The sequence below is a fragment of the Neoarius graeffei genome, chromosome 8 (assembly GCF_027579695.1).
Source record: "Neoarius graeffei isolate fNeoGra1 chromosome 8, fNeoGra1.pri, whole genome shotgun sequence".
NCBI lineage: Eukaryota > Metazoa > Chordata > Actinopteri > Siluriformes > Ariidae > Neoarius > Neoarius graeffei.
Window position 1 is genome coordinate 33047257 of NC_083576.1, and position 121896 is coordinate 33169152.

The window sequence follows — 121896 nt, forward strand, 5'->3', positions numbered from 1 at the left end:
GACGGGGGCTGGCGCCACCACAGCCGGCCCGCCGCACCCGCGGTGCCCTTCCGTGTCTCCCTTCTGTGTCTGTCTCTCCCCCCCCTCAGGTGAGTGAGCCCCAGAGCACTAGTGCAGAGAGGAAGCCCGGGCCGGTTTGCTGGCGCTGCGGGGAACCGGGCCACCTCCAACAGCAGTGCTCGATAATGGAGGTGGGCGCGGTGGTTCGGATCCCCAACGCGCCAGGAGCCGCCCTCGATTGGGCCGGAGCGTATCGCATACCGGTGAGTATCCAAGGGGATACATATCAGGCGTTGGTGGATTCGGGCTGTAATCAGACCTCAATCCACCAAAACCTGGTGCAAGACGAGGCATTGGGGGGAGCACAATTGGTGAAGGTGTTATGTGTGCACGGGGATGTTCACAACTACCCTTTAGTGTCGGTCCACATTATTTTCAGAGGGGAAAAATTTATAGTGAAGGCGGCGGTTAATCCTCGCCTTACCCACTCTTTAATTTTGGGGACTGATTGGCCGGGATTTCGGGGTTTAATGACCCACTTAGTCAAGAGTGGGTCCTGCCATTTGACAGGGGGAGGTCCCAGTGTCGCTTTGGCGGGAGCAGCTGTCACAGAGCCGTCTACGTCATCTCCGCGCCAGAGTGAGGAGCCGCCGGCTTCTCCTCTCTCTATTGGGGAATCCCTCGCGGATTTCCCATTAGAGCAATCGTGAGACGAGACTCTGCGGCATGCTTTTGACCAAGTGAGAGTAATCGATGGTCAAACGCTCCAGCCGAATGCCACCCCGTCCTTCCCCTACTTCGCGATTATGAAGGATAGATTATACCGAGTGACGCAGGACACTCAAACGAAAGAGCGAGTCACGCAGCTTTTAATTCCGAAGAGCCGCCGGGAATTGGTATTCCAGGCGGCTCACTTTAATCCCATGTCTGGACACTTGGGGCAGGATAAAACACTAGCCCGAATAATGGCCCGATTCTATTGGCCGGGGATTCGCGGCGATGTCCGTAGGTGGTGTATGGCATGCCGCGAATGCCAGTTAGTAAATCCAGCGGCCATTCCAAAAGCGCCTTTGCGCCCTCTACCGTTAATCGAGACCCCGTTCGAAAGAATTGGCATGGATCTCGTCGGGCCATTAGATCGGTCAACACGAGGGTACCGCTTTATATTAGTTCTGGTGGACTATGCAATGCGATACCCGGAAGCAGTGCCTCTTCGCAATATCTCAGCACGCAGTATTGCGGAGGCACTCTTCCGCGTCATCTCCCGAGTTGGAATCCCGAAAGAGATTCTGACTGACCAAGGCACCTCGTTTATGTCACGAACACTGAAGGAACTGTATGGGTTATTAGGTATTAAGCCGATCCGCACCAGCGTTTATCACCCACAAACGGACGGCTTAGTGGAACGGTTTAATCGCACCCTTAAAAACATAATTAAGAAATTTGTAAGTGAGGACGCGCGTAACTGGGATAAATGGCTCGAACCGTTGCTCTTTGCAGTGCGAGAAGTCCCCCAAGCCTCCACGGGGTTCTCCCTGTTTGAATTATTATATGGGCGTAAGCCGCGCGGCATTTTAGATGTGCTGCGAGAAAATTGGGAGGAGGGACTTTCACCAAGCAAAAATGAAATTCAATATGTTATTGACCTGCGCACAAAACTCCACACACTCACACAACTAACCCAGGAGAATTTGCGGCAGGCCCAAGAACGGCAAACCCGCCTGTACGACAAGGGTACGCGCCTTAGAGAGTTTGCACCGGGAGAGAAAGTACTCGTATTCTTGCCCACATCGAGCTCTAAATTAGTCGCCAAGTGGCAAGGACCCTTTGAGGTCACACGGCAAGTCGGGGACATCGACTATGAGGTGAAACGAACGGACAGGGGTGGGGTGCTACAGATTTACCACCTCAACCTACTCAAACTCTGGAACGAGGAGGTCCCCGTGGCGTTGGTGTCGGTGGTTCCAGAGAAGGCGGAGCTGGGGCCGGAGGTTCAAAAAGGAACATTAGCATCACGTCCCTCTCCGGTCCCCTGTGGAGACCACCTCTCCCCGACCCAACTCGCGGAGGTTGCCCAGTTGCAGACCGAGTTTTCGGACGTGTTCTCACCCCTGCCCGGCCGCACTAAGCTCATAGAGCACCACATTGAGACGCCCCCGGGGGTGGTAGTGCGTAGCCGCCCTTACAGGTTATCCGAACACAAGAAAAAGGTGGTTCGGGAAGAACTCGAGGCCATGCTCGAAATGGGCATCGTCGAGGAGTCCCACAGTGACTGGAGCAGCCCGGTGGTCTTGGTACCCAAGGCCGACGGGTCGGTCCGGTTCTGTGTGGACTATAGAAAAGTCAACACGGTGTCTAAATTCGATGTGTACCCAATGCCTCGTATTGATGAGTTGCTCGATCGGCTAGGCACGGCTCGTTTTTACTCGACACTGGATTTAACAAAGGGTTATTGGCAGATCCCCTTGACTCCATTATCCCATGAAAAAACGGCCTTTTCCACACCGTTCGGCTTACACCAATTTGTCACACTTCCTTTTGGGCTGTTTGGGGCGCCTGCTACGTTTCAGCGGCTGATGGACAGGGTCCTCCGCCCCTATGCCACCTATGCGGCCGCGTACTTGGATGATATCATTATTTATAGTAATGACTGGCCGCGGCACCTACAACACCTGAGGGCTGTCCTTAGGTCGCTGAGGTGGGCGGGTCTCACGGCCAACCCGAAGAAGTGTGCGATTGGGCGGGTGGAAGTACGGTATCTGGGCTTCCACTTGGGCAACGGGCAGGTGCGTCCCCAAATTAACAAGACTGCAGCGATTGCGGCCTGCCCGAGGCCCAAGATCAAAAAGGAGGTGAGACAGTTCCTGGGGCTGGCTGGCTATTATCGTAGGTTTATACCTAATTATTCGGACGTCACCAGCCCGCTGACTGATCTGACTAAAAAGGGGGCACCAGATCCGGTCCAGTGGACGGAGCAATGCCAGCGGGCTTTTTCTAAGGTTAAGGCTGCACTGTGTGGGGGGCCACTTTTACACTCCCCTGACTTTTCTCTCCCTTTTATGTTGCAGACGGATGCGTCGGACAGCGGGCTGGGGGCCGTTTTGTCCCAGCAGGTGGAGGGGGAGGATCGCCCTGTCTTGTACATTAGCCGCAAGCTGTCGGTGCGTGAGGGGCGCTACAGTACCATCGAAAAGGAGTGCTTGGCAATCAAGTGGGCGGTCCTCGCCCTCCGGTACTACCTGCTGGGACACCCTTTCACCCTCTGTTCGGACCACGCCAGTGGCTCCACCGCATGAAGGATGCCAATGCGCGGATCACCCGTTGGTATCTGGCACTCCAACCCTTTAACTTCAAGGAGATCCACAGGCCGGGGGCGCAGATGGTCGTGGCGGACTTCCTCTCCCATCGGGGGGGGGGGGAGTCGGCTGCGGGCCGGACGGCTGCCCGGCCTGAGTCGGGTGGTGGGGGTATGTGGCAGCGGGGGTGTGGTCTAGCATCGGTCTGTGACAGGAGGGCGGAGTCGGGGAAGTTAAGTGGCAGAATCATTACACCTGTTGTTAATTGATGTGTTTGTTTGTCTTCCCAGTGACCGCGCCCTTCTTAAGGAGAGAGAGTGAGAGCAGAGGGAGTCTCTCCACAGCAGACAGCTGATGTGTGTGCATGTGTCTGTGTGAGTATTTACAGCTGAAAAGCTGAATAAAGAGAGTTTTTGTATTCTCAGTTCTGTCCTGCCGTCCTTCTGTGCTCCACCCATTTACACGAACTGCCACAGTATACTAGAATGTATATGAAAATGAATAAAAGTAAATGTTAATGTTGTAATGATGCCAAAAACAATGAGATAAAATCTCTTGCAATGGTGATCTCGTCAAGATGGCAGCAGTTAGACTTCGGTTAAACAGCAAAAAGAAACATACAATACTAGTAACAAAACAATGCTAACTGCATGGATTAAAAAAGTGGCTATGAACAGACAACAGCACATATCACGTATCATATTACGGCAGGAACAAGCAGTAGTAACATCCATGACCTTATGCTTAAAGCTCGACAAAGGAAAAACTTGACAGCAAGCTAATTAGCATTTGTTACTGGCTACAGTTGGTACTCGGCATGTTAAAAGTGGGTCAACGTTGTAACGACATAATGTTACTGTACAAGCAATGTTTATTTAATGGTAACAAACTTAAGCCCTATATGTTGAAATTCCTATCTTATTCGTTTGTTAATTTATCACACAGTCTTACCTCAGTCAATTTCTCCCCTCCTTCTGTGAAAATTCAACGTCTCAGATGCGGACACAAGTGGGCGGGGTATGCGTTTGATTAAGTCTCCTGGTTGGCTGGTGATAGATTGGTGTCATTATAGCACGTTGGAGCGGTTCATGCCAGGCTCGAGTCCAATCCACCACTGATGAGTTGCCCAATAAGAATCCAGAATGTCATCAAAAGACGTATTTTTTTCTCAATAGATGCAGGTGATGTTAAAGCCTATTGGCAGTCACGAGGCAGACTACAAAACCGCAAAACTGCAGGGCATCAAGGCCACTGTGGCCTTTCGGCAGATATTTTTTTCCAAGGGCACAAGGCCAAATTGAGAGGGCATGAGGACCATGGCCCTTGTGGCCCTCGTGAAATTCCTGCCCTGGTCCACATACTTTTGACTATATAGTGTACTTTGCTAATTTAGCACTTTGCATATTTCTTTGTGGTAGGCCAGGGTAGTTTTGGACAGCCTCCATTTTCTTTTCCTGTGGTATGAGAAGGTCTCAGCCAATGCAATATCCCAGGTGCTGTGCCTCCATCTGTCCTAGATGGCACTTTCTTGGGTTTGCCATCAGGCCCACATTGCAGAGTCCATCCCAGGATCTCCCCGAAATGGTAAGATGGTCTTGCTAGCTGTTGGAGTGGATGATCATGTCATCCAGGTAAGCCATGGCATAGGGGTGATGGGGCCACTGGATGACATCCATCAGTCTCTGGAATGTCACAGGCACACCATGCAGTCCAAAGGAGAGGACATGGTACTGCCAGTGTCCAGGGCTGGTCCTGAAGGCTGTCTTGGGTCAAGGCTCCATTTAGAGAGCTACCTGCCAGTATCCCTTTTTCAGATCAAGGGTGGATATAAACCAGGCCCTCCTGAGGCACATTTTGAGGTCATCCACTGATGGTTGGGGGAAGCTGTTGAACTCTGACACCTCTTTCAGCCTCCAGATGTCATTGCAAAATCAGAGGCTCCCATCAGGCTTGGGCATGATGATGATGGGGCTAGAATAAAGGCTGGTGGATTCCTCAGTGATGCCCTCCTGTAGCCCACTTCTGCCTCTATAGCTTGACAGCAGGGCTTGGGGACCTGATCGGGCCATTGTCAGATGACCACTCCAGGTGGAGTCTTGATTTCATGTTGCAGTAGGTGGGTTCACCCAGGCCCTGCAGAGAACATGTCCTTGAGCTGATGATCCAACCCTTGCAGCTCTTGCAGTTGGGTGGTTCTTCCCCCTTGTGGGCCTGCTCTGTCTTGGGTGGACCTGTTGATGGAAGAGAAAATGCTGAGAGCGCCAGGCACCAGTTCTATCCAATGTTTTAGGAGATTTATGTGGTGGAGTTGGGTATGGGGTCTCTTATCTGGCTGCTGTAGGTGGTAGTTCTTGGGACCTACTTGCTCCTGGATGACATAGTAGCCCTAACAGCAGGTGAGGAATTAGCACTTAGTGCTAGGGAGTAGTAGGAGCATATGGTCACCTGGCTTGAACTCCCATGGGCTTGCTGTTGCTCTCTCTGGGCTGTTTGCATGTGCTCCTGAATGATGGGGCCACCCGCTCAATCCACTCTTGCGTCTTTTGACTGTAGTTGATGAGGGAGCAGAATGGAGATGGTCCTTAGGTTGATGGTCCAGTAGGTCCCTAAGTTGCTGGCTGAACAGGAGCTCAAAGGGTGTGGAACCCATAGAAGCCTGGGGAGTCTTCTGAATAACAAAGAAGACATAGGTGAGGAATAGGTCCATATTTCAGCCTTCTTCAGCTATCATATGCTGTAACATCCTCTTGAAGGTCTGGTTAAAGTGTTCCACCAAGCTGTTTGTCTGGGGTGGTGGACAGAGATCTTGAGGTGTTTAACATGCAGCAATCAACACAGGTCCTCCATCAGCTTAGAGATTAAGAGGTACCTTGATCAGTGAGCAGCCCCTTGGGGATTCCCACCCAGCTAAAAAAGAACATCAGTTCCCTGGCAATGTTTCTTGAGGTGGCTTTTCAGAGATGGACAGCCTCTACATATCAGGTGGTACAGCTGACAAATACTAAGATGTATTCATGGCCCCAGGCAGACCTTGGCAGTGGCCCTATAGACCCATGCCCACCTGCTTGAAAGGGACACCATAGATGTGAAGAGGAATCAACAGGGCTGGGGCTGGTTTGTAAGGGTATGTCTGCTGACATTGAGGGCAGTGTTGGCATATGTTGCAGACCTTGGCCACCATACCTGGCTAATGGAACCAGTCCCAGATCTGTTCAAGGGTGTTATTGGGTCCAATATGGCTTTCTAGCAGGTGGGAGTGGGTCAGGTGCATGACAACATTGACCTTGGATCTTGATATGACAAGGAGATCACATCTTTCACCATGGCAGTCACAGTGATAATACAGCAGTACCATGAAATAGGCCTCAGGAAGTTCCTCATTGGGATGCTGGTTCTCCCTGTCAACCTGCAGCACCTGGCTCCAGCCGATCATCTGCCTTCTGTTAATTCCTGAAGTTTCCCTATCTTGTTACCTGCTGAGACAGAAAGTGCAGAGGTTTAGTGTGTTGGGAGGACTCACCTTTGGCTTTGACCACTGCTCCTTCTACCTGGAGGGTTGTTGGGCTTGTTGCTGCCTTCTGGAGGGCTTTGTCTTCTCCAGTGCACCCAAGGAGGCAGGAAATCCCAGCCAGTCTCTGCTTACAAAGGGAAATTGGGGATTATACCAACCATCACAAGTCACTCATCTCTTTAGTTCCCTACCTGGACCTCTGGGACAGGGACCTCACTCACACTCCCTTGCACACACATGATGAATAGGCTTCCGCAGGGTTGGGGGGGGGGGGGGGTCCAAGGTTAGGGCTGAGCAATGAATTAGGGTGATAGCACTCGGTAAGTCCAGCAATGTGGGTACTGGAATGCCATCCACTCTTTAGGTGTCAGTGGGGGCTTATGGCTGGGAAGCGGTGCACACCATGCCAACCAGGGTTTGAAGGGCCTAGAAGCAGGATGGTGTTCTGGCTCTGTGGGCATGGACTCATCCCAAGGTGAGAGGTGGCAGGTGGTCCTCCTGTGCCCCCAAGAAGTCCCAGGAATTAGGCTATAGTGTAGGCAAGGTTCACAGTGGAACTAGCTCCTCTTCTCCCCCCACCCATATTGAGGATGGCCAGGACACACTCCAAAGCAGAGACCATGAATCTGGGTGTAGAACTAGCCTTCTTCCTCACAGTTCTTCTCTCTTCACCTGGGAGGGCTCACAGAAATTATTCAAGGGTGATGCACTCAACAATCTCCTTGAGGGTTAGCTGGTTGGGCTGAAACCACCTCCAGGCAATGCATTGTCAGCTGTCCATCTGCGCTCTGGGTTCTTGGCTTGGCTGGTAGCTCCAGTAATGGAACTTGGAGGCAAACCAGGTTGAGGAGAGCTCACTGTGGGACAGAATTTCTTCTTTGAGAACATCATAGTTCTCAGCATCAGCTAGGGGAAGTGCATGGTAGGCCTGTTGTGCTTCCCCAGTGAGAAGTTGGGCAATGATACGAGCCCAATCTTGATGGGGCCAACCCTCTCTTTCTGTGTGTAACAGTTCTCAGAGTTTGGGAAACAGAGGAACCAAAAGCAGGCTTTAGAACAGGTGAGTTCTTTTATTGTAGCACACTTTTCAGTGACCATTCACAAAGCACACACACACACACACGCACACACACGCACACGATGGGGTGTCACAGCTCTCTCTCTCATTTCTGACTGTCTAAAAGACACACACATGCAGACACAGGTTAATAGACAGCCAGTAATTTGACACAGGTGGTGCACCTCATCACATGTTATATGCTGGTTCAACCTGCCTCCTTGCCATTCACAGCCCACGTTTGACCATGCCTACACTGCCACATACCCCCACCACCTGACTCAGGCCGGGAGCCATCTGGCCTGCTGCTGCTATCCCCCTGCCAGCAAGAGAGGTAATCTGCCACCACCATCTGTGCCCCTGGCCTGTGGACCACTTCAAATTTAAAGGGCTGAAGGGCCAGGTACCAACAAGTGATCCATGCATTGGCATCTTTCATGCAGTGGAGTCACTGGAGCGGGGTATGATCAGAACAAAGGGTGAATGGGCATCCTAGCAGGTAGTAGCGGAGAGTGAGGACTGCCCACTTGATGGCCAGACACTCCTTCTCTATTTTGCTGTACTTCAGCTCTCACATAGAGAGCTTGCAGCTGATTTACAGCACTGGATGCTCCTCCCCCTCCACCACCTGGGACAAAACAGCCCGCAGCCCTCTGTCTGATGTGTCAGTCTGTAAAACAAAAGGGAGAGAAAAGTCAGGAGAATGCAACAGCAGGCCCCCACACAAAGCCGTCTTTACCTGAGCAAAAGCCTGTTTGCATGGCTCCATCCACTGGACCGGATCTGACACCCCCTTTTTAGTGAGGTCAGTCAGCGAGCTGGTGATGTCCAAAAAGTTAGGCATGAACCACCTATAATAGCCAGCCAGCCTCAGGAACTGCCTCACCCCCTTTTTGGTCTTAGGTCATGGGCAGGCCACAATCGCTGCAGTCTTATCAATTTGGGGACACACCTGGCCATGACCCACGTGGAAGCCCAGATACCATCCATTTGCACAATTCTTCAGGTTTGCTGTAAGCCCAGTGTGCCTCAGCGACCTCAGAACTGCCCTCAGATGTTGTAGGTGCAGCTCCTAATCATTACTATAAATAATTATATCATCTAAGTAGGCCACCACATACGCATTGTGGGAATGGAGAATTCGGTCCATGAGATGCTGAAACATTGCTGGAGCCCCAAACAACAAAGGAAGGCTGACAAATTGGTGTAAGCCAAATGGAGTGGAAAAGTATGTTTTCTCATGGGATAATGGAGTCAAGGGGATCTGCCAATATCCCTTTGTCAAATCCAGTGTCGAGTAAAAGTGAGCCGTGCCTAACCGATCGAGCAGTTCATCAATACAGGGCATCGGATATGCGTCAAATTTAGACACTGCGTTGACTTTTCTATAGTCCACACAGAACCGGACCGACCTGTCGGTCTTGGGAACCAAGACCACTGGGCTGCTCCAGTCACTGTGCAACTCCTCAATTACTCCCATTTTAAAGGTCATAGGCAAGGGTCGAAGGTGGAATGTAGAATATCAACTTTGTTTTCTAGAAGAACGACCCAAAAAGTGAATTCAATCTTCCTGGTGTCTAATGTGCACCCTAAAATTGAATAAAATGGTTAAAATATACTAGTTTGCGCAAGTTCCAAAGGTTTGTTTACATCTCACTTATGTGCACTTTTACCACCAGGGGACAGTCGTTGTGATGTCATTCAAGGCAAATAGACTGGGAGCAGTTCTGTGTTTACTTGCAAACCGAGCATACGTGTATGGACTTTGGTCATGAGAGGTTGTGTAAATGTCTGATAGCGATTTTGAAGTAGGAACTCTCCAAATTGAATATCGAGAGGTGAAACCATACATGTATGAACCTATGGCTGTTGCAAAGCAATCAGTGAATGTGGCTTGCTGGTTTGACCGTGCAGCCTCGGAATTGGACAGCCACTCGGCCGACTCTGATCACAGTGACCCCGGACCTCAACAAGACTCGCGCCCAAATGATTTATCCTGGCAGTTATGATAAATTCTTACTTTTGTCGTAATACTGAATTAAGTATGGCCCTTTTGAAGAATAATTAAACCACACGGGCACACACAATCCCTATAATATTATGTGGATTCGTTTATATTGCTAATATAATATATTACTAATAGTAATACAAGCGGGCGGCACGGTGGTGTAGTGGTTAGCGCTGTCGCCTCACAGCAAGAAGGTCCGGGTTCGAGTCCCATGGCCGACGAGGGCCTTTCTGTGTGGAGTTTGCATGTTCTCCCCGTGTCCGCGTGGGTTTCCTCCGGGTGCTCCGGTTTCCCCCACAGTCCAAAGACATGCAGGTTAGGTTAACTGGTGACTCTAAATTGACCGTAGGTGTGAATGTGAGTGTGAATGGTTGTCTGTGTCTATGTGTCAACTCTGTGATGACCTGGCGACTTGTCCAGGGTGTACCCCGCCTTTCGCCCGTAGTCAGCTGGGATAGGCTCCAGCTTGCCTGCGACCCTGTAGAACAGGATAAAGCGGTTAGAGATAATGAGATGAGATGAGATGAGATGAGATGAGTAATACAAGCATTATACTATTTATAGCAGGGGTGTCAAACTCAATTGCACCAGGGGCCAAAATTCAAAGCACACTTTAGGTCGCGGGCCAAACAGGATAAATATTTATTGAACGCACTAAAAATAAGTATGTTCGGCGCAGACAGGAATATTATTTCACAATAAACTTAAACTTTATTCAACTTGAATACTTTGCTCTCGAAATATATCTCTTGTCAAAATTATAAAAAAGTTACAACTATGAAAATGCTGCAAAAACATGGAAAAATTAAATCAAAATCATGCATTTCCACTATTAAAAAATTAAATCAGAATTTCCATTTCCCTCAAAATCACCATTTTAGAAAAATAAACTTCAAATATCTTTAAATATTTCTGCTCTCCATAAAAATGTTAAACAATACAAAATCAAAACATGAGCATGGTCCAAAAGCCCTGAAAAATAAATAAAACGTGTGCTTTACATTCACTTTTCAGTTTTAACATTCAGTTGTCTTTGCTCTTATGCTGTTTTGTTAGCTCCTCTACTTTCTGTAGCTTCTGGTCAGCATTTAGGTTTTTCAGCTTGTCCTGATGTCTCGTCTCAAAGTGCCTTCTTAGATTAAATTCCTTCAGTACAGCCACATTGGCTCCACAAATAAGACACACGGGTTTGCCAGCAATGTCAGTAAACATATACTCAGCCTCCCATCTGTTTTGAAAGGCTCTATTTTCTGAATCAACTTTTCTTTTCGCCATTGTCAAAGGCTAGCTTTACAGACAGTAACCATAGAGACAGTAACAGACGCTTGACTTGAATAACGCGGGAATGTTGGTGCGCTGCATTATGGGACATGCAGTTTGTGTGTTATCCAGTCCCGTCGCGAGATCTCAGTCTTAAGGGGGGCTTATGAAATCCACCAGGGGGGCACCACTATTATTAGCTTATTTTTGCACACTATTCGGGCAGCCCTAATCCCGCACAGTAATCATCACATTAAACATAACCAACAGCAAACATGACCGGACCGGCAACAGCCTGCAACATCAGTCCCCTCTCTCTCTCTCTCTCTCTCTCTCTCTCTCTCTCTCTCTCACACACACATGCGTGCACGTGCACGCACACAACAAGTACACATAATGTATTAGATCACAAGCAGCATCTCAAACTAAACAAAAAAAAAAAAACGCCATGGCGGGTGCATTTCAAAGTAACCAAGAGGGGTAGCTACCAATTGCCATTACACGCACACGCACACAATTTGATTTGGACCTACTTTGAGTAGAGTGCCAGCGCTGTCCTCTCTTTCGTCTTCTTTGCCAACAACATCATGTGTTGGTTTATCCGAAGTTGCCGGTGTTGGGGTTTTTAACCAATTACTTATATCCATATTTAAGAAAGCGCGGAAACTAGCTGCTGTCTGCTGGCATAAACTCACACTTCATTTTCCACCCAAAAATGCGGGTAACTGATTGTTGCTTGTCAACACTGACTGACGTAATTACGTAGCCAAACTTTCCAACAAACTCACACGGTTTTAATATGTTTAATGTCTTAGTGATTATGCAACACTGGAAGTTTTAACCCAAAGCGAGCACAATAAAATGAAATTAGGATTTTATTTATCTATTTATTTATTTGAGATCTGTGATTTGTGATCTGGCTTGGGTGGGCGGACCCATGCATATTGGTGGGCGGGCACTGCCCCCAATGGCCCGCCCACAGCGACGGCCTATCAGCGCATCATATCACCGGGCCATTAATAACGATAATGTAAAATAGTCTCGCGGGCCGGATATAATTGTTTGGTGGGCCTTAAATGGCCCATGGGCCTTGAGTTTGACACATGTGATTTATAGCCTACTCTAAGCGAGGAAATATCCCTTTTGTCTCATTTCCACAATGATTGTACAGAATCCCTCAGGATTCTTGACTTGTCAATTGCAAGCAAAAGTAAAAATGTTTACCTCCAATCTTCTCCTTTTTGCTTGAGCATTGCTGGTCCGTTTCTTCTTTAACTGCTTGATTTTGTGATTCTTCAAAAAGTGATCAGAGCACAGAGTGGCATATTTACCCAGCTACCAACCCTCTCGCTTCACGCTCACAATCCACTCTCTCTGCCTCTTCTCCTCTCTTGGAAAAAGGTAAAAAACTTCTTCCTGATCCGGTCCCATTGTTACAATTCACTGCACAACAATAAGGCATGGTTTTTCTTTGGAAATTCCCGAACGTACGTCTGCACTGAAGCCGAACGGCAATGCAAATAAATGGAAGTGGACTCAACTCAAGCTATTTGTTTCCCTTGAATGACTTCACACGCCGAGTGGTCACGAAAATTGCAGAGCAGAAATTCGCCGCGATCCGCGCTAACTTATTTTAGTTATTACTTATTAACAATACTTCTTGGGACCAGAAGAAAATTACAGAGGGTTTTTTAACATATAAAGTTTCAAATGTGCATAAATTTAAAACCTTTGCCTATGACCTTTAAGAATACCCTGAAGTTCATCCCGAACTACATTTTTCTTGTGCTCAGGGAGCCAATATGGGCAGCTGCACACCACCACCCCTGGAGGAGTTTCAATGTGGTGTTCTATGAGGTTAGTGCGACCAGAGAGGGGACAGAACACATTGGAGAATTCCTCCTGCAACCTAATTGGGACGGTGAGAGATGGTCTCCACAGAGAAGTAGGGTGAATTGGGCTACACTTTTGGACTTACCTCCAGTCCCAGCTCCACCCTCTCTGGAACTACCATCGCCAGAGCCACAGGAACATCCTCTCTCCACGGTTTCAGGAGATTGAGGTGGTAAATTTGACGTGTCACCCCATCTGGCCATTTGACCTCATAGTCAACCTCCCCAACTCACCATGTGACCTCAAAGGGCCCTTGCCACTTGGCAAGCAATTTGGAACTTGAGATGGGCAATAAAATGAGGACTTTATCTCCTGGTGCAAATTCCCTTTGCTGTGCCCCTCTGTTGTACAGGTGAGCTTGATGTTTTTTGGGCCTGTAGCAAATTCTCCTGGGTTATGTGACTCAGTGCATGGAGTTTTGCTCTCAGGTCAAGAACATACTGAATTTAATTTTTATTTTGAGATGGCCCCTCCTCCCAATTTTCTTTAATGATATCTAGGACACCATGGGGCTTGTGCCCATACAGCAATTCAAAGGGGAAAAACCCAGTGGAGGCTTGTGGAACCTTGCGCACTGCAAACAGAGGGTCAAGCCACCTGTCTCAATTTTTAGCATCCCCATGAAAGAATTTACGAATCATGTTCTTAAGTGTTTGGTTAAATCGTTCGACCAGCCTGTCTGTTTGCAGATGATAAATACGAGTACAAATCAATTTGATCCCCAGTAATTCATACAGTTCACGCAGTGTGTGTGACATGAAAGTAGTGCCTTGATCAGTCAGTATTTCTTTCAGAATCCTGACTCAGGAGATAATGTTGGAGAGGTCAACTTTATAAATAAACTCCTCATTGTTGTTTCCTGAGTTGTTCGCGCCGAGTCCTTTTTCCCGCGAGTGCCGGCGTTAATTACTAATCCTTTTTTAACTTTTTTTTCTATAAATAAATTTCCAGTATCCTCTTCATTTTTATTATACTGTCGCTTTCATTTTTGTACTTTTCACTTTCGCTTTCCTTTTTCCGTTTTTTTTCCCGGTTTTTTTCTCTTTCTTTTTTCGGAAGAACGCCGAGACCGGAAGCTTTCTTTTTCTCTCCTCCTGTGTAAAGTCCACAAGCGGAGGCCATCTGATCTGCTTTAATATCAACAGATCTTCATTTAAGGTACGTGAATCTTTTCATCATGGCACACCTTCAGCCTGTTCAGTGTGCTGAGTGCAGGATGTTTAGTCATTCTTCCTCCGTCACTAGCGATAGCTCTATTAGCTTTACTTGTGATAAGTGCAGATTAGTTAGCTCTCTGACGGAGAAGATTTCAGTGCTAGAAGCGCGTGTCCAGGCTTTAGAGCAGGTTAGTGAGCGTCAGAACAGTGTAGTTTCTGTTAGGGAAAGTCTGGACACCCTAGGTGGAGTTAGCAATCCCCCAACTCCGGCATTAGAGCCCTTACAGCGGGGCGAATGGGTGACGGCTCGGCGGCATAAGCGTAGAGCCAAAGCTACCGCTGAGGCTCGCCCACGGGAGCACCACTCCTCTCCGTGTCACGTGTCGAACAGGTTTGCTCTCCTTAGTGATGCACCCACTGAGAAACCTGAAAGAGCTCTGGTTATAGGGGACTCTATCATACGGCACGTGAAATTAGCTCAGCCTTTAGGGGCACCAGCAGCTTTAGTCAGGTGTATACCGGGAGCCAGGGCGCCGGACATAGCAGGTAATCTTAGGGTCCTAGGCAAGCACAGGTTCTCAAAGATAGTTATCCATGCAGGAGCTAATGATATACGCCTTCGTCAGTCTGAGGTTACTAAGAGTAACTTTGTAGAGGTGTTTAAATTAGCGAAGGCGATGTCCGATGCTGTAGTATGCTCTGGCCCCATCCCAATGCGGCGTGGCGATGTAGCTTACAGCAGGTTATGGTCGCTGAACTGCTGGCTGTCCAGGTGGTGCTCTGAAAACAGTGTGGGCTTTATAGATAATTGGGCTAATTTTGAGGGCACTGCTGGCCTGTTAGGGTGGGACGGTATCCATCCCACTCGGGAAGGTGCTGCTCTCATTTCCTGCAGCATAGGTCATAGTCTCAGAACAGGCCTAGTTAATTTCTGACAATCCAGAGCCAAGGCCAGGGAGCAGACGAACAGGCTAAACCGACTGTCTGCTAGCTGCACAGAGTCGTCACTCAGGGCCCACTACATCGAGACTGTGTCTGTTCCCCGAGCTCAACAAAAAGGTAGAAATTTTCAGAGAGTTTGTTCCAGTAACCTAATCAATATAAAATTAGATCAGACTGACTGTACAGCTGCTGCCAGCACCTTTGATCTAAAGGTGGGGCTATTAAATATTAGATCTCTTACATCTAAAGCGCTAATGGTTAATGAACTCATTACTGATCAGGAGTTTAATGTACTGTGTTTAACAGAAACATGGATTAAGCCAAATGAATATATAGCATTAAATGAAGCGAGTCCTCCTGGATACAGTTATATACACCAGCCTCGTCTAACTGGCAGAGGAGGAGGCGTCGCGGTTATTTATAACGATTATCTAGGTGTAACACACAAACCTGGTTATAAATTTAATACATTTGAAGTTCTTCATACTCATATAATGTATGTAGCCTCGAAAAATAAGTCTACCCAGTTAATTCCATTGCTTATTATTTACAGGCCCCCGGGGCCATATTCTGAGTTTCTTTCTGAATTTGCAGATTTTATCTCAGATCTGGTTATTTCCTTAGACAAAGCTTTAGTTGTTGGAGATTTTAATATTCACTTCGATAACCCAGAAGACCCTTTAAAAACAGCGTTTGTGTCCATCTTAGATTCAGTCGGGATTAAGCAGAATGTCATAGGACCGACCCATAATGGTGGTCACACCCTTGATCTAATACTAACATTCAGATTAAACGTAGACAATATAGTCATACTTCCACAGTCTGAAGTTATCTCAGATCATTGTCTCATCTCATTCAAAACATGTCTGAGTAATAATATATGCACCTCACCACGCTACTGTATTAAACGTACTTTCACGTCAACTACTGCACAGAGCTTTATAAATGATCTCCCAGAGCTGTCAACTTTGATTGGGTCACTGTCAGCCCCTGCAGAACTTGATCAGGCAACTGAATGCTTAGAGTCAACATTCCGCCATACTTTAGATAATGTAGCTCCTCTAAAAAGGAAAATGGTCAGAGACAAAAAAATTAGCACCCTGGTATAATGATGACACTCGCACATTAAAACAGACCACTCGAAAATTGGAACGTAAATGGCGTCAAACAAAATTGGTAGTGTTCAAATTAGCTTGGAAGGAGAGCTTCCTAAAGTATAGAAAAGCTCTTAGTGCTGCGAGATCAACATATTTCTCCTCCCTAATAGAAGATAACAAAAATAATCCTAGATTCCTATTTAATACTGTAGCAAAATTAACCAGGAATAAGTCCACTATCAACACATGCACACCTGCAGTATGTAGTAGCAACGACTTCATGAATTTTTTTAATGACAAAATTGAGAATATCCGACAAAAAATTCAAACTACTAATTTAAGGTTAGACAATGAAAGTGACCTTGTAGTTAACAATATAACTGTATCAGATCATGAGTTAGAATGTTTTACTCCCCTAAAAGAAACTGAATTACTTTCATTAATCTCTACATCAAAAGCCTCAACTTGCGTACTAGATCCCTTACCGACACATCTATTCAAACAGATAATGCCTGGAGTAATTGAACCGCTTCTAAAAATAATAAATTCTTCTCTTATGATTGGCTATGTACCCAAATCCTTTAAACTAGCAGTTATCAACCCCCTGATTAAAAAACCTGACCTTGATCCCTGTCAGCTGTCCAATTATCGGCCAATATCAAACCTCCCCTTTATCTCCAAGATCCTTGAAAAAGCTGTGGCACAGCAGTTATGCTCATATTTACATAGGAATAACATCCATGAAATGTATCAGTCAGGATTTAGACCTCATCATAGCACAGAGACAGCACTGGTTAAAGTAGTAAACGACCTACTGTTGGCGTCTGATCAGGGCTGTGTCTCGCTACTTGTGTTGCTTGACCTTAGTGCAGCATTTGATACCATTGATCATTCCATTCTTCTGGATAGACTAGAAAATGTTGTGGGAGTTAAGGGAATGGCCCTCTCCTGGCTCAGGTCTTATCTAACTGATCGTTATCAGTATGTTGATATAAATGGTGATATTTCTAGACGTACCGAGGTAAAGTTTGGTGTTCCACAAGGTTCTGTCTTGGGTCCACTGCTTTTTTCTCTATATATGTTACCTCTGGGCGATATTATTCGTAAACATTGTATTAGTTTCCACTGTTATGCTGATGACACACAGTTGTATGTCTCTGCAAAACCTGATGAGAGACACCAGCTTAATAAAATTGAGGAATGTGTTAAGGACATTAGACACTGGATGCTTATAAATTTCCTTCTGCTTAACTCTGACAAGACTGAAGTACTTGTGCTAGGACCACATACAGCTAGAAGTAAGTTTTCTGATTACACAGTAACTCTGGATGGCCTTTCTGTTTCTTCACGTGCAGCAGTAAAAGACCTCGGAGTGATTATTGACCCCAGTCTTTCATTCGAAACTCACATTGATAACATCACCCGGATAGCTTTCTTTCATCTCAGAAATATTGCAAAGATAAGAAATTTAATGTCATTGCATGATGCAGAAAAACTAGTCCATGCTTTCGTTACCTCCAGGTTGGATTATTGTAATGCCTTACTGTCTGGATGTTCCAATAAGTGCATAAACAAGCTCCAGTTAGTTCAAAATGCCGCAGCAAGAGTCCTTACTAGAACTAGAAAATATGACCACATCACGCCTGTCTTATCCACACTGCATTGGCTCCCAATCAAATTTCGTATTGATTATAAAATACTACTATTGACCTTTAAAGCACTAAATGGTCTCGCACCACAGTACCTGAGTGAACTTCTGCTCCTCTATGACCCGCCACGCCTACTTAGATCAAAAGGTGCAGGCTATCTGCTGGTACCTCGTATAGTGAAGGCTACATCAGGGGGCAGAGCCTTTTCTTACAAAGCCCCACTGTTATGGAACAGCCTTCCAAGTAATGTTCGGGAATCAGACACAGTCTCAGCATTTAAGTCTAGGCTGAAAACATATCTGTTTAGTCAAGCCTTTTGTTAATGGTGTTTATGAGGTAAAGGAGTAGATCTGGAGGGTCCTCAGACATAGAGTGTTTTGGTAAACTGGGATGTATGTATGCTGTCAGTCCCCACTCGCTTGCTCACTCGAGTTTGTTGACGGTGTAGTGGCTGGCTGCTTTATGTCCCGGGGCTCCCTCATGCCTGTGTTACCTTCTGGCTCTCTCCTTTTAGTTATGCTGTCCTAGTTAGTTGCCGGAGTCCCTGCTTGTACTCGGTGCAATATGTATACTGTTCCTACTTATTCAGGTGACATTGGGCATACCTAACCACCTGTGTTTTCTTTCTCTCCCCCCCACCCCAAATCTGTCCCTCTGAGTTACATGGAGTCAACAGGAAATCTTTTGGTGGAGACGGTGGGGACCTCGACTGGCTATCGTAGCCTGCAGGGAATCGGCCGTCAGACATTCTGTCGCATGTCCCAGACCCGGTGAAATGTAACTGAATTGTCTTGGCCAGCCCTAAGGGTCCCATCTGCATCTCATCATTGCTGAGGAGTGTGCTCCCATCACCCAATCAAGCATCCAGCCAGAGCAGGTCATGATATATTTTTTTTACCATATTAACATGCCATTGTGTGTTATGCCTGATGTAAAGACTCTCGTCTCTGCGAGCCTACCACACAGATTTAATACTTGTCATTTTTAGGGCATACCTAACAACGTGTTTTCTTTCTCTCTTTCTCTCTCTCCCCCCCCATCTGTCCCTCTGAGTTACATGTTGATCCTGGGATTGAGATGCTGGCCTCTTCTGCCCCTCGGACCCGCTTGATCCATCCTGGTGCCCTGTGTCTGGTCGGAGTTTTATCGCCCCACTCCTGTGAAGGACGGCCCCATGAGGACAGTTGAGGGTTATATCTGTTAAAACTGTTAATATTATAGTCAGGCTGTCTGTTGTTGCCCAAATGAGGATGGGTTCCCTTTTGAGTCTGGTTCCTCTCGAGGTTTCTTCCTCATGTCGTCTGAGGGAGTTTTTCCTTGCCACCGTCGCCACAGGCTTGCTCATTGGGGATAGATTAGGGATAAAATTAGCTCATGTTTTAAGTCGTTCAAATTCTGTAAAGCTGCTTTGCGACAATGTTTATTGTTAAAAGCGCTGTACAAATAAACTTGATTTGATAATGCGGAAGAATGTCTCTGCAGCACTGCATGCTGAGATATTGTGGAGAGGCACTGCTTCTGGGTATCGCATTGTGTAATCCACAATGACTAATACAAAGTGATACCACATGCATATCGATCTAATGGCCCAATGAGATCCATGCCAATTCTTTTGAATGGGATCTCGATCAATGGGAGGGGGCACAATGGTACTTTTGGTGTGGCTGCTGGATTCACCAGCTGGCATTCACGACATGCCACACACCACCTGCAGACATTGGTGCAAATCCCTGGCCAATAGAAATGGGCCATGAGGCGATTCAGTGTTTTATCCTGCCCCAAATGCCCAGGCATAGGATTATGATGAGCCACATGGAATAAAAGTTCCCTATGGCTCTTTGGGACCAACAACTGTGTTATCCTTTCTTTTGTTTGAGTGTCCTGCATCACTCTATACAACCTATCCTTAATAATCAAAAAGCATGGGAAGAAAAGTGCAACATTAGGCTGGAGGATTTGACCATCAATTACTTTCACTTGGTCAAAGGCGTGCCTCAGAGACTCATCACGGGCCTGCTCCAATGGGAAGTCCCCTAAGGGATTCCCCAGAGAGAGAAGAGAGCTCTCCTCACTCTCTGTGTCATGATGACATGGAGCTGACGCAGACGTGCCCGAGACTACCTCCCCAGCCAACATTGCAGTGGGATTCCCCCATGACGTGCTACTGCAGGACCCACCCACTACTATCTGTTTCATTAATATTTTAAATCCTAGGAAATCAGTTCCCAAGATCAGTGGATGGGCGAGGCTCGGACTAACCGCCACCTCTACATTATGCTTTTCTCCCCGGAAATGAATAGTGATGGGCATTAGCGGATATTTTTGTATATCACTATGCACACACTTACCCTTCACCAAACATGCATTTCCCAGTGCCCCGCACTGAGTAAGGCTTTGATGTATGGAGGTCTGATTACAACCTGAATCCACCAAAGCCTGATGTGTACCCCCTTGAATACTCACATCTATCCTGTATGCCCCCCCCCCCCCGATCAGGGGAAGCCTGAGGTGCATCGGGGATGCAAACCAGTAGCCCTGCCTAGTTGTGGAAGCACTGATTCTCTGCCTCCCTCCGCATCTACAGACCTGCCCAGGCTCACTCACAGTTCTGGCGGGCATGGATGAGTCCATCTATGGAGAGAGAGAGAGGGGGTTAATGGCAGCACAGACACAAAAGGAGAAGGGAGAGTGGAAACATGAGGATCGACACAGGTGTAGGCAGGGGGTTTCAGGGGAGTTGGCTCCTGTTTCTGCGGGGCTGGGATAGGCGAGGAGCAAGGAGAGGGAGAAGGAGAAAGCACAAGTGATTGAGAGAGAGAGAGTTATAATAGAGCCTGCTTCCAGATACGCCATCAGATGATCCTCACCCAGTCAGACTACCTCCTCCAGTGACATCGTTCGGTGACACCAGACCCACGCTGATGTCCTGCTTGGCAGCTGAGCAATGAACTGCTCCAGTGTCACTTGCTCAATGATGGCTTCGACGTTGCACTCGCCGGCCAGAAGCCACTGTCGGCAGGCATCCTGGAGCTGCTGGGCGAACACAGATGACCAGCCCACTTCACCATAAGCCAGCATGCAGAAGTGCTGACGTTGCAAGATGGCTCCCTTCAGGTGGGGATACTCCAGCATGTTGATGGCTGGGAACTGTCGAGCCACGAGCTGGGCTTCCCCCAACAGGAGCGGCAGTAGGCGAGCCACCCACTGTGAGGTTGGCCATAAGCTTGCCTCTGCGACATGCTCGAACAGCTTGATGAAGGCGTTGGGGTCGCCGGATGGAGCACCCGCAGACTGGACCCAGCTCCAGATCATCTGCTGATCCTCTACCTGGGCTTCAAGTAGCGCCTGGAAGCACCGGCCCAGGTCAATGGACAGCATGACGAGGGCATGCTGCTGGCACTGGAGGTTGTCAGTGAGTGTTAGGAGGAGTTCTTGGACTGGTTCAGATCCCATGGTGGCCCTCATTCTTCAGTCCTGGGTTTCGTCCCCAGTGTAACAGTTCTCAGAGTTTGGGAGAGGAACAGGAAGCAGGCTTCAGAACAGAGGAGTTACTTTATTTTAGCACACTTTTCAGTGACCATTCACAAAACACACACACACACATGCGCGCGCATGCACGCACACACATGTGCGATGGGGTGTCACAGCTTTCTCTCTCATTCCTGACTGTTTGAAAGACACACAGAGACAGGTTAATAGACAGCCAGTAATTTGACACAGGTGCAGCTCATCACATGTTACCTGCTGGTTCAACCTGCCTCCTTGCCATTCACAGGCAAAGCTTGACCATGCCCCCACTGCCACACTGTGACTCTCTTGAATGTCCCTAGCATTGAGCTTCACAAGGAGGCACTAGGCATGTGTCAAGGAGGGGAACTGTAGTGGTGGTGTAGTGTGGGTCTGAGGACCAATGGCTCCTGGATGCCTGCATGCAGACTTTGAGCTAGTTTCTGAAACAGCTGTCTTTGCTCCTCACTGACATTCAGGAGGTGCCTCACGATGGGGTCCATGGCTTAGGGGGTTGGGTCTGTGTCCTCTGCCTGCATTCTCCACCAGTGTATGACCACGAATGAGGCCAGAGAGTCTGCCACTGTTGCAGTAACATGGCAGTAGAAAAACTGTTGTTGCTTATGTCCTAACTGTGGAACTATTGGTATGATCTCCATAATGGACACCCTGTCAATCACTGGTCGATGTTGTCAGATAGAGCATCTACACAGTACCATTCACAGGTATGTTTTAACTTTTTCTTTTCTAAGTTGAAACCCTTGTTTAGATTCTTAGGGCTTTTAGCTTCTTAAGGATAGTGCTGGCAGATATTAATCATTGGTAGTAATTCTGTTTTGTTTCTATTACAGGAAGTAGTGGTTGACGATGCTGTTGTTTTGCTCCTCCCTTGTTTTGCTCCTGTTTGGCCCTTGTTTTGCTCCTGGTCCGCATTCTCCTCAACTCGGCATTTTGCTTCACAGTGGGCTGAATCATCTGTTTGTTGTTTAACCTCCCCACTGCTTGGTAGTTGGCCACTGGCTGAAGTTATTGGTGTAGACTACTGGGGAGCTTGGCCAGGGTGTTGTGTAACTTATTTTCCCTTGTTATAATCTTTTATTTATTTTTGTAATGCTGTATTTTTGTGTTTTTGTTTTTCCCTGATTGGGTGTTGTGACCAGCAATATATTTAATCACTGTGTTGAAGTGTGTGAAACACATTTGGTGTGGCCTGTTGGGGAAACATGTGCCATTTGGTTTTTTTCTTTCTGATTGTTATGCCTGAGCACCATATTTATTTATTAAGGTTTTTTGTTTGTTTGTTTGTTTGTTTGTTTGTTTGTTTGTTTGTTTGTTTGTTTTGTGTTGGGAAGCTGTTAAACGGTGCTGTTTGTTGCTAGAAAAATTAATTTTCTCTGAAACAACAATCACATGTTTCCTGGCTGCACAGCATTCTGGGAAATAAAGTTGAACATTTCTTAGCACTTTATTCTTTTATACTGCATGATCAAGAAGGAAAGACTGCATTTCCTATAACTCTCAGCTCAGCTGTATGGTCTGTCAAGTGATGATGTTGACCAACACTGCAAAATGAAGTGATCTGATTCCTTGACAAAACTGCCACTATTTTTCAGAGTGTTTTTTTTTCTCATAAATTTGTGACTTTCTAATCTCGGAGTTGCAAATTTCACAAAAAATTAAAGACAAAAAGGTTCTTGTTGTTACATGTATTGTCATAAATAAAAAATAATGAGAAGAAACTCTTGTATTAATAAACAAAAAAACACTAATGTACAGTGGTAACAGGATCTACAGAGGCACATATGAGAGTAGACTACCTTATATATCTACTAATGCAAGGCTTTACTTATTACATTTATTAGATGTTATTTATTTAGGCAAAAACCCAATTTGAAGACAAAAAAGAAAAAAAACTGTGGAAGTACTTCAAAAGAAGATGAATTCTAAGGGAAAATCATGCATCTGGCAACACCTGATTTGAACAATTTGCGCAAATTATCACAATTATCACAAATACTTTTTTAAAAATTTTATTATTTGATGCACAATGTTCTGTATTGTTAATGAAGCGATTTCCTTTTATATGAATGCCCTCACAGCCACAGGGTCAGAGTTATGACTTATAGAATGCTAAAGTAATGACATTGCTTACACTTCAATTTGAGAATCAATTTTGCTGCAGCAGGGTATGTATTTAACATTTGGAACTGAGGCAGGCTCAGCGGGTCTCAGCAGAGTGATGGAGGAGTATGCTTCTCAGGGGGCCTGCACATTGATTGATTCTGCTGAGGTCTGAATGTTTCTGTTTACTTTCCAATCAAAAGCATGGAGTGAATAAATCATTGTAATTCACACCTCAGTTACAGTGCAGCCTATATGTGCTCGCTTGCAGTCAGTCTAGTGTGGGCTGGCCTATTGTGGCCTCAGTCAACTAGTGTTTAGAAGGACTTTTTAGGATGTTTGGCTTCACAAACATAGACCTATACCAATACAAGAGCAAGCTTCATCTGCAGGAAGCATTTAAAAGCACTCAACGGCATGCAAAAGGTCATCTTTTTAATAGAACTAGCTGTTTCAACACCAGCACTTATCCTACAGTGAAAAAATATTATCCGAGACTCAGCAGCTTTAAAGGTTGCAATTAAAATTGGATGTCAATGGTTTCTTTTTCAGACAAACCTCACAAGTGTTTCCAAAATTGTTTGACGATTACTAAGAGGCAAAACGTTCATTGCATACGTTCCTATATAACATCTTGGCCAGCCTTGTTCTTACACCTCATGGATTTGTGAAATTGGCTGGCTAAGACCTTCATGAGCTAACACAGTGATGAACTCTAATTGTTTTAAATACACCAGAAAATTTTCTGCACTCAAAAAAAAAAGGCATTGAAAACATATACAGTACCAGTCGAAAGTTTGGACACATATACTCGTTCATAGGTTTTACTATATTTTTACTATTTTCTACATTGTAGAACAATACTGAAGACACAAAAACTATGAAATAACACATGCATGTAACAAAGTATGTTTCATATTTTAGATTTTTCAAAGTAGCCACTGTTTAACTTGATGACACTTTGCACATTGCTGGCATTATCTTAACCAGTTTCATGAGGTAGTCACCTGGAATGATTTTCAGTTAACAGGTGTGCCTTGTCAAAAGTTAATTAGTTCAATTTCTTGCCTTCTTAATGCATTTGAGCTCAAACAGTAAATAGTAAATAATAAAAATACAGTAAATAGCCCTATTTGAAAACTGTAGTGATCCATATTATATCAAGAACTGCACAACTAAGTAAAGAGAAACAACAGTCCATCATTAAGACATGAAGTGCCTTTTAATCTCGTATTGTGTCATCTCGTCTTCATCCACTTTATCCGGGGCTGGGTCGCGGAGACAGCAGTTTGAGCATGGAAGCCCAAACTTCCCTTTCCCCAGACACCTCGGTCAGCTCCTCCAGAAGAACACCGAGGCGTTCCCAGGCCAGCCGAGAGACATAGTCCCTCCAGTGAGTCCTGGGTCTTCCCTGGGGCCTCCTCCCGGGGGGACATGCCTGGAACACCTCCCCAGGGAGGCGTCCAGGAGGCATCCGAAAGAGATGCCCGAGCCACCTCAGCTGATTCCTCTCGATGTGGAGGAGCAGCGGCTCTACTCCAAGCTCCTCCTGAGTGATTGTGCTTCTCACCCTATCTCTAAGGGAGCGCCCAGCCACCCTGCGAAGGAAACTCATTTCGGCCGCTTGTATCCGCGATCTTGTTCTTTCGGTCATTACCCAAAGCTCATGACCATAGGTGAGAGTTGGAACGTAGATCGACCGGTAAATCAAGAGCTTTGCCTTTTGGCTCAGCTCCTTCTTCACCATGACGGACCGGTAAAGCGACCGCATCACTGTGGAGGCTGCACCGATCTGCCTGTCGATCTCACGCTCTATCCTTCCTTCACTTGTGAACAAGATCCCAAGATACTTAAACTCCTCCACTTGAGGCAGGACTTCTCCACCAACCTGGAGAGGGCAAGCCATCCTTTTCCGGTCGAGAACCATGGCCTTGGACTTGGAGGTGCTGATTCTCATCCCAGCCACTTCACACTCGACTGCAAACCACCCCAGTGCATGCTGAAGGTCCTGGTTTGAAGAAGCCAACAGGACAACATCATCCGCAAAAAGCAGAGATGAAATCCTGTGGTTCCCAAACAGGATTCCTTCCGGCCCCTGGCTGCGCCTAGAAATTCTGTCCATAAAAATTATGAACAGAACCGGTGACAAAGGGCAGCCCTGCCGGAGTCCAACATGCACTGGGATCAGATCTGACTTACTGCTGGTAATGCGAACCAGACTCCTGCTCCATTCGTACAGGGACCGGACAGCCCTTAGCAAAGAGCCCCAAACCCCATACTCCCGAAGCACCCCCCACAGAATACCATGAGGGACACGGTTGAATGCCTTCTCCAGATCCACAAAGCACATGTGGACTGGTTGGGCAAACTCCCATGAACCCTCGAGCACCCTATGAAGGGTATAGAGCTGGTCCAGTGTTCCACGACCAGGACGAAAACCACATTGTTCCTCCTGGATCCGAGGTTTGACTATTGGCCGAATTCTCCTTTCCAGTACCCTGGAGTAAACCTTCCCGGGAAGGCTGAGAAGTGTGATTCCCCTATAATTGGAGCACACTCTCCGGTCCCCTTTCTTAAAAAGAGGGACCACCACCCCAGTCTGCCACTCCAGAGGCACTGTCCCTGACTGCCACGCGATGCTGCAGAGGCGTGTCAGCCAAGACAGCCCCACAACATCCAGAGACTTGAGATACTCGGGGCGGATCTCATCCACCCCCGGTGCCTTGCCACCGAAGAACTTGAAAACCACCTCAGTGACTTCAGCTTGGGTAATGGACAAGTCCACCTCTGAGTCATCAACCTCTGCTTCCTCAATGGAAGATGTGACGGTGGGATTGAGGAGATCCTCGAAGTATTCCTTCCACCGTCCGACAATGTCCCCAGTCAAGGTCAACAGCTCCCCTCCCGCACTGTAAACAGTGTTGGCAGAGTACTATTTCCCCCTCCTGAGGTGCTGGACGGTTTGCCAGAATTTCTTTGAGGCCGACCAATAGTCCTCCTCCATGGCCTCACCAAACTCCTCCCAGTTCCGAGTTTTTGCCTCCGCAACTGCCCGAGCTGCAGCATGCCTGGCCTGCCAATACCCATCAGCTGCCTCCGGAGTCCCGGAAGTCAACATGGCCCAATAGGACTCCTTCAGCATGACGGCATCCCTTACTTCCGGTGTCCACCACCAGTTTCGGGGATTCCCACCAAAACAGGCACCGGAGACCTTGCGGCCACAGCTCCGAACAGCTGCGTCTACAATGGAGGTAGAGAACATGGTCCACTCAGACTCAATGTCCCCTGCCTCCCTCGGAAGCTGGGAGAAGCTCTCCCGGAGGTGGGAGTTAAAGACCTCCCCGACAGAGTGCTCGGCCAGATGTTCCCAGCAGAGCCTCACCGTACATTTGGGCCTGCCAGGTCTGTCCAGCTTCCTCCTCCACCAGCGGATCCAACTCACCACCAGGTAGTGATCAGTTGACAGCTCAGCCCCTCTCTTCACCCGAGTGTCCACCCAGCAAACACAAAACGTTTATAAAACGTTTCATTTGGGTTGCATTAAGGTTAGGTTTTATTAAACATTTATGAAACGTTTATGAAACATTGGTGAAAATTTAGTAAAGTCATATTTGCTGACCGGTGGCACATTTTTTATCATCTCTTGGTATTTTTAGATATTAAGATGTCATAATGATTGTATTACAATTATCAAAATAATCAGTAAATGAGTAACATTTTATTGACGTTTTATAAACGTTCTCTTTAAAACGTTTCATTCACAATGTTTATGAAACGTTTATAAAACGTTATACATATTCGGAGACTTCTGGCTAAAACAGATAATATTAAAATTTCTACAGTTAATTGTGTGATTATAAACACTACATGATGACATGTTTTTAAAAAGTATCAAAAAACATGGGAATAATTTTATGGAAAATAAGTGGTTGTATAAACGTTTAATAAACGTTGAAAAAAAACCTTCGATCTAGCTAAATATTTTTTAGATGTAGATCTAGATAGATAGATAAATAATTAAATGTGTGGCTCTAGTCTCATAATTATCAAGTATGGTTTGAATAATTTGGACAGACGACCATTCGTCGTTTTATATTTGCTAAAATACACGCCCTTTTGGCCCTGGCATTTTGTTCGCTGGTTCCCTGCGCCTGCGCGACCTACGTCTTTGCGCAGGCGCAGGGACTGGAAGTAGCGCCATTTTGAGCGTTTTGCTGTTGGGACAAGATTGAGAAGGCCAGGTCCACTTAGAAGTTATCTTAGAAAATCTCCTTCATCGAAGGCTTCGCTCGAAGGCCAAACAACTTATTTGATTTAATTTGCTTTTTTATTTCAACTTTTAACTGATTTTGCTCATTTGCTATGATTACGTTAACTTTAATGTTTTGGTTCTTAGTAGCAAGGCTTCTTTAATAAATTTAGATAAATTTTTAATACTAGTATCTTTATCATTTTTGCTGTTCATGAGGGCTTTATATGTAAATGTGAATATTGTCTATGTAAAAAAACTCTGCTCTCAAATCGGTTTTGTTGAACTTGCAAAGAGGAATAAAATAAATTTAAGTGCAATAACAAAAATGTGTTGTTATATTATAAGTTTAACAGGTATTAACATGTTTCTAATACCGACTAGTGGCCTAGTGGTAGCGTGTCCGCCTCTCGATCGGGAGATCGTGAGTTCTATTCACGGTCGGGTCATACCAAAGACCATCATAAAAATGGTACCTACTATCATCTGGCAAGGCACGCTGCAATACAGATGTGCATGGGGAGTCAAACTCTCGTGGTTACCAGAGGACTAGCCCCCCACTGTAACCCTAGCTATGTAATAAGCGAGAGGCCGAGGGCTATGGAAACGGAGATCGGCGCCGCCCGATGCGCCACCATACAGGTTGGGCCTGGTTAGTACTTGAGTGGGAGACTGCCTAGGAATACCAGGTACTGTAAGCGGCGTGGGAAGGACTTTGATTTTGATTGATTGAACATGTTTCTAATAACGTTTCTAAAACATTAAAGAAACGTTTTACTATTGTTTTTAAATGGTTTTAAGAAACGTTTATACAATGTTTTAAAAAACGTTTCTGAAACGTTTCCAGAATGTTGTATGATGGTTTCCAGAATGTTTTTCAAACGTTTATATAACGTTTTTTCAAACGTTTATAAAACGAAAAAATTGTCCACAAATTTTCGTTTTATAAACGTTATTTTGTAACGTTTCTGAAACGTTAGCCAAACGTTTATACAACGTTATATAAACGTTTTTGTGTTTGCTGGGCAAGACATAGGGCCGGAGATCAGATGAAACGACAACAAAGTCGATCATCGACCTCCGACCTAAGGTGTCCTGGTGCCACGTGCACTTATGGACACCCTTATGCTCGAACATGGTGTTCGTTATGGACAAACCGTGACTAGCACAGAAGTCCAATAACAAGTGTTGGAGTGTCTTTTAATTAATAATTAAAAATAAATAAATAAAACATTGAATTAGAAGGTTTGTCCAAGCTTTTGACTGGTACTGTAGGAACTGCAAATATCTGCATACAGTTTAAAGGGACTTGACTTTTTTCCCTCTGTTAGGATTCCTCTGATTTTATATTTTTACTTTATGATATTTCTTATATTTACAATGTAAGTGATTTTTAAGAAAGTGTTTACGTGTGAAATACTTATATATATTAATCTCAGTAGTTTTTAAAGAAACAATATCAATAGCTGACATCAGCTCATGCTCAAGGTTTTGGGATTGTTATCAGTAATTAAAAAGGAAAAGTGGTATTATGCCATCTCTAAAAAAAAATACTGTGATCAGAGCTGTATAGATACTGCAAACACTACTAAAATCTACAATGTCATTAACAACTGTCATTGCTGTAAGATTGTTTACCTGAAGCAGAAATACAACCTTATCTGTCTTTTTTCATGTTTCTTCTATTATTTTGTTATTCTGTGTTTTGATAAAAACAATAGCTTCAGTTGTCTGAGGGTAAGTGCACCAGATTTTAACTAGAGGTAAAACAGTATTCACAGTAGTATAGTGTTTTCAATGTGTGATGTGTAATGAATAAAATTAGAAGATCCTGAACTTTTTTATAAGCTAAAAGACAGAAAAAATTATCTGTGAGAAAGCATATTTCTTTTAATTGAGTGTTTATGATAAATGTAGTAGAACTAATAGTTAATTAAGGAGAGGAATACATATGAGTTAAAGCAGATACTTTATTCCTCTGAGTGGCCATTGTGCACGTTAAATGCATTGAAGAGCCAAGGTGAATGTTACCGACTGTTATTTTCACACTTGTTTTAGACATTCATTTGCCAGAGATAAATAAGCATGAATAATCAGCTCATTAGAGCAGGGGTCCCCAACCTTTTCAGCACTAGGGACCGGTTTGGTTCAGCATTGTTTTGCTGCGGCCCGGTGTGTGTGTGTGTGTGTGGGGGGGGGGGGGGGGGGGGCGTGGTCTCACATGCGTGAGCTGGGGGGCGGGGTGTCTACGTTTAGCAGACACTGGGAGAATGCATTTAGCTGACGCTTTTACAAATTAGAATAATTGATTATTTGAATTGGAGGACAATTTTGGTGATCGTTTTGGTTCCATATCTGGTGTTGTGCATGCGTTAAAAGTAGCGAACTTCAGCTATGAACAGTAAGTAAAACTGAATCAGGAACATAAACTTGAACGACAAAATTGAACTAGGAACATGAAAACAACATGCACAACACAATAGGAATAGGTGCTGAAACAAATTAAAGGCCTAATTTTATTATGGCATAAGCCGATTAAATTTTAATGTGAGCCCTGTGCTTGTTTCCCTGCAGCTAGAATGTCCCATCTGGGGGTGATGTTGGACAGTGACACTCTTAATGTATTTGAAATATCCAATCGGTTTCTCAGTTTTGTTTTGGTCACTGTCATTGCGGAAAACCCGGCCTCGCAAAGATAAGTAGTTGGGAAGGGCAGCAACGTTTTGAGCGCTTTTACGGCTATTTCCGGATATTCCCGTTTGGCGTTTACCCAGAACGCAGGCAGAGAGTTTGTTTGGTCAAATTTAGTCTTAAGACCACCGTCATTTGCCAGCTCGATCAGCTGCGCTTCCTCCTGAACGGACAGGTGGTCAGGAATTCTTGCAAATGGATTGTGGATCCATTCATTCTTATCACGCGGATCTCGGGAGGCTGGGAAGTAGCGGTTGAATTCTTTCGACAGCCCAACGAGATGGTCAAGAACCAACTGTGATAGAGCTGGCGCTGGCTCCGTTTCCCCCAATAGCCCCACTAATAAATGAAACATGTCAAATACACCCTTGTCTACGCGACGCCCCCACTGATCCAGCTTTGCTTTAAATGCAGCGACTTTGTCTGCTACTTTAAAGACAGTCGTCATTCTCCCCTGAAGTGTAAGGTTGAGCTCATTAAGCAAAGCAAAAATGTCACAGAGGTAGGCGAGTTTTGACACCCAGTGTTCATCACTGAAATGCGCAGCCAGATCAGACTGTTTTCCTGCCAGAAATGCCTGCAGAGGCTCTCTCAACTCGAACACTCTGGCCAGTGACTTCCCCCTCGACAGCCACCTGACCTCTGCGTGCAAGAGAAGGCGTTTGTGCTCTGCATTCATTTCTTCGCAGAGCTGCTCAAACAACCGGGTGTTGAGTGCGTGTGCTTTGATGAAGTTGACCATTTTAACGACATCGTTCAATACAGCATTCAACTCCGGTGACAATTTACGGCTGGCCAGCATTTCTCTGTGAATGACACAGTGTGTGTGTTCGCAGTCAGGTGCAACCTCGCTCAGCCTCGCAGTGAAACCAGACAGCCGCCCAGTCATCGCCGCAGCCCCATCAGTACATACACCGATGCAGAAGGACCAGTCTAATTTCCCTGACACGTAACCATCCAACGCCCGAAACAACTCTGCACCTGTGGTGTTTGTTGGAAGGGAGAGCACACACAACAGATCCTCCTCAACATCCTCCTCAAAAATGTACCGCACGAAAACGAGAAGTATTGCCCTGTTTTCCACATCAGTGGACTCGTCTACCTAAATTGCAAACCACGGCGACCCTTTTAGCCTCTGCAACAACTGCGCCTCAATATCCTCCGCTATATCATTAATGCGCCTCTGCACAGTACTGGCAGAAAGAGGTACCGAGCCTATCTTTTTGGCTGCTGCCTCCCCAAGCACTTCGTCGCACATGTCTTGGGCAGAAGGCAGAATTAGCTCTTCTCCAAAAGTGAATGGTTTCTTTGACTTAGCTATTTGACACGCCACTCTGTACGAGGCTCTTAGCAAAGCCACGTTCACAGAAGTAGTTGTCTTTAGCATGAGTTTTTGTGAATCTTGCTCTTGCTTTTTGCGCTCAAAGAATTCAAGAGGTTTACTTTTAAGTGTGGGGTGTTTAGTTTCAAGGTGTCGAATGAGCTTTGATGGCTTCATAGACTCATTCGACAGCTTGTCCCCGCACACCACACACAACGGATTAGGAGCATGCGAGTCACCGGTCTGTGTAAAGCCGAATTTTAGGTAGGAATCATCATATCTCCTATTGAAAGATCCCTTCTTTTTCTTTGGGTTGCTTCCGGGATCATTATTGTCATCGATGCTGGACCTCTTTTCACCCTTACCCAAACCAAAGAAACTTTCTAAGGACGTTTGCTGCTTCTTGCTCATTGTAGCTAATATACACTGTCGCTGACCGTGAGAACTGAGCTGATCTGAGGCAGCGCTGTAGGAAAATAGCCTACGTGTTGAGGGCGGGTCAGACAGTCATCATGATTGAAAAAAATAAAATGTGCTATCGGCCTCCGAATGCAATAGGCTATGCAGCGTCCACGCATACTTATCTAACGTGAAATGAACCCATGTTTTATTTACACCTCTCTCTCTCTCTCTCTCTCTCTTTTATATATAAAAAAAATCCCCCCCTTTTTTTGGCATTTCCCCCCAATGTCACGACCCGGTTCGGAATGTCTCGCGGACCGGTACCGGTCCGCGGACCGGTGGTTGCGGACCGCTGCATTAGAGGACAGATTCGGACTCAGTTTAGAGTAGAGATGAATTTTTACAAATCATAGAAAATCCATAACATCCTTTTCTGAAGAAATATTAAATATTAAATAAAGTGCTAACTGCCGTCTCAATTACATACTGTCAGTAATGCTGTTGTGAGTCGAAACTCTAACCGAACTACAAACATGGCTTCCTAGGACTACAACACCCAAAGTTCACAGTGCCCCCTGTCTACCTCTTATTAAGTTCAGCTGACTGTCGTTAACTGTTAATCAGCAGTGCTACTTAAAGGCAATAAGAAGAACCTTTATTTTTAAATAAATTTCTAAGTGGATAGTATCTCCACCCTTGACTCTTTTATGCTGCATAAATGGGAATTTAAAAAAATATATTTTTGAGAGTTAAAATCGACCACAAAGTTGGCATTCGAACTGCCCAGCTGAGCCAGCCAGCCCTGAGTGCGTGACATCACAGCAGGAATTGGTTTTAAGGCCGAGGCCTTTGACAGCTATAGACCAAAATCATATCGATAAAAAATCATGGTGAAAGTAAGAAATACCATTACCGACTTGCCCAATTAAGACTGATTTGACTTCATTGATTGTGGGTTGACGCTCATTAAAACAGAATAAGTGTTATAACTTATGCAGCATGCGTGTACATGCATGCATTTTCACTGATAAAACATAAAAGGCTAATTAAATAATCAGATGAACTGAGACATTCACATTTTGAAGCAAATTAAATAATCTTATACTGGTAACTTAAACACACAATACAAGTTACATGTATTAATCTAAATGCAGGTAAACAACGTGTTTTTGTTGTTTGATATCCAAATGAGAGTCGGCGCTTACCCATCTGTGTTCTCACTTCTTGAAGGCCGATCTTGTGGCCGATTGTTTTGAAACAATCTGACTTTCAGTTGTTCATTCAGTTCTCTGTTCATTCGCTTCTTCCACGTAAGGGCGAGATGGCAGTGATATCCAGTGAAGAAATCAGACTGCTGGTCCACTCATTCTCCATTTTCTCCATACTGTGTACTCCTGTCATGCTCCGTCCCAGACATCCACTCCGGAGATTACGGATCTCTCACGCCAGTGCCGATCCGGGACAGGAATTCCTTCTCCCCTGAACTTACTTCCTGGTTTTCACTGCTGCTTATTTAAAGGCCATTCTCAGACTCTGTTTCTGCCAGAATGTCTCATTTGCTTCTCTAGCCATTTCTGTGCCTCTCTTGCTCCTCATGGTTTTTCTCTCTAGCGATTTTCTCTTGTCCATGGTTTTTGCACTCGCGTTTTTCTGGTTCTTGTTTATTTGCACTAAGGGTTATTTCTGGTTCATGGTTTCTTGCACTAAGGGTCTTTTCTTGTTTATGGTTTTTTGCGCTAGTGTTTTTGTCTTTGCCTGTCTCATGTTTTTGTCAAGTTGTTTGTTCTCATTTTGCCTGGGCTATTTTTGCTATTTGTTTTTTTTGTCCTGTTTATTTATCTTTTGCCACACCCTTTGTTCCCTGTATTAAATCATCTTATTTATTGGATTACTGTCTGTGTCCTGTTTTTGGATGCTAACTTCACCATACCTCCACCAGCCCTAACAGTACGTTCTGGCCAACATGGATCCAGCAGAACTCGCCCATCTGAGAATGGCCATCCAGCAGCAAGGGACTCTCCTCAGGACCCACCAACAAGACCTACAACAAATTACCCAGAACCTCACCACCCTGTCCAATGCACTCAACCTTCTCACCACGCAGATGCAGCGCTGTCAAACCCTGCTTACCCCTGCTCAGCCGTCTCCTACTTCAGCTTCTGCCACTGCCTTTCTCCATGAACCCAGACTTCCATCGCCTCAGCCCTACAATGGAGAACCAGGTACTTGCAGAACGTTTTTGTCTCAATGTTTGTTGATTCTAGAACTGCAACCTCTGGCCTTCCCCACAGAATGCTCCCGGGTAGCTTATACAATAATGTTCCTCGTCAGCAAGGCCAGAGAGTGGGGAACTGTGGTCTGGGATGCCAATGCACCCTTTTGTTCCAGTTTCAAGGATTTCTCTGAGGAGATGAGGCAAACTTTCGACTGCTCTCTGTCTGGCCAGGAGGCAGCCAGAGAGCTCATGGAGCTGTGGCAGGGGTCCCAGTCTACCTCGGATTATGCCATTGAAGCCGCCAACGTCCAGAACTCATGCGGTTGGAACGAGAACACCCAGATCGACGCGTTCCTGCATGGCTTGTCCGACACCATCAAGGATGAGTTGGTATCATGGGAACTGCCATCAGACCTCTCCAGCCTCATGGATCTCACCAACTGCATTGACGATCGGATCCAGCAACAGAGGAGAGAGAAGAACCACCCCAGATTCACCTCCTTTCCACCTCCCGCCACGTCCATCGAACCCATGCAGGTAGACCGGGTTTGGGTGTCAGCAGAGGAACAACATCGCCGGTGGAGCATGGGGGCCTGCTTCTACTGCGGTCAGCTGGGACACATCTGCTGAGCCTGCCCGCTAAAAGGACGAGCCCACCAGTGAATCAAGGGGCCCCGGTGGGAAATGCTCAGAACCAGTCCCATGATAATCATCTGTTACTTCCTGTCATCATTGTCCATGACAACCAGCATCACCACCTCCAGGCCCTCGTCGACTCAGGGGCGGACAGGAACCTGATCTGCTCCACCACTGCCAAGCATCTGGGAATCCCGCTACTTGCTCTTGACGTCCCTCTCACTGTCCTGACACTCAATGGCACCAGCTTGACCAGCATCACCCACCTTACTGCCCCGCTCACCCTAAGGATTTCCGGTAACCACTCAGAAATCATCCAGCTTCATGTCATAAACAACAACCATGTACCCATTGTCCTAGGATTACCATGGTTAATGCAGCACAACCCCCACCTTAACTGGGCTGACAACACCGTCCTAGGCTGGAGCCAGTCCTGCCTAGCTTCTTGTCTGAACTCCGCTCTGCCTCCCGCCAAACCACTGCAGCCTTCAGCCAGTGAGTTCTCTGACCTCTCTCACATGCCTTTGGAATATCTGGATCTCAAACTTGTTTTCAGCAAGGCCCAAGCAGTGTCCCTCCCTCCTCCCAGACCCTATGACTGTGGTATCGACCTCCTACCTGGGACAGCGCCACCCAAAGGATGACTCTACTCTTTCTCTCCCGTCGAAAGGCAAGACATGGAGAAGTACATCTCTGAATCTTTGGCAGCTGGGATCATCCATCCTTCCTCTTCCCTAGCAGGGGTGGAATTCTTCTTTGTGGAAAAGGACGTCACTTTGCCCCTGCATTGACTATTGGGGTCTCAATACCATCACGGTCAAGAATCGCTACCCACTACTGCTCATGACCATGGTCTTTGAACTACTCCAGGGAGCCAAGGTATTCACCAAGCTAGATCTACGCAATGCAAACCATCTCATCAGGATCAGGGAGGGGGGCAAGTGGAAGATGGCCTTTAACACCACCACTGTTCAACACCAGTTTAACAACACCACCTAGGATTCGCCAACTTCTACAGGTGCTTCATTCGCAACTTCAGTATGGTGGCCAGACTTCTTTCAGTCCTGACCTCAACCAAGACCCAATTCAAGTGGGGGGAGGAAGCAGAGAAAGCCTTTTCCATGCTCAAGCACAGGTTTACCACAGCGCCCATTCTCACCATACCCAATCCTACCAAGCAGTTTATTGTCAAGGTCGATGCTTCTGAGTCAGGGGTCAAAGCTATACTATCCCAGAGGGCCAGTGATGACAAGGTCTACCCATGCCCCTTCTTTTCCCACCGGCTATCCCCAGCCGAACGGAATTACGACATCGGCGACCGAGAACTACTGGCTGTTAAACTAGCCTTGGAGGAGTGGAGGCACTGGCTGGAGGGGTCGGAGTTCCTCTTCCTAGTCTGGACCAACCATAAGAATCTGGAGTACTGCAAGTCTGTCAAACGCCTTAATTCCTGTCAAGCCCATTGGTCTCTTCTTCTCCGGGTTCAACTTCATGCTGTCCTACCGCCCAGGCTCCAAGAATGGCAAACCCGATGCCCTGTCCAGGATGTTCTCATCCCACCAAGAGGAATCCAAACCACCCGAGACCATCCTTCCTCAATGCTGCCTGGTGGGAGCCGCCATTCTAGAGGTGGAGACGCTCATGCAAAAGGCTCTGGAGCAGGACCCCGGTGAAGGTAACCCCAACAACATTCCTCCTAACCATTTGTTTGTTCCCTGTCCTGTGCAAACCCAGGTGCTGCAGTGGGGTCATGGCTCCAAGCTGGCCTGTCATCCGGGAGCCGCCAAAACCCTGGCACTCATTCAGCAGTGCTTTTGGTGGCCATCCATCTAGGAGGACATCCAGGAGTTTGTGGCAGCCTGCGACACATGCTTCCAGAACAAGACAGCCAATCGACCCCCTGCCGGCTTGCTAAGACCCCTCCCGACTCCACATTGACCTTGGTCTCACATCACCCTGGACTTCATCACAGGACTCCCCAACTCGGGTGGCAACACATGCATTCTCACTGTCATTGACCGTTTCTCCAAGACTGTTCATTTCATTCCTCTGCCCAAGCACCCCTCAGCCAAAGAAACCGCTGAACTACTCATCCAGCACATTTTCCGTCTACATGGACTTCCCACTGGCATCGTTTCTGACCGGGGTCCTCAGTTCACAGTACAAATCTGGATGGCTTTCTGCAAACTCATTGGGGCCACCTGTAGTCTCTCCTCAGGCTTCCACCCACAGACCAACGGCCAGGCAGAACAGGCGAACCAGGCTTTGGAGGTTGCACTCAGGTGCATGGCGTCTGGGGATGCCAGTTCTTGGAGTAAGTACCTACCCTGGATTGAGTACACTTATAACACTCTTCCTTCATCTGCCACAGGTCTCTCACCCTTCCAGTGCTCCCTAGGTTACCAACCACCACTCTTCCCCAACCAAGAGGAGGAGGTCGCCATACCCTCTGCCCAAATCTTCATACACCACTGCAGGAGGACGTGGGCATTGGCCTGGAGAAAACTCATTCACTCCGCCCTAGCATCCAAGAGGCAGGCCGACAAACGCTGCTCTAAGGCGCCCATTTACCGGGTGGGGCAACGAGTCATGCTCTCCAGACACCATCTGCCACTCAGAACCATCTCCTGCAAGCTGGCTCCCAGGTACCTAGGACCCTTCCTCATCAAAAAGGTAATCAACCCATGTTCCGTCAGACTGGCACTCCCACTCACCATGCAACGCATCCACCCCATGTTCCACATGTCACAGCTTAAACCTCTGGTCTCTAGTTCTTTGCCAGGTTCATCTTGGACCCAACCCCCATCTCTGACTTCCACCGGCAACACCCCGACGCTCTTCCTAAAGCACCTGGAGGTGCTCATTGGGGAGGGGGGTGGGTACTGTCATGCTCCGACCCGGACATCCACTCCGGAGATTACGGATCTCTGATGCCAGCGCCGATCCGGATCCGGGACAGGAATTCCTTCTCCCCTGAACTCACTTCCTGGTTTTCACTGCTGCTTATTTAAAGGCCATTCTCAGACTCTGTTTTTGCCAGAATGTCTTGTTTGCTTCTCTAGCTGTTTCTGTGCCTCTCCTGCTCCTAGCGATTTTCTCTTGTCCTTGGTTTTTGCACTAGCATTTTTCTGGTTCATGGTTTCTTGCACTAAGGGTCTTAGATTAGATTAAATTAGATTAGATAAAACTTTATCTTTTCTTGTTTATGGTTTTTTGCGCTAGTGTTTTTGTCTTTGCCTGTCATGTTTTTGTCAAGTTGTTTGTTCTCATTTTGCTCAGACTATTTTTGCTATTTGTTTTTCGTCCTGTTTTGTTTATCTTTTGCCACACCCTTTCTTTCCTGTATTAAATCATATTTATTGGATTACTGTCTGTGTTCTGTTTTTGGATCCTAACTTCACCATACCTCCACCAGCCCTAACAACTCCACCATTACTGCTCAGCTCAGGCAATTACTAAAACCCAGGATGGAACGGAACGTCACCAGTTTTAGCAACAACCACGGGGAGGTCACTGCCTGAGCGATATGTCCTGTCCGGGGTTTTACGAACAACCCTCAGCTCACACTCTGGGAGAACTGGTGCAAGTGAACTTACTTTCCTTTTAAAAAATAAATAAAATAAATGCTTTCCTTCTCTTGTTTTATTTAATTGTTGGTACTGCACCCACTTTCAATATGGGCTTATACCCAACGCTCCTCAACAGATCAGAGGTCTCGTATGAATCTTCAGTAAAATGTGCAGAGCAGAGGAGAGACCACCTCGTAGGCGCCCAATGTGCCCGTGAACTTCTCACAAAACTCATCCAAATCTTTGCAGTTTGAACATTCTTGGGCCATGAATGCAACGTAAATCCAGCTTCTGTCGTGTTACTTGCACATCTATGTGGCATGGCGATAAATTAGCTCAAAATGGAGGATCGGAGTTGCAGCCAGCTCTGTGTTTTAGTATAACGGAAATGGCGATGAGACCAATAGACTTCCTGCTGTGACGTTACGGACGCTACCTATATGAATCACTTTAATTGTAAAAACTACTGTATTAGATTTATTGTTAATGCTTAAAACTATTCCTATGCCATTCTTGAGGTCTCAAGGCATTTATAAATGGCAGTGAGGCCATGGTTCTGCGTATATGCTTTAAGCCTCTCCCTCACTCACCTTCAGTGCAAAATATCGTTCTGTGTTTACCCAGTCATACTGAGGCCTGCCCTGCCCTTTGCTGTGGTTTCCCATTTAACTCTTTAGTCTGCTCTCTACTATTCTGTTTGCTGATCAACCAACCCCTGCATGCTTTCTGACTACGAGTTTGCTCACTGATTTGACGACGCTTCCTGTTTGCATCACCATTCTCCCCTGCATTTACATCCGTGAGTGCCTGCATTCTGACACATACAACATATGAAAGAGTTTATTAGTCTGATGAATGTTAACAAGTCTTAGTTTCAATTAACCTGATTCATCCTGCATTGATGACAAGCATTTATTCAAGAGTTTATAACACATCATAAATGTTCCCACAAGAATAGGAATTTCAGTTTGACCTTTTGGGGACATTTGGCTGTTTCCCAAAAGAAAAACTGCTTTTTTTTGGTGGGGGGGTCAGCAGGGGTTAAGGTTGGGGTTACGTTTAGGTGCAGTTATAAATTAACTGTAATTATATCTGTGGTCAGTCCTCACAAGGACAGTAAGACAAGTATTTGTGTATGCTGGGGTGACTATAGTGAATGAAAATTAGTCAATGTTTGCTCCTTTTGCTGCCTCTGCTTTTTTTCATATGTTTATGCTTCTATTACTCTGATGTGTGAGCTGCCAGTATTCCAAACACGTTTCTGATTTTCTGCTGCTTCTGCTTGTTTCTGTAGTGGTTATGGAGTGCCAGATGAGAAGCTGTGCACTTGCTGCAGTGTATATATGTTATTCAGGAGAGTCCCTGAAGGTGTAAGGGGCTGGCCAGATGCCGTATAGAACTGAATTATGATGTATGAGGCTGCTGCTTTCCTGTAGCCCCCATCAGCACTGCACAGAGCTGAAGTGTGACTCAGCTTGACACTGCAGAACTTGTACTCTATTCACAATCTGCTTACAGCTGCTAAACCCATGCAGATAACACCAGGATCTTAATGTGCCATTGATTAGGCATTTCACAATGATGGGGAGCAGCTCTACAGTTGGACAATTACTTATTAGCTGTTACCAATCATCCAGTTAGTACACTACATTTTAACTACTCTATTGCCCCTTTTCCACCAAAGCAGTTCCAGGGCTGGTTCGGGGCCAGTGCTTAGTTTGGAACCGGGTTTTCTGTTTCCACTGACAAAGAACTGGCTCTGGGGCCAGAAAAACTGGTTCCAGGCTAGCACCAACTCTCTGCTGGGCCAGAGGAAAGAACCGCTTACGTCAGCGGGGGGGTGGAGTTGTTAAGACCAACAACAATCGCAAGACCGCGAAAGATCGCTATTTTTAAGCGACGAGAAGCAGCAGCTGTACAAACACAAAGTCATCCATTATTATTGTTGTTGCTGCTGCTGCTTCCGTGTTTTTGCCTCGATATTCGCGCCAAGGTTTATGCAAACCTAGCAACGTAACTGACGTATACAGCAATGTAATGACGTGGCTCCCCTTAGCACCGCGAGCTATGGAAAAGCAAACTGGTTCTCAGCTGGCTCGCAAATTGAACGAGTTGTGAACCAGCACCAGCACTGGCCCCGAACCAGCCCTGGAACTGATTTGGTGGAAAAGGGGTAAATGACAGCTTAACAACTCAGGTTGTTTATCCACAAACTGGGCTGCAACTGGATGGAGTTTTTAAGGCTAAAGATGTCACAGATATCCATTTAAACTGTCTTTCTCTAGATAAGTGTCCCTCTAGCTTTTTTTATTCTCTCTTATATTAAGGTTGTATGATCATTTCTGAAGAACCAAAACTGTAATAAAATGTAATGAGCACAAAATGAAGTTTGCCTTCACAACTTGGCCCAAAATATTCACAAATTACTATCCACAGATCCAATACAAGCTCTGTGGAAGGTCTATGAAGGAGGAAATTGGGCAATTTGGAGCAAAGCAAACATGCTGACATAGAGTGGAAGAGTATGATTTTTTTTTTTAAATCTACATTTTGGAAATGTACAACTAAGGATTTGTTTTTTTCTTTTAGGAAGGTAAACACTTCTGACTTCTGTCCAGGTTAATCTCAAACACAACTTATACTGATTGTCATTCACTGTTTTCAGAGGCCATGATTCCAAAGCATAAAAAAGGTACTGGTTTTATTAACAATATTAAATTAGCATGGTAGCTTATATTTTATATCATGTAAGTTTATGATTTCTGTACAGTTTATCTATTTGGACATTTAGATTGATGTACTTTATTCTATCTGATGTGTATGTCGTATAGTGTGTAGTTCAGTATGTTGTCCTGTTTATTGTGCTTCATTTTATTTTAAATATGAAAGGCATTTCTGTGTATAGCTTTTGCCCTTTTTGACATTTATATTATTTCATTTTAGGTAATGTCTTGTGTGCTGCAACAAGTTTCTAGGAATATAAACTCATATACAGTGGGAAAAATTATGTAATGAAATTGGCTAAAATTAAAATTCACATTAACATTAGCCCAGACTGGGACATTGTATTAAATTTCATAAGCTAACAATGTACATGAAGGCTATTTCTCTGTTAAAAGAAACTGCTTGGTGTTCTTTGACATGGCATTCCACTGAAACAAAGCCTGGTCAATGTCAGAATTAAAGTATGGCCATTGTAGGAGTGTATTTGATGGTCTGCCCTTTGAGGGTATATTTTACTACAAGGGATTCACTGGCCATGAAAATGTGTTAGCTTTTGCAGGCCAGTTTGTCAGGGATTTTAAATTTTTTTTTTTTTTTAAATTGTTCTTTGTTTACTATGCTACTAGTTTGGTAGTTACTCCAGTTTCAAAAGTTGACTTGTGCTTCTTTTCTGTCTGTTTTGATTTTGGATTATGGATTTGTCTTTTATCCAGACTCAGATTTTTTTTATTCACTCAGTGCCATGAACTGTGAATTCTAAATAAAAGGACTACTGGCTTTGATGTGATCTACAAATCCATCACCATTTCACAAGAAGCATTAATGAATGATCTAATGTAGCTAGATGCTGGAAGAATAGATAGCATGATGCCAGTATATTAGAAGGGAGGCCAGAGGACATTTAGTTGAAGCTTTCCCGCACCAATGTGACAGTTATCAATACCAGCAAAAAGGGTTTGTTTCTAATTTGATACTAAGACCAAACCAACCAAAATCATGATAAGCCCAAGATAAGACAAGATCTAGATTTAGAGTGTGAGATCAAAATAAAGGCAACTCATTGATGTGGTAGTGTATCTAAACTGAGAATAAGAGACCTACGACAGAAGAATGTCCAAATTTTAACTTCTAGCTGACTCAAAAGGTTAAATACTTTTTAGAGTAGTTGTTACTTAAAAATAATATTAATCTAAAGAATTCCACTTTAATTTTAAATTAGTTCAAGACATATGGTCAATGCCAAGAGTAAAACAAAAATGGGCTAAAGGTGAAGAGGAGACCAAGAGCAGGGCACAGTGGCCTATCTATAGGGTTCTCATGTGTTATACATGTTATACATGCATACCTGTCAACTTTGAGGTTTGAAAAAAAGGGATATTTCCCAGATTTTTAACTCAAAATAAGGGAAATTTTTGGAAAGTCATACCCTTCACCAAAAGTGGGTGTGTAGTTGAATGGGGGGCAATTTTCTATCTAGTATTTGTGATTTCCTGTACTCTGGTGCATGTTGGTGATAGCCAAGACCCAAACTCAATATGCTTATGGTTTATAGAGTGCATTTGTGAATAAACTATACATTTATTTTTATTTGCTTTCAGTGGTACCAGTTATTTCCCAAATTAAGGGCTAAAATACGTATCTTATGTTAAAATAAGAAAGGTCATTATATAACCAGTCAATAAATTAAATTCCATTGCAATTTATTATGGTTTTACCATAATCATGGCCTCGGAACACTAGATAGATAGATAGATAGATAGATAGATAGATAGATAGATAGATAGATAGATAGATAGATAGATAGATAGATAGAGTAATAAAGAGTAATATAAAATATTAAACCAAGAGTGATTTAAAATGGGTAAGTTTCAGATAGAAAATAAAATAGACAATGAGTGGATAAAACAGTTAATACACCAATTAGTTTACACTAGGCTATTTATGAGGTCTTAGCCAGGACATACTTAATGTAAACATGTGTAGCTTACCTTTGATTATTTGGGAGGCTTTCGTTTTCCCCATGGAAAATTTCTTTGCGAGGGAAGAGTCTGGGAACATTCCAGCCACGCACTTGTTGAAATCATCAAAGAAAGAGAGGCTAATGTTTTTCTTAGCTATTAGCATCGCCATCTTCACCTCAGACCTAATCAGTGTTGCCAGATACTGCTGACGTTTTCCAGCCCAAAATATGTTCAAAACCCGCCAAAATGCACTTGAAACCACCCAACTTAGGCGGGAAACCACCCAATCTGGCAACACTGGACCTAATCACTTGTTCAGCCTCGCTTCCGGATGTAGTTCTGTAATTACTGATGCCTGGGAGGGCGGGGACGAGAATTCATGTCCCGACTTCCTGCTGTAAACTCCTGTCAGAGGCGCGTCATGAATTCTGGACCTACCGACTTTTTTATATTGTGAAAATACGGGACTTTTATATAATGTCAAAATACGGGATATTTTCAGGAAAATAAAAAAACAGGAAGACAGCGGGAAATAAGTCAAAATAAGGGATTTCCCGGGAAAAACGGGAGGGTTGACAGGTATGTACATGCTTATTGAATTTACTGGATATTTTCATTATTTTCATTTCATTCACTTCAATATTCTTTAGATATATACAGTGGGGCAAAAAAGTATTTAGTCAGCCACCAATTGTGCAAGTTCTCCCACTTAAAAAGATGAGAGAGGCCTGTAATTTTCATCAGAGGTACACTTCAACTATGAGAGACAGAATGGGGGGAAAGAATCCAGGAAATCACATTGTAGGATTTTTAATGAATTAACTGGTAAATTCCTCGGTAAAATAAGTATTTGGTCACCTACAAACAAGCAAGATTTCTGGCTCTCACAGACCTGTAACTACTTCTTTAAGAGGCTCCTCTGTCCTCCACGCGTTACCTGTATTAATGGCACCTGTTTGAACTTGTTATCAGTATAAAAGACACCTGTCCACAACCTCAAACAGTCACACTCCAAACTCCACTATGGCCAAGACCAAAGAGCTGTCAAAGGACACCAGAAACAAAATTGTAGACCTGCACCAGGCTGGGAAGATTGAATCTGCAATAGGTAAGCAGCTTGGTGTGAAGAAATCAACTGTGGGAGCAATTATTAGAAAATGGAAGACGTACAAGACCACTGATAATCTCCCTCGATCTGGGGCTCCATGCAAGATCTCACCCTGTGGGGTCAAAATGATCACAAGAACAGTGAGCAAAAATCCCAGAACCACATGGGGGGACCTAGTGAATGACCTGCAGAGAGCTGGGACCAAAGTAACAAAGGCTACCATCAGTAACACACTACGCCACCAGGGACTCAAATCCTGCAGTGCCAGACGTGTCCTCCTGCTTAAGCCAGTACATGTCCAGGCCTGTCTGAAATTTGCTAGAGAGCATTTGGATGATCCAGAAGAGGATTGGGAGAATGTCATACAGTGGGGCAAAAAAGTATTTAGTCAGCCACCAATTGTGCAAGTTCTCCCACTTAAAAAGATGAGAGAGGCCTGTAATTTTCATCATAGGTACACTTCAACTATGAGAGACAGAATGGGGGGAAAGAATCCAGGAAATCACATTGTAGGATTTTTAATGAATTAATTGGTAAATTCCTCGGTAAAATAAGTATTTGGTCACCTACAAACAAGCAAGATTTCTGGCTCTCACAGACCTGTAACTTCTTCTTTAAGAGGCTCCTCTGTCCTCCACTCATTACCTGTATTAATGGCACCTGTTTGAACTCGTTATCAGTATAAAAGACACCTGTCCACGAACTCAAACAGTCACACTCCAAACTCCACTATGGCCAAGACCAAAGAGCTGTCAAAGGACACCAGAAACAAAATTGTAGACCTGCACCAGGCTGGGAAGACTGAATCTGCAATAGGTAAGCAGCTTGGTGTGAAGAACTCAACTGTGGGAGCAATTATTAGAAAATGGAAGACATACAAGACCACTGATGATCTCCCTCAATCTGGGGCTCCACGGAAGATCTCACCCCGTGGGGTCAAAATGATCACAAGAACAGTGAGCAAAAATCTCAGAACCACACGGGGGGACCTAGTGAATGACCTGCAGAGAGCTGGGACCAAAGTAACAAAGGCTACCATCAATAACACACTATGCTGCCAGGGACTCAAATCCTGCAGTGCCAGACGTGTCCCCCTGCTTAAGCCAGTACATGTCCAGGCCCGTCTGAAGTTTGCTAGAGAGCATTTGGATGATCCAGAAGAGGACTGGGAGAATGTCATATGGTCAGATGAAACCAAAATAGAACTTTTTGGTAAAAACTCAACTTGTCATGTTTGGAGGAGAAAGAATGCTGAGTTGCATCCAAAGAACACCATACCTACTGTGAAGCATGGGGGTGGAAACATCATGCTTTGGGGCTGTTTTTCTGCAAAGGGACCAGGACGACTGATCCGTGTAAAGGAAAGAACGAATGGGGCCATGTATCATGAGATTTTGAGTGAAAACCTCCTTCCATCAGCAAGGGCATTGAAGATGAAACATGGCTGGGTCTTTCAGCATGACAATGATCCCAAACACACTACCCGGGCAATGAAGGAGTGGCTTCGTAAGAAGCATTTCAAGGTCCTGGAGTGGCCTAGCCAGTCTCCAGATCTCAACCCCATAGAAAATCTTTGGAGGGAGTTGAAAGTCTGTGTTGCCCAGTGACAGCCCCAAAATATCACTGCTCTAGAGGAGATCTGCATGGAGGAATGGGCCAAAATACCAGCAACAGTGTGTGAAAACCTTGTGAAGACTTACAGAAAACGTTTGACCTCTGTCATTGCCAACAAAGGGTATATAACAAAGTATTGAGATGAACTTTTGTTACTGACCAAATACTTATTTTCCACCATAATTTGCAAATAAATTCTTTAAAAATAAAACATTGTGATTTTCTGGATTTTTTTTTCTCATTTTGTCTCTCATAGTTGAAGTGTACCTATGATGAAAATTACAGGCCTCTCTCATCTTTTTAAGTGGGAGAACTTGCACAATTGGTGACTGACTAAATACTTTTTTGCCCCACTGTATGGTCAGATGAAACCAAAGTAGAACTTTTTAGTAAAAACTCAACTTGTCGTGTTTGGAGGAGAAAGAATGCTGAGTTGCATCCAAAGAACACCATACCTACTGTGAAGCATGGGGGTGGAAACATCATGCTTTGGGGCTGTTTTTCTGCAAAGGGACCAGGACGACTGATCCGTGTAAAGGAAAGAATGAATGGGGCCATGTATCGTGAGATTTTGAGTGAAAACCTCCTTCCATCAGCAAGGGCATTGAAGATGAAACGTGGCTGGGTCTTTCAGCATGACAATGATCCCAAACACACTGCCCGGGCAACGAAGGAGTGGCTTTGTAAGAAGCATTTCAAGGTCCTGGAGTGACCTAGCCAGTCTCCAGATCTCAACCCCATAGAAAATCTTTGGAGGGAGTTGAAAGTCCGTGTTGCCCAGCGACAGCCCCAAAACATCACTGCTCTAGAGGAGATCTGCATGGAGGAACAGGCCAAAATACCAGCAACAGTGTGTGAAAACCTTGTGAAGACTTACAGAAAACGTTTGACCTCTGTCATTGCCAACAAAGGGTAGATAACAAAGTATTGAGATGAACTTTTGTTATTGACCAAATACTTATTTTCCACCATAATTTGCAAATAAATTCTTTAAAAATCAGACAATGTGATTTTCTGGATTTTTTTTTTCTCATTTTGTCTCTCATAGTTGAGGTATACCTATGATGAAAATTACAGGCCTCTCTCATCTTTTTAAGTGGGAGAACTTGCACAATTGGTGACTGACTAAATACTTTTTTGCCCCATTGTATGAGAGGATCGTCTGCATATCTTGGGTGAGTTTGGCTGACAGAGAATGCTGCAGGAGCCCATCTATCAAATAGGATACAACATTGTCAAAGAGGTAGTGTTTATATGAAAGAGAGAGAGAGTATTGTATCTGTGTTCTTCATCAGTGTGACATGGTGGCAGCAAATGCAGGTACACACATGGAGAGAGAGAGAGAGACAGAGAGAGAGAGAAAGAATCAGTGTAAGCCTTGTAACATGAATTTTCAAGTAAAACATGAAATATTAAGAAATTTAAGGATTCTTACTTAAAGAATGCTACAAATTTATCTGTGGTATATTCAAGTGTTGTATCATTTCTTCCTATTAAGAATTTTTAAACTACCATCCATTCATCTTCATTAACTGCTTTGTCCTGATCAAGGTCACAGTGGATTCGTAGTCTATTTTGGGAAAACTGGACAAGAAGCAGGGACTCACCCATCAAGGCATCTTTCACACACTCATTCACACCCAGGGGCACTTTAAGGGCAGACCTAATCCACCTCCTGGTATACTTTTAGGAGTGAATTCAGGAACACTTCACAGGAAGATGTAACAGTGCACAGACTATAACTCAAGCTCAGGATTGAACCAGTGTTACATCCTTTCACATTAACATTAGCCTTTGCCCAGAATTTTGTACAATACTGTATCATCTATTGTTAAGAATATTTTTTCTCAAAAGGTGCTATGTGTAAGAATTTAAGTTTAATAATTCAAAATATATAACCAAAAGTATCAACAGAATGTGAAGAAATAACAGCTTTGATATGTCAAACACATCTATATATGGGGGGCGGCATGGTGGTGTAGTGGTTAGCGCTGTCGCCTCACAGCAAGAAGGTCCAGGTTAGAGCCCCATGGCTGGCGAGGGCCTTTCTGTGCAGAGTTTGCATGTTCACCCCGTGTCCGCGTGGGTTTCCTCCGGGTGCTCCGGTTTCCCCCACAGTCCAAAGACATGCAGGTTAGGTTAATTGGTGACTCTAAATTGACCGTAGGTGTGAATGTGAGAGTGAATGGTTGTCTGTGTCTATGTGTCAGCCCTGTGATGACCTAGCGACTTGTCCAGGGTGTACCCCGCCTTTCACCCGTAGTCAGCTGAGATAGGCTCCAGCTTGCCTGCGACCCTGTAGAACAGGATAAAGTGGCTAGAGATAATGAGATGAGATCTATATATGGTGTTACAGAGATATCTCCATGCTAACCTGCTAGGCCTGAGATAAGATGGCCCATCCATCTCATAATACCACTTTGTACTTCAAGAGGTGAAGGTAAGTCACTATAGTGTTCAGTCTGCCCAAATGTCCAAAATGAGAGGCTGAAGAAGTTGTGCATGTGATATCATGGATATGCAGAGTCACTGTGCTGTTAAACCCACTGAATAGCAGAATTAGCTTTCAGCCATGAATACACACGACAAATTGTTAGGGTGGGTGGAAGTATGGTGAAGTTAAGATCCACAAGCAGAATACAGACAGTAATCCAATAAATAATATGATTTAATTCAGGGAAAAAAAGGGCGTGGCAAAAAGGTAAACAAACAGGACAAAAAACAAATGGCAAAAATAATCTGGACAAAAAAAGACAAAACTTGACAGGCAAAGACAAAAATGCTGGTGCAAAAAAACATGAACAAGAAAAAGACCCTTAGTGCAAGAAACCATGAATCTGAAATAACCCTTAGTGCAAAAAAACACTAAGGGGGTTTGGAGGGTGCCAGTGCCTCCACTCCTCCAAGGCTAGCTTAACAGCCAATAGTTCTCAGTCGCTGATGTCATAATTCCGTTCACCTGGGGATAGCTGGCAGGAGAAGGAGCATGGGTGGACCTTGTCATCACTGGCCCTCTGGGAAAGTATAGCTCCGACCATTGACTCGGAAGCATCAAACTCGACAATAAACTGCTTGGTTGGATTGGGTATGGTGAGAATGGGTGCTGTGGTAAACCTGTGCTTGAGCGTGGAAAAGGTTTTCTCTGCTTCCTCCCCCCACTTGAACTGGGTCTTGGTCGAGGTCAGGGCTGAGAGAGGTCCAGCCACCATGCTGAAGTTGCAAATGAAGCGCCTGTAGAAGTTGGCGAATCCTAGGAAGCGCTGGAGCTCTCGTCTCGAAGATGGGGTGGGCCAATCGGCAACTGCCTCGAGCTTGAGGGGATCCATCTGGATCCTTGCTGGGGAAATGATGAATCCCAGAAACGAGACAGAGCTCTGGTGAAATTCACTCTTTTCTGCCTTGATGAACAACTTGTTCTCTAGCAGGCACTGGAGGACCTGCCAGACGTGACCCCAATGTTCCTCCAGGAGCGGGAGAAGATCAGGATGTCATCCAGGTACATGAAAATGAAGATGTTTAGGAAGTCCCTTAAGACATCATTAGCAAGTGCCTGGAAGACTGCAGGCGTGTTGGTCAGGCCGAAAGGGACCACGAGGTACTCGTAGTGACCAGTGGTGGTGTTAAAGGCTGTCTTCCACTCGCCCCCCTCCCTGATCCTGACGAGATGGTATGCATTGCATAGATCTAGCTTGGTGAATACCTTGGCTCCCTGGAGTAGTTCAAAGGCCGTGATCATGAACGGTAGTGGGTAGCGGTTCATGACCATGATGGCGTTGAGACCCCGATAATCAATGCAGGGGCGGAGTGATTTGTCCTTCTTTTCAATGAAGAACCCTGCCCCTGCTGGGGAGGAGGAAGGGCAGATGATCCCAGCTGCCAGCGATTCAGTGATGTACTTTTCCATGGCTTGTCTTTTGGTGGGAGAAAGAGAGTAGAGGCGTCCCTTGGGTGGCACTGTCCCGGGCAGGAGGTCAATACCACAGTCGTAGTGTGTGTGAGGAGGGAGGGACACTGCTTGGGTCTTACTGAAAACCAGGTTAAGGTCCAGATATTCCGGAGGCACATGAGAGAGGTTGGGAAACTCACTGGCTGAGGGCTGTGGTGGTTTGGCAGGAGGCAGAGCAGAGTTCTGTGGGGAAGGCCAGAGGTTGCAGCTCTAGGGTCAACGAACATTTGGACAAAAACGATCTGCAAGTATCTGGTTCTCCATCATAGGGCTGAGGCGATGGAAGTCTTGGTTCATGGAGAAAGGCGGTGGCAGGAGCTGAAGTAGGAGATGGCTGAGCAGGGGTAGGCATGGCTTGACAGTGCTGCAACTGCGTGGTGAGAAGGTTGAGTGCGTTGGACAGGGTGGCGAGGTTCTGGGTAATTTGTTGTAGGTCTTGTTGGTGGGTCCCGAGGAGAGTCCCCTGCTGCTAGATGGCTGTTCTCAGATGGGCAAGTTCTGCTGGATCCATGTTGGCCAGAACGTACTGTTAGGGTGGGTGGAGGTATGGTGAAGTTAGGATCCACAAGCAGAACACAGACAGTAATCCAATAAATATGATTTAATTCAGGGAAAAAAGGGTGTGGCAAAAAGGTACAGGACAAAAAACAAATGGCAAAAATAGTCCAGACAAAAAAAGACAAACAACTTGACAAAAACATGACAGGCAAAGACAAAAATGCTGGTGCAAAAAAACATGAACAAGAAAAGACCCTTAGTGCAAGAAACCATGAATCTGAAATAACCCTTAGTGAAAAAAAACACCATGAACCAGAAGAGTGCTAGTGCAAAAACCATGAACAAGAAAAAGTCACTAGAGAGAATAACCATGAACAGTAAGAGAGGCACAGAAACACATAAAGAAGCAAACAAGACGTTCTGGCAAAGTCTGAGTCTGAAAACAGCTTATTTATACACAGCAGTGAAAAATACGGGCGAGAGTGAATTCCTGTCCCGGATCCGGATCGGCGCTGGCGTGAGAGATCATAATCTCTGGAGTTGATGTCCAGGGCGGAGCATGACAACAAACACCTCTACAATGGGAAAGAGCTGTTTTGCAATTGACTGTACAAATTGATTCAACAAAAAAATCAGAGCTATCTTTTTACTGACGACAGAAAGCTAAAGAAAAGAGAAGAACTGTTGCTGCAATTCACAGAAACACCTGGTATCCAGGCACTGAAGTGTGGATTTATGGTTACTGTTTTGTGTTGGATGTGTTGAATTTTTGGAGAAGGGAAAAGAGAAAGAAAAGGTTACTCTATTGGGAGAAAGTGAATCACAATGCCAAGCAAAGTCATGATTTTTATTCATAAAGTGATTATTTCAGTATGTACAAATACTGTACAAACATGACTAGCATCCTTACAAAGCTCTGATTCTGTTCTTTCTTGTGATATGCATTATCTATCCAATGATGATCTCATCTCATCTCATTATCTCTAGCCGCTTTATCCTTCTACAGGGTCGCAGGCAAGCTGGAGCCTATCCCAGCTGACTACGGGCGAAAGGCGGGGTACACCCTGGACAAGTCGCCAGGTCATCACAGGGCTGACACATAGACACAGACAACCATTCACACTCACATTCACACCTACGGTCAATTTAGAGTCACCAGTTAACCTAACCTGTATGTCTTTGGACTATGGGGGAAACCGGAGCACCCGGAGGAAACCCACGCGGACACGGGGAGAACATGCAAACTCCCAATGATGATTTCATAAATAATTCAAACAACAGTAATGGATGTGGAGATGGATACAGAGCTGTATGCAAATTGAAACTATGATTAAATTTGATGTAAATCCAAAATTATTTTTCTAACTAACATTTCATCATCCAGACAAGCAACTAGCATCATTGGGAAGGTCAAGTCATGATGTTTCATGTGTGATAAGAATAAGGTATGTGAATTTGGACGTGATCTGCATCAATTGGGTTCAGTTACATACCTGCCAAGCTGTAGCTGGCTTGTGCACTGCTGATGCATGAGTTGCTGTGACTGTTTTCTTGCTAAAAATGGAGCTAAGCAAGCTATAACATAAACTATACACTGACAGCACATGTGAAGATTATAAGATAGCAGTGCTATCTTGACTGGCTCTCAGAGTTTCAGCAATTTGGTCAAATTCTGCATATTTTTCCCCTGCTGTTAGTTTATAGTTGGGTTTCTTTAATAACTGATGACTGTAAAGTTCAACTGTTAGTGGATCAATTTAAAAAATTGCTTTATGCTATATTCAGTGAGTGATAAATGTACAATAGTGGTGGTGTGTTTGAGGGAAGGACTGTGCAGTTCCTTGTTTCTTATGATGGGGGTTGACAGCCTGACTTTCTGGTAATATGCTGCCCCCTATTTTTTGGAGTGTGGAGTATGAATTCACCAAGTGGCCAGTTCTTACATACTGCACCTTTAAGAACCAATAATTACATTTATTCATCTTCAGTAACCACTTTATCCTGATAAAGCTCATGGATCTGGAACCTATTCTGGGAACATTAGACAAGAGGCAGGGACCCACTCATCAGGGCACCATGCACACTTACTGTACATTCACTTTCACACAGTCATTCACCATTGGGGCAACTTAGCATCAACAATCCACCTAATGACATGTACATGAGAGGTGGGAGAGAACAAGAGAACATGTGAACATGTGAAACAGCACACAGACAGTAACTCAAGCTCAGGATTGAACCTGTGACCCTGGAGCTGTGAGCTGTCAATCCTAATCACTGCACCATGCTATTTACAGTATTTACTCACATTTACACCAATCAGCCACAAAATTAAAAACACTGACAGGTAAAGTGAACTACATTGATTATGTTGTTACAATGGCACCTGTCAAGTGGTAAAATATATTAGGCAGCAAGAGAAGTTGATGCATTGGAAACAGGAAAAATGGGCAAGTGTAAGACTTATAAAAAAGTGAATGTTGACACCTTTCTGTTTTAGCCAGCATTAACATTTTCAGCAGTTTGTGCTACAATACACTGTAAATAAAAAGGGCTTAGACATTTTTTATTTAAATACCCCTAAATGTAACACTTGGGTATTTAAAAATACCTGGAAGACATGTCTATGGTATTTAGCAATGCCTTGAAGACGTCTTGTGTCTACTGATAGACGCTGGTGTCTTTATAATAGACAAGCGTGTTTTCTTGCATCTTCCATATACACCCATGTCTTCCTAGAAGACACCAAAGTATTATTTAAATACCCTGGTGTTTTATGTAAATCCTCTAGACATGTCTTATTTTTTTACAGTGTAGCTCTTCTGTGAGATTGGACCATATGTGCTAGCCTTCATGCCCCATGAGAATCATTGAGCTTTGGCTGCCCATGACTCTGTCGCCGGTTCACTGGTTGTCCTTCCTTGGACCACTTTTGGTAACCACTAAATACTGGGAACACCCCACAAAAGGTGCAATTTTGGAGATGCTCAGACCCAGTCATCTAGCCATCACAGTTTGGCCCTTGTCAAAGTTGCTCAGCTCCTTAGGCTTGCCCATTTTTCCTGCTTCCAACACATCAACTTCGAGAGCTGACAGTTCTCTTGCTGCCTAATATATCCCACCCCTTGACAGGTTCCATTGACACAACAATATAATTATAATGTAATATAATTCACTTTATCTCTGTGTTTTTAATTTTATGGCTGACTGGTGTACATAATAATAAAATCAGCATTAACAAGTTTATTAATAACTGGTAACAAAGTAACTGCTGCCTGTATCAAATAACCCATCCATCCATTTTCTATGCTACATGAGTAGATGATAACTGTCAGGGTCATGGGGGAGCAGGAGTCAATCCCAGCTGACTTCAGGCAAGACGCAAGGTATACCCTGGCCAGGTCACCAACCTATTGTGTGGTTAACACAGAGAGACAGACAGCCATTCACACTCACTGGCAATTTAGTGTAGCCAGTTGACATAATCCACATGTCTTTGGACTGTGGGAGGAAACCGGGGCACCCAGAGGAAGCCCACGCAGACACAATGAGAATATGCAAACTTCACACAGAAGTCCGCAGTTAGTCATGACATTCGAACCCAGAATTTGCTTGCTGTGAGGTGACTATGCTAACCAGTGTACCACCATGAAACACATAGCAAATCATATTTTGTTTAATAATGAATGAAAAATCTGAATGTCATGCTATTGAATTAACTAACATTTATTAACTCAACACAGAAAAATAAGTTCACAATCATGACAGGAACTACTGGCTTAATTACCTTGTCTGTCAGAGATGAAGAATGATGAGCTCTAATATTTACACCCACTCGCCTGAGTTCAGTTGATTAGCAGCATTATATAACATTCTTTGATTTCTGCTAATTAATATGGACTTTTTTAGTAATAGATGGAATTAACATTAATTAATGTTAACATTAAATAGGTAATTAACATTAATGATGGTATAAATATGCATATATAAAAATATATGCATATTTTTTAATATAAGAGTTGACTTATTTTATTAGCATTACTTATTGTAAAATTACTTGTTTATCAATGGTAAAGCTCATGGTTTATTAATTTTTTACTTCTTTTTAATGAAAGCGGTGATAACATTTGCTTGTCACCTTCAAATTTAAGCATGCAACATATATTATGTGGCAAAGGGTCACTTCTTGTATTGCAGCTTTGTAGGAGGTGATGAGCAATGTGAATGTACTGCACATAGGTGAGTGAGAAAAACAGGATCTGTTTTTATTTGTATGGATAGTTATCCCTTCTGTGATCTTTTGTTGTGCTAAAGAATGAAAATATCAAAGCCATGCAGAAAGGCACTGTGTGGGTGTGTATGTGGATATTTCTTTATCTTATTATTGATGGAGGTAGCAGGTAGCAAAGAGACCAAGGAGTAAGACTTGGCTCAATTTAAAACACTGATTAAACTGGTAAACCTAATAGCAGTCTGGCTACATCTGGTCTAGAAGACTTATTGAAGTTGCACAAGAGGACTTTTTGTAAAGATAATCAGGGTATCTTTTTCTCTTTTTTTGTTGAAACATATAACACAATGTACACTATATGGCAAAAAATGTATGGACATCTGACCATCACACCCATATGTGGTTCTTCTCCAAACTGTTGCCACAAAGTTGGAAGCACACCAATGTCTAGAATGTCTTTGTATGTTGTACCATTAAGATCTCCTCTCACTGGAACTAAGAAGCCCAAACCTGTTCCAGCATGACAATGCCCTGTGCACAAAGCAAACTCCATGAAGATATGGTTTGCCAAAGCAGGAGTGGAAGAAATTGAATGGCCTGCACCGACCTCAACCCTATTGAATTCCTTTGGATGAACTGGACCGCCAACTGCATGCCAGGCCTCCTCACCCAAAATCAGTGCCTGACCTCACTAATATGCTTGTGAATAGGTCCAAAGCCACGCTGCATACTATTGGTAACAGGTGGATAAATCCTTCTTTTTTGCATGCACAAACTGATATCCAAGAGCCTTAAAGCCACTGTATCAGCTTTAATCTTCTCAGGAAGCTGGTCCAGGTGAGATAGTTTGTGTCGTATCAAGTACAACTATGAAATCTGTTACATTTGTGAAGACTCAGTGATCCTAACTCCCTGGCAGAGAACACTGCAGCCATGGCCTGAGCTAAAACCATTTAGCTTTGACTGTTTTTCTGAAGATTAAAGATCATTGTAGTCATGCTTTACAACCCAAACTGTAACACTCATAGCAGATGGTATTGCTTACTGAACCCTGTCTCTCAGTGGGCGACTCAATGCTTTTCATGAAGTTAAAAAAAAAGCATGCCACCATTACAATTATGCATGATGCCATTACTTAATAAGGGAGATCTGTTAAGTACTTTTAAGTGAATGTGTATTCTGTGAAAATGCAGAAGATGATAATGCAGAAACTAATCACAATTACATTTTGTAGTGTTAAAATTTAGACTGAAACATTTGTGACTCACTGCCTTAAAAGGTCTGCCCATCTGCTGCAAAACTCAAGTTGGGCTTCTTTGTAGCATTATTGGATATAAAATCAGGATCATGTTTATTTTATGTGAGTGGGAATGAGAAGATTAAAGTAACAGCACAGGACTAATGCCTAGGTTTTAACGACGCAAATGGAACTGGTAATGCTGCAAAGAGCCAAGCCTTCATTGTTATATTTGATCTCAATTCTCTCTCTCACTTTCTATCTCTCAAATGTTACACAGACTAGGAGCTGTAAAGAAAATTTACATCCAGAATTATTTTCCACAACATTTACTAGCTGTACTTTCCTTTTATCTCTAGTACAGCTTTTGATTATACAAAGGTACAGATGTTACATCATTGCCTGAATGAGAGATATGATGTATAATTCTTAACATCTCAGTTTTAATGTATATCTAATTGTAGTCTCAAACTGAAAGGCTGGCCCGCAAGGGGTCTTGTTAGATACAGTACCTAATAATAAGGAATATGCTAGAGCAGAGGTTTTGAAGTTCTGAAAAGGTTATTCCAAAGTAGGCTACTTCAAAGGTACAAATAACTTCATAAGATCTCACTTTGTAATATCTAAACTACATGATAACATGGGGCGGCACGGTGGTGTAGTGGTTAGCGCTGTCGCCTCACAGCAAGAAGGTCCTGGGTTCGAGCCCCGGGGCCGGCGAGGGCCTTTCTGTGTGGAGTTTGCATGTTCTCCCCGTGTCCGCGTGGGTTTCCTCCGGGTGCTCCGGTTTCCCCCACAGTCCAAAGACATGCAGGTTAGGTTAACTGGTGACTCTAAATTGACCGTAGGTGTGAATGTGAGTGTGAATGGTTGTCTGTGTCTATGTGTCAGCCCTGTGATGACCTGGCGACTTGTCCAGGGTGTACCCCGCCTTTCGCCCGTAGTCAGCTGGGATAGGCTCCAGCTTGCCTGTGACCCTGTAGAACAGGATAAAGCGGCTAGAGATAATGAGATGAGATGAGATGAGACATGATAACATGCAGTATTTATCCTGAGATTGTGCGCAAGGCATGCTAGGAAAAACAATTATTCACAAAAAAAAATCACTGGAAAACTGCATGTCAAAGATATTAAGAGTAGTTCATAATTGTGTCATGCAATATGTTACGTATATGCTGCCATGAGCCACCATGATGGGGTATGTCCAGATAAAAATTAAAGTGCTTGAACTATTACCATGTTCTTGATAATGTAACTGTTGTAATGTTTGATTTCATCATGTCCCACATTAATTTTTAATGCATGTGGTCTAGTTAGCAGTTAGTGTTTTATTACAAGTTTTTGATCTTAAACTGTCTTCATCAGTATTAATGTAGGAAAATATGCATGTATTCAGAGATGTGTTACTCAGGAAGTGAAGCTCCCCTTTCAACAGATAATGTCTATCTTTAAAAAAAAACATAGGAGGTTGCTGTCAATTTAATAAGCGGTAGCATAAATATAACAGACAATCTAGAAATGAAAAATAAAAGAGACTAAGATGGGCATATATGAATGAAAAGATGACAAGTACTGAAATAAACTTATATCTCAGGGGAAACCATGGCCTAATGGTTAGAGAAGTGGCTTTGGGCCCAAAAGGTCACTGGTTTGATTCCCTGGACCAGCAAAAATACTGAAGTATCCTTTAGCAAGGCACTTAACCCCTAGGTTGCTCTGGGTAAAAGCACCTGCTAACAAAAATGTAATGAGTCTTTTACATTGTCAATATATTGCTGCATGAATGCATGTGAGTAGCTTAAGTCTGTAGTTACATCTGCGGTCTGAATACCGACGTAGGCAATTTCGATATTAAGTCCTCGCTACACACAATTAACTCAGCTGCCCCGTATGCATTACTAATTTGTACAGTATGTGTGTAAATCATTCACTGCTATTCTCATTTTCTGTAGCAGGTTCTTGATTGATAGTAGTCCTGTCTAATGACTTGGCTTTGGCCTTTCACTCCAGGACACTAGGCAGCATACTAATATAAACTGGTGAAAATGAGCTAATAAGGCAATACTTACTGATGAGCTGCAGTACTGAATGAGGATAGTGGATCTTGGAACAAATTGAGAGCTGAAGATCGAAAACACTCTGAGGGGCTTGGAAGTGAATTTTAAAAAAATCTCACTGGGAGCTTCAGAAAGAGGCCAAACAGAACAACCCTGTGAGTGGCTCATAACCTTGTGTTCACTGCTTCAACCATAACATTATTTTTAGATTGATGAATTTCATTTTGAAATTTGCAGGTTTTTTTTTCTAAATTCATAAAACTAGCCATAGCCACAACTACATCTGTGCATGAGAAGCTGTCAGTTGATTTTATTTTTTGTTTGTTTTTTGTTTTTAATGCGATAAGGTGCTTCATGATTAAAACAGGAGAAAGCTATAGGGCAAAAGTTCTTGCCAGTTCAGAGAATTACTGCTGGCATGAACATGATATCAAAGTCTTCTCTGTTTTTAGAAAGTAAATGACAAATTGTTTAAATCAGCTACTCTGGTGTGGTTGACACAAAAAAAGGCGAAATAGACAAACATGGCAATGTTAAAATGTTGAACTTCTAGTGCATCCTAAAATGTTGCATTTATTGTAATGCTGTATAAACTTTTGTCATTTTTAGAGGTATTTCTGTAAATACATCTCATAATTTTCAGAAAATGGCTTTTTTTAATTTAAGACATTTGCAGTGAACAATAGCTCATGATGAAAACTAGTCTATACCATGCTCATGTGATGCATTTTAGTCCAAAGTACATGCAGATGAACAGCTCTTTAAACACATGTGCTTTATTTAGCTTCAGTGTAATGATGCTGTCAACTACTCAGCTGTCAGCTATGATTTGCAATCAGCAAATGCCAGACAGAATGTGGCATAATCAGCACAAAGTTAGTCACCCTCCAACCACCTGCTCCCCCCTTTCTCTTTACCTTTACTCAGGATATTTTCTTTTACAATGTTGTAAAAGAAAAAAAAGTTTCATTTATTTGATCCACTATTAGAATTTGACAAAGATTAAAACATCGTCAAAGGTTTGATAAGTCAAGACTGCCTCTCAAACTAACCCAGACAGACAAAACAGATCAGGTCGCTGACTTTTGTTTTAATTTTTGTACAATCCATTTTGATTGCATATGCAGGCTTAGTATCAGTGGTATTCTTCTAGAGAGGACACTAAGCCCTGTCTTAAGTAGACTAATGCATTGCAAAAAGAATAACCATGTTTATTCCATGAAATCTCTGCTTTATTGGTGCCCATCTACTACATTTATTTCACCTGTGATCTGAGGTTATGCGTGTTAGGCATTATATTTCTTCAGGAGGTCATTCTGCCAGTGCCTCTTGCGATCTGGGAAGAGCTTGGGGATTCTAATCTTGCGGAAATCCTCAATGCACTTCTTCAGCTCCTCCTCCATTATCTTTTTCTCCTTGTCCTCTGGTTCTTGGTCTGATGATTCACCATTCTCCTTGTTTCCAGTGGTACGGGGCATTGTCTTCAGTGCCAGAGCGATGGGCCTTGCTGAGCTGATATCAGAACGTGGAAGAGGGCTGGCAGAGGAGTCAGATGGAAGTGTAGCACGTTCTAAGACTGGAGTTGGAGGTGGGGGAAGTGGAAGGTCAAGGATGTCATGGGGTTCTAAAAGGGAAACAGGGTCTGGAGGAGGTACATCTTGCAAGTCCAGCTCTGTACTGTTCTTGTCCATATATAAGTCATGTACTGGTTCTTCCTCTGGCTGGACAAAACCTGGATCACAGGAAAGTGCTAGGGATGATGATTTGTTACCTGTGAAAAGATATAAAGAATGTAAATTGAGTAATAATGGAAGCAAACATAGCTGACCTGCTAACCATATCAATCAAGCTACTGGACTGACAGTCATAAACACCACATCCCACATATCAGGGGTTATCAGTCCCTAAATACATTTCTAGAATGTGGTGAGAAACAAAAACAAAGAATGAGAAACACAATGAGGAAAGACAAATAGAATGCATCAGACTCGTAGTATTTCCTTACTTGCTTTGTCTGAGGTTTTTAGTCAGTGGGACTTCACACAATATTTGGTCACATTCTCCCTTTTCGTGTTTACCCCATCAAACTGTTTCACTGGACCAACCAGAGAATGACAGACTGAGATCAGATTAAGATAACTTGATGAAGAGTGCATGAAAAATCATGACTGATTCTAAGGCAAGTTGGGGTTGGAAGAAATAGGAAAACGGCCGGTTAGGAAAAAATGCTGCACCAGTTATGCTTTGTCAGTTATTTTTGCAGAGGTGAGAGTCTTGCACAGCCATCTTTCAGATGAATATGACACTGAATAATATAGCCCCTAGCTATGAGGAAGCATTTATTTCTAGTGAAGACTACACACACACACACACATACACACACACACACACATGCATAAGCATATACACACTCATTCACCTGGAGACTCATCTATACTCAGTCTGCAGCTCCAGTGCAGGAAAAGTTTGGTTTCTGTAACATCAAGATTGGATAGAATATTTCAGCATGGATCTGTGTCCATGCATATAGTGGTGCTTGAAAGTTTGTGAAAGAATTTTGTTTATTTCTGCATAAATATGACCTAAAACAACATTAGATTTTCACACAAGTCCTAAAAGTAGATAAAGAGAACCCAGATAAACAAATGAGACAAAAATATTATACTTGGTCATTTATTTAATGAGGAAAATGATCCAATATTACATATCTGTGAGTGGCAAAAGTATGTGAACCTCTAGGGCCCTGTTTACATTATTTCGAATCAGCGGATCATCAGATTAACATTTTTAAAACGATTCGCGTACACACAGCAACGCCAATACACGATTCGCGTGCACACAGCAACACCAATACACGGATAAGCTAATCACATGACTAATTAGACGGCACGTCACATGATCCCAGTGCATATCGGGCATGCGCAAGTCACTCACCACTTGCAAGTGGAAGGATGGCAAGTGAACACCTTCTCCAGCAAATAAACACACCTGGCTGTGATGTTCATGTTCTCACTGAGTTTAAGCGCCTGAAGGAGGTTGAAATGTGTAAATAAACCTCAGTGCGGCTCAGCGCTTCCTCCTGCGCTCCAAATCACTCCGCCCTGAACAGCGAGTGCCCTCTGGAGGGTGCGCACTCCGGCCCTGCGTAGCTCACAGAGCGCGCGAGTGAAGCGCACGAGCAGTGATTAGGGACTGAGCCGCTGTGTGTGAGATCCCAATGCCAGCGAATCAGGAAGGTGGATGTCACAGTGACGTTGTCCAATGAAGACGTCAGCTAGAGCTCAGCACAGCGTATCCGCGTATTCTCAATGTTTACACAGCACCGGACCAGACACGAACTGGATTGAATACGTGGGCTCTGGCGGATTCCCGTTTCCCAGCGTTTTAATGTGAACGGACAGTGCATCCGCGAAGAAAACGAGACAGATATGGTCTAATGTAAACTTGGCCTAGGATTAGCAGTTAATTTGAAGGTGAAATTAGAGTCAGGTGTTTTCAATCAATGGGATGACAATCAGGTGTGAGTGGGCACCCTGTTTTATTTAAAGAACAAGGATCTATCAAAGTCTGATCTTCACAACACATTTGTGGAAGTGTATCATGGCACGAACAAAGGAGATTTCTGAGGACCTCAAAAAAAGCATTGTTGATGCTCATCAGGCTGGAAAAGGTTACAAAACCATCTCTAAAGAGTTTGGACTCCACCAATCCACAGTCAGACAGATTGTGTACAAATGGAGGAAATTCAAGACCATTGTTACCCTCCCCAGGAGTGGTTGACCAACAAAGATCACTCCAAGAACAAGGCGTGTAATAGTCGGTGAGGTCACAAAGGACCCCAGGGTAACTTCTAAGCAACTGAAGGCTTCTCTCACATTGGCTAATGTTAATGTTCATGAGTCCACCATCAGGAGAACACTGAACAACAATGGTGTGCATGGCAGGGTTAAAAGGAGAAAGCCACTGCTCTTCAAAAACAACATTGCTGCTCATCTGCAGTTTGCTAAAGATCACATGGACAAGCCAGAAGCCTATTGGAAAAATGTTTTGTGGACAGATGAGACCAAAATATAACTTTTTGGTTTCAATGAGAAGCGTTATGTTTGGAGAAGGGCGGCATGGTGGTGTAGTGGTTAGCGCTGTCACCTCACAGCAAGAAGGTCCGGGTTCGAGCCCCGGGGCTGGCGAGGGCCTTTCTGTGTGGAGTTTGCATGTTCTCCCCGTGTCCACGTGGGTTTCCTCCGGGTGCTCCAGTTTCCCCCACAGTCCAAAGACATGCAGGTTAGGTTAACTGGTGACTCTAAATTGACCGTAGGTGTGAATGTGAATGGTTGTCTGTGTCTATGTGTCAGCCCTGTGATGACCTGGCGACTTGTCCAGGGTGTACCCCGCCTTTCGCCCATAGTCAGCTGGGATAGGCTCCAGCTTGCCTGCGACCCTGTAGAAGGATAAAGCGGCTAGAGATAATGAGATGAGATGAGATGTTTGGAGAAAGGAAAACACTGCATTCCAGCATAAGAACCTTATCCCATCTGTGAAACATGGTGGTGGTAGTATCATGGTTTGGGCCTGTTTTGCTGTATCTGGGCCAGGACGGCTTGTCATTACTGATGCAACAATGAATTCTGAATTATACCAGCAAATTCTAAAGGAAAATGTCAGGACATCTGTCCATGAACTGAATCTCAAGAGAAGGTGGGTCATGCACCAAGACAATGACCCTAAGCACACAAGTCGTTCTACCAAAGAATGGTTAAAGAAGAATAAAGTTAATGTTTTGGAATGGCCAAGTCAATGTCCTGACCTTAATCCAATCGACATGAGGTGGAAGGACCTGAAGCGAGCAGTTCATGTGAGGAAACCCACCAACATCCCAGAGTTGAAGCTGTTCTGTATGGAGGAATGGGCTAAAATTCCTCCAAGCCGGTGTGCAGGACTGATCAACAGTTACTGGAAACATTTAGTTGCAGTTATTGCTGTGTAGTGGGCTGGTAATTAATCAGAATAGAATAAGACACCCCTATATATATTTTTATTATTCTGATTTCCTTCTTAACTTATTATGACTAACAGTCTAATACCCTTTTCAGTGAGAGTTAAGCTTTTCTGTGCAAGTGACACGCCACACCTGTAGATGGCGCTATCCCAGTAGTGATGGGGAGAAGCCTTTGGTTCTGAGGGTGAAAAGCGAAGCAAATTAAAGAATTCATCAGAACATCTAACACATAAACCTGTGTCCGGCTGTCTCTTAATCCTGTCACTCATTTCAGGTGGGTAATCTCATAAAATACGACATATAGGGTGCCTTGGGTAATTGTTAAGGCATTTAGGAAGATGCAGAGATCGTTGTAGGAATATTACTTTTGTGTAGTCATTATTTTTGGAACTTCTGTGACATTAGTCTCCTGCGATTGGATGCTAACCCTAGGCTGACACTTGCATGACTTTTGGCCACGATTTTGTCGTGGCAAGTCGTGCCATTTTGGGGCACGAACTGGGAGGCTCCCGCACTGTTCACGACTAGTTCACGCATAGTTCACGACGAGTTCACGAATGCGTGCCCGTCCACATTCACGAACTGGCACGACGAGTTCACGCATAGTTTGCGCATAGTTTACGCACTTCCCGCATTGGCACGACGAGTTTGCACAATTCGGACGGTGTCGTGCCGACTTGGGCACGCCTGTGTCATGCACAACCTCATCCTCATCAGATACCCACACGCAATTTCAGAAGTGGACCGCGAAGATCCGGACACACATGATCTGATCCCTGGTGGATGGAGGACTGACCGACACCTGCAGGGGCTGCTGCCTCTAACCGGCCATCATACCCAGAAGGATGCAAAGGATCAGCGAGACTACCTGTCACATTACTACATGTCCCCTGCTGGTGCTGTCCCTTGGCAAGAAAGAATGGTAGTAGCTTCATGAGCTGCATCCACAGTTGTTCCATTTTTGAAATAAAAGAAATGAAACTCCCCCCCCTAAAAAAAGTCATGAAGGAATAGAAAATAAAAGACATTAAAGAAAAAAGCAAAAAAAAAAATTGCAAATGGTGAGAAGTGTCCGGGAAGCCCTATATATACCCCCGCACCGATGCGAGTGCCACTGTCGCGCAGTAGTCGTGAACTGCTCGTAAACTCGTCGTGAACTGCTCGTGCCATGCGCAAACTGTTCGTGAAGTGTGTAAACTAGTCGTGAACTGCTTGTGCCATCAATGCGTGACCGTGTCAGTGGGAAGGCACGGCCACGCTGCGACGCGCACCAATTCGTGAACTATTCGTGGCAGTTCGTGACAGTCGTGGCATGGCGCGCACTTCCACGCACTGGCACGCATCCTCCCGCATCGTCCCGACGAGTTCACGACGAGATCACGAACAGTTTGCGCATAGTTCACGACCCGGTCGCGAAATTTTGTCGTGACCAAAATTTTGAACATTTCAAAATTCTCGTCCCGACATGGCACGCAGTCACGACGGGTTTACGCACACTTCATGCCAGTTTACGACTAGTTTGCGCACTGGCACGACTCGAGTCGTGCCAATGCGTGCCATGGAATCGTGCAAGTGTCAGCCTAGCCTAATGCTTGAAATGAAACCAGTGAACAAGAGAATAATTTTGAAGTTATCACTGTAATCTGCAGGAATGTAGCTGCTGTTGTATAAGTTAAATGAGTTGGAATGCCTAAAATGTAACGTTTATCGTGCCATTCGTGCACCAAGTAATTAGAGGGTGCGTCATAGTTCTAAGATGGCGTCTCCCATGAATTTACATGCGCGCCATGTACAATCATCTGAAATGCCTTAGTTTGTGATGGCAGCGTAATGTTCTGAAAACTTACTGTCTAAGGTTAAAAGCATTTCTTACTGATGAGTTATACATTCTTATTTGAATATTTTATATTCACTAATGGAAGTGTATTTACTATTCAGTTGTGGGCGGCATGGTGGTGTAAGTGGTTAGCACAGTTGCCTCACAGCAAGAAGGCTCTGGGTTCAAACCCAGCGGCCGGCAAGGGCCTTTCTGTGTGGAGCTTGCATGTTGTCTATGTGGGTTTCCTCTGGTTTCCCCCACAATCCAAAGACATGCAGTTAGGTTGATGTGGGGCAGCCGTGGGCTGAGGTGCCCTTGAGCAAGGTACCCGACCCCTGACTGTTCCCAAGGCACTCTGGTGTGACTGCCCACTGCTCTGAGTGCATGTGTTCACTGCTTCAGATGGGTTAAATGCAGAGGATGAATTTCACTGTGCTTGAAGTGTGCATGTGACAAATAAAGGTTTTTTCTTCTTCAGTTGTTTGAATGGGTGTAATGTTACTGAGTGATGCTTTGGTGTGATGACACTATTGGTGTTATGTGAAAGTTAAGTTAGTGAAAGGAAGATGTTAAGAGACAAGACACAAGATACTGGTAACAAGCCATAGAAATTCCAGTTTATTATTTTCTTTGTATATCCAAGTTGAAGATCAGTAACAGAGATTGTGCCTGTGTTTAGGCTATGCATTGATGAATGGACTGATGATTGAAAATGATACTTACTTGTTATAATGAAAATGAGTTATAGTTAAGGAAAGGAAAAGCGAAGCAAATTTAAGAATTTGTCAGAACATCTAACACATAAACCTGTGTCTGGCTGTCTCTTAATCCTGTCACTCATTTCAGACACCCAGTCTGGAACCGGTAATAGCTGCACAAGGGGGTCACACCAGATACTGAAAGCAAAGGTTCACATACTTTTGCCACTCACATATGTAATATTGGATAATTTTCCTTAATAAATAAATGACCAAGTATAATATTTTTGTCTCATTTGTTTAACTAGTGTCAGTAAACTCGCTGAGAGTAAAGAAACTACAGACATGGACACCTTGAACTACAGCTCCCAAGATTCACAATGCCCTCTGTCTCCCTCCTACTGAAAGTCAACTGTCTCTCATGTTCTCAATTACTTGTTCACCTATTTAAGCTCCCCTAACAAACACTCCAGTGCGAAGTATCATTCTGTCTTTCCAGTTCATACCAAGCCTTGTTTCTTCTGACTGTCTCTGATTTATTCTGACCCTTTCGCTATCTATCACACGTTTTTGCTCTTGCCTTATCTACCGTGTTGTTCACCGATCATCCGATCCTTGCATTATACTGATACTGGAGTTGGGGCCATTCTCTCCCAACGCTTTGGGGAGAAACACAAGCTACACCCAGTAGCCTTCTTTTCTAAGAAATTATCCTCAGCAGAAAGGAATTATGATGTGGGGAACAGAGAACTCCTCGCTATCGAGTTAGCCCTCGAGGAGTCGCAGCACTGGTTAGAGGGGGTTACTCACCCCTTCACAATCCTCACAGATCACAAGAATTTGGAGTATCTCAAGAAAGCTAAGAGATTAAATCCACGTCGGGCCAGGTGGGCATTGTTCTTCACCAGGTTTGACTTCACAATTTCATTCCGTCCAGGTTCCAAGAACACTAAAGCAGACGTGCTGTTTAGGGCGTTCGGTCCATCCCTCCAAGACCCAGTATCTCACAATATCCTTCCTCCACAGTGCTTCATACAATCCATCACCTGGGAAATGGACAAGGAAATAAGGAAGTCACAACTGTCCTATTCATCTCCCTCCTGGCCTTCTCTACATACCCACGCACCTTTGCAGCCAACTCATCACCTGGGCACATGCATCTCCCGCCACTGGACATCCAGGCAGTCAACACATGAACAAAATGCTGAAAAATAAGTATTGATGGGAGAGCATGCTCACAGAAATCAACCAGTTTATTGCTTCATGTTCTGAATGTGCCCAAGCTAAAAGTCCCGAGAACCCCCCTGCAGGCAAATTATGCCCCCTCCCAATTCCCCAGAGACCCTGGTCACACTTAGCCATTGACTTCATCATGGACCTCCATCCCTCTCAAAGAAACACCACCATAATGGTAACCGTCAACAGATTTTTCTAAAGCACTTAAACTCATCCCATTGCCTGGCATCCCCACAGCCTCCCAAACTGCAGAACTGCTGTTTCAACAAGTCTTCAGATATTATGGCATTCCTGAGGATATAGTCAGTGACTGGGGCTCTCAATTTGTTTCACAATTCTGGACTAGCTTCATGGAAAGGTTGGGAGTATCGGTAAGCCTCACGTCAAGCTATCACCCCCAGTCTAACAGCCAAGTCGAGAAAGCAAATCAAGAAATTGGTTGTTTCCTAAGAATCTACTGCATGCATGACCAGGGGGACTGGGCATGCTTCCTTCCTTAGGCCGAGTATGCACAAAACTCACTCAAACACTCAGTCACCCAGTTAACACCGTTTCAGTGCATACTTGGTTACCAACCACCCTTGTTCTCCGGGGATGACACTCCTAGCCAGGTACAAGCGGTTGACAACTGGTTCAGATGCAGTCAAGCTGTCTGGGAAGAGGTTCATCAGCGTCTTGTAACAGTTTGCGCCAAGTACAAGGAGTATGCAGATAAGCATAGAGGAGAGACTCCGAACTTTTCCCCTGGTGATGGAGTTTGGGTAGCAACAAAGAACCTACGAGAACACAACACCTGTAGAAAACTTCAGCCATGTTACATTGGGCCATTCAAGGTAATACATCACATTAATGAAGTAGCATATCATCTCGAACTTCCCCCACATAGCCAAATATGTCCCACCTTCCACATAGCACATCTAAAACCTGCTATCCTGGGAGCTCTTGCCAGCAACACACTGGTCCAGGAGCATCCCACACTTGAGCTCAAGGGAGAGCCCATCTACCAGGTAAATAAGATCCTTGACTCAAGATGAAGAGGAGGCCAAGTCGAGTACCTGGTGGACTGGGAGGGATATGGACCCAAAGAACAAAGCTGGGTCAGGGCCAAGGACATCCTAGATCCCCTGTTAAAACAAAAATTTCACACCCAGCATCCCAACAAACCAACACCCAGAGACAGAGGTCATCCGAGAAAAAGGTAGCTCCCGGAGGTAGCTCCTTGGGGGGGTTCTGTCATTAAACCCACTGAGAGTAAAAAAACTACAAACATGGACACCTTGAACTACAGCTCCCAAGATTCACAGTGCCCTCTGTCTCCCTCCTACTGAAAGTCAGCTGTCTCTCATTTCCTCAGTTACCTGTCCACCTATTTAAGCTCCCCTAACAAGCACTCTAGTGTGAAGTATTGTTCTGTCTTTCCAGTTCATACCAAGCCTTGTTTCTTCTGACTGGCTCGAATTTATTCTGATCCTTTCACTATCTCACACATTTTCACTCTTGCCTTATCTACTCTGTATTGTTCACCGATCACCCGACTCTTGCTTGTTTACCGACACTGAATCCTGTCCCTCACTTTGCCTTCGTTGTCAGTCTGCATCCCGCTCTCCTCTGCGCATACATCTGTAAGTGCCTGTATTCTAATAACTGGGTTCTCTTTATCTACTTTTAGGACTTGTGTGAAGATTTGATGATGTTTTAGGTCATATTTATGCAGAAATATAGAAAATTCTAAAGGGTTCACAAACTTTCAAGCACCACTGTATCTGAATGTGTACTGTACATACTCATAAAAATTTTTTATAAATTCTACCCTTCCTTGTCACAAGGGTGGTACCCTTAAGGCTTAAGGCCTCTGCATGCTCTTGCGACAAGGCTTTCGCAGATAGCTTTTCGCAGACAGTTGTAATTTATCGTTGAGCGGGGAGTAATAGGCGTGTGCGATGTTATTCACTGCCACAACGCAAGGGGGCGCGAAGTCGCGAAATCGCTAGGAGTAGTTGGTGGGTGTGGTTAGTGGAGTGTTTATCCTCCAGTTACTTATAATGACTAGAACTGGAGTCGTATAGATGTACGTACTTCCTCACTTCCTCAATCAACCGCTCTTCGTGCTGCTCCATCTTCGCTCGTGTTTTTAAAAATGGCGGTCGTGAAAACAAACCAAACCGGGAAAGTAGGGAAGCGGAAGTGCGTGTACAGCAGATGTAGAGTGGACCAATCAGAGCCCTCTTGTCTGCGACGCTGTCTGCGAGGCTTCTGCGGTGGTCACAATTTTTGGGAGGTGCGCGCAGAGCGTCTGCGAAGGTGGGGGGGCTACGCAGACACTGTCTGCAACGCTATCTGCGAGGACTGGGTTGTCAGCATAAATTGGCCTTTATTCTTGTACCTTTAATGTGTATCTTTTACCAGGCGATGTAAATGTAGCATACATTTAGAAAAGATTTAAAATACATAATTGGACCTTGACGGTTGCTCTTGTATGTTTTTTTTTTTAGCTTTTATTAACTAATAATTTAAAGGTAGACTACATGCACTTTTTCAGGTAAAATAAAAATTTTAAACATATAAAAGGTAGACCACTGAGGGTACTGTCAAGGAAAGGTACAGTTAAATACCCTTTTTCTGAAAGTGTAAATCTGTTTGTATGTGTGTGATCATTTATTTACAGCATGCAAACACTTGAGAGCTAATTTGGGTTTATAGCAAAAAAGAAAGACAGAGACACAGAGTTAATGTACAAGCTGAGTTCACATATAATTCCAAATTGACTGAATAACACTGTAAATATAGGTTAACATTCACTGAATGTGAAGACAACTTGTATATAATGACTGTGCGTGGGTTTCACAGGCTTTAGTTGTGGGCATGTGTGGAGGCTTTTGAGTGCTGTTGGAATTATTTAGAGTAAGAGGGGGATGGGCTACATTTCTGTCATGGCGTGCAGAGTAAAGAAGAAAATATTCCTCCATTTTCCTGTCAGTCTGATAAAATATGAAAGCACTCTGTAGCGTCCATTCCTTTTTTCTCTATGCAGCCCATCTGTTGTCAATGGTACTTTTTTCTACAAAACCATCATTACTGCTATGAGCAGCACTGTGATAACCAGAACTAGCCTCTCATTAGGAAATGTGTGATTGCCATGCACAACATTCATCGCTGAAGCTTGAATGATGACTTTCAATAGCCAGGTTTACAGTATATATGGATTTAAAGGAAATGTGTGCCCTAAAACACATAAAATATACAACTATTTATATTGAATATTTATGATGAGCTAATTTATTGGTTACTGCTGTACTTTCACTATTCTTAGTTGTGTGCAACTCTTATATCAAGGGGACATAGTGTTTAATAGAAGAAAAAATAAATCTGTGATCTCTGACATAAGTGATAAATATAAGGATTTGCTGTTAGCGCCTAAATAGAATAAAGCAAGAGCTATTTTTCCCACTTACCATTTTCAATGCCATTAATGAAAAATCCAAGTTTGAGAATACAGTACAGCAATACAACACAGTTGCACTGTTACATCAGTGACTTGCTTTGGTTAGTTAGTATTAGCATAAAGGTTGAAGCTTTGTTACCCTGATCAGAGTATTCAGATAAGGATGAGAGAAAGGTAGACAGACTAAAGGAGTTAAAGCCCTGCTCCACTACTGTAATTGTTGATGTACTGCCACTGGCGACACTATCAGCAGGTAGTTGAACAGCATTGTGAGTAATGTATACACTCGCTGGCTGCTTTAATAGGAACTTGTTCTTGATTTTAAGATTACTGTTTTGGCTGGCAGGATTGTAAGCCAATGTGGTCTTCTGCTGTTGCATGCTGAGATGCTTTTCTGCTCACCACGGTTGTAAAGAGTGATTGAGTTACCATATCCTTCCTGGCAGCTCAAACCAATCTGGCCGTTTTCCTCTGACCTCTCTTATCAACAGGGCATTTCCATCGACAGAACTGTCACTCACTCAATGTCTTTTTGTTTTCATACCATTCTGTGTAAACTCTAGAGACTGTTGTGTGTGAAAACCCCAGGAGATCAGCAGTTTCTGGAATACTCAAACCAGTCCATCTAGCACCAACACCCATGCCACAATGAAAGTCACAGAGATCACAATTTTTCCCATTTTTATGTTCACTTCAAAAAGTGAACATTAACTGAAGCTCTTGATTTGTATCTGTATGATTTTATGCATTGTGCTGCTGTCAAGGGATTGGCTGATTATATATCTGCATAAAATGTAGTGTATGGGTGTATAAAATGGTGTATGGGTGTTCCTAATAAAGTGGCTAGTGAGCGTATATTATAATAATAACGAGACCATCAACGATGGCATAGCTCACTCCAGCCCCGTGAGAAATCAAATCTGGGTAGAAGTTATATGCACCCTAGATACATGCCAGAAAGAATCAAAATTAGTGAAGAACTGAGGGAGAAGAAGCGATTTGTGTGGAAACTGCTTGTTAGAGCTTAATTACTCCATATCTTCATTATTAATTGCAATTATGCAAATTTGGGTAGAAGCTATATACACCCCAGGCAGCCCTACCTTCCTACCAAAAAGAATAAAAATCAGTGACGAACTAAGAGAGAAGAAGTGATTTTTTGTGAAATGTGGATGACACTGGACGGACAATGGATGACAGACAATAGATGGACAACACATGATGGCATAAGTTCATTGCCTGTTGGCCAGATGAGATAATAATAATAATAATAATAATAATAATAATAATAATAATAATAAGAGGAAACAGAAGAAGCAGAATAATAATAATAATAATAATAATAATAATAATAATAATAATATTATTATTATTATTAATAATAATCTTTGTAAGCATAGCACCTTTTATACAAAAATAGTTGAAAGTGCTTTACAAAATGTAGCTATGTTGAAAACAGACTAATTGTTTAAGAAATAGTTTAAGACAATTCAGAATTGAATAATACAATAAACATTTTGCACCACTGAAAATCACATTTATTAAAAATATTGATATGCAAATGGTTCAGGATGGATTTTTCCTTAAAGGAATGAATTTAGTTTCAAATTTCACTCAAATTTCACAGAACAATGACTTCACATCCAAATATATGGTGTTCATTAACTGTATATCAACATATACCCAACACATTTATGCACAATGGACACCTCATACTTCAATGCAAAACCCATCCCTTTTGTATTACTGGTCATGTTGTCCCCTGTCCTAAATGAAACAGGACTGTTAGTTAGCACTTATTTTCTGTCATATCATATTTCTCTTATTATTACTAGAAATCATGAATCCTTCAACTAACAACAATTCTGCCTTCAGAGTGCTGTCTCAAGAGCAGACATGGCTGGGAGCTCAGTTGCATAAGGGAGTGCCTGGAGAGCCATGTGAGAAGATCTTCAGTGGAACTCTCATCAACTAAGAGCCTTGTAAGGTACACTTGAGTGGGATGTGGAAAGCTTTTTAGAATTAAAAAGCTGCCTGTTGTCTCTATGGTTACACCTCACCATCGTGGAGCTTTACAATGGCCCAATGTGCCAGAACAACAACTCTTTCTTTCAAATGTGTTTCCCAAAGTCTTATAAAATTGTGCAACTGTATATTTATACAGTACGAATCAAAGGTTTGGACAAACTTATTCATTCATAGTAATGAGTAAGTGTGTCTAAACCTTTGACTAGTATTGTATATAAAGACCAAGTTAGAAATGGATCAGCTTACACCTATGTCAAAGTACTTATCAAACCTGATATACACCACATTCATTTCAAGCCACAATCACAACTCAAATGGACCCACCATCACTCAAGATACAAACAAGACATGCATCAGGACTCTTCTTTGTATGGGCAACCAGGTGATGGAACAAACTTCCCTTGATTGCCCAAACAATTGAGTCACTGGCCATCTTCACATGAAGACTGAAGACTAAACACGTATGCCAGCACTTAACCTACAAAAAAAAACTAAGACTAAACACTTAGCACTAAATCCATACACAAAAATCCTTGTACACTGGTACTCAATTATTTCATAGCTGTCCCAATTCCCCTACTAACTCCTCTCCTACAAAGTTATACCTGGATGGTACTCGAACATCATGGCCTATTTGTACTAATGAGTATGATTTTTGATCAAGTCTACAAAACACTTCTCTTTGTAAGCTACTATGGATATTGACAACTGGCGAATGGTGTACACTATATGGGCTTGTGTATGTAGACTCATGACCCATATATGGATTTGATGGTTTTCTCGAAACTGTTGCCACAAAATTGGAAGCACATACTTATCTAGAGTGTCTCTGCATGCTGTAGCATTACAATTTCCCTTCACTGGAACTAAGGGACCCAAACCTATTCCAGTATCACAATATGTCTGTGTACAAAGCAAGCTCCATAAAGACATAGTTTTCCAAGGCTGGTGTAGAAGAAATCAAGTGGCCTGCACAGAGACCTGAACTCAACCTCAATGAGTATCTTTGGGATATACTGGAAGTACCAGTGCCCAGGATATCAGTATCTGACCTCACTAATGCTCATATGGCGGAATGGGCACAAATCCCAACAGCAATGTCCCACAATTTAGTAGAAAGCTTAGAAGAGTGGAGCCATAGCAACAAGAATATATGGGTATGATGGTCAGGTCTTTGCCTCATGCTTCTTTGCCTTATATGGTAAATGTACATGTAAATGTACATATTCTTATAAAATTTGAGGTAGACAACAAATTTTTAAAAATAGCAGATCTTTCATACATGTATGTGCATGTATTCAGATTTAAGGGAGGAAATTGTTAATGGGGATATACAAATGTTACTGTTGAGAAAGTGCTGAGAAACAGTCCAACCAAAATAACAAGCTAACAGCATTGCAATGGTTAGAAACTCATGCTAGTAAAGAATAAAGGACAATTAACACAAACTATGTATAGAAAAAGATTAATTATAATATTTAGATATAGTGACTGTTATGGTGAATGTAAGTATGTTTAATAGTGGCCAGCTGCTGCACTTGATACATGATACTATTACCAGCACCACATACAACCCTGTCACTATCACTGAAGCATCACAGCTGTGCTGTGAATGGTCCACCACCCAAATAATATCTATTCAGTAGCAATCCATTTCTCCTGGTTGATGGATTTGAGAGCGGCTGACAAATTGGCTGTAATCAGTACTATAGTCATTATAGCACATCTATATGGTAGTTTTACCTGATAAAACATCCAATGAGTCTAGCTACACAATAAATGTAGCTAATAAAAAATTAGCATCATGGAGAGGATATATGGATTCAGAACCATGGAGAGTGACACCACAGGAATCCACCAAAACAAGAACAAGTACATCTGCTTCCTGAGTTGTGTTAATCCCAAATGCTCACAGCTGGAGAGAGATAAGTGCATCAGGCTTCCCCAGCTGGCAGCTCATTAGTGGAGTGACAAAAGGTCTTCTCATGGCAGCAGAAGACATAGGAGCTGTATGTGCCATACTAACCAATAAAAATATATAACACTACACTCTAATCACTGTACTACACTGTTTCACCATGAGCACCTAGGACATCCAACAAAATAATAGTGCAAAATCAAAAGTGCATGTGTTCCCAGGTTGGCATCAATTCCTGGAGTCTAAGGGAATTGAGTACCACTGAACTAACTGAATTTTGAGCTATGACACTGCTATCTTTTCCCTCACACTGATTTCATAGAGGAAAGCTATCCAAACATGCACTGATAATGCTGAACCAGCTACAGAAACACCATGGATGGTGACAATCAGTATGTCTCCTTTCAGTTTCCTTCCCCACCTCCCACATTAAGTAACCTCCCACACTTCCTTCCCCACCACAATGGTTAAACTCCCCATTGAGGCCAGTACATTTTCTGTACCACAACTAGAACTAATGATGAGCATATAACAGCTTTTCATAGCTTTTTATATATGTTTAGGGTTTTGTTTGTTTGTTTAATCTAGTTTCTGATCTTTTTCTCTTTTTTTGTATGTCCAAACAATGAAGATAATTATACTCACTGTGAATATGTTTTAGCTTTTGATTCCTATATATATACTTTCTCCCCAGGGCCATTATTTATGGTGTGATTCAGTATGGTGGTAGGTGCCCATACTGTTTTGGATGTACAAATACTTACTATACCTAGTGTGTGTGTGTGTGTGTGTGTGTGTGTGTGTGTGTGTGTGTGTGTGTGTGTGTGTGAGAGAGAGAGAGAGAGAGAGAGAGAGAGAGAGAGAGAGAGAGAGAGATGTGCTATGATGTACTTCGTTAATTTAACTGAAAAAAATCGCAAGCCCCCTTTGTTTGTGCACTGTTAAAATTTTTTCATTTTCTGACCCATGCTATACTGTGTAGAATATTAGATTACTGGTTGTGTTATTGCAGGCAGACAAAAGACAGCTGCTCAGCTTTGCAGGTCTTATTGGGCTTGGCCAATTGTTGATCAGAATGAAACCAGAATGAAAATTAGACTCCAGAGTTGCCATGTGGTGAATATGCTATGCTTGCTTTCCTTCTGGCTTCCTGTTAAATTATTATTTACTATTAAATTGTAATAGATTGGGTTTTGCCAGCAAGATACCGCATGATACAACCATTTCTTGGAGGTGGATGAGTGTCAGAGAGAGATTTTCAAACATCTGTTGGTTGGTAATACTTGGATAATAAGGCGCATGTTGCTGCACTGGATTTTAAATTTGGATGCAGAGAAAGAATTTCAGAAAAGGGAAGACATGGAGAAGAGAGGAGAGGAGAGGAAGTATAAGTGGTTAGTGGGGGTGAAGGTGAATAAACAGAAGGAACTGATTGAAAAATCTCCAAATTCTCAGATCAGCCAACCTACTTCCCCACCACAATAGATTACTTTACATTGTTTTTCTGTCTCTGCTTTCCTTTAATTAGAAATACCTTCCCCCCAGCTGCCCTTATGTGTCATACACTCACATTCTCTCTCAGGGAATCAGGGAATAACGTGAATAACATGCATTCTCATGATCTTCTGTAGCTTTGTGGGTCAACCATCATTCTCTTTTCAGCACAAAGCAAACATGCAAAATAAAAGTCCTTATTATAATTAATTTTGACCTGAGACTCTGTATTGGGGCGGCAGGGTGATGTAGTGGTTAGCACTGTCGCCTCACAGCAAGAAGGTCCTGGGTTCGAGCCCAGTGGCCGGCGAGGGCCTTTCTGTGTGGAGTTTACATGCTCTCCCTGTGTCTGTGTGGGTTTCCTCTGGGTGTTCCGGTTTCCCCCACAGTCCAAAGGCATGCGGGTTAGGCTAATTGGTGGCTCTAAATTGACTGTAGGTGTGAATGTGAGCATAAATGGTTGTCTGTGTCTATGTGTTAGCCCTGTGATGACCTGGTGACTTGTCCAGGGTGTACCCCACCTCTCGCCCATAGTCAGCTAGGATAGGCTCCAGCTTGCCTGCTACCCTGTAGGACAGGATAAGCAGCTACAGATAATGGATGGATGGACTCTGTATTAAGTGTTGTTCTTTTTTAATAAGAAACTGATTTTTGTATTTGTCTCCATATCTTCATTCACACCTGATATCATTTATATCACTTATTGTTAGTAGTTCAGAAAAAAAATATATCTGTGTGCTTTGTCATAAAATAACATGGCTCAGTGAATGGAACATGAGGGTTCAAGAAGCGGTTTGTAATTTAAAGAGCACTCACTTTCCTGCATGCATATTTGGGAAAAGTGGCAGAACTATGCAACACTGTTCTCTGGAGGAAGAGCTAGTTTCTGTCCAGAAAAGTGTAAACAGAAGCTTAGGTATCATACAAATTATATGAATATTACAGGTCTAGAGTTACTTTTAAACATTACAAGCTACAGATTTAAGTGACTGCAGCATACATGAGGTGCATATCTTAGGGATAATGTCTATAGGACAAAAGGGGAGAAAAACTAAAGGGAAGTTCTATCAAACCATTTGGGCTCAGACAGCTGCACATACTTTAAAAAAAAAAAGAGGGCAATAAAAAACAAGCCTCATCCATTCATGCCTTGCACACCCTGAGCTGGCGAGCCTGCTTGTACTCTTGCTGTGCTTGTTGACACAGAGCTGCTGAATGCTAGGTAATTAATAGGCTGGCACATTTATTTGGGCTGCTTTCAGCTTTGCTTGTGCTCATAGCTATCAAGGGAGGAAGGAAGAAACTGGTTCGCTCCCTGACATTTTCTTTGATTTATTTATTTGTTTGTTCTTTCATTCATTAACTCAGGGTGAGGTTGTGGGGCATGGTGGCACAGCAAGTAGCATTGCTCACTCCAGGGTTTTGGTTCAACCCTAAACTCAGTTTACTGTCTGTGTGGAGTTCTGCATGTTCTCCCTCTGTTTGTGTGGGTCGCCTTCAGAGTTTTCAGGTTTCCTTCCACTATCCAAAAACATGCAGCTATGTGGACTGGTTATGCTAGATTGCCCAACAGGTGTGAATGAGTGCATGAATGTACGTATGTGCATGGTGCCCGGTGATGGGCTGCGTTCCTTTTACCAGGATTGGCTCAGGATCTGCTATGACCCTGCCCAGGAGGTTACTGAAGATTGACTGACTGATTGATTAATTAATTTCAATAAGGGAAATACAATTAGTGTTGACAGAGTGAACCATCTGCTTTAAAGGTAATTTCTTCTACAAAGTTTTTCTTGTTCCTTCAACTGTGCTAGAATTCAACAGTTGAAATGCAGTTGAAAAGTACATAGGTGACACGCTGGGCTTTTTTTTTTTTAAGGTCTCCTTGTGGCATATAGAATCTAGGAATCACTGCGTTTCTGAGAACATCCAGCAGCACAGGGTTTGGTATTAAACTGTGAGTCTTTAATGGAATAATTTAGGCATTCTGTTCAGTACATATGCTGCCAGATTAAAGGAACATTTCCTTGCAAATGGCGGTTAACTGTGAATAAACACATGTGAATCAGATGATTATTTGCAGAAAGCCAAGCAGTAGGCTAGACTGAATTCATTACAAACATGCTTAGATGACATTTTTTTTTATTACACTGATGTTTGAGCTATTGGTTTTAACTACTTGTTAAAGCCTAATCCTACCAAGGACACTGCCATAACTGCATATAATTTGATTAATGCACTTAATTAAGTCAGAGACAGTGTGATGTATCATAGTAGGTGCAGAGGGTTGTTTACTTCCTATAAATATAGGCAATGGGATGAATGGAATTATTTTTTAAAAATTGGAAACATATACTTGTTACATAAAAAAGACATTTTTAGAATGTTGTCCAAACATGTTTAGTATGCATTGATCAGAGAATTAGTATCACAAGAGTTTTTACACAACACTCCATAAATAACTGAAATGAATAAACAATCATTAAATATTATTGGCAAGCATAAAATACTTATTATTTAATAAGTATTTTATGCTTGCCAAAAGAAAGTGGCCAATGTTATGGTATTGTATTAACTGCCAGAAATTGAGAATGTTTTGTCTACAATAAACAGTGTTAATGAGCATAATTAAAATGGTACACCAAATCTCCCATGAAAACAAGATGTTCTTAAATTTCCACTCTTAAAAAAAAAAGCCATAAAATGTGAATAAATTTGATATGTTGGAATAATTTGTGAATTGACTAAATGTGTTTGCTAGCCAAAAGTGGTTAGTTTTCTGTAACATAAATGTTGCCTCAGAGATCACACAAATAGCTTTGTATATTTAGTAAAGGAAAATTAATTCATTAATCATTAGTGACTGCAGTGATCCTGGTTGCGATGGATCTGGAAGCTTTTCCAGGAACACACTCTGGATGGGATGCCAGTATAGTGAGATGGCAACTGCACTACCATGCTGTCCTTACTCCAATTCAAATTAAATAATGACTGTTTCATTGACTATATACTGTTGGTTAATTAATTACCAGGACTGGGTAATCTTTTGTGAAGGAGCCAATTATCTGTTTGCCCTCATTTCTATTCTGGCCTTTCCCTTATTCTGTCTTTGAAGTCACCAAAGAAAAACAAGATAAAACAAGAGAAGAGGGATAAGCAGGAGCAAGCTTGACAAATGCTGAGCATGTGGCAAAGAGGAGACATATGTTCAGGAGAGATGTGCATGATAATCCAGTTTAATGCTTCCATCCCAACCATTAACTACATACATAGTAACATCATCCTCAAGGCAGATTTAAATAATATGAGACTGTATGTCACCTGTTGGTTTTGTTTCACATCTAGGTCCTAAGTTATTAACCAAATTATTTATTTTCCTTCTGCAATTTTAGTGATTAGATACTGAGAACTGTGATTCTATAGAGTAATACACAACTGGTTGGTACTTTTAATTCACCACACATTACAGAAACTGCTGATTTATTCATGCTGTTTTTAGCACTTTTTTTGCTAACTTGCTGCTAACAACACAGAATGTCTTCACTAGAAAATAATTAACTAAAAGGATAATAGGATATCCTAGTTAAGGAAATGAGTGGCTCAATGTAAACATTTCCCTGTCAGGCAATAGCATGTGCGGCAAGAATCTGCCTAATGAAAGCATTACGTGAAAAGGTTTTACTCAAATAGCCATATCATTATTTGTGCCTTTTATACTTTTTCAAGATCTGAGGTAACAACTGCTGTGCAAATCCATAATTATCCTGAGGGTGGACCTGAAAATGTATTTTCCATCTGCTTTCAATTGTTTTTGTTTTTATTTCCCCCACACCCTTTGATACTCCTTAGAATTTGCTGTGTTGCTAACAAGTATTCACTTAACTGAAACTTTTCTGACTTTACTTGCTTACATATATCTGTTAAGCACTAAATAATTAACTCAACCAAAAAGAAAATATACTAATACAACTGCAGTATCTGTTGTGTTACAAAGAAAGAATGTGAAATGCTGTAAGGTTACATACAGTACACGTGGTAAGGAAATTAAAAAAAAATCCTTAAAAGGCATAACAAAGATTGTGGCTGGAAACAAGACACTGAAGTGTCAAAAAAGGGGGAAAATGAAATGTTTTGATTAGCATTTTTCTTTGCAGCACAAATAACACAAAATGCTTCATGTCACTATCAGTACATCTCAAAAGGCTCTCGTGAGCAGATTTCAGGCAACACCTTAATCCTTTTTTGTCTGCATGTTCCATGGCCTTCTGCTCAGAGTTCAGCCCTTGATGTGCTTTGGCAAAAAGGCAAATTCCCCTTCTGGTGTAACACTTTGTTCTAGTTAGAATTATGACAGCATAACATTAATTTCTTTTCTCATGAACACACTTTGCTGTGGATTGACAGAAACTAAACATGGCAAGTCATTTGATTTTCTTGTGCCATAGTGGCAACTCTAGCTTATTTACATGCAGTCACACTGCAGATTAAGAATGGCATGCTTGTCTCGCAATCAAAGAGATTAGACTTCTGGTTCATCCTGAACCAGATTTCTCGTTTATCTTGTCTACCTGCTGGTTTCCTAATGGCTCCATCCCAAAATATTTAGTTTAACATTAGAATGATTGAATGACTTGTCACTACAGATTACCAACATTCAAGAAGGCTATGAATGTCCACTTATGTGATGGTCTGATGAGAAGAATGCCACTGTTAATAGTTTGGTGCCAAAGCTACTTGGAGATACAGAGAGGCCCCTTCCAAGCCCTTTCAGATAGGCTTTTGCTAGTTTAAAAGCAAGAGAACACCACAAAATCGAAACCCTGACGGATGACGGAGTACTTCACAAAGGCCAGACATGGTTACACAAGTATCAGAAGCTGTTTCTAGCTGAGGGGACAGAGTTGGTTTGAAGAGAGGGGAAGTGGTAAACCATGACAAGATGCATAAAGGGCAAGTCTGGTTGAAGGTTTGGGATGGTGATCTAGAAGCGTCTGCATCTAAGGGAGCACAATCTCAGTGAGGGGCAAGTGGATTTGGGAGGAGAAGGGTCAGGAACACGGATGTGGTCTCACTCACGGTAGAAAACGTATTCCGTGTAGCTGGTCCAGATCTTGTCATCAGTTTGGTCATGTGTGAAAGCACATGTGCCTGTCGAGTTGCATGCCACCATGTGAAAACCAGCATCAGCCAGCTTGTCAAAAGCCTGTTCAAGGAAAGTGAACTTCAGGTAGTAGCGACAGGTGTACCGCTCTGGTGGCCGGTCAGGGTCACGGCTTTCATTCAGGGTTTCTCCAAAAACCTCTTTGGCCAATGATGTCTTCCCACATACCATGATCCGGGCTACACGCCGGAACTTGGCATCAGTTTGGCTATCACGGCCCAATGTGTAGGAGCCTCGGTAGCCAATAGTGATGAACCCAGTGCGCTTGCCGTCACTGGCTCCTAGGGTGCTGCAGGTCGCTGTCCCCAAAGATGTCAAGTTCCGGCTAGCATCGGCACTGGGTGATGACTCCTCTGGGTCACTCTGGCATCCATCATCACCCAGTGAGTTCTGCTTGCTGATCTTTGGAGCCAGAAACTTGACTAGCTCAGGAAGGTTGAAATACTCAGCCTCGCGTTGTAGTCTCCCTCGCTCTGGGAAATGGTCAGGCAGAACAAGTTGCTGGTCTCGCATGTAGTCTAGGATATAGCGAAACAGGAAGCCATCACGGTCAACAAAAAAGCGACCCTTGGTGTCGCGTGCCAGGCTCTTGGCAGTTTTCTGGCTGAACATTTCACATAAAAGCGAGTCAGGAACACTAGTGAGAGTTGAGTAACGAGTTATGTATACCTGGCCCCCTACATTGAGTTCAATAATCTCTGGAAAGGCCAGCTCCTCTGAAATGCCACTGGAATTATCAGGCAAGGCCATGCTGCTGAAATTATTAGCTGCTGAGGCAAACCTTCAGGACGTACCGTAAAACTTCACAACAGCGTATGAAACCCAAGCGGCTCTGTAACACTCTGAAGACAAAGTGGCGCAGAATTTCACACTGAGCCAAGAAATAAATGATAAAAGGAGTTCTCTTTCACACACACGGTTTCAATAGTAGAGGAATGAATTAGGATTGTACACAGAACGCACGATGATCCACTTCACAAAACGATTTACAGTAGCTGGATTCAGTAGTCCTTTTGAGAGATGATAACAGACTAACAGGTTTCTGATAAACAGATGCGTGTCCTCCGTCCTTCTGTCATGCACTTTGATTCAATTAAGGAAAAAAATATATGCATATATATGTTTACATACGTCTCTCTCAGATGTCCATTATTATTTCCTCGCTTTTACAGGTCTCCTCATAATCGTTTAAACTATCCATAACAGCCTTCTCAGAATCAGCCCACTTTAATGGGTTACACTTCAGTTCAATTTAGTTGGAGATAACATGGCGTGAAAGGCTGAAAAATATTCCAAATAAACAAATTGTACAAACATACACGTCGGGATAAGCACCTTCCATAACTGATGCTGAATGAGACGATAGCGCTGTTTTCTCTCTCTCTCTCTCTCTCTCTGTGCGCGCGCACGCTGAGCGAGTGGGTGGGTGGAGCCAGAGCGTGAGAGCTGAATGTGGTCGCTGTGTTAGGATTACTGATCCATTCCTCCTTCTCTATTTCCTTTTTTGATTAGATATATGGTGTATTTTGTGTTTTGATGGACTTTATATAATTTTGGGATTCTGGTGTGTTCAGTGCGGTATTTTCTCTTACCGGGGCAGTTTGCTGTGCTGGGAGCATGGCAGCCTCAGGTACAGGGAAGTTTGAATCTCTAACGCGGCGACATGGCATTAAAATAACGTCCAGCGCCAGCGTCGAAGAATGTAGTTTAGCTGTCGGAGAGATTGTTAGGCATGATAAAATTCTATCTGCAGCTTGTATGAGCACACAGAGTGCAATTGTTTTGTTTCTGGAAACTGTTTCTCGTGGAGTAGAGCGGCGGCTACAATTATCGACACCTTAATCTTTTGGGCATTGCAAAAGTAGAAAAGACTTTCAGTACGTAAATTGTGCATGAATAATTACTCAAACTTCCACTGGAAAAAAATGAGTTGATTCCCTATTACTTAGCGTATCAGATCACGTGACACCGTTTCACAATTATCAGCATGTTTGTCCAGTTATCGACATCCAGATGATTATTGATAAAAAAAAATCAGTATGTGGTATTAAGTTAACAAAACAGTTTTTATTTAAAATTTGTTTTACATAGATTTATATGGGGCGGCACGGTGGTGTAGTGGTTAGCGCTGTCGCCTCACAGCAAGAAGGTCCTGGGTTCGAGCCCCGGGGCCGGCGAGGGCCTTTCTGTGTGGAGTTTGCATGTTCTCCCCGTGTCCGCGTGGGTTTCCTCCGGGTGCTCCGGTTTCCCCCACAGTCCAAAGACATGCAGGTTAGGTTAACCGGTGACTCTAAATTGACCGTAGGTGTGAATGTGAGTGTGAATGGTTGTCTGTGTCTATGTGTCAGCCCTGTGATGACCTGGCGACTTGTCCAGGGTGTACCCTGCCTTTCGCCCGTAGTCAGCTGGGATAGGCTCCAGCTTGCCTGCGACCCTGTAGAAGGATAAAGCGGCTAGAGATAATGAGATGAGATGAGAGAGATTTATATTTCGTACAAAATATATTTCATATAAATATATCGATGTTGGCGCTTACATAAATGAGGAAGTAATTCTAATGTTTGTAAACAAATGAACTGACAGTGTTTAAACCTGTGTCGTCAAATCATAGATCATATTTTGTTAATCATTTGTTGTTTATTAATTTCTAGTTTTGTAGGTTACCAATAAATTTCAACAGGCAATTGACATTGTAACCACATGAAAATCCAGGTTAAAGATTGCATGTCATTCCTCGAACCAAAGTATAAAATGTCTACTGATATTGTAATACGTAGTAGATGTAATTTCTTCTATGCTAGGAATTTAATTCTGGTCTAATTCTATTTATTGCAATAGGATTCCAAATACTCTATAAGCATTCCATTCTGGTATGAAACAGGAAAAAAATAATTATAACTTATTTAAAATGATGTACCAGTTTTTCCTTTTTTGCTTTTGCTCATGGGCGAGGTTCGTATCGCTTCCCTAAATAAGAATGGAGCAAGGGACCGGTTGAAGAGGGCAGAGCTTTATGAATTATTAAAACATAAACGTTTAGACATCATTCTCCTGCAAGAGATGCACAGCGATGCAGGGAATGCGGTTGATTGGGCAATGGAGTGGGATGGGCTTTCCCTGTTAAGCCATAATACCCTACATCGGTTAGTGGGTAACAAGAACTTATTGCCATGTTTGTGTACAGCAAATAAGCAAGTTATTAAAACCAGGAAGTACACACCAAAGAAGTGGATATAGAAACCACTCAATGGGTGGTTACACAGCAACAAAGAAGGATTTTTCCTAAGAGTCGGAAAATTATCCATCCGTTGAGTTCCCAGACATCTCACACTACCTGGTGCTGCAGACATCATTCTACACAGTCAAACAGATGAAAACCTGGAAGAGCACGGAGGTGTACAACTTCTTATATGTGGCTCGGTTAAAGATCTGGGGATCAGGACACTACAAGATAGACGGCGGTAGACGAATCTAAGTGCAGGAAGAGTGTGTATTAGCAGGTGTGATATTTAAGTCAAGTTTATTTTTATAGTGCTTTTAACAATAGACATTGTCATAAAGCAGCTTTACAGAAAATTAAAGACTTCAAATATGAGCTAATTTTATCCCTAATTTATCCCCAATGAGTAAGCCTGTGGTGACGGTGGCAAGGAAAAACTCCCTCAGACGACAATAGGAAGAAACCTTGAGAGGAGCCAGACTCAAAAGGGAACCCATCTTCATTTGGGTGATGACAGATAGTGTGATTATAAATAACTTGCTTCTATAACTGAGAATATATATAAAGTCACAAAGTATAAATGTGAAACCAGGAAAATCATTATAGTTTTAACATGAAGTCTGTTTTATTGAAATTATAAACTGTTAATTGATGGAAACTTGAGTGCAAAACTGTTCATGACAAGTGCAGTCCTAAAGTTAGCAAGTCAATTGTAGTCCTCAGACATAAAGGCATAAAGGTAAGTGTCCAGAGCCATCTTCCAAGTGTTTTTTGTTTGTTTGTTTTATAAAAGCAGAATCATAAAGCAGAGTATTAAACAGCGTTATAAACATGGCTCAAAAACAAACGTGACAGTGATAATGATAATACTTCACAAAGCCTCTGTGAAAACAGCTTCCTATCTGCGCTGATTTACGCTCAAATCAGCATCAGGTTTTACTATAATGACTGGGTTCCAAGAGCGCACACAACGTGCTCTGTGAGCATGCGCGGCTGCTTGAGCTGCGCCAGACTCAAGCACGCAAAGATGCGACAATCAAGTGTCCACCTGCTATGTGACCACAGCTTTTAGCTCACGTATATGTCACCATCAAAATGTCTCATTTTCATCAGTAACCCATCGCAAAGCATCGCGAGCTGTAGTGTGACCATAGCTTAATGTGACATCGAATGCAACCCAGCAATTGTACCCTACTATGAGTAAAAATTAACTTCAACTTGGAAAAAAAGGGCTGTGGCCCAGTGGTTGAGAAACACTGCTCTAGACTACACGTAAAAGGTGTGTGCCATCCTTTTATGTTACTGTTAGAACCAGAAAAGGTTGTAGTTTTATGTTTGGAGGTGATCTCTAACAAATTTCTGGTTGTTGCACGCTTGCTGCACACAATGTGTATGACACAACGCACCACCCGCTCCTGCCGGCTCTAGCACTGAAAGTACCTAATTACTGTCATTATTTAGCCTTGTATAAAACTTCAGAACTGCTATCAGTTAAAAGGATAAAAGATTAAGGACAACTAATAAATTCAAGCAACAGGCTAAACACTTGAAGTTACCTCTCTTTATCTGTACAAATCCAATCCATTCATTCTGTAAGTGTCCTGCCGACTTTGGGCTATAATGGATCAAAATTCCACTTTTTTTTATCTGCTACACTTGAACAGCCTTGAACGACACCTCTTAGGACACATGCTTTGGTTTTAGTTTTGTTGTGGAATTAAAAAATAAAAAATTAAATAAAAAAAAAATTGCAAAGCAGACAAAGCCAGAAATGCCACAAACTTTAAAGCATTGTGCATATGACATCACTGCCTTTGACTTAACAGTAACACATTCATGTTATGGCAGACTCAAAGAGCTAAATTTTGAAGAAACCTTTATTCGTCACATGCACACTTCAAGCACAGTGAAATTCATCCTCTGCATTTAACCCATCTGAAGCAGTGAACACGCGCGCGCACACACACCCAGAGCAGTGGGCAGCCCAGAGCACCCGGGGAGTAGTCAGGGGTTCGGTACCTTGCTCAAGGGCACCTCAGCCCAAGGCCGCCCCATGTCAACCTAACTGCATGTCTTTGGATTGTGGGGGAAAGCGGAGCACCCGGCAGAAACTCCACACAGAAAGGCCCTCGCCGGCTGCTGGGTTTGAACCCGGAACCTTCTTGCTGTGAGGCGACCGTGCTAACCACTACACCACCATGCCGCCCAACCCAATTTTACCAACTAAATAGAATATGTTCCCGGTCTTATATTAAAATACAATTTAGACAGTAAACTATTTAACATGTCTAGTTTTATAAGGGGGCGGCGCGGTGGTGTAGTGGTTAGCGCTGTTGCCTCACAGCAAGAAGGTCCTGGGTTTGAGCCCCGGGGCCGGCGAGGGCCTTTCTGTGCGGAGTTTGCATGTTCTCCCCGTGTCCGCGTGGGTTTCCTCCGGGTGCTCCGGTTTCCCCCACAGTCCAAAGACATGCAGGTTAGGTTAACTGGTGACTCTAAATTGACCGTAGGAGTGAATGTGAGTGTGAATGGTTGTCTGTGTCTATGTGTCAGCCCTGTGATGACCTGGCGACTTGTCCAGGGTGTACCCCGCCTTTCACCCATAGTCAGCTGGGATAGGCTCCAGCTTGCCTGCGACCCTGTAGAAGGATAAAGCGGCTAGAGATAATGAGATGAGATGAGTTTTATAAGGTATAATTTCCAGGAGTGATGTCATTTTTGTTAGACTAGCACTTTAAGGTCTCACTGGATGACATCACAGCTCCTGGAGAAGTGGCGTGCTATTTGCGCTTCAAGTGAGACTAAACTACTCGAGGATTACTGTGCAGGCGTGTTGCATCCTAATGAGAATTATGCTTTTCCTGGGCTGGTACTCTCACCCAATTTGGATGGGAGTGCTGGTCCGTTTTTATCATCCAGGAGTCGAACTACAATGTTTGAGTGTTGTTACTGGAAAACAGTTGTATCTTGCTTGTGTAAAAGTGTTTTCACAAAAGAACATTAGAGAATAAGGTTGACACACCCTGGCGCACTGTTCTTAAACTGAGCCCTGATGTGAGACCTGAATGGAGAGCACTTTATAAACCACCGTTAGCTAAGAGAGTGGGTGATTTGCAGTGGAGAATTCTTCATGGGGCTGTGGCTGTCAATGCCTTTGTTTTAGGCCCTGTCCACACGGCAACAGATGCAGGTGAATCCGATACAATTGTTTATCGTTTCGGCCTGGCGTCCACACGGCACCGGCGTTTTGGGTGCCCCAAAACGCAATCTTTTGAGAACGGGTTCCAGAGTGGAAAGATCTGGCAACGTTGCCGTTGTGAAGTCGTCTGGATGAGTAGAACGGATTTGTTTACGATGACGTCACAACCACGTGTGCTTCACGCCGGGTAGAAGTGTAACGAACTCGATGCGAGTTGTCAACAAATCCTATAACTTGGTTCATGAAACGCGCTTACAAAATATTTTCACTGTGAATATTTATTGTGTAATGGTGCAAAGTTAGAGAGAGAGAGAGAGAGAGAGAGAGAGAGAGAATAGCCCTGAGGGCAGAGTCAATCCCGCCAGCAAAAATAGGGAAAAAAAGGAGTGATCTCACCTCTTCAGATGTTGGTTTAAGTCCTACAATACATTCCTCAAAAAGGGCGTAGAACAACAAATTAATCCATCAACGTGTAGCATTCAATTTATTCCGGATCATTAAAGACGCCGCCTTCCGCGTAGAATCATACGTCATCCTCGCCGCCATATTGGATGGGTCAAAGCGGAGAATAAAGATGCCTCATTCATGTGCTGCGTTTAACTGTACCAACAGGCTTACCGTCCAAACGAGATCACATGGGATTACCTTTCACAGGTGAGACTGGAAAAATACTTTTCATTGTATTTGGTCATTTATAATGTAATTTTACGAACAGATTTTTCTGACTTTGTGGCTAATACGAAGTCTCGCGCATAATAGTTTATGCGCATGCATCCTTACTACTTCTATTGTTCTGGTGTCTCCGATGGGACCGTCTTACAGCGCCCCTAGAGGTGTGGCATGTGTATTGCATCGTTTTCAGCAAGCGTTGCGTTGCCGTATGGACCTGATATTTTACTGATCGTTGCCCATGTGGACGCGATATTTTTTTAAATAACATCTCGTTGCCGTTGTCCTGTGGATGTAGCCTTAGTTTTAAACCCAGAGGTTGGACAGGAATGTCCTTTTTGTTTTCAAAGAGAAACCATTTACCACGCCTTCTTGCACTGCATAAGATTGAGGCCTTTGTTCCTTATTCTGCAGTATTTGTTCAGTCGTTTTAGTGAAGAATTCTCCACGGAGACTTTTATTTTGGGATTTAGATATGTGAGACGCAGGCAGAATGTATGTAAGCTGTTGAATTTTCTTTTAGATCAAGCCAAGATGGCAATATATGCCAGTCAGAAAAACAAGGTTAACTGTCAGCCTGGTAGTGATGCAGTAGTTTTATTTCCGGCTTTAGTTAAGGCTAGAGTGTTGACTGATTTCCAGTTTTACAAACTAATGCAAGACATGGAGACTTTTGAAGATATATGGTGTTGCAAACAAGCTCTATGGACTGTCATTGACAATGAATTACACTTTGCACATTTTTTGTAAATGTTTTTATTCATTTTTTAAAATACTTCTGTGTATTTAGTGCATACTGATTGAGGTTTTTTTTGTCTGTTCTGTTGCACATTATAATAAAGTATCATTTTTAAAATCAAATCTCTCCCCCCTACTCCTGTGATTAGCCCCGCCCACATCGCAGCGACGTCACGCACATAGTGTACTTGTTAATTTAACCACCTACTCCCCTTAAGCGATTAGAATAAATGCTAATAACATTAGGTTTTCTTCATTGATTATTATTATTATTATTATGACAAAGACCCACTCTCCGTTCCTTACTTTGGGGAAAAACAAACAAAAATCCTCTGCGGAGCCCTTTAACATGCAAGAGAATGATGGCGGATAAAAAGATTGTTAGACTCTGTAATTATCAGTATATTTTAAGTATTTAAAAATAAACCTCTGAAGACAAATAGTTTGCTTTTTATGTGTATTTTGTATTATTTTCTCACCCTTGTATTTCTTTTCCTCTTCGTGCTCTATGGTTAATAATTCCCATCTGCGTTGCACCAGGCAGAAAACAATTACTATATGAAACACTCACATCTAGTGGACAAATAAAATGGTGCATGGCTAGTTATTACTAGGCCGTATTGTTGACGTTTAATATGGAGTTAGAAAGCTGCTAAAAATGTTTTCTTCTTGAAACGTTTATTTCAAGAGTGTTAAAAGTTACTGGATAATGCTGTAAAGCAGCGGCTACAATTATTGACAGTCCATAATTATTGACACCTTTTCAGATTTACCAATAAAAAACAAGATTACAAAGGTGAGTTTCAGTTACAACAGTTATTATTGGTTAATTAATCAACCGGAAGACCCCCCGATCTTGTTGTCTGATGATACAGCTCATTACCGGAGATGGAATTTTTTTTAGCACGATCAGGAAGTTGAGGAAAACCCATACGTTATCATCGCAGGTAAGCATGGTGGAAAGATCATGGACATGTTTTAACTTCTCAAATTCACCGATATTTCATATCCTTCTCAGAACCTACTTTGTTTCTTACTCTTTCATTTGACAGTCGCCATTTTGTATCTGAACGCACATCTGAGAAGTCACGTGAGGTGTTGATGATAGTGATCACTTTCACTGGTATCCACCATTATCAACACCCTGTGGAATTAAGTGACATTTACAACTGTTATATATTGATCCAGAGTTAGTAGAGGGGATGGTTAGGAAACTCGGCAAACTTCAAAGGGATAACTCTTTGTTATGGCTTAGGCTTGATCACGTGACCCTGAGAATGCACACTAGCAGAGTTAGTAGAGGGGAGAACCGAGAAAGTAGTATTTCAAGTGAGCAATATTTTCCTAGATTTCTTTACTTTAGCAAAACTTTATTCAAGTTTCCAGAAATGCCAGGCCGAAATTGTGTGGTTTTTGGTTGTGGTTCTTGCAGAAGAACCAAAGGAATCTGCATTTTTAAGCTGCCGTTGGCGAGCGATGAAGCTCATAAGAAATGGTGAGAGTAATGGCTTGGTACAAGAGAAGTAGACCAAGATTTTAGAGAACAGATCAAAAGGGATACAGTCTACACCTGTGAGAAGCATTTTGCACCTGAAGATGTCGAAATATGTAAGTATTCAGTTATTGTTTGTTATTGATCAGTGAGTCTCCGCGCACCGGTTTGAGACCGTACAACGCTAAGCTTTAGTTGAGCTTCCCTTTACTTTAATTTTTTCTTTCTTTTGAACTATGTTTTCTCAAAATATTCCTGTGTCTTAATTGTTTTTTTTCTTTTGCTTTTTTGTAGTTCACTCCAAAAAACTAACAAAAAAGAAACCCATATTTGGCGCTGTGCCTAAGCTGAAAATGCCTAAGAGAAGCCATGAAACCTCTAACAAGCCTCTATTAACTATGTCTGGTCTGGTATTTTTCCCCACAGTCATTACAAAGTATTTCTGTCGATTGAACCTGCCAAACAAAAGAGACCAATGCATTAAAGCATGGCTATAACAAAACAATGAAAGATGTTCAAACAAAGTTTCTGATCTAAAACTACATGAAAACAAGAGTTCGGGTGCAAATGTTTAAAAAAAAACCTTGATCTTAGGCATGAACTTGTATTTTTGGTTGATATCTAGACCACAAGAGATCAAGTTCAAGTTTAGTCGAGTTTAGTCTGGGCAGTCGCGCGGCTCAACTTTCGCACAAATTTCATACTCACATCATCAGATGAGGTCGTAAAGTGCTCCTCTATTTCTTAATTTTCCAATAAAATATCTAAGATAGCATTAAAATCATTCCCAAACAAGAAGTCGTCAGATCCGTCCACTATGTTTGTTGTTGCCGGGTTAGTGTGCACTCTCGTGATGACGTCACGGTACAGTTCAACCTCAAATACGAAACAATAGGACGATCCTTTGAAGTTTGCCGGGTTTCCTAACCATCCCCTCTGTTAACTATGATCGATCTTTGTGTAATGTTGTTAAAGTAGATGAAGTATTTTAAAAGTGCTGTGATTTTATAATTTTTTTTTTCTGATTCATAACAGAATGTAATGCTTATAGAGTATTTGGAATCCTATTGCAATAAACAGAATTAGACCAGAATTAAATTCCTAGGATAGAAAAAATTACATGCTTGAAATATTCAGCTTTTTCTATTCCATTCAGAATTTTCAGTTTGTTGTAAATATCTACCACATATTACAATATCAGTAGACATTTTATATTTTTAGATGTAAAAATATAAAGTTTTGGTTTGAGGAATGACATGTGACCTTTGACCTGAATTTTCATGTGGTTACAATGTCAATTGCCTGACACTTATTGGTAAACTACAAAACTAGAAATTAATACAAACAATGAATGATTAACAAAATGTGATCTATGAAAATACTTAGAGTGGAACAAAAAGATTTTCTGACACAGGTTAAACATTATCAGATAATTTGTTTACAAACATTAGAATTACTTCCTCATTTACGTAAGCACCGACATCAATGTTGTCATGCTCTGCCCGGGACATCCGCTCCTGAGCTCGCGGATCTTCCACGTCAGCTCCGATCCGGGACGGGAATTACATCCTGCCTGCTTCCCCGTTCAGTGAGCGCTCACCTGCATTCACTTCCTGATCATCACCGCTGCCTTTTTAAATGCCGTTCTCAGCCACAGACAGTACCAGAAAGTCTTGTATGTAGACTCTAGCCGTTTTTTGCCTCGAGTTTTTTTTTTCATGGTTTTTTTCTCTCAAGTGTTTTTCATGTCTTTGCCTGCCTCGTTTTCCAAGTCAAGTTTCACGTTTTCTTTTTATCCCTGGACTATTTTCGTTATTGTTTCTTAATCAAGTTTTGTTTACATTTTTGCCACGCCTTTTTCTAGATTAAACCTACTACGCTTCTTGGATTACTGTCTGTGTGCGTGTTCTGCTTTTGGGTCCTAATTCCCCACACCTCCAGCAACCTTAACAGTGCGTTCTGGCCAGCATGGATCCAGCAGAATTCACCCATCTGAGAACGGCCGTCCAACAACAAGGAACTTTCCTCGGGACCCATCAACAAGACCTACGACAAGTCAATCACAACCTCGCCACCTTGTCAGACTCACTCAACCTCCTCACCATGCAGATGCAGCATTATCAAGCCATGCCTACCCCTGCCCAGCTGTCTCAGACTCTAGCTCCTGCCACCGCCTTTCTCTGTGAGCAGAGACTCCCAGCACCTCAACCCTACAATGGAGAACCAGGTACTTGCAGATCTTTCTTGTCTCAATGCTCATTAATCCTAGAGCTGCAACCTCTGGCCTTCCCCACAGAATGCTCCCGGGTAGCATATACCATCACGCTCCTCACCGGCAAGGCCAGGGAGTGGGGAACAGCAGTCTGGGACACCGATGCACATTTCTGCTCCAACTTCAAAGATTTCTCCGACGAGATAAGGTGAACTTTCGACTGCTCTTTGCCCGGTCAGGAGGTGGCAAGAGAACTCATGGAGCTGCACCAGGGGTCCCGGTCTACCTCAGACTATGCCATCGAGTTCCGGACATTGGCAGCATCATGCAGTTGGAACGAGACCGCCCAGGCTGACGCGTTCCTGCACGGCTTGTCTGACACCATTAAGGACGAGCTGGTATCGCAGGACCTGCCATCGGACCTCTCCAGCCTCGTGGACCTCGCCAACTGTATCGACACCCGTATCCAGCAACGGAGGAGAGAGAAGACTCGCCCCAGCTTCACCTCCTCTCCATCTCCCGCCACGTCCGTCGAACCCATGCAGGTAGACCGGGTTCGGGTGCCGGCGGAGCACAGGGGCCTGATTCTACTGCGGTCAGCTGGGACACATCTGCCGATCCTGCCCGTTAAAAGGACAAGCCCACCAGTGAATCGAGAGGCTCTGGTGGGCAACGCTCGAAACCAGCCTCCCACTAATCGACCATTACTCCCTGTCATCATCCTCGACAACCAGCATCACCACCTCCAGGCCCTCGTCGACTCAGGAGCGGACAGGAACCTGATCTGCAGCGCTAAGCATCTGGGAATCCCGCTACTCGCGCTTGACGTTCCTCTCACTGTCCTGACACTCAGTGGCACTGGCTTGACCACCATCACCCACCTCACCGTCCTGCTCACCCTGAGGATTTCTGATAATCATTCTGAAACCATCCAACTTCATGTCATGAATGACCCCCACGTACCCATCGTTCTAGGATTACCTTGGTTAATGCAGCACAACTCCCATCTAAACTGAGCCAACAACATCTTAGGCTGGAACCAGTCCTGCCTAGCTTCCTGCCCTAACTCCGTTCTGCCTCCCACCAAGCCACCACAGCCTTCAGCCAGCAAGTTTCCCGACCTCTCCCACGTGCCTCCGGAATACCTGAACCTAAAGCTTGTCTTCAGTAAGACTCGAGCAGTGTCCCTCCCTCCTCACAGATCCTATGACTGCGGAATCGACCTCCTGCTAGGGACGGCGTCACCCAAAGGACGACTCTACTCTCTCCAGTCAAAAGGCAACCCATGGAGAAGTACATTTTTGAGTCCTTGGCAGCTGGGATTATCCGCCCTTCCTCCTCCCCAGCAGGGGCAGGATTCTTCTTTGTGGAGAAAAAAAGACAAGTCACTCCGCCCCTGCATTGATTATTGAGGTCTCAACATCATCATGGTCAAGAACCGCTACCCACTACCGCTCATGACCATGGCCTTTGAACTATTCCAGGGAGCCAAGGTATTTACCAAGCTGGATCTACATAATGCTTACCATCTCATCAGGATCAGGGAGGGAGACGAGTGGAAGACAGCCTTTAACACCACCACGGGTCACTACGAGTACCTTGTAGTCCCCTTCGACCTGACCAACGCTCCCACAGTCTTCCAGGCACTTGTGAACGACGTCTTAAGGGACTATCTCAACATCTTCGTTTTCGTGTACCTGGATGACATCCTAATCTTCTCCCGCTCCCAGGAAGAACAATGGGGTCATGTCTGGCAGGTCCTCCAGCGCCTGTTAGAGAACAAGCTGTTTGTCAAGGTGGAAAAAAGTGAGTTCCACCAGAGCTCCATCTCGTTTCTGGGGTTCATCATCTCCCCAGCGAGGATCCAAATAGACCCCCTTAAGCTTGAGGCAGTCACTGGCTGGCCCACCCCATCCTCGTGGTGAGAGCTCCAGCATTTCCTGGGATTCGCTAATTTCTACAGGTGCTTCATCCGTGACTTCAGCACAGTGGCTGGACCTCTCACGGCGCTGACCTTGATCAAGAGCCCGTTCAAATGGGGGAGGAAGCAGAGAAAGCCTTCTCCATGCTCAAATGCAAGTTCACCACAGCACCCATCCTCACCATACTCGACCCGGCCAAGCAGTTCATTGTGGAGGTCGATGCTTCCGAGTCCAGGGTCAGAGCCATTCTCTCCCAGAGGGCCAATGACAACAAGGTTCACCCCTGCTCCTTCTTCTCTCGCCGGCTGTCCCCTGCCGAGTGGAACTACGACATCGGCGACAGAGAGCTGTTGGCTATCAAGCTAGCCTTGGAGGAGTGGAGACACTGGCTCAAGGGGTCAGAGCGCCCCTTCATTGTCTGGACCAACCACAAAAATCTAGAATACCTCAAGTCCACCAAACGTCTCAACTCACATCAAGCCCAATGGTCTCTCTGCTTCTCCCAATTCCAGTTCACACTCTCCTACCACCCAGGCTCCAAGAACCCCAAACCTGATGCCCTGTCCAGGATATTCTCTTTCCACCAGGAGGAGCCTAGAATGCCCAAAATCATCCTCCCTCCATGCTGTTTGGTAGGGGCCATCCTACTTGAGGTAGCGGCATTAGCGCAGAAGGCCCTGGAGCAGGACCCTGGGGCTGGTAACTCTAGCAATATACCATGTAACCATCTGTTTGTTCCCTGTTCTGTGTGAACCCAGGTGCTGCAATGGGGTCATGGCTCCAAGTTGGCTTGTCACCCGGGGGCTGCTTGAACCCTGGCACTCATTCAACAACGCTTCTGGTGGCCATTGATTAAGGAAGACGTCCAGGAGTTCGTGACAGCCTGTGACACATGTGCCCAGAACAAGACAGCCAATCGGCCCCCTGTCAGCTTGCTAAGACCCCTCCCGACTCCTCGTTGACCCTGGCCACACATTGCCCAGGACTTCGTCACAGGACTCCCCAACTCAGGTGGCAACACATGCATTCTCACAGTCATTGACCGTTTCTCTAAGTCAGTCCACCTCATCCCACTGTCCAAGCTTCCCACAGCTAAAGAAACTGCCAAACTACTCATCCTCCACATCTTCCGCATACATGGACTCCCCTCTGACATCGTCTCTGACCGGGTTCCTCAATTCACTGCGCAGTTCTGGAGGGCCTTCTGCAAACTCATTGGGGCCACCTGTAGTCTCTCATCAGGATTCCACCCTCAAACCAATGGCCAGGCGGAACAGGCAAATCAAGACTTGGAAGTGGCACTCAGATGCATGGCATCCAGGGATGCCGGTTCTTGGAGTAAGTACCTACCTTGGCTTGAATACGCTCACAACACTCTGCCTTCATCTGCCACAGGTCTCTCGCCCTTCCAGTGCTCCCTAGGTTACCAACCACTAATCTTCCCCAACCAAGAGGAGGAGGTCGCCATACCCTCAGCCCAGACCTTCATACGCCGCTGCAGGAGGACGTGGGCGTTGGCCCAGAGAGGACTCCTATGCTCCACCCTAGCATTCAAGAGGCAGGCCGACAAACACCGCTTTAAGGCGCCCACCTACCGGGTGGGGCAGCAAGTCATGCTCTCCACGCACCATCTGCCTCTCAGAACAGTCTCCCGCAAGCTGGCTCCCAGATACGTAGGACCCTTCCTCATCAGTAAGGTAATCAATCCATGTTCCGTCAAACTGGCATTACTGTTCACCATGTGATGCATTCACCCCACGTTCCACATATTACAGTTGAAACCTCTGGTCTCCAGTTCTTTGTCCCCACCCTCCAAACCCCCTCCTTCTCCCAGGCTCATAGATGGCGGTGAAGCCTCCACCATCAAAAAGCTGCTGAAGGTGCGTCTGCAAGGCAGAGGACTTCAGTACCTGGTGGACTGGGAAGGTTATAGTCCCGAGGAGAGAAGTTGGGTCCCCACCAGGTTCATCTTAGACCCAACCCTCATCACTGACTTCCACTGGCAACACCCTGATGCTCTTCCTAAAGTGCCTGGAGGCGCTCGTTGGGGGGGGGGGGGGGGGGGGACTGTCACGATCCGACCTGGACATCTGCTCCTGAGCTTGCAGCTCTTCCATGTCAGCTCGGATCCGGGACGGGAATTACATCCTGCCTGCTTCCCCGTTCAGCGAGCGCTCACCTCCATTCACTTCCTGATCATCACTGCTGCCTTTTTAAAAGCTGTTCTCAGCCACAGACAGTGCCAGAACGTCTCGTATATAGACTCTAGCCATTTTTTGCCTCGAGAGGTTTTTTTTTCATGCTTTTTTCCCTCAAGTGTTTTTCATGTCTTTGCCTGCCTCGTTTTCCAAGTCAAGTTTCATGTTTTCTTTTTATGCCTGGACTATTTTCGTTATTGTTTCTTAATCAAGTTTTGTTTACATTTTTGCCACGCCTTTTTCTGGATTAAACCTACTACGCTTCTTGGATTACTGTCTGTGTATGTGTTCTGCTTTTGGGTCCTAATTCCCCACACCTCCAGCAACCTTAACAGATATATTTATATAAAACATATTTTGTACTAAATATAAGTCTATGTAAAACAAATTTTAAATAAAAACTGTTTTGTTAACTTAATACCACATACTGTTTTTTATTTTTAGAAATAATCATCTGGATGTCAATAATTGTGGAACGGTGTCGATAACTGTGGACAAAGGTGTCAATGCTTGTGGAACGGTGTCACGTGATCTGATATGCTAAGTAATCGGGAATCAACTTTTTTTTTTCCAGTGGAAGTCTGAGTAACTATTCACGCACAATTTACGTATTGAAAGTCTTTTCTACTTTTGCAATGGCCAAAAGATCATTAAAAAGTGTCAGTAATTGTAGCTGCCGCTCTATATTTTTTTGTGCAAAGTATGAAATATTTCAAAATGTTCTTCTTCCCAGATTAAACATTAAATTATCCAGTATGTGATTAACAGTGTTAATAAAACAGATAATGTATTGTTCTCTTTACCACAACTAACATTAGCTTGAAAAAAATTATCTATTAATGTTATTAAAACTAAAAGTTATAAAGCTATGTTTACTGGAGGTGGACAAAGTCTTTATAGGCAAGTCTTGCTACTTGGCAGCCATCGGGCAGTCAAGTCAGGACAACAAGACCAAATGCCTATGTAAATGAATGGGGAGAAAGTTATAACTGCACTTTCAGTGGCAACTAGGACATAAAAACAACATGTATAGAATCACCCGTCAAATCGGAGAAAAACTGATTAAAGATTTTGGTGACTTTCTGCCAAAATAAGGTTTAAAAAGTTTTTTTTTTCTTTACCACAGGTTATACTTCTACCATAGTTTGCTACAAGGTTGCTATACTTCTACTATGCATGCTCACCTGCATGGTTGTGTCAGTGCAACAACACAATTGGCTTAATATATTTTCTGGTTTGGCAGACGATTGGCTTTTGGGGAGGGCTGGGATATGTGCACACAATCACCATCTTTGGCGTTACAAACTTTTCCCATAGATTTCTATTCAGGATTCTTAAAGTGGGATGTCTTCTTCTTTATAATGTCTCTGATGTGGAAAAATCCTTTGGAAGGCTAAATGAGCTAAAGGTAGATGTCTCTTTGGTCCCACCTGCTGTTTTGCTGTTCAGCCTATTTGTGAGAAAATTGGGGCATTTTCATGTACAACTTGTTCAAGCAGAATAACAGTACCAAAAAATCATGTCATCTACAAATAACATATGTTGCTGTATACTTCTGATGCATTTGTAAAACCGATGACACAGACATGCAAAATGTTGCTTATTTAAATTCTTTCTTTACATTTGTGGAACCTGTCCTGCATCTGTGTAAGTAGCATTTATATTTGCAAAACACATGGTATTTCTTTTTTTTTCTTTTTTTTTGATAGCCATGTGTGAAAGCTTCCCTGATGTGGGTGGAGTACAGAAGTACGGCAGGCAGTTGCTAGTGCTCAAACCCACGTTTATTGGTTGCTTTTCAGCACAGAAATGGTCACTCTAAGACACGAACAGACACACACACAGTGGTGTTCTGGTCCCAATCACCACTCCTCTGCTCTCCTACTCCTCTTATACACCATCACTGCAAGAAACACACACACACACACACACACACACACACTAATTGACGGCAGGTGTAGTGACTTGGCCACTCACCTTCCCTGTCTCCGCCCTCCATTCACAAACCGACGTTTGGCCATGCCCCCGCTGCCACATACCCCCACTGCCTGATTTAGGCTGGGGAGCTGTCTGGCCTGCAGCAGACTCCCCCCGATGGGACAGGAAGTCCACCACCACTATCTGTGCCCCTGGCCTGTGGACCACCTCGAATTCGAATGGCTGGAGGGCAAGATACCAACAGGTGATCCGCGCGTTGGCATCCTTCATGCGGTGGAGCCACTGGAGGGGCGCGTGATCTGAACAGAGGGTGAAAGGGCATCCCAGCAGGTAGTACCGGATGGCGAGGACCACCCACTTGATGGCTAGGCACTCTATCGTGCTGTACTTGCTTTCACGCATTGACAACTTCTGGCTAATGTACAGCATAGGTCGTTCCTCACTCTCCACCTTCTGGGACAGAACGGCCCCCAGCCCCCTGTCTGATGCATCTGTCTGTAAAATAAAGGGGAGAGAAAAGTCAGGGGAGTGTAAAAGTGGCCTCCCCACACAGTGCAGCTATTACCCTAGAGAAAGCCTGTTGACATTGCTCCATCCACTGGACCGGATCTGGCGCTCCCTTTTTAGGGAGATCAGTCAGTGGGCTGGTGACGTCCGAATAATTAGGTATGAACCTACGATAGTAGCCAGCCAACCCCAGGAACTGTCTCACCCCCTTTTTGGTCTTGGGCCTTGGGCAGGCTGCAATCACTGCAGTCTTGTTAATTTGGGGACACACCTGCCCATGACCCAAGTGGAAACCCAGATACCATACTTCCACCCACCCAACTGCACACGTTTTTGGGTTAGCTGTGAGACCCGCACACCTCAGCGACTTTAGGACGGCCCTAAGGTGTTCTAGGTGCCGCGGCCAATCATTGCTATAGATAATGATATCGTTGAGGTATGTGGCCATGCAGGCGGCATGAGGGCAGAGAATCCTGTCCATGAGCCGCTGGAACGTCATGGGAGCCCCAAATAACCCAAAAGGAAGCATGATAAATTGGTGTAACCCAAACGGTGTGGAAAAGACCGTTTTCTCTCAGGATAGAGGAGGATATTGGGATCTGCCAATATCCCTTCAATAGATCCAGTGTCGGGTAAAAATGAACAGTGCCTAATCGATCGAGCAACTCATCAATGCAAGGCACTGGGTATGCTTCGAATTTAGACACTGCATTGACCTTTCTATAGTCCACACAGAACTGGACCGACCCATCAGTCTTGGGAACCAGGACCTGCTCCAGTCACTGCTGCTTCAGTCACTGTGGGATTATGCCCATTTTGAGCATGGCCTTGAGTTCATCCTGGACCACCTTTTTGTTGTGTTCAGGCAAGCGGTAAGGGCAACTCTGCACCACCCCCCTTGGGGGCGGCTCAATGTGATGTTCTATGAGGTGGGTGCGGCTGGGTAGGGGCAAGAACATGTCGGAAAATTCCCTCTGCAACTGGGCCACCTTCGTGAGTTGGGCCAGTGAGAGGTGGTCTCCACAAGGGACCAGAGTAGCTGGAGATTTTTTTTTTTGTACCTCCGGCCCCTGCACCGCCTTCTCTGGGACTACCAACACCACGGGGACCTCCTCATTCCAGTGTTTTAACAGATTGGGGTGGTAAATTTGCAATGCCCCACCCCTGTCCATTCACTCACCTCACCTCATAGTCAACGTCTCTGAATCGCCATGTGACCTCAAAGGGCCCTTGCCACTTGGTGATTAATTTGGAGCTCAATGTGGGCAATAATATGAGCACTTTGTCTCCCAGTGTGAACTCTCTAAGGCACATGCCCCTGTCATACAGTCCAACTTGATGTTCTTGTGCCTGCCGTAAATTCTCCTGGGTTGAGTGAGTGAGTATGTGGAATTTGCGTGCAGGTCAAGAATGTATTGAATTTTGTTCTTGCTAGGCAAAAGTCCCTCCTCCCAATTTTCACGTAGCACATCCAAAATGCCGCATGGCTTACGCCCATATAATAACTCGAATGGTGAAAAACCCATGGAGGCTTGCAGGACCTCTCAAACTGCAAATAACAGGGGCTTGAGCCATTTATCCCAATTATGCACATCCTCACTTACAAATTTCCAAATTAAGTTTTTGAGTGTTCGATTAAACCATTCCACTAAGCCATCCATTTGTGGGTGATGGACACTGGTGCGGATAGGCTGAATTGCCAATAACCCATACAGTTTGTGCAATGTGCGTGATATAAATGTAGTGCCTTAGTCTGTCAGGATTTCTTTCGGAATCCCGACCCAGGAGATGATATGGAAGAGCACGTCCGCAATACAGCGTGTTGAGATATTGCGGAGAGGCACCACTTCCGGATATCACGTTACATAGTCCACCAGAACTAAAATATAGCGATATCCCCGTGCTGACCAATCTAATGGCCTGACGAGATCCATCCCAATTCTTTCAAAAGCAGTCTCGATTAGAGGGAGAGGGCACTTTTGGAGTGGCCACGGGATTTACTAATTGGCATTCGCGGCACGCCGCACACCACTGACGAACATCCCCATGAATCCCTGGCCAATAGAACCAGGCCATTATTCAGGCTAGTGTTTTATCCTGCCCTAAGTGTCTGGCCATGAGATTAAAGTGAGCCGCATAGAATGAGTTCCCTATGGCTCTTTGTGATTAATAACTGAGTTATTTGTTCGCCAGTTTGAGTGTCCTGTGTCACTCGGTACAACCTATCCTTAATAATAGCGAAATAGGGGAAGGCCGGTGTCACGCTCGGCTGGAGAATCTGACCATCGATTACTCTCACTTGGTCAAATGCATGCCGCAGAGTCTCGTCTCACGACTGCTCTAGCGGGAAATCCTCAAGGGAATCCCTGAGAGAGGAAGGAGGGGTGGGCTGCTCCTTGCTCCATGTATTGCCCTGACATGGTGCTAACGTAGACAACTCTGTGCCAGCTTCCCCAGCCAATGCTGGACCAGGATCTTCCCAAGACATATTACTGCAGGACCCACTTCTTGCTGTGTTCCATTAATTCTTTAAACCCTGGCCAATCAGTCCCCAAAATCAGCAAGTGGGTGAGACAAGGATTAACCGCCGCCTTTACTCTATGCTTTTCTCCCCAAAATAGAATGTGGATGGACACTAAAGGGTAGTTGTGAACATCCCCATGCACACAATACTTTCACCACTTGTGCTCTCCCCAGTGCCTCACCTTGCACCAGGCTTTGGTGGATTGAGGTCTGGTTACAGCCGGAATCCACCAAGGCCTGATACATATCCTCTTATACACTTACTGGTATACAATACGCTCCGGCCCGATCGAGGGTAGTTTCTGGCACATCGGGGACCCGGACCACCGCTCCCACCGCCATTGCAGAGCACTGACTTTGGAGATGCCCCGTCTCCCCGCAGCGCCAGCACACCGGCCCAGGCTCTCCCTCTGCACTGGTGTTATGGATGTCACTCACCTGGGGGGGAGAAGACACAGACACAGAAGGGGAAAACGGGAGGACACCACGGGTGCATCGGGTCGGCTGGGGAGAAGCCGGCCCCCACCTCCGCAGTGGGGGAATAGGGCGAGGACAGGGAACAGAGGAAGAGGAAAAAGGAGAAGAGGAAGCACGTCTTCCTGCCGTTGGAACTGCTGACATGTGGTCCTCTGCCAGCTTGATGGCTTGTTCCAGCGATGCCAGGTGATGACACTGGACCCACTCCGCTATTCCTTCCAGAAGTCATGTGATGAACTGCTCCAGTGTCACCAGGTCCATAATTCCCTTGGTGTCGCAGTCGTCTGTCCTCAGCCACCGCCGGCGGGTGCCCCCGAGTTGTTGGTCGAACGCGAACAGCCGGCCGACCTCCTCCAAACTCAGCGCACGGAAGCGCTGATGCTGTTGTTCCAGGGAGCAGCTGACTTGCTGGAGAATGACTCGCTTTAAGTCTGTGTATATGAGCCGGCTGTCGGCGGGGAGCTGCAGCGCAGTGGGCTGCGCCTTACTAGTCAGCAGGGGAAGTAGGCGCACTGTGCGCTGCTAAACCAGCCACCCCCACGCTTTGGCTGCTTGCTCGAAGAGTGCAAGGAAGGCTTCCGGATCGTCGTGCAAACCCATCTTCATTAGGATGAGGTGGGGAGGGTCCGCTGCAGTGGCGGTCGAGGTCCCCGCCGACACGAGCAAGTGTTGGAACGCCTGGTGGTCTTCTTACTGGGCCAGCATCAAGGCCTCGAAGCATTGTTCCTGCTCCTTTCAAAGGGTGATCAGTGCTTGATGCTGGTTCTGCTGTGCTGTGGTGAAGGCATGAATGAGGTCCTTGAATGGCAAGGACTCCATGGATGGGCTCCCTTCTGCACTCCCGGGTTTTGGCACCACTGTGAAAACTTCCCTGATGTGGGTGGAGTACAGAAGTACAGCAGGCGGTTGCTAGTGCTCAAACACATGTTTATTGGTTGCTTTTCAGCACAGAAACGAGCACTCTAAGACACAGACACACATACAGTTGTGTTCTGGTCCCAACCACCACTCCTCTGCTCTCCTACTCCTCTTATACTCCATCACTGCAAGAGACACACACACACATTAATGGACGACAGGTGTAGTGACTTGGCCACTCACCTTCCCTGACCCCGCCCTCCATTCACAAACCAATGCTCGGCCACGCCCCCGCTGCCACACCATGTTTTGTATTTCCAAAGCAGTTTGTGTTTCTTTGAGAGGTGTTTGTTGTATTTGTAAAGCATGATGTGTATATTTGCAAATTGTGGGGAATGTATGAATTATGTTCTGTTTGCTTGCAAATTGTGGGGTATTTGTAAAACATTCAGCTTTCTAACTCCATCGTTAAAAACAAGTTCTTCTAGTACAAGTGTGAGATGTTTTGGTACAACCCCAATTCCAAAAAAGTTGGGACAAAGTCTCAGTCTCATTATCTCTAGCCGCTTTATCCTGTTCTACAGGGTCGCAGGCAAGCTGGAGCCTATCCCAGCTGACTACGGGCGAAAGGCGGGGTACACCCTGGACAAGTCGCCAGGTCATCACAGGGCTGACACATAGACACAGACAACCATTCACACTCACATTCACACCTACAGTCAATTTAGAGTCACCAGTTAACCTAACCTACATGTCTTTGGACTGTGGGGGAAACCGGAGCACCCGGAGGAAACCCACGCGGCCACGGGGAGAACATTCAAACTCCACACAGAAAGGCCCTCGCCGGCCATGGGGCTCGAACCCGGACCTTCTTGCTGTGAGGCGACAGCGCTAACCACTACACCACCGTGCCGCCAAGTTGGGACAAAGTACAAATTGTAAATAAAAACGGAATGCAATAATGTACGAATCTCAGAAACTGATATTGTATTCACAATAGAACACAGACAAGATATCAAATGTCGAAAGTGAGACATTTTGAAATTTCATGCCAAATATTGGCTCATTTGAAATTTCATGACAGCAACACATCTCAAAAAAGTTGGGACAGGGGCAATAAGAGGCTGGAAAAGTTACAAAGTAAAGGTACAAAAAAGGAACAGCTGGAGGACCAAATTGCAACTCATTAGGTCAATTGGCAATAGGTCATTAACATGAGTGGGTATAAAAAGAGCATCTTGGAGTGGCAGCGGCTCTCAGAAGTAAAGATGGGAAGAGGATCACCAATCCCCCTAATTCTGCGCCGACAAATAGTGGAGCAATATCAGAAAGGAGTTCGACAGTGTAAAATTGCAAAGAGTTTGAACATATAATCTACAGTGCATAATATCATCAAAAGATTCAGAGAATCTGGAAAAATCTCTGTGCATAAGGGTCAAGGCCGGAAAACCATACTGGGTGCCCGTGATCTTCGGGCCCTTAGACAGCACTGCATCACATACAGGCATGCTTCTGTGTTGGAAATCACAAAATGGGCTCAGGAATATTTCCAGAGAACATTATCTGTGAACACAATTCACCGTGCCATCCGCCGTTGCCAGCTAAAACTCTATAGATCAAAGTAGAAGCCGTATCTAAACATGATCCAGAAGCGCACACGTCTTCTCTGGGCCAAGGCTAATTTAAAATGGACTGTGGCAAAGTGGAAAACTGTTCTGTGGTCAGACGACTCAAAATTTGAAGTTCTTTATGGAAATCAGGGACGTCGTGTCATTCGGACTAAAGAGGAGAAGGACGACCCAAGTTGTTATCAGCGCTCAGTTCAGAAGCCTGCATCTCTGATGGTATGGGGTTGCATTAGTACGTGTGGCATGGGCAGCTTACACATCTGGAAAGACACCATCAATGCTGAAAGGTATATCCAGGTTCTAGAGCAACATATGCTCCCATCCAGATGACGTCTCTTTCAGGGAAGACCTTGCATTTTCCAACATGACAATGCCAAACCACGTACTGCATCAATTACAGCATCATGGCTGCGTAGAAGAAGGGTCTGGGTACTGAATTGGCCAGCCTGCAGTCCAGATCTTTCACCCATAGAAAACATTTGGCGCATCATAAAACGGAAGATATGACAAAAAAGACCTAAGACAGTTGAGCAACTAGAATCCTACATTAGACAAGAATGGGTTAACATTCCTATCCCTAAACTTGAGCAACTTGTCTCCTCAGTCCCCAGACGTTTCCAGACTGTTGTAAAGAGAAAAGGGGATGTCTCACAGTGGTAAACATGGCCTTGTCCCAACTTTTTTGAGATGTGGTGTTGTCATGAAATTTAAAATCACCTAATTTTTCTCTTTAAATGATACATTTTCTCAGTTTAAACATTTGATATGTCATCTATGTTCTATTCTGAATAAAATATGGAATTTTGAAACTTCCACATCATTGCATTCCGTTTTTATTTACAATTTGTACTTTGTCCCAACTTTTTTGGAATCGGGGTTGTAATTGATACAGTAATATACATACACTCTGGATGGGACACCATTCTCAGAAGCACCATGCACACACATTCACAGCTAGAGCAATTTAACATAGCCAGTCTGCCTACAGCAGGGGTGGGGAACCTTTTTCCTATCAAGGGCCATTTCGAGATTTATAACATCCTGTGGGGGCCAAACTAAATTTTTTAACTCATAACCTCTGCTGAAAATTTTAAGATGCAGCCCATTTTATTTTAGCTTTCTTTCATACTATTCAAATAAAGCAACTTTATTGGTGGAACTTTCTGTTTTATCCCTTTTTAACCTTCCCATTTTCTTTTTAAATTTTATCCACCTCTTATTGTTTTAATGCTCTGTTGTTAGTCTTGTGTTCTTATTGATTTTATATGTACTGATGTAAAGCACTTTGAGCATTTTATGTAATGAAGATGCTACAATATAATAATATTTTACCAATTTTTATTATTATATCTAATGTGAAGGCTGGAACTGATTTTCTTTGGCAAGGCATCTGATGTCAGATGGTACAGATGATGATGCTACTCGCAGCTGGTTTTCCAAGTTTGGGTCAGTCTTGAGCGGAACCAATTCTTTACAAGGGTCAGTTTTGAGAAGAACTGCTCACAGCAGTAGGTTGTCCCAAACAGTGATGCAAACTTCAGTGCATGTCTCCTCAGAATGGGAAAATCCTCAGGACGCACATACAGTTTGTAGAACTCAAGCAGAGGAAGGTTGTTGTACCTAGCTTTGAGCTCATTGTTGCTTTGCAGCTCAATGATTTCGTGCTGTAGGTTGTCAGGCACATCAGCTGGTTCCACATTGAATGGTGTTGCAAATATGTTCAGGTCCTTCTCGTAACTTCTCATCAGCTGGAACCTCTCTCCAAAGGTCTGGAGTAGTTTTGCACACTCCCCAGCATATTCAGATGTCACAGCAGGCTTTTGTTCTTGCAAAGTAGGAAAGTCCACAGTGTTTCCCCTTTCCAGTTGCACTTGCCACAGCTTCAGTTTAGCTTCAAATGATTTCACATTTGAAAACAGTGAGCTGAAAAGCTGGTTGGGACCTTGGAGCTTAACATTCAGTTCTGAGAGGTACTTGGTAATGTCCACCATGAAGGCCAAATCACACAGCCACTTGCTATCACTGAGTTCAGCGACTGGTTTGCCCTTCATCTCCATGAACTGCTTTACTTCTTCCCTCAAGTTGTAGAAGCATGCAAGCATATCTGTACGACTCAACCACTGCACCTCACAATGGTAAACCAGGTCTCCATACTCTGACTCAAGCTCACTCAGTAGCTCTTTAAACTGGCAGCTGCTAAGTCCAATGCTTTTAATGAATTTGATAGTGGAAACAACAGTAGTCATCACATTATTGAGCTTCAGGGAATGTGCACACAGGCTCTCTTGGTGTATGATACAGTGGCACACAACCAACTCATTTGGATCCAGACTGAGACGACTCATTTCTTTTTTTAACCAACGCAGTCAATCCTTTCTGCACACCAACCATGGCTGGGGCTCCGTCTGTCGCCAGTCCACTTAACTTGTCAAACTGCAGGTTGAATTTGTTCATAGCCAAAACAACTTGCTCAAACAAATCCTCACCTTTGGTAGTGCCATGCATGGCTTGCAAAGACAGCATTTCCTCCCGCGTATCAAACTCAGCTGTAATCCCACGCACAAAAATGGCAAGATTGGGCAGTATTTGTGATGTCTGTTGTCTCGTCGCCGGCTAATGAGAAAAACTGAAAATCCCTCGCAGTATCCTTCAGTGTTTTCTCAATGTCTTGTGCCATGTCAGTAACCTGATCAGAGATGGTTCTTCGAGACAAACTGACACTTTGGAAAAGTTTCACTTTGTCCGGTGCGAGCAGTTCCACGGCAGCGACAAGGCACTCCTTCACAAACTCCCCTTCTGAATGTGGTTTCAGTTTCTTAGTGATTAGCTCACTTACCACAAAACTAGCCTGTGTAACGTTTTCTTGGTTACCTTGAGGTCTTGTGAATGTTGCTTGTTGGGTGCCCAAACTCCGCCGAAGAGCATTAATTTTATCCACACACACTTGTCCTTTCAGCTTATCCAGGTTGCCATGTTTGATGCTGTAATAAAGCTCCAGATTAGCCTTTTTCATCACTGCAAGTGCTTCCCCACAAACTAAGCAAATGGGCTTGCCTTTTACTTCTACGAAAAAATAATCGTTTGTCCATTTTTCCTGAAAAGCGAGACATTCAACATCTACCTTTTCTCTTCTTCATACTCACCATGGTGCGTTTTGGTGAAATCGTTACAGTCTGTCTATGCCCGCTAAATGACGTGATGTGACCACGCATGATCACGATCTGCTCATGTGGGGTTCAGGACCCTGACCTTGGCCCGGAAAGACAACCACTCGCCTATTTTATTAATTGCAGTCTCATTTTTTCTGATTTAATTACACACACACATATTTTATATATATATATATATATATATATATATATATATATATATATATATATAGAGAGAGAGAGAGAGAGAGAGAGAGAGCGAGGGAGTGATTCCACGCTTATGGGTACTGAAATGGGGACATGAACTTATTTTTAAAAATTCACCTAAAACCATTTCTTTTTTACCATCAGGTCACAAAACATGTAATCTTTAATGAATGATATGTTAAAAGATAACTTTAATTTTCTGAGATGTAATAAAAACAGATTTATATGCCAAAGTCAGAACGTAACAGAAGTGTTGTGGACATATATATTCTCAATTTTAACAATGTAGAATTACTTTTTGAAACATAGGAAGGTGATGTTTTAGCAAATATAATTAATAAACATGTGTAGTAGAATAAACATACACATTCTTTCAATAAGATTAACATGGTATATAGCTAGATTGTAATTAATTTGTAACAGACGTGAGATGGACAATCGTAACAGAAGTAATGTAACAGACATCATTTTGGAACTCATAGGCTTGACTTTGGCATATAAATATGTTTTTATTACATCTCAGAAAATTAAAGTTATCTTTTAACATATCATTCATTAAAGATTACATGTTTTGTGACCTGATGGTAAAAAAGAAATGGTTTTAGGTGAATTTTTAAAAATAAGTTCATGTCCCCATAAGTGTGGAATCACTCATATAAAAAATCTCCTTCTCACCCCCGGGGGGGAGGTGGTATCCATGTCATCCTCAAGCTCGGGTCCTCTACCAGAGGCCTGGGAGTTTGAGGGTTCTGCGCAGTATCTTCGATGTTCCTAGGACTGCGCTCTTCTGGACTGAGGCTTCAGATGTTGTTCCTGGGATTTGCTGGAGCCACTCTCCCAGTTTGGGGGTTACTGCCCCAAGTGCCCCCACTACCACGGGGACCACGCAACCCTTGACCTTCCACATCCGTTCCAGCTGCTCTTTCAACCCTTGATACTTCTCAAGTTTCTCATGTTCCTTCTTCCTGATGTTGGCGTCAGCTGGGATCGCCACATCTATCACCACCACCCTCTTCTGCTCTTTGTCCATCACCACTATGTCCGGTTGGTTAGCCAGGATCTGTTTGTCAGTCTGGAAGCTGAAGTCCCACAGAACCTTGGCCCTGTTGTTCTCAGCCACCTTCTGTGGTATGGCCCATTGGGACTTGGGTACTTCTATTCCATACTGGTTGCAGATGTTCCTGTATACTATCCCAGCCACTTGGTTGTGCCTCTCCATGTACGCTGATCCAGCTAGCATCTTACACCCTGCTACTATGTGCTGGACTGTTTCAGGGGCTTCTTTGCACAGTCTGCATCTTGGGTCTGATCTACTCTGGTAGATCCTGGCCTCTATGGCTCTTGTGCTTATGGCCTGTTCTTGTGCTGCCATGATTAGTGCCTCTGTGCTGTCTGTCAGTCCTGCATTATCCAGCCACTGGTAGGATTTCTTGATATCAGCCACTTCCTCTATCTGACGGTGGTACATACCATGTAGGGGTTTGTCTCTCCAGGTTGTCTGTTCCTCCTCCTCCTCTGCACTCTCATCAGGGTTCTGCTGCCTGAGACATTCACTTAGCAGTTCATCCTTTGGGGCCATCTTTCTGATGTATTCTCGGATTTTCGATGTTTCATCCTGGACCGTGGTCTTGATGCTCACTAGCCCTCGGCCTCCCTCTTTCCGCTTAGTGTATAGTCTCAGGGCGCTGGACTTGGGGTGGAACCCTCCATGCATGGTGAGGAGCTTTCTAGTCTTGATATCTGTGGCTTCTATCTCCTCCTTTGGCCAGTTTATGATGCCAGCGGGGTATCTGATGACTGGTAGTGCATACATGTTGATGGCTCGGACCTTGTTCTTACCATTCAGCTGACTTTTCAGGACCTGCCTTACTCTCTGGAGGTATTTGGCTGTGGTTGACTTCCTTGTGGCTTCTTCATGGTTTCCATTAGCCTGTGGGATGCCAAGGTACTTGTAGCTGTCTTGGATATCACCTATGTTGCCCTCTGGTAGGTCAATCCCCTCAGTCCGGATGATCTTGCCTCTCTTTGAGACCATCCGGCCACACTTGTCCAATCCGAATGACATCCCTATGTCATCGCTGTAGATTCGGGTGGTGTGGATCAGCGAGTCTATTTCTCGCTTCTTCAGCCAGTACGTATGGATCATATCGGGGCCTGGTGCTGTCCAGCTCTTCATCTTTGACACTCTTTCTTGGACGTCTGCCATTGAGATGGTTACTGGTTCTTGTTCTGGGAGGTTGCTGTGGTCAGCTCTTAGGTCCACTAACCATTGGGCATCGGTGTTGTGTGATGCCTTTCTTTCCCATATGTCTCTCCAGTATTTTTCCACCTCAGCTCTTGGTGGGTCTGACTGGTTGTTGTTCCCCTGCCACTGAGAGTACACCTTGGCTGGTTCAGTGGAGAACAGCTTGTTTATTCTCCTGGCCTCTCCTTCCTTGGTGTATCTCCTCAACCGGGTGGCCAGAGCTGTTAGTCGCTGTTTGGCAGTTTCGAGTGCCTCTGGTATGGATATATATATATATATATATATATATATATATATATATATATATATATATATATATCTCAGTGGCGGCTGCTGGTTTTTAAAACAGGGGAAGCCCATTTTACGCATTCATCGTAAAACCGGTAGGCCAGATATCAAAGCATAGAAAGGTGTGCCCCATTAGCATAGTGAACTAGACAACCCTACCTAGTGGCAGAAAGTATTTTTGCTTGTACATTTCATGTTATAATCTGGCTTGCCAGGCTAGTGCCTCATATTCTTAATCAAAAATATCAAACATCCAAAAATCACTGGCTATTCAATGAAGAGCCTTGAACATCATACCCTGATATGCAACACAGAGTCTTTAACACAACACCCAGCTGTGCAACACATCCTTGAACATCTTCTGCAACACAGTCTGGAAATTCATAATCAGGTAGGCTATGCAACACACAGAACCTTGAATATTATACCCAGGTATAACCTATAACACAGAGCCCACCATTCTCTTAACATTACTGAACAATATACACACTTCAGATTCATGAACATGAACACTATTTATACACAAATTCTGCCCTCCGCTCCTTTTCCAGAAAATGGTCTGTGACCCTGTCATACCAGCTGGTTGTGCTTTCCAGAGACTTTACCAATTTCTGTTAGCAGCTAGCACTGCAGATCCCAATAAGGCTCAAGCTAGCCTACAACCAGATTGAACTACAAATGAAATAAACGAGTGAATTCATGAATGATCAAACTGATAGAATGGATGAAAGTTAACAGAGCACAACGAGTAATATGTAGTGAAAATTCATTATGTCTGATAATTATAACTATTCTTTTAAGTTCGTTTCTTAAGACACGTATTTTTAAGTATGTTACCTCGCTTGTTGACAGTTTCGGCGAACACTTCCGCCTTCTTCAAAACAGTCACCAGATGTCGAGTGGTGACGTGCCTTATCAGCTGATGTACTCTATGGAGGCGTGAACGTCCCGCCCAATTTGACAGGTAGTCCACGCCTCCTGCTGTCAGGTCGCTGCCCCAGGACGGCGCTCCAGGTGTGTGACAGCGCGTACGCTCCCTCATCCCGGTTCATCGTCCTCTGTGCCCGCTTACGTATCTCCACTGCCTCCAAAATCCAACGCTGGTATCTATTCTCTTCAGCGCGAATGACTCTGGCCTCTTCCCAATTCATAATATGATTTTGTCGTTTGCAGTGGTCTGAAATGGCTGATTTTAAGTTTTCTTGGCTTGCTTTTTCTTTTTCGGATCTTGTGAGTCTTTTTGTTGTTTCTTTTTCACATTCTAATTGGTGTTCTTTCCTGCGAGTGTGGAAGCATCTGCCCGTTTCACCAATATAGACTTTATTGCATGACCGGCAAGGAATTTCATATATGATATTGCATTTATTGTCCAGTTGTATTTTATCTTTGGGGTGAACTAGCAGCTGTCGGAGGTTCTTGTATGGTTTGACCGGGGTGTTGATGTGGTATTTCCTCATGGATCGTTGGATGCGTTCTGTAACTCCTTTTATGTATGGTAATGTGACAAAGCCCCGGTTTGTTTTTTCTGTGTTTTTTCTTGTCTGTTTGTTTCTTTCCTTTTTTTGTGTCTGTGATTTTCCTTTTCGAATTGCCCACGGTGGATATTGGCAGATTTTAAATCCTGTTGGATGTGTTGGTCCTCCTCCTGTCTGTCTTTCTCCTCCGTGATGTTCTGTGTTCGGTCGTATAGTGTTCTGATTACTGACATTTTGTGTGCGATGGGATGTTCAGATGTCCAGAGAAGATATTGGTCGGTATGTGTAGGTTTTCTGTATGTTGTAATTCTAATGTTCCCTTCTTCTGTGTGGTGTATTTTTAGGTCCAGAAATGCTATTGTCTTGTCCGTTTCCTCTTCGTGTGTGAATCTGATGTTGCCTGTCTTGTCTATGGAGTTTAGATGATCCGTGAGTTGTTGTGTGTGGCCTGTTTTGGTTATTTCAAGAATGTCATCAACATATCTTTTCCAGAAGATAGGTTTGCAGTCATCCGGTGCTGTTTCTATGGCTCGGGTTTCCAGATCCTCCATAAAAAAGTTGCATAGAGTGGCAGATAGCGGGTCCCCCATTGCAAATCCCTCTTTTTGTCTATAGATTGTACCTCTGTATTGGAAATATGTGGACGTGGAAATGAAATGTAATAGTTTTGTTATGTCCTGTGCTGTAAGTTTTGTACGTTTTTTCAGGGTTCTGTCTGCTTTTAACCGGTTTTCTACTATGTTAAGAGTGTTTGTGACCGGTGTTTTTGTAAAGAGGGATATGACGTCATGTGATACAAAGATTTCATCCTTTTTTATCTTGATTTCCTTTAGTTCTTTCGCCAGTTGTTTTGAGTTTTTGCAGTGGTATTCCGTGAGTCCAAGGAGTGGTTTAATTATGTCTGCCAGTGTCTTGGAAAGGTTGTAAGTAACTGATCCTATACTGTCTACTATGGGTCTTAGTGGTGCTCCGGGTTTATGAATTTTCGGTGTGCCGTATATCCGGGGGGTGATGTCTGCTGTGGGGATGAGGTGATTGTATGTTTGTTTATCAATTTTGTTGTCATCCATTAACGGTTTGAGTAATAGTTTTAGTCTTTTTTTCTTTTCCTCCGTCGGGTCTTTTTTGAGTATTTCATATGTGTATGGGTCCGTGAACATTTCATTCATTTGTTTTTCATATTGAATAGTGTCCATAATAACCGTGGTCCTCCCTTTATCAGCCGGTAGTATTGTTATTTTCTTGTTCTTTGCGAGTGTTCTGATGGCTTCCATTTCCTGTTTAGTTGTGTTTCTGGGTGGCAGTTTAGCTGAGGTGAGGATGCCTGCTAAAGGATGACGTCATATCCCTCTTTACAAAAACACCGGTCACAAACACTCTTAACATAGTAGAAAACCGGTTAAAAGCAGACAGAACCCTGAAAAAACGTACAAAACTTACAGCACAGGACATAACAAAACTATTACATTTCATTTCCACGTCCACATATTTCCAATACAGAGGTACAATCTATAGACAAAAAGAGGGATTTGCAATGGGGGACCTGCTATCTGCCACTCTATGCAACTTTTTTATGGAGGATCTGGAAACCCGAGCCATAGAAACAGCACCGGATGACTGCAAACCTATCTTCTGGAAAAGATATGTTGATGACATTCTTGAAATAACCAAAACAGGCCACACACAACAACTCACGGATCATCTAAACTCCATAGACAAGACAGGCAACATCAGATTCACACACGAAGAGGAAACGGACAAGACTATAGCATTTCTGGACCTAAAAATACACCACACAGAAGAAGGGAACATTAGAATTACAACATACAGAAAACCTACACATACCGACCAATATCTTCTCTGGACATCTGAACATCCCATCGCACACAAAATGTCAGTAATCAGAACACTATACGACCGAACACAGAACATCACGGAGGAGAAAGACAGACAGGAGGAGGACCAACACATCCAACAGGCATTAAAAAACTGCCAATATCCACCGTGGGCAATTCGAAAAGGAAAATCACAGACACAAAAAAAGGAAAGAAACAAACAGACAAGAAAAAACACAGAAAAAACAAACCGGGGCTTTGTCACATTACCATACATAAAAGGAGTTACAGAACGCATCCAACGATCCATGAGGAAATACCACATCAACACCCCGGTCAAACCATACAAGAACCTCCGACAGCTGCTAGTTCACCCCAAAGATAAAATACAACTGGACAATAAATGCAATATCATATATGAAATTCCTTGCCGGTCATGCAATAAAGTCTATATTGGTGAAACGGGCAGATGCTTCCACACTCGCAGGAAAGAACACCAATTAGAATGTGAAAAAGAAACAACAAAAAGACTCACAAGATCCGAAAAAGCAAGCCAAGAAAACTTAAAATCAGCCATTTCAGACCACTGCAAACGACAAAATCATATTATGAATTGGGAAGAGGCCAGAGTCATTCGCGCTGAAGAGAATAGATACCAGCGTTGGATTTTGGAGGCAGTGGAGATACGTAAGCGGGCACAGAGGACGATGAACCGGGATGAGGGAGCGTACGCGCTGTCACACACCTGGAGCGCAGTCCTGGGGCAGCGACCTGACAGCAGGAGGCGTGGACTACCTGTCAAATTGGGCGGGACGTTCACGCCTCCATAGAGTACATCAGCTGATAAGGCACGTCACCACTCGACATCTGGTGACTGTTTTGAAGAAGGCGGAAGTGTTCGCCGAAACTGTCAACAAGCGAGGTAACATACTTAAAAATACGTGTCTTAAGAAACGAACTTAAAAGAATAGACACAACGAGTAATATTTACATTTATTTACAGAGTAATGTACAGAGACATCAATGAGAAGTACCATTTATATGAAAAGAAATTCGGACAGCACTTTGGCACACGACTACACTTTCTCGACATCCGCTAGGGACTGACTGATCATACTTCCGTGTTCCTCGCCGAAGTACCGCCGTCCTCATGTCTTTCAAACGCTACCTCCAATAATCCTTTATCAGCCCGGCTTCTTGTCCCTCCCACTGTCTCGTTTAGTCCCAGAGAAGCCCGGCTTCCCTGGAAGTGACGATTTTGTTGATTTTAACCAATAACAACTAGCCGAAATTGGCTGTTCAGAGCCGTCTCGTAGACTGCAACGGATACCCGGCTGCCAGTCAGTGTTGCCAGATACTGCTGACGTTTTCCATCCCAAAGTATGTTCAAAACCTGCCAAAATGCACTTAAAACTGCCCAATCTGGCAACACTGCTGCCAGTCCATAGAGCCCATTGAAATAAGAAAGGTTACAGCCTGGCAGCAAAGGTGATTCTCGTAGCGAACTGCAAGTTCGTCACACATCACTCAAATAAGTTACAGGATAGTTATGAACATAAATACAATCTTGGGCATATATTATGTTATGCAAGTTATTGTTTTAATGAGAATTCAACGTCGTAGACGCCGCAGTTTGGGGAGAGAATTTTAGGGGAAGCTCGGCTTCCCCTGTTGTCTCTGAGAAATCGCCCCTTATACACATATACACACACAATTTTATAGTGTGTGAGTAATTATGAAATCATCTTGCGGGCCGGATCAAACGGTCTCGCGGGCCGTATATGGCCTGGAGGCTGGATGTTCCCTACCCCTGGCCTACAGGCATGATTTTTGGAGGTGGGAGGAAACCAAAGATCCCAGAGGAAACCAAGGCAAACACAGTGTTCCAAGCTCAAGATTGAATCAGAGACAATTGATCTGCAAGGTGGCAATGTTACCTGCTCCACTATTGCTATTGGCACTAATCGGGGGCCAGAGACAATTCTACAGTGGGGTTGTGGCTACTAGTAGTCTTCACACTTTTTTTTTTTTTTTGGAACATAGAACAATTGATCAACCCGGCATAGACTTGACCATACACATGCAACAATTAACTCCCAGTAGCCATATTAGCACAACTCCTTTTTAAGTGGCTACAAAACTTCAGTTGTGGAAATAATAATAAACAGGGTTGGGGGTTTTTAAAGCTACTTTTTAGAAAATTAAAATGTAAAACCATTGATATGGTGAAGCTTTCAGTAAAGAGACATTTATTTTGCATTTTGGGAAGGAGTCTCCAGTGTGCACATTGTAACAGTCAGAGGTAAAGCTGTTCTTTAAGAACAAACTTCAGGAGTAAGGACTGCATTTTGAGGCTTTCCACAAACATGACAAGCTGCATGTCTGTATTATTTACTTGTGTTATTAAAGGTGCTGACTGCAAAGTCATCTGAATTTTTTTTTTTTTTATTGTGCATAGCATTTTCCTATGTCTCACAAGAACAATATGTGAACAAAAGGTGATCATTTTGATGTGCTGAGGGTCACTTTTCTCCATTTTGAGACCATTTTCCTACCTCTTGATGTAAACAGTATGGCCCTACAGAAACAGCTGAATGCAAGGAGGTTTAACTAATTAGCATAACTATGGAACTGCATCACATTAAGATGGCGACACACAAAAAATATTGTGACTCTGCATTGACCTCAGAGAGTTTTGAGTTGCAGGTATGTAATTTGTGGTTGATGTTCACAAATAGATCCGTGAAACAAAAGATCATGTCTTTTCTCTGTTATTGCTTTCATCATTTCTTTCTCTGCAAGATCAAAACATTAGGTGTATAATTCCATGCTCACTACCGTGGAGTTAAGCCCAGTCAAGTGCATTTGAAGGCTAAGATAGCTAAGCACTAGCTAGAATTATTTAGTTATCTGTCCAGAAAAATGACATCATCTAACCTTGCTTTGTCTTGCAGTTGCACTCACTAGGCAGGCTTTCCTTTTCTTTTCCACTGGCTTTTATCTGGCAGGAGAGTGGAGTCCGCTATGTTTGCCCATGCCAACTTGTTTTGGTTAAAAGTAGGTCAAAGGCCCCATGGTCATCACGTGATATTGTTGCTCATTTGCTTTGCCAATCTACAGAACCATAAGATGCAGGACACGTTTTATCTCAGCAAAACATTTACACATAGGATACACGGTGTGTGCAGCAGAGAAATATCTCAAAACTCCAACAGCTATAGAAATAGAACATTTTGCCCAGAATTCGACATTGCAATCAGCACCTTTAACTACTACTAATGGCTAAACATGAGTGATAACAAGAAGAAATTAAACATATGACATACTAATTAACAAATATAAAAATAAGGTAATCACAGGCTAATTTCTGTAATGCAAGAGACATAAAACACTTTGGGATGTGCTGTAATTGGGAAAATAATCAACTTTTGGGTGGAAACAGTAATTGTTTTATGTTGGGCCACATCGCACTACTCCATCAATGATTATTTTCAAACTTTATTTTCACACAACAGTGTGGCCTGTCATGTTTTTTTATTCTCTACATGTCATATTTTCCACAGCATGAATGCAGAGCTTCATCATGTACTGACAATGGAGTTCAGGCAGATACAGGGATAGATAACAGTGCAAAGGACTGCTTGATTGATTTTGTCTTGCATCAGAAAAGTGTTGAGATATTGTCATCGCTGTCCTTGGGCTTCACTGATGGGGACATCTTAGAGATAGAGAAAATGCATGAAGGCCCTTGAAAGCTGCAAACTGTTTCAGATAGCACTGTTTTTGCAATTTAATCACGTTGTAATCACATTTACACAATCTAATTGAAAATAATTTCCTGATGAATGGCTTAGTGGAAGACAAACCTCTTAATTATATATAGTGTATACTGTATATCTGAACTGAGAGGCTGCATAATTTTCTTCGTGAACGAGTGCAAATGTGAATATTGACCACGTATTTGTTTCATTATTCTGTCTCTGTCTCTTGTCTCTCAAACTCCATAGTTTCTGTATTTAATTCTGTGGTTTAGGCCACTTCTTAAATTTATTTAATCTTATAAAGCAGAAGTTGATAGTGGGGGTGGAACCGAAATGTCTTCTTAGGGCTTACATGTTACAGATTGCAAAGATGGCATTTTCATTGTTCCTTATTTTCAGGCTTTATATTACATTATGACTTCTTGTATAGGCACTTTTGGACACTCATCCATTTTAATGGTTTTGATGGAAATCTCACAAAAGTATTACACTAAAGAAGCTATAATTTTCCTATTGTTATGTTGAACATCTCATATCATACTCTGCATTTAATATCCGGCATGAAACAAAATACAATGTAGAACCCTGGTTTTCTATTTATGTCAGCTGGTAAACATTTCAAGCATTGAACATTATTAAAATGCAAATCCATTGTCTCAATGTATTTTGTTGTTTAAAATATAGTCCAACTGAGATTAAGTATTTAGGTCAATAGCTGGTAGCTGGTGTATTAACATGACAGGTGAAATGACATGATAAATGTTTAACACTGGATCAAAAACATTGCTATTTTATGTAAAAGATTATGTAACCACGGCATGTGTGAAATCTGCAGTCATTTCTTTGGAGACTGTTTACTACATTCTTTTTTTTCTTTTTAATCTGTGTGCTAACATGGACCTATTCCATGATTAAATAAATTCAAATTGATATTCAGGGGCGGCACGGTGGTGTAGTGGTTAGCACAGTCGCCTCACAGCAAGAAGGTTCTGGGTTCAAGCCCAGTGGCTGATAGGGGCCTTTCTGTGTGGAGTTTGCATGTTCTCCCTGTGTCTGCATGGGTGTGCTCCAGTTTCTCCCACAGTCCAAAGACATGCAGGTTAGGCTAACTGGAGGCTCTAAATTGACCGCAAGTGTGAATGGTTGTTTGTCTTTATGTCAGCCCTGCGATGATCTGGTAACTTGTCCAGGGTGTACCCTGCCTCTCGCCCATAGTCAGCTGGGATAGGCTCCAGCTTGCCTGTGACCCTACACAGGATAAGCAGTTACAGATAATGGATGGATGAACTTGATATTCAGCAGAATTTTCCAGCGACATTTTGAAGTGTGGTGACAGTTCTTCCTGTTCTAGCAGTTCCTTGGGTCTGTATACATTATAGTCTGTGACAAGTCATTAAGACCTGCATGTACTATTTGTGGTCATGAGTTAACCATCTACTATGCATTTATTGTTGATGAGATCAGCTGACAGTGGCACAACATGCTCTTTTTTCCAGGTCTTAAAGCCAAACAAAACCTAAAAAGTAAACTCCTTTATACCGATAGATAATATCCATACAAGACATGTTCAAGTGTTCACTGGTTCATATTTGTACCTGTAAACTGTGTACAGATTTTATTTTAAAAGAAAAACAATGTCCCTGGACGCTGACATCTTACTCTCTCCAAGGTTCAAATAATGCGCTCCGAGTACAAATTGTGACATCACCGACCCCTCACATGACTTATCGAGGTTAGTGGAGCTCGTGGACACATCGCTTTTAAATGTTGTAAACAACCCTAAAGATGCCTGAGTGTCAAGCATTTGGTTGTAAAAATAAGCCTGATCATCAAAGTGCTGGGATATTTTTTTAACATAGACCCTATTTTTCCATCTCTTTGGGTCCAAAGATTTACTAGGGACAAAAATGACAGTGCAGTATTGAGTTAGAATACTATATCCGGCAACTACAAAATGGCTATACAATGTAATCCTCTTGGGCAAACATCAGTGTCTAAGTTAACCACTTGTTTTCACCACTGATAGGCTAATAATGTTATTATAAGTGTCTAAAAACATGGAAAGGATCCCTACAGATACATACATGTGTCTGTTTACCTCAATAACTGTAAAGAAAGAGTTCTTTGTGGTATTCAAAAAAAGTGTTGGAAACATTCTGAGTGCATCACATAATTGATGTACGTTTGTCACCTGCACATTCATGTTGTGAATCTTCTGTTCTACCACATCTCAAAGGTGACTGGTGGAGACCATTGAAGTATACTGGACTCATTGTCAGACCCTCCAGGATTTCGCAATGTTGCGATTTGCAACTTCAACGCAAATTCAACCAATCCCCGCGAATTCAGGGCGGTGTTGCAATTATATCCAATCACTGCAACTTTCCCGCAAATTTGACCAATCGTTGGCATCGTCTTGAGGTGACATCAACAAACTACCTTCCGCCTTACTTCCGTGTATACGTTCAAGAGAAGCAGCACGTGCGAGTCAGTGTTTATATAGGCTTAAATTCTGTTACTGAAAGTGTGTTATGTTTACAGTGAAGGACTGTGTGCACTTTACATTATTTTTTTTACTTAATACAAGAAATTAATGGATGCCAACATTTTTGCCAAAATGGTATTTTATTTTCCATTGTTTAGGCAGCTTCAGCATCATACTGTGAGATTCTGTTCAAATTGTTTGTTTTTTTCTTCTATGAAGCCTGAGCCATTTATTTTATTAGTTTATAATTATTGTTTCATCTCATCTCATTATCTGTAGCCACTTTATCCTGTTCTACAGGGTCGCAGGCAAGCTGGAGCCTATCCCAGCTGACTACGGGCTAGGCTCCAACTTGCCTGCGACCCTGTAGAACAGGATAAAGCGGCTAGAGATAATGAGATGAGATTGTTTGATTTAGTCTTCAGGAGAGACTGCCTGCACACAGTACTAGTATTAATAGTTTTTTTTCTTACATGAAAGCTGAGGCATTTATATTATATTTTAAGGTAACTTCATGTTGTGCTGTGAGGTTCTATGCAAATTAACTTTTGAACCAACAGGTGCATTTAGATAAGTAAAGCCTATTTTTCTGCATTTTTGTAGTCCTAGTAATCTTTAATATTGGTAAAGATGTGTATAGGACTGTGGCAGCGGGGGCATGGCCAAGCGTCGGTCTGTGACCGGAGGGTGGAGTCGGGGAAGGTAAGTGGCAGAATCCCTGCACCTGAGGTTGATTAATGTGTTTGTGTGTCTTCCCCAGTGATTGCGCCCTATTTAAGGAAGAGAGCGAGAGCAGAGAGGGCTCTCTCCCCAACCAGACGACTGGAGTGTGTGTGTATATATTTGTATAGTTAAGGCTGAAAAGCTAAAATAAATGGGTTTTGTGAACTCAGTTCTGGCCTGCCGTCCTTCTGTGCTCCACCCACCCATCTGAACTGCTACAGTGGTGCTGAAACCCGGGACTTGGAGCGCCGAAGCAGAACAGCCCCATGGAGTCCTCCCCTTTCGCCGAGCTGGTCCACGCCCTCCCCACGGCCCAGCAAAGCCGGCACCAGGCACTAGTCACCCTCCGGAAGGAACAGGAACAGCGGTTCGAGGCCCTGGTGCTGGCTCAGCAGGAAGAGCGACAGGCGTTCCAGCACCTCCTCGCGTCAGCGGGGTCCACCACCGTGGGGCCGTCCCCCTTCACCCTGACGAGGATGGGCCCGCAGGACAACCCCGAGGCATTCCTCATGCTCTTTGAGCAGGTAGCAGAGACCTCGGGGTGGCCGGTGAAACCGCGCGCTGCGCGCCTCCTCCCCCTACTAACGGGAGAGGCGCAGCTGGCCACGCTACAGCTCCCCGCCGACCGGCCTACGCGGACCTTCGCCGGGCCGTCCTCCAGCGTGTGGGGCGCACCCCCGAGCAACAACGGCAGCGCTTCCGCGCTTTGAGGAAGTTGGCCGGCCGTTCACGTTTGGCCAGCAACTCTGGGACGCCTGCGGGCGGTGGTTGAAGGCCGACAACCACGACGCCAAGGGGATCATCGACCAGGTGGCGCTGGAGCAGTTCATCGCGCGTCTACCAGCCGGAGCTGCAGAGTGGGTCCGGCGTCGCTGGATCAGGCAATCGAGCTGGCGGAGGACCATTTGGCGGCTGTCCCGACAGCAGGACAGCAGACAACCTCTCCTCTCTCTCTCCCTCTCCTCCTGTGTCTCATCCTCACCCCGTTCCCCCACCGCAGGGGCCGGCCCCACCCCAGCCGGCCCGCCGCACCCGCGGTGCCCTCCCGTTTCTCCCTTCTGTGTCTGTCTCCCCCCCCCCAGGTGAGTGAGTCCCAGAGCACCAGTGCAGAGAGGAAGCCCGGGCCAGTTTGCTGGCGCTGCGGGGAGCCGGGCCACCTCCAACAGCAGTGCTCGGTAAAGGAGGTGGGCGCGGTGGTTCGGATCCCCGACGCGCCAAGAGCCGCCCTCGATCGGGCTGGAGCGTATCGCATACCGGTGAGTATCCAAGGGGATACACATCAGGCGTTGGTGGATTCTGGTTGTAATCAGACCTCAATCCACCAAAACCTGGTGCAAGACGAGGCATTGGGGGGAACACAATCGGTGGAGGTGTTGTGTGTGCACGGGGATGTTCACAACTACC

At 43.9% G+C, this 121896-nt stretch overlaps 2 protein-coding genes and 1 pseudogene across 2 annotated transcripts; all 3 read right to left on the bottom strand.

The window, feature by feature from the left end:
- Window positions 1-30289: 30289 nt before the first annotated feature.
- On the bottom strand, window positions 30290-32170 carry LOC132889884 (SCAN domain-containing protein 3-like; annotated as a pseudogene).
- A 26871-nt stretch (window positions 32171-59041) lies between these two features.
- Window positions 59042-119487, bottom strand: LOC132889885 (BTB/POZ domain-containing protein KCTD16-like). Its single transcript, XM_060926707.1, has 3 exons — window positions 119476-119487; window positions 116461-116545; window positions 59042-59728 (listed from the first exon to the last, which is right to left on the bottom strand). The coding sequence occupies exons 1-3, from the start codon at window positions 119485-119487 to the stop codon at window positions 59244-59246; spliced, it is 582 nt and encodes a 193-aa protein (XP_060782690.1). The 3' UTR covers window positions 59042-59243.
- On the bottom strand, window positions 79656-82085 carry kctd12b (potassium channel tetramerisation domain containing 12b). The gene has a single exon (XM_060927593.1). The coding sequence runs from the start codon at window positions 81494-81496 to the stop codon at window positions 80654-80656; it is 843 nt and encodes a 280-aa protein (XP_060783576.1). The 5' UTR covers window positions 81497-82085; the 3' UTR covers window positions 79656-80653.
- Window positions 119488-121896: the final 2409 nt, after the last annotated feature.

Bases quoted from the DNA above. Each gene is read 5' to 3' on its own strand.
- kctd12b (XM_060927593.1), bottom strand. From the start codon at position 81,496: ATGGCCTTGCCTGATAATTCCAGTGGCATTTCAGAGGAGCTGGCCTTT.
- LOC132889885 (XM_060926707.1), bottom strand. The intron at 59,729-116,460 runs GTTAGATGATGT...ATCTTTTCACAG, and splicing joins CAACTGCAAGACAAAGCAAG to GTAACAAATCATCATCCCTA.